The sequence below is a fragment of the Silurus meridionalis genome, chromosome 22, assembly GCF_014805685.1.
Source record: "Silurus meridionalis isolate SWU-2019-XX chromosome 22, ASM1480568v1, whole genome shotgun sequence".
Lineage (NCBI taxonomy): Eukaryota > Metazoa > Chordata > Actinopteri > Siluriformes > Siluridae > Silurus > Silurus meridionalis.
This window is the reverse complement of record NC_060905.1, coordinates 14173429-14298684: the sequence shown is the minus strand read 5'-3', so window position 1 is coordinate 14298684 and position 125256 is coordinate 14173429. Positions and strand designations below refer to the sequence as shown.

At 37.9% G+C, this 125256-nt stretch overlaps 6 protein-coding genes across 12 annotated transcripts; 3 read left to right on the top strand and 3 right to left on the bottom strand.

Moving 5' to 3' along the window:
• Positions 1-5164: 5164 nt before the first annotated feature.
• LOC124376377 lies at positions 5165-22764 on the bottom strand. The gene is made up of 26 exons (XM_046835429.1): positions 22707-22764; positions 22420-22570; positions 21987-22096; positions 19067-19229; positions 18774-18883; positions 18535-18691; positions 16160-16272; positions 15906-16065; positions 15221-15339; positions 14953-15109; positions 14651-14763; positions 14431-14569; positions 12755-12864; positions 12464-12614; positions 12174-12286; positions 11919-12078; positions 11328-11446; positions 11067-11223; positions 10761-10873; positions 10027-10186; positions 9682-9791; positions 9419-9575; positions 8541-8653; positions 8307-8466; positions 6631-6762; positions 5165-5286 (listed from the first exon to the last, which is right to left on the bottom strand). The coding sequence occupies exons 1-25, from the start codon at positions 22762-22764 to the stop codon at positions 6657-6659; spliced, it is 3279 nt and encodes a 1092-aa protein (XP_046691385.1). The 3' UTR covers positions 5165-5286; positions 6631-6656.
• A 1964-nt stretch (positions 22765-24728) lies between these two features.
• zgc:91944 (uncharacterized protein LOC436941 homolog) lies at positions 24729-42551 on the bottom strand. Of its 6 annotated transcripts, none has more exons than XM_046835063.1 (11): positions 42230-42551; positions 41532-41668; positions 36653-37064; positions 34870-34955; positions 32708-32818; positions 31770-31895; positions 31435-31588; positions 28634-28716; positions 28374-28469; positions 27797-27918; positions 24729-26181 (listed from the first exon to the last, which is right to left on the bottom strand). In XM_046835063.1, the coding sequence occupies exons 2-11, from the start codon at positions 41608-41610 to the stop codon at positions 26038-26040; spliced, it is 1413 nt and encodes a 470-aa protein (XP_046691019.1). In that variant the 5' UTR covers positions 41611-41668; positions 42230-42551; the 3' UTR covers positions 24729-26037. The 6 variants fall into 6 exon arrangements, with proteins under 6 accessions (XP_046691019.1, XP_046691020.1, XP_046691018.1 ...); XM_046835064.1 differs by having other exon boundaries at positions 41532-41643; XM_046835062.1 differs by lacking the exons at positions 41532-41668; positions 42230-42551 and adding exons at positions 38702-38759; positions 38924-38977.
• Positions 42552-47173: 4622 nt separating this feature from the next.
• Positions 47174-48088, top strand: LOC124376375 (gap junction beta-3 protein-like). The gene has a single exon (XM_046835428.1). It carries the CDS (start codon positions 47315-47317, stop codon positions 48086-48088), a length of 774 nt encoding a protein of 257 aa, XP_046691384.1. The 5' UTR covers positions 47174-47314.
• A 1662-nt stretch (positions 48089-49750) lies between these two features.
• LOC124376131 (gap junction beta-3 protein-like) lies at positions 49751-51514 on the top strand. The gene is made up of 2 exons (XM_046835069.1): positions 49751-49865; positions 50368-51514. The coding sequence occupies exon 2, from the start codon at positions 50500-50502 to the stop codon at positions 51265-51267; it is 768 nt and encodes a 255-aa protein (XP_046691025.1). The 5' UTR covers positions 49751-49865; positions 50368-50499; the 3' UTR covers positions 51268-51514.
• Positions 51515-53105: 1591 nt separating this feature from the next.
• On the top strand, positions 53106-63642 carry tmem54b (transmembrane protein 54b). The gene is made up of 6 exons (XM_046835256.1): positions 53106-53304; positions 56646-56836; positions 57177-57233; positions 58079-58270; positions 60354-60485; positions 63100-63642. Exons 1-6 carry the CDS (start codon positions 53121-53123, stop codon positions 63313-63315), a joined length of 972 nt encoding a protein of 323 aa, XP_046691212.1. The 5' UTR covers positions 53106-53120; the 3' UTR covers positions 63316-63642.
• A 304-nt stretch (positions 63643-63946) lies between these two features.
• Positions 63947-108128, bottom strand: hpca (hippocalcin). Of its 2 annotated transcripts, none has more exons than XM_046835258.1 (5): positions 107878-108128; positions 75787-75934; positions 73578-73859; positions 66410-66515; positions 63947-66325 (listed from the first exon to the last, which is right to left on the bottom strand). In XM_046835258.1, the coding sequence occupies exons 2-5, from the start codon at positions 75880-75882 to the stop codon at positions 66228-66230; spliced, it is 582 nt and encodes a 193-aa protein (XP_046691214.1). In that variant the 5' UTR covers positions 75883-75934; positions 107878-108128; the 3' UTR covers positions 63947-66227. The 2 variants fall into 2 exon arrangements, with proteins under 2 accessions (XP_046691214.1, XP_046691213.1); XM_046835257.1 differs by having other exon boundaries at positions 75787-75931.
• Positions 108129-125256: the final 17128 nt, after the last annotated feature.

Sequence of the window (125256 nt, the reverse complement as noted above, 5' to 3'; positions counted from 1 at the left end):
ACATTTTAATGCCTTTTGTTACTATTTAATATTTGTTAGTGAAAAAAGTCTGTAGAATTAAATAGGATAAGATGCAAGAGAGTTTGCTTGCTATATGCTTCGTGGCATCTTTGTGTGTTTCTCTCGGTGATTCTATAACACTTCATTCCTCCATCTGAAGTTTCTGGCCTGCACCCCTCCCCGTGGGAAAGCTGGCCTTGTGTGACTGTGGTGGCCCAAGCTGGAAGCTGTGGTGGCAGCCCTGATTTTGGTGCTGCCAAAAGAATAACAGGCCAAAGGAGATTCTTATACACACACTCTCAAACACACACACACTTACACGAGAGGGAGTCTAAAATGATGCCACATACACACACAGACACACACTCTCCTGCCCACATCCAGCAAACCACTCATCCAGCCCCGCGTCCTGCCGTGTGGATCCACACTTCAGCCCTTACAGACACAGAGTCCCACCACAGCTGAGAACAAACACACACATACACCCACTGACACATTCTGTCATCTTATATGTGCAAGCACGCTTCCTTTGAAATCTTAAAAAATAAAACCCTTACAAACAAAAACCCCAAAACCAGAAACATGCATTTCTTCATACATTCAAAAGGATCACTTCAAATCATTCTAATGTGTCACTCTTTGATGTTCAGACAAACACTTTAATTGCGCTTAATTCCATGTAGTGGTACTGTTTCTAAAGCACTGTCAACACCAGTATGTACCAATGTTCCAGCTGCCCATGTGATACACTTTAGTGTGACTCTAAAATGGGTTTTTTATGTAAATACTGTGTACTTCCTAGGAATAGCTGCTGCAACTACTGGGCCCTTAAGCAAGGCCCTTAACCCACAAGTGCTCAGCTGCATGAATGAGTTGATTCTAAGAACGCCATAAATGTAATCATTAAGACTTTGCTGTGCTTATCGCAAGGCATTTCACAATATCTTTCTCAAAGGACCAGTAGTGATAGTTTGATAACATTGCTGTACAGTTTTATGAAAGATTATATACATTGTACGATACATTGTACGATACAATACCAAAAACCTCCAATTACCAAAAAATGTAGGTTTAAACATCATTATTATATCAATTATGTTTGAGCTATTATATAACCCTGACTTATGAATGTTAGTATATGCAAAATAACTACAAAGATACAACATAACTAACTATATTACAGTCAGGAAAGAAAATGATTTTATTTTTCTAATGGTTGGTGTAGCCAACATTCTGACATTCAGAAATGCAAAACAGCAAAATGCAGACCAACCACTTTCACGTCCAGCCAACTTCCATTTGGGTGATGGAGACAGGCTTTTGATTTAGAACACAATTATGTGAACAATTTGCTCTCTAGAAAGTGGTGTCTTTGCATGTTTTTGGGTTATACATCCTCAAAGTTTCTTTTCATATAATTACAACTAACTACAAGCGGTTAAATGTTTGAAGATTTATATGGAATTACTATTGCAACTGTCAGATGAACTATATGACCAAGATCAAGCTCACAGCAAAGCCAAATGTCAATCATGCACATTTACAGCATTTGGCAAACACCAAATATTTGTGTAAGTTATTAATTATTTAGAAAACTTAGCTGTTGAGACTTTCGGGACTTCCTCAAGGGCCCAACAGTGGCAGCTTGGTTGCTAACAATCAGAAGTCCAAAATCTTGACCTTCGGCAATTTGAGCTACAGAAGCTCGTCTGTTAGATCGGACCACACTGGTCAGCCTTCGCTCCCCGTGTATATCAATGAGCCTTGGCAGCCCATGACCTTGTTACCACAGGTTTACCACTGTTCCTTCCTTAGACCACTTCTGATAGATACTGACCACTGCAGTCTGGGAACATCTCACAAGAGTTGCAGTTTTGGAGATGCTCTGCCCCAGTCATCTAGCCATCACAATTTGTCAAACTTGCTCAAATCCGTACGCTCGCCCATTTTTTTCCTTCTTGTAACACATCAACTTTGAGGAACAAAATGTTTACTTGCTGCCTAATTTATCCCACTCACTAACAGGTGCCATGATGAAGAGATAATCAGTGTTATTCACTTCACTGCTCATAATGTTATAATGTCGTAATGTTATGCCTGATTGGTGTAGAGAAGCTACTTCACTGATCTGTGTTCCGTCTCGTATGTTCAAACACCATTGAGTTTGTTCATGCTGAATGGGAGAATGTTGTCACTTTGTATGAATGGTCGTTTATATCTTACCTGACACATTTAAGTTAGTGACTGGCCTGAAAGTGAACACTGGCATTACTGTATACAGCGCATGAAAGTATTCAGACTCCCTTCATGAAACGATTACATGGCATTTCCTCAAGAAGAGCAGTTCAAAAAGTGTGATGCATGCATTTGGTTTTGGGATTACTGCTTGTTAGGTTTTAGATTTCAAAAGGAAGATGTTTGCACATATTGTATTTGGGAGGTCAGTATGTGTCAGTGGTTGCGTGTGTGTGTGTTTGTTCTCAGCTGTGGTGGGACTCTGTGTCTGTAAGGGCTGAAGTGTGGATCCACACGGCTGGACGCATGGGCTGGATGAGTGGTATACTGCATGTGGGCAGGAAAGTGTGTGTCTGTGCATTTATGTGGCATAATTTTAGACTCCCTCTTGTGAGTCGTGTGTGTGAGTGTGTGTGTGTGTATAAGAATTTCCTCTGGCCTGTTATTCTTTGGGCAGCAGCAGAGTCAGGGCTGCCACCACAGCTTCCAGCTTGGGCCACCACAGTCACACAAGGCCAGCTTTCCCACGGGGAGGGGTGCAGGCCAGAAACTTCAGATGGAGAAATGAAGTGTTATTGAATCACTGAGAGGAACACACAAAGATGTCACGCAACAAATCAGACCTTCCTTTCTTTTACATAGCTGAAAAATGTCTTTAAACTACAGGACCTCTAGTGGTGTCTTTTAGGGCCTTGCTACTTTCTCAGAGGTTCACAATTCCTTTTGGAAAGAAAGAAAGTTTCAGAAAGGTTAGCATGTTGTATATAAAATCTGAAACATACCTAATAATGAAGCATTTGTGTGGAATGTGAAATCAGTCTATATGTATGAAAACTTACCGGGAGTTACGGGAGTGTTCTGCAGTTAAAATCTGCCTATTTTATAAGGAGGGAAGCACCACACAGGTGTTTAATTCCCATTTGCAGGCGAACCTGCCAGGGTCAATCATGTGGTGAGGCGTTAGAAAAATCCTATCCTTAACCCACATGCACAGACATTCCACAGTACATGCATAGTTAATATATTTCTGTATTGACCTTATTGCCACTAAATGACTTTAAACTTTCTAAAGTGGCTCAGTGCGTGATTGAGTGAGTAAGCAAATGAGTAAACAAAAACATAAATACATACATGCACCCCCTCTTTTACACATACACTGAATTTTGCACAAATAACTGCAGCTATTTTGTGTCTAGTGTGTTGTTTTGCTTTATGTAGCACATTGGTCCAGGAAGAACACTGTTTCCTTTACCCATTTACTGTACAACCTGTATATGGTTGAAATGAAACATGAAAAAGAAATGAAATTCTGGTATTTTGGTATACAATTTGGCCAAAATGCTAAAATGTTTGTTGTCCAACTTATTTAGTCCTTGCAGTGGTGCCATTGCCAATGACATGAGTTCATTTATGCTGCATCATACCGCATAAGCAGGAGTGTTTAGCATCAAACTGAAGGCCTCCCCAAACTATTATGAAGAAGAAGAAAAAAATGTTTTGCTTTAGCTAGACATTGTAAAACAAGGATAGGTGAATGCTTTGGAAAAATGTAATAAAGAACGTGAGAGAATAAGAGCTGTAAAGGGTGAAACTATATACACAAGTGCTAAACAAAGTGACAAGAAACCGATGTAAGTGAACAGTGACCCAAGGAAGGGCAGGGGCTATTGGGTAATGTAGTCCCTAGGCATAATTCTGACAATGAGCTTTATGCTTATTAGGTGGTGTTTATATAAAGCATTATAATAGGGAGTGAATAAGGAATAAGGTATATGTGAGAGTAAATGAATAAAATGTTACAGCTGCTTACTCTTCTGTCTTTAAAGTAAGCTAAGAGATTTACTCTCATGCTTGTATTTTGTATCAGGTGCAGCAATACAATACAGTGAAATTCTCGCTTTGTCTCAGCATTTTTTATCGGTTATGTCGATTCTTTTATGTCGCCGAACCCTGATATCTCGAGCACAAGGGGGGAAAAATTTGCCATTTAACGTCGGTTATCTCGGTGCAGCCGTAGAAGAACTCGCGGAAGTGGCGGAAAAATCAAGGCTTACAGTTACTACAGGTGTTGTTTTGTATACTGGTGAATCTCTGCTGTTAGTTAGTGCACATATGCCTTTTGTTGTTAAATGTTATGAACGGGAGGCGAAAGCCATGCTTGGCGGCGCGGAACGTGGGATGAGCAGCAAAAGCATAGAATGAACAACGGCAGGATCGGGATACACATGAGCGATAACAACGACCGCCGTGAACCAACATATACCAACAATAACGGACAGTGAGAGTGTGGAAGTTTAAATAGGAGCTGGTGATGATGCTAAACGAGCACCATATGTGTGCGATTGAAGCAGAGCTTCAGAGAAAGCGACCGAGAAAGCACCTGACACGCTGAAGGGGGCCGAAGGGGGCGTGGCAGGTGGATTCCTGACAGATAAACATGTACTGAATGTATTTTTATAGCATGCCTTCATCAACGCTGTTGTGTAAAAAAAACCCTTCAAAAACACGTGCATGCACATTTTTAATTATTAACGCACATCATTTACATAAAGAAATTTCAAGCACGTTAATATATTGCCGCCATTTTGATTTTCGTTTATCTCGAACATCGGTTACCTCTATGCTTTTTGGCAACCCCCTAGGACATTGACATAACCGGGTTCCACTGTATTTACAATTTGCAAATAAAGAGACTCACTGATTTGCACATTTCTCAGTAGACACCAAAATTTGATTTTACATTTCCCAATATTGTTTTCAAATGCATACAGTATATAATACAAAAAATCCCTGCAATGCCTTCAAAATGGTCCAAAATTGATAACAACTAATTAACTTTAGGAGATCTATTTTTCTGTATGCTGTTTGTGTACACTGTCTGTAACAAAGTCATATTCAGCTAAAAGGATGCTCCTCAGTATAGGCACGGTGGCATTAGATTCAACAGCCTTTATTTGATTATAGGATTTTATATTCATACAGTGCTATTATTTCACAGACAGCTTTTCTTGGTTCTCAGTTCTCTCATTGGACACAACAGGAATTATCTTCCTGAAACAAAGTAAAAGAAATCACATGATGATTACAAATCAACATTCTGAAATGTTCTTCGTTATAATTATATGGTGTGAGATTTTATAATAGACATAAAATGTGACAAAGGAAGTGATTCCTAAATAACAATCACAGATCACCACTGTTCCCCAAGGACAATCACTGATCACCACTGCTTCCAACAATCACTGATCATCACTACTTCCAACAATCACTGATCACCAATACTCCCTACAACCAATCACTGATCATTATTTTTCCCGACAACTAATCATTGATCACCACTGTTCCTGAATGACATTCACTGATCCCCACTGCTTCCAACAATCATTGATCACCACTGCTCCCTACAACCAATCACTGATCATTATTGTTCCTGACAACCAATCACTGATCACTGTTCCTAAACAACAATCACTTATCACTACTGTTCCTAAATACCAATCACTGATCACCATTGTTCCTAAATACCAATCACTGATCACCAGTGTTCCTAAACACCAACTGCTGATCATCATTGTTCCCTAATGACAATCACTAACCACCAATTAGTGAGCAGTCACTGATCACTATTACCAACTACTTGTATTTGGGAGGTCAGTATGTGTCAGTGGTTGCGTGTTTGTTCTTAGCTGTGGTGGGACTCTGTGTCTGTAAGAGCATTGTTTCAAATGACCAATCATCACTAAATATTATTGCCTTCAGAAAATCTTTCTTCTTTACAAGTTTTGCTATCCAATCATGCTGTCAGCATCTGGTGATTTTTGCAGTGGTTTAGGACAATCTTCTATGTCCTAAAAAATAGCTGCCTGTCAAAACACTTAAATAAAATCAACATGAAGTGAAATAACCAAAGATAAGCACAAATGCATATTTCATGTCCCGTGTCCGTTGGCATTCAACAAATTGTCTTGTGTTTATTCATGAACGCGTCTGTGAACATGTCTGAAACATAACCTACAGGCATAATCTCAAATTCTATTCCATTCTATTAAGTCTATACTCAAAATATTCTATAGTAGATGGCTGATATTAGGCAACACATTAATAAATATATACTCTTATGTAAGTACTTGTGTATAGTGGCTGTTACTGATCCCATACATCACTGACCTATGTGAAATGAGGGCAATTGGAGGCACAGACAGGCCCACAATAAAAATGACTGAACCCTGAAAACAGCTTTTTAGACTAAATATTTAGTTTAATTTTACTATTATAAGACACACTATATAAATAAAACAATTCTTGAACTGGTTGTTGTCCTTTCATTGTCTGTAGTTTCTTGGCAAAACAAAAGAAATCACTTTGTGGGTTCGATTTTTTGTAACTTAAACAAACCTTTGTGTCCTGTAGATTACACCTCACTAGTTTAAACAGTTCCTCAGGGAGAAGCCGGATACCACACCATGACTATACACCACCTTTTCAGGTCTTGGTAGAGTCATGATTTTCTTTAGGTAACATCCATGCCTGAAATAATACCAATAGATTAAAAACACATGTAAAAAACAAACACACACATATAGATCAGTCAGTGTTATAAAACAAGTAGGTTATTATATTTATATAATTATATTTGTTTCATGAAATAAATGTTTAGGTTTGTTTTATGCTTCTTTATCAAGTTAAAGTTATTCAAATGAGCCTATTTTACAACATTTCTATAATACTATCATATATTTAATAGAATATACATAGCTAAAAAATGATCTTTTAGAAATATATAATCATCAAAGTATAACAACAAGCCAATTTCTTCAGGGATACAAATTTGTCCACCTAAGCTGAGCTCACACTGTGTGATTTTTTATCATATTTTGAAAATCCTTAAAGATTCCTATTATCCTAGGATAAAATCTGTAGTCTTTAAACGCGGGTTTAACATGTTCACAGACAGTTAATTAATTGCCGTCGCAATCATTTTTTTCCTCCAATGAAATTCTCAGAAAACCGTCAAACCAAGAACCAATAGGAGCACCAAGCCTGATGACGTGACAACTTAAAAAAATACTGAAATGAGTCAGATGGACAGTACAGCAAGAAGAGAAACGTATGGAAGGAAAAGGAGAGTCATGAACAAAATTAACGCTGCAGATTGTTTTTGTTTGCTGCTAGCTATAGTGAGAGAACGCGAGTCTGAACGTATCATGGATTGATGATGTAAAACTTTGGACATCAGTTTTTGGTTTACATCAGATTTTGACTGTTGTACAGTCTGACATTATGACAACTGAGATCCTACAGAGTGACCTGTGGATCACTTACAGTCTGACAAGCCACAATCTCAAGGGACTATAAAAATCGCACAGTATGAGCCTGGGATTAAGAAGTGATTTTGAATCACATGCTTTGATGCAAATGAAAGTGATATTAGGTACAATGGAAAGGCAACAGCAAGACAACCCCAAAAAAATATGTTTAGGTGGTGGTGGCAACAGACAAAAACGGAAACGGAAAACGGAAAGCAGCCCATTACATCAGGAGAGCTAGATACAGTAGTAGAAGTTTAACAACTTAACAACAGGACCAGTATATGCTACTTTGTGTCATGAACACCTCTTAGACATTGTATATCGGAGCATTCAACGCCACCAAGTGGCACCACAGACTGTACAGGAGCTCTGGTGCCCTGATTTAGGTCTGGAAATAGAGAATCCTCAGGACACCATCCACTATCTCATCAGGAGCAAGCCCAGATGTTGTCGGGAGTGCATACAGGCACGTAGGGACCATATAAACTATTCACTTACATCATGAGCTGCCCTAATGAAATTTATGCAAGTTGGATCAGACTAATTTAAATCTTTAACTTTAGATTTTTGGTCTGATTTCAAAACCAGCCCTCAATGGGTTGATGAGTTTTGTTTCCACTGACCACTGTCACATTATCAATAATTTAAACAGTGTAAAAAAGATTTTCATCCTGCATATTTTGTTAAACGTGATCCAGCGTATGATTTAAGTCTTCCCGTAATATCTTCGAGCAGTGTAATACAGTACTATTATATATTTACCTTATACTCTCATCATGGTAAAAAGGTAGGACATAAGTGTAAAAAAGGCAATCTGGGTCTTTCATACACATTTCCCGACAGATCTCAGACGTGTCAGTTTTAAAATCACAGTAATCATGGCCCAAGAAATGAAGGCCTTCATAGCGTGTTCTTGCCCAACCTTGAGAAGGAAAAAAAATTCAGAAGAGACCAGGCAATGTATGATTAATTAAACTGGCCAAGTGCAAAACAAACCATATGAAGGCTTGCAATTCCTTGTGGGAAATCCAGAAAAAAGTTCTTCTTCTCCAACAGGCACGAGCTCGCTTACATTCTGTGTATGCTTTAGGAAGCAATGCATATTGATCCTGTAAAGAAAATCAGGTTTTTAATATTCAGGGCATTTTAACCTTTAAATTACCTTTTTTAATGCATTTCAGTCTGCCCTTCAGATCATTAGCCCTAAGGCCAAAATAAATACATAAATAAAATATTGAGATACCAGTCTATATGTAATGTATTCAGGACATGAATTATAGATGAAAACCAACTTCCTAAAACGTTTTACTGATTAGATAATATGAGACTTTTGTAGTGTACAAACATCCCACTCCACCCTTTACAACTTATTTCTGATAATTAATCTTTTTTATAAGCCATAGCAATGAGCAGATTGTGTTATCGCAAGCTATTGACTGGGAAGAAAGAAAATAATGTAAGTTATTATGCTTGGACTACATGCAGCAAGAGAGTGAAAGTAAATGGGAGTCTGACACACACTTTCTTCTTACAGTTATGCAATGCACAAAGTCTTCACACACTCGTTAAAGAAGAAGCCCACCTCGCCCTGCCCCACACTGCTCTGCCCCACACCGTGATGCCGCGCCCCGCACCGCCCCACATCATGCTCTACTAGATTGTCTGTAATCTCTGAATATGTTGCTCTAGTTTGCATCATATTATTTATAATTTACATAAATGGCTCCAAAGTGGACATTTCTTCCTAAGGAAAGAATTTCAGAGAAGTTATACTATAATATTTGACAAATATAACCTGTTTGGATCAAATTATTTATGGATTCATTCATTAAGTCTTATAAGTTTATCAGACACCTTTTCTTAGTAGCACTTACTCAGGGTCAGTGGAATATTTGGAAGTTGTGTATGTGAAATGGGTGCAGCGGGGATGTGTGCTACACAGGAACTGACAGTGTTGCGGAGAAGCAGCAGGGACGTTCTCAAAATCATTTCCTCTGTAATGTTTGTTGGCAAAAAAATCCTCTTTACATTCTGTGATGGAATTTAATAATGATTGTTAATCAAAATTCTGAAATGAAATATAATATTTATATAATTATGGTATATACCAACACATACCAGGAGGAGAACTGCTTACCATCTTTAGGCTTGTGCAGTGATTTTGAAAATGCTGATACTATACCAGGTATTTTTTTGAGCACTAATGGTATTGGAACAGTCCAGTGGAATTTTAAAAAGCATTTTTTCCTGCACAGAGATCAGCAACTTTAAACTTGTAAAAAAAAAAAATTGCACTATCGGGTTTCTACTGAAATTGTGCACAAACAGTGGAGTGGCATTTTTTAGAGATTTCATAAGAGGAGATGTTCTTTTAAAAATAGCTTTATGTAAAATGTTTGACAAGGTATTCTTTTTTTAACTAAAAACATTACACTATAGATTTTTTACACAGATTATATATATTACCTTATTATATATTTACCTTGTGCTCTCAATGTGGTAAGAAGGAAGGAAATAAGTGTAAAAATGGCAGTCTGGGTCTTTTGTGCACATTTCTCGACAGATCTCAGACGTCTCTGTTTTAAAATCACGGTAATCATGGCCGAGAAAGTGGAGGCTTTCATAGCGAGTTGTTGCCCAACCTTTTGAAGAAAAAAAAAAACAGGAACCCAGGCACAGCATGATACACTATATGGACAAAAGTACTTGAACACCTGACTTTTCCAGCCATATTTTATTGTTCATCAAACAGTTACCATAAAGTTAGAGGCAAACATTTTTATAAAATGTCATTGGTCCGGTAGCATTACATTTTCCCTTCACTTGAACTAGAAGATCCAAACCTGTTCCAGCATGACAGTGTCTCTGTACACAAAGCTGTATGAATATATGCTTTACATGGTTTTGGAGTGGAAAATTTTGAGTGACCTGCTCTTGAGTTCTGACCTCAACCCTTTTAAACATGAATTGGATGAATTGGAACTCTGAGTGCACCCCAGGCCTCCTCACCTCAACTACATAAGTGCCTGACTTTACTAACACCCTTGTGGATGAATGAACACAAATCTACACAAGCACACTCCAAAATCTAGTGGAACATCTTCCCAGAAAAGTGGTGGTATTATAAAAACAAATGTGGACTTAGATGTTTAAAATTCACATACAAATCTTTTTCTCTATATAGTTTAGATTTAAATGCTCAAGTAGAAAACATACCATTTGAAGGCTCGCAATTTTGTGTGGAGAATCCAGAAAAAAGTTCTTCTCTTCTAACAGGGACAAGCTCACTTATGTTCTTGGTATTTTTCATGTAACAATGCATATTGATCCTGTAAGGAAAATCAGGGTTAATTTATTCCAGGCATTTAATTATAGGGTTGAACTCTTTTGTGATGCATTTCGGGCTTCCAAAGTAAAGACTAGGAGTAAAAAAAATAATTGACAAACAGAAATTGTTTTTTTGGATTAAATCTTACAGATGGTAAGAACTTTATTAGTCTAATTTTTCTAGGAAGCACTTACTCAGGGTCAGTGGAATATTTGGAAGTTGTGTATGTGAAATGGGTGCAGCGGGGATGTGTGCTACACAGGAACTGACAGTGTTGAGGAGAAGCAGCAGGGACGTTCTCAAAATCATTTCCTGGGTAATGTGTCTTTGCAAAAATCTCTTCCTTACATTCTGTGATGGAATGTGATGAAAAGTGATGTAAAAAAATGTATTTTATTTTTAAGAATTTATGGCATCAATTATAGGAATTATAGATCACGAGTGAAATGACTTACTCTCTTTAAATCCAGTAGTCTTTTGCACTGAATCTGAAAATCCTGATACTACACCAAGTGTTTGTATGAGCGATGATGGTATTGGAACATTCCAGCTGAATTTTAGAAAGCATTTTTTCCTGCACAGAGATCAGAAATTTGAAACTTGTAAAAATGCACTGTACAAGATAATGGAGGGCGATGAGGGAAGATCGAGGGAAGTGAGTGGTAACGATTTTACACCTGTGCTAAATTCTAATTACAAATGAAAATTATGGAATGAGTGAAACTTGTAGAAATGCACTAGTATACACACATTCTCAGAGAACAATTAAGCACATATATTTAATTAATAAATATTTAATTTATTTTAATTTATTTTTTACGGATTTTAGTTTCATTTTAAACTTACTTTTGATTCCAAACTTAAACCATGAAATATATATATATATTTTTTTTTGCATGATCCTTTCATTCCCAAACAAACAAACATACGTACAAACAAACAAATAAATAACCACTGCTCCTAAGTATGCAGGTTTTCAATTTTATCTTGTCTTTTTTCAAGTTACTTTTTTTTAACAGAATTACAATCTAATTTTATATCTTTACCTGATGTCCTTTTCATGGTAAAATGGAGGGACATAAGTGTAAAAATGGCAGTCTGGGTCTTTTGTGCACATTTCCTGACAGTTCTCAAATGAGTCAGCTTCAAAATCATGGTAATCATGGCCAAAGAACTGTAGGCCTTCATAGCGTGTTGTTGCCCAAACTTGGGAATAAAAATGTAAATTAAGAGAAGACCAAGCAAAGCATGATCAGTTACACTGTAGAGTCTTAGCATGCTCAAGTAGAAACAAATCAAACCATTTGAAGGCTTGCAATTTCGTGTGGGGAATCCAGAGAAAAGTTCTTCTTCTCTAACAGGCTCAAGCTGGTTTATGTTCTGTGTATGCTTCAGGAAGCAATGCATTTTGATCCTGAAAAGGAAAATCAATTATGCCATTTTTTTTTTCTATTTTTCACATTTCAATTACTGTTAAAAACAAATAAAATCTTACATGGACACACAGACTGTTTGGATGCACCTATTTATGGGGTTTTATTTTAAATCTTACACATATGTTTATCAGAATCCTTTTGTAAGTAGCACTTACTTGGGGTCAGTGGAATATTTGAAAGTTGCGTATGTGAAATGTGTGCAGCGTGGATGTGTGATACACAGGAACTGACAGTGTTGCGGAGAAGCAGCAGGGACGTTCTCAAAATCATTTCCTCTGTAATGTGTTTTGGCAAAGATCTCACATTCTGTGATGGAATTTGAAGAATAGAGAAGTAAAAAATATGATTATGCTTATTGAATTTCTAAAATGAATTATAATATTTATAGAATAACAGAATTACGGTATATGCCAACATACAGGAATGCCATGAGCAGAACTGCTTACCCTCTTTAGTCTTATACTGTGAATTTGAAAACCCTGATACTACACCAGGTGTTTTTAAAACCACTGATGGTGTTGAAACAGTCCAGTAGAACTTTAGAAAGCATTTTTTCCTGCACAGAGGTTAGCAACTTCAAACTTGTAAAAAAAAAAATACATAATTGGGTTACTACAAAAATCGTAAACAAGTGAAGTGGTATGTTTCAGTGTCTCTTAATACTTACCTTAAACCAAATCTTTTACATAATGTCCACTCACAAGTTTTGTACAGCATTTATACAGCAATTCACATGAAATTTTGACCTGATATCAGTATTAACTCCGAAAAAATCATTAGTAACTAATACTTGGTGGAAAAGCCTTTCTCTGCAATGAAAGCTTCAAGAAATTTCCTGGATGAACTAATTGCTGACAGTGTCCAGGTTGCATTTTGTCCCATTCTTTTAAACATCCTGTCTATTAAACTTGATTTTCTGTATTATATTCTTTTGCAAATCTTGATCTTCAGTGCCAACAACTTTATTTACTTTATCAAGGAAGGTGGTAGCTCAGTGGTTAAGGCATTGGGCTTTGGATTAGAAGATCACAGGTTCAAATCCCACCACCACCAAGCTGCCACTGCTGGGCCCTTGTGCAAAGCCCTAAGACCCTCCCCTGCTCAGTTGTAAGTCGCTCTGGATAAGGGTGTCTGCCAAATGCCGTATATGTAATGTAAATTTATAACTTTTATTTGCAGTTTTATCTTTTGGATCATTGTCCTGTTGGAAGGCCAAAGCTGAATGGCACAAGATTCGTCGTAAGAACTTCCTAAAACATGCCTTCATTCCTCTTCCCTTCAATTATATAGATTCTGTCAGTACCATGCCAAGAGAAACAGAGCATTCCATGATGCTTCCACCTCAAAACTTGAGCAATTTCTCCTCCAAACATGGCATGTGTCATTATTGACATATACTTCAATTTTGTCTCATGTAACCAGAATACGTTCTCCCAGTAATTAACTGGCATTTTCAAATGTTGTGTAGCAAACTTCAAACAAGATACAACATGCATTTTCTTTAATAATAGAGCTTTCCGGGTTGAGTGTTCATTAAAAACCATGGCAGTGAAGTGCATTGTCTATAGTTTTTTTTTTCTGTGACAACTGCACCTGCTGCTTCCAAGTCTTTCTAGAGCTCCTTATAAGTGGTCCATCTGACTTCCTGATTAGAAATCTTTCTTTTATGTGTGGCTGGTTGATAGGGGAATGTTGAGGTTCTATCCACTTGCAGATAATGGCTTTAGAGGTGCTTAAAGGAACACAGTTGTGAAATCTGTCCATAAGCAGTGCTAGTGTTCTGCAGTAGAACCATCTGGTTGCAAAGTTCTTGGTAGAGCTTTTTGCCTTTACCCATTATGGGATGTTTGTATACCTGCATTCAGAGTTTGGTGAGCCTTTTTGTAACCTTTCAAAATGCACAGATAGGAGGTAGAGTAGAAGTACATAATTAAATCTATCCACTTTTTTAATATATAATGTTTTTATGGATTGTAATATTAGGATTAATACCAAAGTCTGGTCAAAATTGAAAGTAAAATGCTGCATTGGAACTGTGGTTTAATTAAAATAAAATTGTTGACGCGTTGAATACCCCCCCGTGTATTGTTTTTTTATAATACAGAGTATATTATATATTTACCTTAAACTCTCATCATGGTAAGAAGGTAGGATATAAGTGTAAAAATGGCAGTCAGGGTCTTTTGTGCACATTTCTTGACAGATCTTAGGCGTGTCTGTTTTAAAATCACGGTAAACATGGCCTTCATTGTAATTTATTGCTGAAATTTAAAGGAGAAAATAGAATTCAAAGGAGACCAGGCGAAGGATGATAGATTTAACTGTTTAAATAGAAAACAAACCATTTGAAGGCTTGCAAATTTGTGAGGGGAATCCAGAAAAAAGTTCTTCTTCTCCAACAGACACGAGCTCACTTACGTTCTGTGTATGCTTTAAGAAGCAATGCATATTAATCCTGTTAGGGAAATCGGGTTCAAGTTATTTATTAAATCATAGGGTTAGGGTTAGGGTTAGGGTTATTTTATTGACTCTTTTTTTTAAAATGCATTTCAGAGTAAAGACTAAGAGTGAAAAAATACAGCAAAAAAAACTCAGCTGTGTAGATGACAATTAGTCTAGTATAATTTTTCTAAGTAGAACTTACTCAGGGTCAGTGGAATATTTGGAAGTTGTGAATGTGAAATGGGTGCAGCGGGGATGTGTGCTACACAGGAACTGACAGTGTTGAGGTGAAGCAGCAGGGACGTTCTCGAAATCATTTCCTCGGTAATGTCTGTTGGCAAAAATCTCCTTCTTACATTCTGTGACGGAAGGTGAAAAAAAGAAAAGTGATTTTATTTATAAAAATTATAGCATTAATTATAGGATTTTTTCGATTTTTACACTAACAGATCGTGAGAGAAATGACTTACTCTCTTTAAATCCAGTAGTTTTTTGCACATAATCTGAAAATCCTGATACTACACCAGATGTTTGTATGAGCGATGATGGTATTGGAACATTCCAGCGGAATTTTAGAAAGCACTTTTTTCTGCACAGAGATCAGAGATTTTAAACTTGTAAGAATGCAGTTGGATAATGGCACAGGATGAATGATGGATGGAGCTGGGGGAAATCGCAAATGTGGTAACGCACATGGTAAGAATAGCACCAGTTGCACTGCTTCCAGTGCACACAGGATGATGTCTTTTGACACACTGACTTATGATGTCCGGTGCTCCCTGTGACTGTGTGTGCAGCCTTGTGCTGCCATCTGTTCACGTGTCACAAACTAGTCTCCAAAATTTTTGATACCACCTCGTACTGTATTCGGGTGAGTGTCCAAGCGGTACATACCATTAGGCTACAATCAGACCCAAATTTACCAAAGCCTTATTTAACCACTAAAGCACCATTATGCCCAAAGAGCTATGTATGTGTGTGTGCTGAAACTGAAAAATTGCAACTAAAAACATAAGGAAATAAAGACTTTTTAAGTTGATTTTACACCTGCCTTTAATTTCCTCTTTTCCAATCCCTCTAAACCCAAGTTTTATCAAGTTTTTGCTTTTGACTGAGCTTATTTCACAGAACTAAAATATAATTTTATATCTTTACCTGATGTTCTTATCACGGTAAAATGGAAGGACATAAGTGTAAAAATGGCAGTCTGGGTCTTTTGTGCACATTTCTTGACAGTTCTCCAATGAGTCAGCTTCAAAATCATGGTAATCATGGCCAAAGAAGTGGAGGCCTTCATAGCGTGTTGTTGCCCAAACTTTGGAAGAAAAACCAAATTAAGAGAAGACCAAGCAAAGCATGATCAGTTACATTGTAGAGTCTTAGCATGCTCAAGTAGAAACAAATCAAACCATTTGAAGGCTTGCAATTTCGTGTGGGGAATCCAGAAAAAAGTTCTTCTTCTCTGACAGGCAAAAGCTGGCTTACGTTCTGTGTATGCTTCATGAAGCAATGCATTTTGATCCTGTTAGGAAAAATCAGTTTGACAATAGTCAGAGAATTTGAGTAAAAGATATCAACACTTTTTATTACTTATCTAAAACTGTAAAAAGATTTATTTCATGGCACATGCCATTTTATAACTAAAGACATTGTTAAATTTCAGAACACTGAATTGATATATATGGGTATAGTCATGGATATAACTAACTTTTAATTATTCATTAGCAAACTACATAATGTTAGATATTATGATTAGCTAGAATTTCCCTCGCTGCACAGTCATGTTATTTCAAATGATGATATTCTTATCTGGCATCTAAAACAATACAGGCTGAATACAGAATACACCTTATTATATTTTTTAAGTATTTGCTCACTCCAGCATATTAAAACATTTTTAAATAAAGGGCTGACATGAGGGGTTCATTTTTATGTCCAACATTGCAGGGGTAAGTGGTTCATCTTTAACTGCACCACACTGCCTCAGATATTCTTGCACTTCTCGACTGGTCCCACCTTCGCTCAGGATAAGAGGTAGGGATTCATTAAGACTCTTCTCTCTACTGGCAATAAAGTGGTCGAATAAAATTCCCTTAGATGTCCAAATAGTTAAGTCAGGTGAAGACCTTTGCTACCTCTTCCTGAAACACTTACAGTAGCATTTTTTTTTAAAGTGTTCTATAATTCCTCTCAATAGAGTTTTAGCCTGATGTATCATAAGTCTGCAACATTGTAAACCAGTGTTTATTTTTTCATTGACAGCGATTTAAATCGCTCAGAGCATGTTGCTCTGGAAAAGAGGGTCTGGTAAAAAACACTGCCAGGTTGGGGCATATCCCCCTTTAAACACTGGTGGAAAGGCCAGGGGGGTGTTTGAAAGTGGATAAGCCCCAAACCTGCAGTTCTGAACTTGAGAATGAACCCAAACACATGGACAGCTGTATCATGAAGTCCACTTTCTACATTAAAGAACTTGACAGGATGATTAATTGAAATGAAGGGACGCTGCTTATTAACACCTCATTTGTGATCTTAGTGTTTCTTTCAAGACTGTAAATCATTCACTTCCTGTTTTAAAACTATTGCATTTACCTGCTTTAGCTCTTACCCCACCAACATACATTGTTGATTATTTGTTATATTGTTCAAATACAAAATTTGGATTAAAATATATAGTATGTTATATTGTCTTTTCACTGCTCCAACCATCCTTTATGTAAAGTATTTAGAACTAGATGAAACCAGTTTCCTGAAAGTTTCCAAAGCATTGCTGGCTCTAAATTATTAGTATACATTCACAGACTTTTGATGAGATTCAAGATTTCTCAGCTCTGTATTGTACAAACATTCCTCTTCTTCAATAACAGTTCGGTTCATTTCTAAAAATGCATTACATTTTGATGTATAGCAATCATAAGATTAAGACCATGAGAGGTGTAACAGTACCCTGGTGCTAACCAGGACATGGCTAGCGGCTAACGCTAGCACTGGATTCTTTAGCGTTTATGTCCAGCCTCGAATATTTCTCTAAATAGAGGAAATTCTGACAATTTCACATATCGACGGAGTGAATGAATGAAGGATGCAAGGAATGAAAGACATTTGGTAAAGTATGCTGAAATAAGTAGAATAGTTAAGTATAATCATATCTTTAGATAATTAAATATTAAATGTAAAACAAACACACTTACATCCACATCTGTATTAACCAAATGGGGTCTAACAAAAGTATTGAATTAAATTTCTTCCATTCATTTATTTAATTGATTTATAATTTTATTGAATTAATTTAATTTTTGCCAATTTCAATGATTACTCAATTTAAATCAATAAAATAAAAAGTGAATTGCATTTATTTGATTTATTAATTTTTTTTTATAAAATATTATAAAATATTATTTTATATATTATTTAACCAAGCAGGCATTTTATTTGAAATAGTTTTAACTTTTTCAAATGTTGATGATCACAAATCTGAATCGTGACTTAAACCGTGACCGAGGTACGTACTGAACTGTGATTTTTATGTACTGTTACACCCCTAATATATAAATAAATATATATTTATAAATTATCATATTATATAATTTTTTATACAATATAAATTGCAATAAATTACTACTTATTATATAATATATAATAAAATATTAATTACTATTAACAATTTTATTCAAACTCGGCTTAATTACTGTGTGTTTCATTTTTTTTAATTGCCATTCATTTCAAATGTATACTTTATATCTTACACAAGTTTATCAGACCCCCTTTTCTAAGTAGCACTTACTCAGGCTCAGTGGAATATTTGGAAGTTGTGTATGTGAAATGGGTGCAGCTGGGATGTGCGCTACACAGGAACTGACAGTGTTCAGGCGAGGCAGCAGAGACGTTCTCGAAATCATTTCCTCGGTAATGTGTGTTGGCAAAAATCTCCTCCTTACAGTCTGTGATGGAATTAATATAACATGAAAAGTAAAAAATTATGTTAAACTGCAATTTTGCATACAAATGAGAAAAATGGCTTACCTTCTATAGTCTTATATAATGATTCTGAAAACCCTGACACTAGACCAGGTGTTTTTTTGAGCACGGACGGTATTGGAACAGTCCAGCGAAATTTTAGAAAGCATTTTTTCCTGCACAGAGATCAGCAACTTCAAAAACTTGTAATAATACACTGGGATACACAGATATACAGAGAACCTTTAAACACAGTATATTCTTGAGATAAATAGTGAAATTATACGTTGTGGTGCGATTTAGTAACTTGTGATTCTGACACAAAACTGACTTTACGTATTGAATATATACCTTTTTACCTTGTTTCTGCATCTGGAAAGGTCTCTGTATTGTATGAAAAAAACTGGCAGTCTGAATCACTGGTGCATTGCTTCTGGCAGTCTTCGGGAGTATTTAAGGTCACCTGGAGATAGTCTGACCCTGGGAAATCCACATCTTGATATGTAGATGACAGACAGGCACCTGGAAAATAAAGCGTATTTTTTCTTTGTAGTATATGTACAGCTTTGACATTTACAAGAAAGGATAGAGCAAACTGTTTTTGCTAAGCAGACCACTTCGTAGAAGATGGTTAAGGCTACCACAGAGTAAAACAAGTTCTTCAGTAGTGCTCCCTGCACTCCAAAAGACCACTGTGGTGGCCTTAACCATTTTCTATGGAGTGGTCTGATGCTGGACCAGCACCTCTATGGCAGACAGGAGGTGATTGGATAAGGTGATCAGGAAGGCCAGCACAGTACAGCTCAGTACAGCTCAGTACAGCTCAGTACTCAGTACAGCTCAGTACAGCTCATGGAGAACGACTCTTACCCCCTGTATGAAATAGTTTAATCTCTGAGCAGCTCCTTCAGTGACAGACTGTTACATCCTAAATGTCTGTAGGAGCAACACTAACGGTAATTTCTCCCTGCTGCTATTAGACTTTACAATCAAAGCTTCTCCCAGTGAACCAGTCACCATAATACACATTGTTAATACTGAATATTAAACAGTGCAATAACAATGATTTTCATTTTTGGGCAATAACAACTGTAAAACTGTGATAACAACAATTAAACCTATGCAATCTTATTCAATTTAATTTAATTCAGTTCAATTCATTTTTATTTGTATAGCACTTTTAACAATGAACATTGTCTCAAAGCAGCTTTACACAGATAATGTGGTGATAAAAAATGAATATGTTCTTTATAAGTATAAGTTTGTCCCTGATGAACGAGCCGGTGGCAACTGTGGCAAGGAAAAACCTCCCCGAGATGGCATAAGGAAGAAACCTTGAGAGGAACCAGACTAAAGAGGGAACCTCATCCTCATCTGGGTTGCACTGAATGTCCATTTATTGCAGATATATGATGTTGCGGGGTACAGTGATGGTGATCAGAAGCATCTTATCCTATCTTATCTTATCTTATATATTATATTATATTATCTGTACATATGCAGGGTTGGGCAAAGATACATCAAAAATGTATATGAAAATAAAATACCAAATACCTTATCTTTAAGTGTATAAAAACTACAAAATGGAGCAGCCAAAATATGCATCAAAATTTTTATATTTTAAAAATACTTTTACAAAGGAGCATGGCATTTCTGTGCAAATTGGCCTATTTAGTCTACTGTGTCTCTTCACTATTACACTGACTCAGTTGATTAAATAAACAATGTTGGATAGCACAGCTTTTCTCAGGCTAAGTCATGGAATAAATCTGACATATGTAACCAGTGAACAGATCAAATATACACATACACGTCCCAGTAATCTCCCAGATGATTCGTTTAAAATTAACTAACAGTTTAATGTTTAACAGTTTGCGAATGACTCAATTGTATCCTAATTTAGTTAGTTATTTAGTTTGGTAATGAAGGGCCACTTTGCATCAGCAACACTGACTTAATGACAAACAAGTCATTCATAAAAAGTCAACTGATGGCATAGCAACTAGTTTCTAATTAATTAATCATAAATATGTATGTAATAATTCATTAGGTGTAAGTCATTCATGCAACGGTATGCAAAAATCATGTTCCTGCTAACAGCTACTTCAATTACGGCACAGTATTCAGCAATCAAAGGAGAGGGAGGGCAGTGGAGTGGTGCGGTGCGGTTGCAGGGAGAAGAGGTGGAGAAGGTGGAGGAGTTCAGGTACCTGGGGTCAACAGTGCAATGTAATGGAGAGTGTGTTAGAGAAGTGAAGAAAAGAGTGCAGGCAGGGTGGAGTGGGTGGAGAAGAGTGATAGCAGTAGTGATGTGTGATAGAAGAGTATCTGTGAAAGTGAAAGGGAAAGTTTATAGGACTGTGGTGAGACCTGCGATGTTGTATGGATTAGAGACAGTGGCATTGAGTAAAAGACAGGAGGTGCAGCTGGAGGTAGCAGAGCTGAAGATGTTGTGGTTTTCGTTGGGAATGACGAGGATGGACAGGATTAGAAATGAGTTTATTCGAGGGACAGCGCATGTAGGACATTTTGGTGACAAGGTGAGGGAGATGAGATTTAGATAGTTTGGACATATGCAGAGGAGGGACATGGGGTATATCGGTAGGAGAATGCTGAGGATTGAGCCACCAGGATGGAGGAAACGAGGAAGGCCAAGGAGGAGGTTTATGGATGTGGTGAGGGAAGACATGGGTAGTTCAAAGAGTTGAAAGAGGCAGATGTAGATGACAGGGGGGTATGGAGACCCCTAATGGGAGAAGCCGCAAGAAGAAGAAGAAGAAGAAGGAGGAAATATTTACTTTTTAATAACTGGATGCATATTTAAAAGCTGGCAGCCTTCACTTTCTTATCTTGACCACCTTCTTCAATATGGATAAATTTTCTATTCTGATCTCAACATGTCTGGGCAAACTACTGAGTAGGCACCAATCAGAGGCTACATTTTTATGATGTCATCATGTAGACTTCGTTGTAGACAAAGTATTTCACAGTATCTTAAAACTACAAAATGACAAAACAGTCTTATATTTTAATAGAAAATATGAAGCCAGTTTCATCAACCCTGTATAACCCTAAAACACAAATTTTAAACTCTTATATTTGAAATACATGTACATAAATACTGCTCATCCCTGTACGTATGAGATTTAACATCTGATATAAGCTCAGAGTTACACCTGCATTGCAAATATCTAATTTTGAAATATAACACAAGGTGATGTACTCGCATGTTAAAATATTGTTTACACTTAAGGTTTGTGAAAATTGTCTTGGACGTACTTGTTTCATAGTCATGAGGCATGAGTTTGAAGCCTGAGGTCACACCTTTCAGCATTGCAAACCCTGAGGGAAATCCACTGGTTGTGTGCTTCAGGTAGCAGGAAAATGTCCTTTTAAAACAAAGTAGTTATACTGTGTATGTGGAAAACTAAATGTAGTTTTAACTCCTTGAAATTTGTTATTTTATTTTATAAACTCCAAAGTCCTGGTTTAATTTAAACATGCCTTATAGAATAGTTTCCTTATTACATGACATTTCAGTAAATTATTCAGTAAAAGCTTGCTTTGCTTATTCTATATTTATGTATTCCTTTACTCTTTTAAAATTAGGAATCACTGATCCATATTTCATAATTGCATATAGAGTTGCAATTTAAATCTTAAATCTTTAAAACGGCCATAATTTCCAGAACTCCAGTAAATAAAACAAAACCTGTTGTCTTTGCTCCAATCAGACCGGAAAAATGTGAAAAATGAGCAGAAATGGTGCTGTGTGCAGGCGAGCTGACAGTGCTGGACATCAGGGGAGTAAATCCACAGAACATCATCTCCGATCAAGTCCAAATCCACCGCCGGCAAGTGGACTACAGATAATCCAAAAATGCAGAATGTTTGCAGTAGTTGTTTACATCATAATTATTGAAATTGTTTACAATAATAAATAACAGTTTGCTGAAAATGTATTCTGGGACCACGATTTAATGTATTTAATTTCATTACCTTTACCAGAGGATTCTTTTAAAACTGATACCAGCAGGATCAACAAGTATACTCTCATCCTTCCCTGAAATACTTTCACAGCTGCTTTATACATAAGCTCACAGTTCTTTAAAATCCCAGGTTCCAAAAAAAAAAAAAAAAAAAGGTCCAATGTGCAATGTTTAAATCAATATGCCACATGCCAGCTGGCAAAGGGTCTGAATAAGCTTAAATAATCATTAAACCAGTTACAGTGTTGTAGGCTTCACTCAGGCCCACCGTCCATATTGTTTGTTGGCATGGAGGCTTGAAGACTGGTCAGATGACACTAAAATAGAGCTTTTTTTGCAACACTAAAGAGGGGTTTTGGTGTAGAAAAGAAGTGGAAAAAACCCTAAAACTCCAGAAAAACAATTTTCCACAATTCCCAAATGCCCAAAACACTCGAGCATGAAATTCATTATAATACCAATACAAGATGGCAATGATATATGATATACGAGGTGGGATCAAAAGATTTCATGACTAATGTTGCTAGCTGGTGCTGTTCTGACCACGTGTCCGTTACCACGACTGCGATTTCATCATGAACAGCAAGTTAGAACAAAGATCAAACATGAAACTGGCCAAATCAGCCACATAGATGTTTATAGATACGTTTGACATACGGCGATGCCGCAATGAGTCTTTTGAGATGTTTCGAGTGGCACGCAGGCTTCAAGAGCAGGAAATCAGGAAGACATTTACATTTACATTTACATTTGCGGCATTTAGCAGACGCCCTTATCCAGAGCGACGTACAAACGTGCTTTAAATCTCTAGTAATGAATAAATCTACACTGGTACGCAAGATTACAAACTCAATATAACTATAACTCGAATTCTACAAACTTGGAAAATGCTAATGTAGGTATTTTAGGAAGAGGTAGGTCTTCAGTCGTCGCTTAAAGATAATCAGGGACTCTGCTGTACGGACATCTAGGGGAAGTTCATTCCACCACCTCGGTGCCAGAACAGAGAAGAGCCTTGAAGTATACTTACCTCTCATTCTGAGAAAAGGTGGTACCAATCGAGCAGTGCTGGAGGATCTCAGACAGCGTGGTGCAGTGCGAGATGTGATGAGGTCACTGAGGTAAGATGGTGCTGGTCCATTTTTGGCCTTGTAGGCAAGCATCAGTGTTTTGAATCTGATACGTGCAGCTACTGGAAGCCAGTGAAGGAAGCGCAGCAGTGGGGTGGTGTGGGAGAACTTGGGCTGATTGAACACAAGTCGTGCAGCTGCGTTTTGGATCATTTGCAGTGGACGAATAGCGTTCAGGGGGAGACCTGCCAGCAGAGAGTTGCAGTAGTCAAGTCTTGAAATGACAAGAGACTGAACAAGCACCTGGGGCAGCCTGTGTGGACAGAAATGGTCGAATCCTTCGGATGTTATCGAGAAGAAATCGACAAGAACGAGCAACATTAGCGACATGTGGGGAAAAAAGACAGTTCATTGTCCATAGTTACCCCAAGGTTACGAGCAGAGGCTGAAGGGGAGAGCAGAGCGTCATTAAGTGTTATTTGTAGATCTTGACCTGGGGATGAATCACCTGGGATGACCAGCAGTTCTGTTTTGCTGGGGTTGAGTTGAAGACCTTCAACGAGTTCAACCCTCTAAAAGTATCGAAACGATTCAGCAACTTGTGCATGATGATCATCAGCGAACAAATTCACATGACCTTACCCTTCTCGTCTCCTGTGGACTTTGTCCTCTTCCCAAAGATGACTCAAAGGTCGCTATTTTGACAGTGTTTTGAAGGTGATGGTGTGTAAATGTAGATTAATAAAGTACTTTCCTGTAAACAGAGCAAGCCACTCCACTAAAGCCTACACAAACCATATCTTCATGGAGCCTGAACAGATTTGGACTGCCACTTCCAAAAAAATCCTATATAACTGTGTGCCAAAATTTGGGGAAGAATAACATAAGTCAGGTGTCATAACACTTTTGTCCGTGTAGTGTAGAAGTGGGTTGTTTAAATAAATGTAAACAAGACACTGTGATATAATATACTGGTTTTATTGAAGTCATTGGGGACAGAAATGCAGACAGAAATGGATCTTGAAAGCGTGCGACTCTGCTTCCTGTTTCCATTTAACAGAGCTGAGGACTGAAATATTATAAGTCTTCCTATGCACGGAGAGCGTTCCCCTTTCGGCACGCGCCTCTTTAACGGACCTCGGGGAAACACAATTTCATTTGCCTGCTGACTTTATAAAAAGCATCTCTGTAAATGATCTGAGTTCCAGGACATACCTTTGGCTTCAAAGAGACAGGGAGAAAACAGTATATCGTCCACCGGAATGTGGCATATTTTTACACATTATATTCTAAATCTGTTACAGTTATAATAATGTTATAATACTGTAGTAGCTTATTAAAGTAATAATGGTGCTCATAGCAAAATATTTAAAAAAATGAACAATTTAGAGCCCAAACTCCAGTCATCGATCACACCAGCTTAAATGACTGAGTAAAGAGAGGCTTTAAGTAGTGGTTAAATATAAAAACGATTGAGTCATGACCCTGCGCTATTACAGCTAGATCACTGCTTACAGAGAAAACGGTTCGCTTTGTTTATTAAAGGCCAAAAGGAAAAAAACTGAGCAATGCTGTTTGACGTGTACGTGAGACGTGTTTTTTTCCCCCGAAGTGATATTAGCTATAGTGAGTGAGAAAATGGGCCTGCTTCTCCATCAATTCTCTAATGTAGCTTTACCTGAGTAAATGGTGGCGTTCAGGTTCCACTCTCACATGAGAACTATTGCATATGGCTAAGGACTTCTCGTCGCTCTCTTCCTGCAATCATACGAGCACCGCAAATCGAGTGCATGCCATCGTCAGAGCCAAGCACCTGTCCTGCAGGTTTCTCTTACACTCCTGACTCCTGCTGCATGAGGTTTCTACTGTTAAACTGTTACACTTGAGAATAGTGAGAAGATGGAGAGGGCGAAAAGAGAAAAAAAAAAATAAAAAATAAAAATAAAAAAAAGATTAATAATAATAATAAAGGCTTTAGCATGAGGTGGAAGGTTAGCATTTCTGCACCATAATTGTCTTTTCCTCTTAATGCATTAAGACTTCTTGGAATGCACAATACAGTGTATAGAGATAAATATTGCCATTACTACAAGCGTGATTACTGTAGATACATACAATTGCCCCCATAGCACTAGAGGCAATTTGGTGTCTCGCCGTACACACACACACACACCCACACGCACGTCCTCCCCCACCTGATCTCGAAAAGAGGGACAGTAAGCAGCACAATTTCACCCCTCTAAAACATTATGCGGACTGCTTAGCCTTCGCTCATTCCTCATCAGCGGCCTCCCTTTTTGATTCATCCATCTTCTGATCCACGTGTTGAGTAGCGGGGCTTGAAAGAGGCACTACTTCCACTGCAGGCAGTGTGGCTCCATCTGGCTCATTGGCTTTTCTCTGAGCGAGCTCTTCCTGAGCAGGAAAAAAAAAAAATTGGATTGGCTTTTTTAAATTGGCGACATCAAATGGATTTTTTCAATTCATTAGTATTTCCTGCTGGCACAATGATATTTTCACACACACACACACACACACACACACACACACACACACACACACACACACACACACACACACACACACACACACACACACACACACACACACACACACACACACACACACACACAGTTCCCTGATTTATGTCACCATAGCCAGAATAAGAAGTCAAAATGCTTATTGGCCTGGTCAATTACAGAACTATTAGTCACGCTTTCTTTGCCTGCGTTGTGTTTACTACAAGTGTAACATCTAAACCACTATCACCTCCCACTGAAAAAATTTATTATAAGAACATACACCTGGCATCAGGCATAAAATTGACATTAGAAAAATATGAGTAAATTGCACTGATTATCTCTTCATTAGGGCACCTGTTAGTGTGTGGGATATATTAGGCAGCAAGTCAACATATAGTCCCCATGTTAATGTGTTAGAAGCAGGAAAAATGGACAAATGTAAGGATTTGAGCGAGTTTGACAAGGTCCAAATTGTGATGTCTAGATGTCTGGGTCAGAGCATCTCCAAACCTGCAGCTCTTGTGGAATGTTCCGGTCTGCAGTGGTCAGTGTTTATAAAAAGTGGTCCAAGGAAGGCACAGTGGTGAACCGGGGACGGTTCAGAGACTCATTGATGCATGTGGGGAGCGAAGGCTGGTCGTGTAGTTTGATCCAACAGATGAGCTCCTGTAGCTCAAATTACTGAAGAAGTTGCTTGAATGTTCCAATTGAATGTCCAATTGAATGTTAGTGACATGAAGCAAACAGTACTGTTTACATTAAAAGAAAAGAACAATAAAGGTTTGATATATTTTTTTTTACATTTGTGCAATATTTACCAGATGATCTTGAAATTACATGAGGTTTACCTAAGAGAATTTTTATAGTGTGTATCTATTAAGTGTTTCCAATATCTCTATTTCTATTCAGATTCAAACCTATACTGGGTGTTGGTTTAAAACTTTGTCTTGTATGTTTATTATTTGGAAAACATACCCAACTAAGTTAACAAAATTAGGCAGTAAGACTCAAATACCAAGCAATTTAATGGTTCTCACCCTCCAATACTACTTCCTGTGCTCCTGTTTATCTTTTGGTCCAATCAAAACCATAGGTTTATTAAATGTAGATTTTTTTTTACACTGAGTAGCAGAGCTGAAGATGTTGAGGTTTTTGTAGGGAGTGATGAGGATGGACAGAATTAGAAACGAGTTTATTAGAGGGACAGCGCATGTAGGACATTTTGGAGACATGGTGAGGGAGGCGAGATTTAGATGGTTTGGACATGTGCAGAGGAGGGACATGGGGTATATCAGTAGGAGAATGCTGAGGATGGAGCCACCAGGAAGGAGGAAAAGAGGAAGACCAAAGAGGAGGTTTATAGATGTGGTGAGGGAAGACATGCAGGTGGTTGGGTTGAAAGAGGCAGATCTAGAGGACAAAGTTGTGTGGAGACGGATAATTCGCTGTGGCGACCCCTAATGGTAGAAGCCGAAAGAAGAAGAAGAAGTGTAGATTATTTTCCCCACCTGATCTGGAAATCGCTGATTTACAACCTGATCTCCAAACTCCTGGTTCTCAACCTCTTCACCGTTAGAGTGACAGCTGGGACTTGGCACTTCTATGCCATGGCTTTCAAGAATGGCAGCCTCTGAGAACATGGGATTGGGTGATTGTTTTAGAATAATGAAAAGAGAGTAAAAAAAAAAAGGTAATATTGTTCATTCCATAAGTAACTTTATTTGATAATTGTTACTCCCATTTGCTGGGTAATATGTAAGGAATAAACTACAACTGGATGTGATGTCCTGTTACAGAATATTAGATTGATGACAGGGTGATATGATCCAGGTCATGAAGCAGAGTTATTGTACCCACCTTGTTAATTCACACAAAAGTGTTTAATTTTATTTTAATATACTATTAGGTACAATGCTACATTTATTTTCAGCACATGGCCCTCAATCGAGTTGGATTTTTGGCATTTCATTGGAAAACATCTTTGGTTTAAGTGAAGCAGCCACAACAGAAGTCCTTTGGTATAATTCAATAATTAAATATTTAAACAACAACAACAAAAAAATAATCAATTGCAGGCCATCTCACCAATGTTGGCACGTCTCTTCATCTCCTTCCTGCGATTTGCAAACCAGTTGTAGACTTTCAGAGCAGTGACTCTCTCAAACTCAGAAAGTTTGCACCCTGTGACAGAATTTGGCACACGGAAAGATGTGATTATTTCATTTTCAGTCGTATGATGTACTCTAATTGATTCTCTAGTGCACTGTTAAACGATGAGGCAGTATCAGAAAATGGGAGAATGCTGCGCTAATCTGCAGGCGAACCATTCCTCGAGGATTTCTCACCTGGTTTTTGGATGACCGAGTTGCAGGCGTTGGCAATCTCCTCTCGCCTGGCTTCATCAGGATACTGATTCTCTATAAAGAAACTAAAGGAGCACAGGTAACAAATCAGGGCCAGTGTATTATTAGTATGAACAACAAGGGACATATCCAAAGGAAACAGATGCACTGTCTCCTTTAAGACATACACTTTATTATCGCCCAATTTATTGGGTCACATTACTTTAGTAGCCAAAGTCAAGTGGATTTTCTCCAGACTGTTCCCACAAAGTTGTAGTTACACAATTGTGTAGGACGTCTTTGAATACTGTAGCATTACATTTTCACTTGAACTAAGAGACCCAAACATGTCCCAGCATGACAATTCCACCAGTTACATGAAGATATGTACTGCATTGGTTGGAGTGGAAGATTAAGTGGTTTCTATTTATTTATTTAATTTATTAGTGGCCTGCTATAGAGCTCGGTCCTCAGCTCTATTAAATATCTTTTGGACGAACTGAAACAGTGACTAAACCCCAGGCCTTGTCACCCTACACCAATATCCTGACTTTACCCTTTTGGCTGAATGAACACAAATCTCCACACTCCAGCACACTTCAAAATGTGGTGGAACATCTTGCCCCACGTATGGGGGTTATTATAACAGCAAAAGGGGACTTCATGTAGAATGGGATGTTCAAAAAGCACATACCAATCTTGTGGCCAGGTGTCATTTGTTCATATAGTGTACCGTAATTTCCGGACTATTAAGTGCACCCAAATATAAGCTGCACCCACTGAATTTGACAAAGATTTTTATTTTGAACATAAATAAGCCGCACCTGTCTATAAGCTATAAGTTTCCTACACTGAAACTAATGAACTTTACACAGGCTTTAATGAAAAACAGTGTCTGTTACACGGCTTGTATCTAAACAGTAGCCTACCAAGAAAGTCATAGTTCACTGTCTTCCTCCTTCCTTTCACAACTATTTCTCTCGGGAGTTTATCTTTTGGCATCGTCGTGCGTTTAAAAATCACTATCGGTGAAGCTTTTCTCCCGATGCCGTGCAGCTCAGAACACAGGTGAAGTGCGTTTTTTCATGCCCGGTTGTTTTCAGTGTGACGAATGATTCTCATTTCCTGTTGACAGTCCGAGTGAGCGGCAGGTCAAACGTCAGAGGAACATCATCCATATTTATGATGTGGTGCGGCCCGATTCAGTGCGAGTGCGTCGGATTTAATATAAAGAGTTTCATTGGTTCACCTGAACCCGTTCGGCAATTTGATTGGTCTAATGTTATGGGGCTCAGTTTTTTGTCTTAAAGCTTGTGAAACCGGGAAAAACCCAGGAAAAATCCATAAATTAGCCGCTTCGTTGTTTCAGCCGCGGGATTCAAAGCGTGGGGAAAAAAGTAGCGGCTTATAGTCTGGAAAATACGGTATAGTTTATGTAGTTAAACTGTATGGACAGACATTACATCAGATAAAATCACAGTCATTACCATAAATGACATGCATACATACAGATGCTGGGCTTTTCTTTTATAGCTTTACTGATACGCTTTGTATAGTCTATCAAAAAGAGTATCCTTGTTCTCCCACAAAAAGGGCCTCCAAAACCAAGGTCAGTAAAGCACAGTAAAGACTGTAGCTCTTATAAAAATGAATTAAAACTAAAACTAATTCTAATGTAATGTTAATTTCCTGCATAGCTTGAACCATTTTATTAGCTAACCAAAGAAATATTGTTTGTAATGTGTTGTATAATCTTTAGGATGTGTTTTATGCCTTTTAGTGGGTCTTCAATAAAATAATACTGCACTGTGTGTGTGTGTGTGTGTGTGTGTGTGTGTGTGTGTGTGTGTGTGTGTGTGTGTGTGTGTGTGTGACTTAAAATTGCATGTTTGCTTGCAATTTTCCTATAGAAAATAATTTTATTTGGGAAATTCATGGTATTATACACAAAACAAACGAACAAATCCAAAAACCACAAAAAAAAAAATCCAAAAACAAATGAACAATCCAAAAACAAAGAACAAATCGATAAACAAAATATCAAATATGTAAACAAATAAAATCCATAATCAAATGAACAAATCCGAAAACAGAGCAATAATTCAGACAAACCGGAGAAGGTAGGTATAGTTTGGGAATAAAATACTTACCGCTCATTGGATGAGACACTTGTCATTCAAGATGTACAGTAAGTGGGAGATTGTGTATCTTATAACTTTGTTTCTTGTACATGTGTTGAGTTTTACACTTTAAACAATTTTTTTTCCAATAGTGTAACTTACATATTTGTACACTTTTTCCAGCCTGTTGAACTTGAATGAAAGATGTGTCGTCCAAAGAGCGTCAGTATTCCATTCACAAACATACATATATGCTATTTATCTGCACTAATGCTACCTTTTGCACCTCTGGTAGATGCCAAACTGAATTTTGTTGCTGTGTACCTCTCTCTCTCTCTCTCTCTCTCTCTCTCTCTCTCTCTCTATTACTCTCACTCTCTACCTTTTCCGGTTTGTCTGAATTATTAATGTGTTTTCGGATTTGGTAAAGTGCGTTTGAATTTGTTACTGTATTTTCTGATTTGTTCATTTGTTTTGCACGTCCAGGCCACCGCAAATACCTCATTGCCGATTCAAACCATTGGCGGTTAATGTGTCAAAATTTCATTAGAATGCATCGCACACTAGAAGGCACTGATGGTCTAAATGAACAATTGTGCTGGATGTATAGCAAGCATTCAGGCAGGTGAGGATCGAAGGCAGACTTTTGCTATTTTTTACAGATCCACTTTGTAAACGACTCACCTCTCCATGATCGACTGGCACTCTTTCCTCCAGGTGAAACGGCTGCCCCGCCTCAGTCTGAAAGGCCCACCTACTGCCACCCTGTCACCAGGGCAGCCAGCAACCCTCCAGTCAGGTTCCTCTTTGACCAGCGAGCGCATGGACAGAGTAGCACCTTCACACACATGCATCATAAATCTACAAATAGCACTTGATTCTAACTAATGTTAGACAGACATTACACACTGGTGATGCATTTTACAGTGTGATACATCGTTTTTTACGACAAACATGAAAGGAGTGATGTCTGGATCATGCATTGCCTATCGTCCAGCTGCTGGGTCCGTTGCAGTTACCTGACTGGGCCTGCTGCGCAGAGTACCAAGGGAGCAGGTGCATCAGAAGTTCTCTTTGTCTACTCCAGGGGGTGTCAGTCCTGCTCCTGTTGCCCTGAGCATGCTGGTTTTCAGTCCATCTGAACCCTTTAAGCCATTTGGGCAATCAGAAAACTGGAGATTAACTAAGGTCGCTCCGAAAGTCCATCTCAATCATTGACGAATACATGTCACCATATCACTCAAGTTCAAAAAGCTGTAGAGAAAACTGACGTTCTACTGGTTTCATTACTAGGGGTTGCATTAAGAGGTCTATAATGCGGGGGATTAAAGTGTGCAGAGACATGCTCGGTACTGCAGCACTGCAGAGGATTATAAAGCGACATGCTCAGAGCTCTGTTAGTATAGTTAGGTGGCGTAATGGACAAGAGGAAAACCAGCAAGTTCCAGGCCCAGGATTAGGACTAAGAGGCACAATGCATGGCCTATAGTAGTTCTGGGGTTTCGAAAGGAAGTTGAGGAGAGCTAAAAGTACTGGAGGGTTTCATACAAACTCTGCATTACTTTTTCAGCCCTTTAACCTCTGTCACATTAACTCTATTAATATGAGTAGATGACTCTTTTGGCTGGGTGACAGGCTCTTAAGTTAATTTCCCAAACAGTATGCACGTCGATACGCTTTGCCAAACCCAACATTAACTCAATAATATAAATGATGGCAAATGAAATCAGCTGGTTTCATTTCAATCCATAATTGAAAAGACTTTTTATAGATTCATACGGCCTGTTTTAGAAACCAGACTGAATTACAAGCCCTCGAGGACCATGTGAAAAGGAAGTGTAAAAGAAAGTGGATGGGGAGTGGATGAACACAAGAATGCGATGGCTGTTTCCGCCTAAAAATACTTTCACCACAGGCTGGAAACTACACGCATCTGCGACCGGGAGGCTGCGCTCACCTGGACTGTTCCGCTCCAGCAGATACCAGCGGTAAAAAGCCCTGCGCTTGGAATCGCTCATCTCCAGGCCCTGCTGCAGCAGCCACTGGGAGATGTAGCTTTGACTGATACCTACAAAAAAATTCAAATCAAATAAAACGTGTAAAGAAAAAAAAACGCAGTTCTTATAGACTTGTAAAGACATTCTCCTTAACACATAGACCATAAATATCCCAAGGTCAGGTGTGATTTCAAAAGAGTAGGCAGGCACAGCATTTTTTCCTCACGTGTCAGTGGTACAGCATCCGAGACACTCAGGAGGATATTTAAAGAAAATCCCTTACAGGAGGTTGAATTTAATGTACTGTATCATCCTGCTACCACTATAGGAAAGCAATTTTTTATTGTTGAAGTATTAATTAAAGATATTGAGTTTAATGACAAACAACATTCCCTAATTTACATAAGTACATAAGTATTGGGACACCTGACTTTGCCAGTCATATGTGGATGTTTCATGTGTAAACAAAAATCTTTGTTAAAAATGCATGCCGCCTTCTAACAAACAAAAAATAAAACGTATCAAATATGTCGGTATATCAGCTGCGCTTATGTGAAGTTTTCCTTAATTGTTGTATATCTTGTGCATATACTATTCATATGGCTCCTGCCTTGACATGTTTTGGAGCAAATATGTAACATTGAGAAGTGCAGACTGAAGATGTGCAGAAAATCTTATTATAATTTGTACAAGTGACCTTGTATGTTAAAAGAAAACACACACGCGATGCTAAAACAAATAAATCCAGTATGGCTGGTAAAAAAAAGCTGTATTATTTATAGACTGCTGTATGTAAATTACATAACATTATATGAATATATCTTCTATATCAGAGATGCCCAAAAATCTAATTTGACTGAGGGGTGTAGGCCCAAAATAAATGTTGCATTGTACCAGACATTACATTGAATTCAATGTTGACCTGGTTCTTCACTATTATGACTTATAGATAGATAGATACAACTTTATTGTCATTGCATTGTACAGGTACACAGCAACGAAATGCAGTTTGGCATCTACCAGAAGTGCAAAATGTAGCAGTTGTGCAAAAAGTGCAGATAAATATCTAGCATATTTACAGTGCAGATAACTATCTGGCATATTATATAGACCAATAGACGGATAGACGGATAGACGGATAGACAGATAGATAGATAGATAGATAGATAGATAGATAGATAGATAGATAGATAGATAGATAGATAGATAGATAGATAGATAGACAGACATGACTGTAATTTGTTTAACTGCTTAAAAAGTTCTAGTTTCATGAAACTGACAGTACAATAAGAAACATTGAAGTGTACTGTACAGTGGAGCTCAATGCCTAATTCAGCTATTCAGTGACCTCTAATGAGAGACATGAAGCTGGTCCTTATTTTGAAAAAATTGCTATTTTTTTCCATTCTCATATGTGGCATGAAGGGTCAAATCACCAAGGGCCAAATTTTACCCACAGGCCCTAGTATGGTCATCCCTACTCTATATAAAGATACACAATATGGACTTAAGTCATAAGATTCATATGGGCTTTTTGAACATCCAATTCTACATTTGGTACCTATTTGCTGTTATAATAACCTCCGCTCTTCTGGGAAGATGTTCCACTAGATTTCGAAGTATGCTTGTGAAGATTCGTGCTCATTCAGCTACAAAGGTGTTATTAGAGTGTTAAAGGTGTTAAGGTGAGAGCTCTATAGCAGTCCATTCAAGATCTTTCCCTTAAACCCATGTAAAGCACATCTTAATGGAGCTTTGTGCAGAAGGGTACTGTAACAGGTTTGGGTGTCCTTGTTTATGTGAAGGAAATGTTTCCAAAAACATCCCATTCAATTGTGGGTCTTCCAATTTGTAGTAACAGTTTGGGGAAGATTTTTTCCATATGAATGACAAAAGTCAGGTGTTTGTCCATGTAGTGTATGTTAGTGCATGTTATATGCAGGCTGTAAATGAAGGACTAGGATGAAGACGATTGCACCCGCACAGCTAAAGTACATCTGATTTTGATGTTTTAAGGCAGGTTTATAAATTAAACATAGACAGGTTTTTCCTGGGGGTCAAACCAGCGGCCGATTCCATAATCTTAATAAATAACGACCATAGTAAAAGTTGTGATAAGTACCTGTAACTTGGCCGACAATAGCCTGAGAGATCCTCCTGTTATTGAGGAAGGCCTTGATTTCCTCTTTTACCAGGTTACTGTCCCTCCTAAAATCCAAACACATGCATCAAATCTATGTACATGTAGGCTGACACGCTACATAAAAACATACTAATAATAATACAAATATGTTTAGCCAAATTTTGAAGCATTTGTAATGCAAATTTGAGATAAATCATAAGAAACGTGTAATAGGTGTGTAATAAAATCACACTGGAGGCTTTTATAGGATTAATACCAGTATTTATACTAGGATACAAAACTATTTACCTACAACATTTGTTTTTCTGAAGTGGTTCATTCTTTTACACCCAAGCAATTTGCCAATAATTACAAATTCCACATGCCAATTTTATAAATCGTTTATAGTTAGATTTCAATGCTTTGCAATGATTTGGCTACAGCTGGCAAAACTGCTACTGTATTATAGACAATTTATTAATTGAAGATTAGTCAACTTTTGACCAATCAGCAGAAAGAATTGAACAACGTGGAGCTATAAGAGTGCATGAATACATTGTGTGAATGTGTTACATAATTTTAAAATGGTTTACGGAGCCTGTAAAAAAGTTTGATTGCTGAATACATTTTTTTTATATGCAACAAACTAGGTAAAAGGTAAAACCACACAAGATTTGGACAATGAATGACTGGAAGAAAGTTCAATTAACAGATGAGTCCAAATGTGACAATGTTTTGACTCTAACAGAAGAACAGGAGAGAAGATGTTAACAGGCTGCTGCACCCCTACAGTCAAATATGGAGGTGGAAGCTTAATGGTTTGGAGTTGTTTTGGAGTAAGAAATGTTGAAGACTTATTCTAGTTAAGCCAACATGGCTGCAATTCCTACTTTAACACCATGCAATTACACCTGGACTGCGACTCATTAAAACTGACCGGACAACAAGACAATGACCTAAAACATACGCCCAGGTTCTGTAAGAGTTATTTCGAGAACAAATAGTGAGCTGGGGTGTATTAATTATCATGGAATAGCCTGCCCAATCACCACACCTGTATCCTACTTTGCTCTGGGACCTAAATCCCACCTGCTCTAAGATGAACTGAATCGCAAGGTCAGAAAGAAATCTCCAACTAGTAAAGAACATCGTTAGTAAATTTCAGAGACATGCCAAAGTCTTTTAGCTGAATGTTTGGTGAAACAAGCTGTCTGGATGTTAAGGGAGGAGTTTTCAATGATAAAGTTTAATGACTGTACATTTATAGATTTGTTTGGTCAAATTTAATCCTTGTAAAGTTAAATGACCTGCTGCATAGAAACAAAAGGAACCTGCATGTGTCTGACAAAAAAACTATAAAAGTGACAGTTACTGTATTATTTACACTTTGCTACAATTCGTATACTGAAGCAAGTCCAATCACTGAAATGATACAAAAAGAAAGTACTCTTGTGGTAAAAATGAAACAGACATGAACATAGTTTACATTCTCACCATAAACTGTTAATATAGTCAGAAATTCACCCTACATACCAAAGAAAACAGCACCACTCGCAAAACATTTCAAGAGCTTCAAAACTCCTTATTAAAGCCAGCTGTCTTCCTCCCACTCCTCCTGACCCACTTCAGAAAAGCCTACAAGTCTATGAAAATTACATTGCCGCTCCAGGGACGTTGCCTGCCATCGTCTGGGGTTATATTAATCACCCATTCCTACTAGCCTTCTGAAAAAAAAAACAAGGTAATAAGAGCAAAAACAAGATGATCTGATATAACCTTCTACCTCATGTACTCCTCCACCTTCTCTTCCAGATCCCAGTCTTCTTCTGCTAGGTCATAAGCGAACGCCCTCTGAACTCCACCCGGTGGATACAGGGGTGGAGACGAGGCGTCGTAACTGTTGCTGGGGGACAGTGCGGCATCGAGAACTGGAGTCTGTGTGGTAGCTGAGGTGAGAGAGGAAGATGAAGAGGATGAGGAAGAAGGTGCAGCCGGAGCTGCAGAGGTAGGAGCCCTGGGCGGGGCTGAGTGATTGTCACAGAAAGGCGAGCGGTGCTCCGGATCCAATCGCTCTAGAGACTCCAGAGCCTGGAGGATCTGAGGTTTGGTTAAGCCGGACAGCCTGAGGCGCTGAAGCAGGTCGATCTGCTCGATGGTGTAGCGTGGCTCCACATCACAGCACTCCATCCTGGCATCTGCGAGAAGAGCCCAGTTAATCCATCTGCAGCTATAATTGAATTTTACGAGCACAACAGAAGGACTATACACAGATCATAGGAAGAAAAGATAGCTGCATTCCAAATGATCTCAGAAATGTGTTTTTCTCGTGTGCTCTTGCACCCACTTCGCCCCGGCACTCCACCACACCACTGCAACCACTGACTTTTTTACTACATTGCTCCACTTCTTATTTAAAGGGGGAAAATGACACAAGGTCAGCTCTGCTGAGGCATTCGCTCATTCAAGATTAAGTGCATGGGCCTCTCATATAAATGGGTTTGTGCATTTTAACATAAAAAATGCATTAATACACTGTTTCGTTTTTGGAATACACATCAGATTGTTTTGCATTAGGTAAAAAAAAAAAAAAGAGAGAAAAGAAAATGTCGGATCATGCAGAGCAATGCATAATAGTAAGAAGAGACAAGGCTAGGGCTGATTTCTTTCTAGCTCAGATTATAGATTTATGAAGCCCAACATGGACACACACATATACTTATATATACACACACACACACATATACATTCTTTTAAATTCCTGAGTGTGTGTGTGTGTGTGTGTGTGTGTATAAGCTGTCATTCGATTAGATTAAAATATATAATCATAATTAACTGCTTATCAAACTTAATCACACATTTTTTTCTGCTCTAAATATACCTTCGATTAATACTTTTCACATTTTTAATACTCTAATCAACATGGGCATGGACAAACATGGATGCTTCATGCAAATGTCTGTTTATTATTCTTAAAACCAACATCAACATAGAGCATGAAGACTAAATAATCTTGAATATGTTTTATAGTATTAATGGTGTTTTCATTTACGCACACATGACACACACAGAGTCTCACGATAGTGAGTACAATACTCACATTTCAGAATCCTCTTATTATATCATCTCAAGGGCCAATACTACAGAAATGAAACTTGGATATATTTTAGAGTAGTCAGTGTGCAGTACAGATTTATTGTCCGCTGAAAATAACATACAGCTTTTATTGTGAAAATAGCTGGCAACAAAAGTGAGTACACCCCCAGTGATAACAGCTGTACGTCGTGTAACCGTGTAAAGCCACATGTCTTATTCATCATTGACAATAATGGCTGTATGTTGGGTTCTTTTCAGAGGAGAGTAAATCTGTACTGCACACTGACTACACTAAAATATATCCAAGTTTCATTTCTGTAGTATTGGCCCTTGAGATGATATAAGAAGATGGTTGCTGAAATGTGAGTATTGTACTCACTATTGTGAGATACTGTATGTATGTATATGCAGGTAGTCCCTGAGTTACGATGGTTCGAATTACAATTTTTCGATACAATTAAATGTTACAAATCTTTATATTTTCGCAGCAGTGTCGATGTGGCACGATACTTTGGGACTCTGCCAGCATGTATGCATCTCCCACCTTCTGAGATGCCTTAATCTCACCAGCGGTTGCTAGAGTTCAGTTGTCTCTGTGTTAGAGCACGTATTTTTTTTTTTTCGTTTCAAAGCCCAATTTTAGCTCTTGCCTCTCTACTTTTTATTGCCGTCGCTCGCCACTAAAACAGAGCGCACTGATTAGTCTCATCAGGTGTGCTTCTACACGTGTGCGTCTTACCGCTCGTTTCGTCCGGCTCCGCCCTCCACTCGCGAACCAGCGCCTGTCCACGCACCCTCTGCCACATACATATATACTATAAAGTTTATACATTACGGTACTGTAAAATGTTGTTTTGCTAAATTATGTACTGCAATTTGTTAAATAATTAACAAATTACAGTATAATACCCCATATATATATAGATTTAAATGTATGTGTGTGTATATATATATATAATACCTCTAAAGCAATGCTGGCAGCACTCATGGGTCTGTTTTTTGAAGCCAGTTTCTGCACCTGACGCACATCACGAGGACTCAACTTCTTTGATCGACCCTTGCGAGGCCTGTTCTGAGTGGAACCCGTCTTGGAAAACCTCTGTAATACCCTGGCCACTGTACTGTAACTCAGTTTCAGGGTGTTACCGATCTTCTTATAGCCTAGGCCATCATTGTGGAGAGCAACAATTCTAATTCTCAAATCCTCAGAGAGTTCTTTGCCATGAGGTGCCATGTTGAACATCCAGTGGTCAGTATGAGAGAATTGGACTCAAAGCACCTAATTTTAACTGCTCTAATACAAGATACACAAATTTGTATGGTCCTGTCAAGCAGACAAAAACATGAACATGATAAATAGGACATGTGGCTTTACATGGTTACACAACGTACAGCTGTTATCACTGAGGGTGTACTCACTCACTTTTTTGCCAGTTATTTAGACAATAATTGCTGTATGTTGAGTTATATTTAGAGGACAGAAAATCTGCTATATGAGCTACACATTGAATACTCTAAAATATATCCAAGTTTCATTTCTATACTAATGTCTATTAAGAAGAAAATATACAGAAATGATAAATGATTGCTGAAATGCGAGGATTGTTCTCAGATACTGCATATTTATAATATATATATATATATATATATATATATATATATATATATATATATATATATATATATATATAGTATATATGCAGGTATTCCCTGAGTTATAATGGTTCGACTTTAAAACGACGATAGATTCAAGATTGTAAAAATATTTAAATCTTCGCAGCAGTCTAGATGTGGTACGATACTTTGGGACTCTGCCTTTATCTCGCCAGCAGTCGAGAGTTCAGTTGTCTTGGTGTTAAAGCGTGTATTTTTTTGTGTTTTCGGTGTTTCAAAGCCCAATTGTAGCTCTTGCCTCACTTCTATTCAAACGAAGCGCACTGATTAGTCTCATCAAATGGGCTTCTACACGTGTGCGTCTTAACGCTCGTTTCATCTGCCTCCACCCTCCACTCGCAAACCGTCACCTGTCCACGCACCCTCTGCCTAATTGCTGTTTTGCGAAAGTACTGTAATTTTTTTATTATTAACAAATTACAGTATAATACCCTATTATATATATATAAAAGCACTGACCAGGCATAACATTATGGCTAAAACAGTTCTGAACCGTCGAGCATCAACATCATTAACTACTTCAGTAATTTACAGGTAAATCTACAGGAGCTCGTCTGTTGGATCGGCCCACACGAGCCAGCCTTCGAACACTACGTTCATCAATGAGCCTCGTCCGCCCATGACCCTGTCGCCGATTCACCACTGTTCCTTTCTTGGACCACTTTTAATAGATACTGACCACTGCAGACGGTCATCTAGCCGTCACAATTTGACCCCTTGTCAAACTCACTCACATCCTTACACTTGCCCATTTTTCCTATGATTTCCTATTCCTACTATAAAAATTGTAGATTCACACTGAAGGCATCAAAACTATGAATTAACACATGTGGAATTATATACATAACAAAAAAGGTGAACTGAAAATATGTCATATTGTAGGTTCTTCCAAGTAGGCATCAAGAGAATGCCAAGAGTGTGCAAAGCAGTAATCTAAGCAAAAGGTGGCTACTTTGAAGAACCTACAATATGACATATTTTCAGTTGTTTCACACTTTTTTGTTATGTATATAATTCCACATGTGTTAATTCATAGTTTTGATGCCTTCAGTGTGAATCTACAATTTTCATAGTCATGAAAATAAAGAAAACTCTTTGAATGAGAAGGTGTGTCCAAACATTTGGTCTGTACTGTATATATATATATATATATATATATATATATATATATATATATATATATATATATGGCAAATAAATTGAATAATTTTTATATTCAAACCCCATTATGTTAAAACCAACTGAAAACAAGTCAGTCTACAAACCGCAATATTTATTCTACACATTTCAATAATGGAGCTAATTTTTAAACACAATATATGGGTACACAAAAGTCTGCGACGGCATACATGGTCCTTCTGCAAACTTAATTTTTTTGGTATTTCACTTCACTTGATCTAAGAAGCCCAACCACTCTTCCAGCATGACAATGACCACATGCAAGCTCCATGAAGACATAATTAACCTCCAAGGTTAGTAGAAGAACTTGTACAGATCCTGCACCAAGGCCTGACCTCAGACCTGCTCAACATGTCCGAGATGAACTGGAATGAAGTCTGCAAAGTCTTCCAGGCCTTTCTTTTACCAAAATCACTTCCCAAACTACATAGCAGTCAAAATACTTGGATTGGTAGATGACAACAAATCTGAGAGTTTCGCTTTTAAATCCAGTGGAAGATCGGAGGATGTGGTTGATGCAAAACAAATAGGACTTTTATTGATAGTTGCTTGATAAAAAAAAAACATACCGACACTAGAAGGGGAGAAGAAGGTGAGATTTGGAGAAATTGAGTTTAAAGAGGTTGTGATTTGTTTGTGAAGCTCTAAGCCGCCATGATGTTGCGCAATAACTGGTTACACGGAAAAGGGACGCGATGTGATCCGAGGTGTTTTACCTGAGAGTTGCGGGGACACGCGGCCCGTGGGGAGCGGCTCAGCGCGCGGAGCCACAGCGCGGAGACTCCACTGGCGCATGATCCACTCAGCACCGGGGTTTGGGGACAACGCCTGCAAACATCACCGCACCTTCAGCCTGCAACAGCGCAAAACTCCGGGCTAGGATACGTGAAGCACGGAGAGAGGGGTGTGTGTGTGTGTGTGTGTGTGTATATGTGTGTGTGTGTGTGTGTGTGTGTGTGTGTGTGTGTGTGTGAGAAGTGAATACGAATGCACGGAGGTCGTGGCGTGCGTGCGTGCGTGTATATGTATGTGTGTGTGTGTGTGTGTGCTTGTGCAGGCTGCTGCAATTCGGGAAGCGGATTAATACAGTAGCTTTAGCTAAACATCAAAGACAGTTGGAAAAAAATACTGTTATTATTCTGTTATGCGTTTGATGCTCAGTGATAATACAAATCAATCACGGCAGCTGAAATGACATGGCTGAAGAATATATATATATATATAAAAAACTCCACTGTCGCAAACCTACACGAACACACCGCCAAACCGCTTTCCGGCATCCCTAACCGATTGCGGACGCACGCGGAAAATCAAAAAAAACTAAAATGGCAGCTCCGGTGCGTGAGCCGAGGAGGCGCCGTGGACTGTAGCGGTAGTACCGCCGTACTGACGCCGCTTGCAGCGCTCCACTCACCTCGCCGTCTCCGCAGCCTGACTGCCCGCCCAATAAACTCCGCTCTCCCGCCGGCTTTCCAGCTCGGCCCGCCTGCGCTTGGCTAATGAAGGTGATACGAGAAGGGTCACATTGTCCCGGGATGCTGCAGTAGTTAGTGTGTGTGTGTGTGTGTGTGTGTGTGTGTGTGTGTGTGTGTGTCCTCGGTGCACGAGCACCGTCCCAGCAGCGTTCACTGACCTCTCACCCACAGCTAACTTCCTGCAGGAAGTGCTTGTGATTCCACCAGGAGGAGAGAGGAACTTTCATTACACTGCATAACAAAAAATAAACTACTCACAGCACACTTTCATTGAAAATAATAAAATATTGAATTATATATATAAATATATTTAGGTGTTTTTTTCTTTTTTCCTCCACCAATGTGGAACCAATTAGTACATCTTTATCTTTCACATGGAAACGTGTCTATAATGTATATAAGTGTAAGATAGATAGATAGATAGATAGATAGATAGATAGATAGATAGATAGATAATATATGTGTGTATAAAAAAACTGATGTGCCTTCACAGTAATTGAAAGGTGATTGAAACAGCATTCCCCATCTCAGTTCATCATAGAGCAGGGGTCACCAACATGGTACCCACAGGCACCAGGTAGCCCCCAAGGACCACATGAGTAGCCCGTGGTTCTTTTCTAAAAATAGCTGTTTCCTACATTGTTGAATCATCGTTGATAATTATTGTGAGAAATCATTACCATGATCAGTGTCTTCACATAGATAAATATAATTTATTATTAATAATAACATATAATAAAAGGTAAATTGAGCAAATGTGTTATTTCAGATCAGACTGAAAACTGTGTGTATTAAACTGGTAGCCCTTCACATTAATTGGTACCCAAGAAGTAGCTCTCAGTTTTAAAAAGGTTGGTGACCCCTGTCATAGAGGTATGACAGAGTCACCCATAATGATGTATAAATCAAATCTGACTGAAATCTGATTGGATTAAAACTCAAACCAAAACTTACATTCTGAGAGAAACACTATGAAATGAAAAAAGGAGAGAATTGTATTGGGAATAATTGAATACATATTCATGGGCAAAAATATTTTAAAATCTGCGATATTTAATCGCACGATAAATAAACGCACGATTGAAGTTCTCATGTAACTCGTGATCAATTGCAACTTAATCGCACATAATTATCTGCATTAAATGTACCTTAATCTTTTTAAGTTTTTAATACTCTTATCAACATGGGCATGGACAAATATGGATGCTTTATGCAAATATATGTTTGTTATTAGTGAAACCATCCTCAGCATAAGAGCATGAAAACTAGACATGTTTCAGAGGTCATAGATGTTTTTCAAAGAACTTGTTCATGTCTATTAGACACACACAAAACAACAGAAATACCAGGTTCTTATTACTTCTCTTTGTTTTCACTGAGCAATTTACTTACACAAGCCTGTTTACATTTTCAGATGGCAGGGCAGCTCGTAAAGATATTCTTGTAAATGTTTGAAATTATGGTGCTTGGATTTACATAAATCATCAGGACACCGAACGGAACTTTTCATGTTTCCACACGGATGATTTTGATTGCCGGATGTGTGCATCATGGCGGATTTTCCTACTTGATTCTAGACTTGGCGCATCAGTAAAAATGTTTAGTGAATAAAAATTATTTTTTGGTTTCTTTTTTTAAAATATCTGATATCTAATGAAACGAAGTCGCGAATAAATGTGTGTTGCGCCGAAGGTTTAAATTTTGCATCTTTTATACTTTTTTTTATAAAAATTGTCAAACAGAAATGTGCGCTGCATTAATCGTGCACTAATAAAAATTAATAACGTGTTCATTTTGACAGCCCTAATTAAAACATAAGTCAGTTTAGGCCAGCAGTGTATTGTAGGCCTTACTGGCCCTGATAGTCTGCTTTTTTGTACCCAAAAGTTGCAGCAGAAAACACTAAGAAAGTACTAAATGTTTCTTCTCACACCGTGAGAATGTAATAGATTCAAGGCTATATTTTTCATACCTTGCATCTTTTGTACCATTACTACATGGTAATATAAATGTTTTTTTAAATGTACACACCTGGACCTTAAAGGCTGCTTTTGTACCTGTTATTAGCTTTTATTGTAAAGTTTTACTGGTATGTCAGGAATCCAATTATATAACATACACTACATTTATGTTAGCAGTAAAATCTTGTCAAGTAGGCTTTTATCTCTTCATCCCAAAGGCATCCTGAGGTTTGGTCAGCTCTAGTCACGTCCCACCTCATGAAGATTATGGACCTTTAAAGAAATAGATGCGGAACTCACAAACTTCCTGTACCACCCAGAGACATACCAGTGCCAGCTGGATCCCACTACATGTGTGGAGTTTTGATATTGGATCTCCTCGAGTGTTTAAAGGCTTTGGCATGGAGAAGCTCGTACTGGATCTGTGAGGATTTAAAATCTTGAGCTATTTTATGAGTTGCTCAGTAGCTCCTAGTTTTATAACCATAGTGACTGTATAAGACTGTAGAAAGAACATTACTTATAATCTTATACTCCAGTGCTCATGTTAGTTCTCACTCTCCAGTGTTCTGTACTGTTGAAAGATTTATGATCACACTCTTGATGTCACCCAAGTGAGGATGGGTTCCCCTTTTGAGTCTGGTTCCTCTCAAGGTTTCTTCCTCATAACATCTAAGGGAGTTTTTCCTTGCCACATTCGCCATGGCTGCTCATCAGGGATAAATACACACCATTCACCTTAACTGTTGGTTTCTGTAAAGCTGCTTTGAGACAATGCATGTTGTAAAAAACGCTATAGAAATAAACTTGACTTGAGTTATTGATCCAACCATATACACGACAGTACACAGTGAAACCAAACAGCATTCCCCCAGGACCAAAGTACTACATAAGACAACATAAATGAACAAAAGGTTACACAAAACTAACTGGGACATGACATAAAGTGCATTTGTGTGAAATTTAGTTCAAAGAATAAAATAAGATGTTGTGTCCATATAATAATAAATACTGTACACGTACAGTATTTATATCATTTGCATTGATATTTGAATAAGATCAAAATTTATTTTTTTTAATTCTCCAGCAGGATCTTATTCAAATATCAATGCAAATGTGTAATAAATGTCATAAAGATCGTTTCACTTCATTAAGAAAGCACAGCTCTGACCGTAGATATATCTCATTACGTATGAGATGTTCATATGCTTGCACTCTGCATAAAATATGCTTTTTAATAAAATGGATTTTGTATGTTTTTCTCCTGTAAAATGTTTTTTACCATTTGTGACAGGAGTCTCAAGGGTCAAGTGGTGTGTTGTAGTAATCAGTATGATTTTCTCCAGACACAATTCTTTTCATGTTCCAGTTTATCTGTTACATAACAAGCAACATTTATTTGCCTTATTAACATCAAAAGATAGATAAATCTGCGGCTGGTGAGGGAATAACGCAAGTGAGGAAATGGGAACCAAATTCTCTCGTCGCTGTCCCACAAAATAAATTGTAACTGTTAATAACTAACTTATCATGTGCCAGTCATTATTAATAAATTGTTTTGTAATTAAATCATTTTCATGTTTAATTCGTTAAGTGAATGTATTGTATATGAATGTTAATGTCTACGGCAACCTATTTGTGAATGCATGCATAGAAAAGTACGAGTTTGCCTGGGAAATCCCTTCATAATTAAACATTTAATTTTTATTTTTACTATTTATACAGTTACCTTTATACATTTTTTGCTTGTTATTTTCATAAAAAAATAGCATGGATAGCAGCTTTACACACTCTTTTTGTTTCTCCATTCATTCAGCTGAAATACTTTACCTTGCCTCTTGTAAAGTTTGCCAAAGATGTCTGTCACTAGTTGGAGATTTCTTTCAGATACAGTTAATCCCCAAACAGTTCAATATGATTTAGATGCAGTGATTGGGCAGGCCATTCCCTGATAGATAACACTCTAGTACACTGTTTGCTCTCTAAATAACATTTATAGAGCTTGGACTTAAGTTCAAGTCATTCTTCTGTTGCATGGTGCAGTTGGTTTGTTGGATTGTATGGTGTTGGAGTAAGGAATGGTAGCTATGTTGGTTCAGTATTTCTTCTACCTGGAATTTTACCCATATTTCTTTCACACTGAAGGTGTCCAATCTTTTCTGCTCAAAAACAACCCACCTCCATTTTTTACTGTGGGTGTGTGGCAGTGTGGTAACATCTCCTCTCCTGTTCTCTATCTCAAACAAGATCTTCTGTTAGAGCGCAAAATGCCAACTTCTGACTTTCTTCCAGACATTCATTGTTCAATTTGGGTGTGTTTTTGCTTTTTAACAAGTTTGTTGCAATATAAACAATAGGCACATGTATATCAAAAAAGCATAAAGTACTAGATGTTTCCAAACTTGTTTCCAAAGCTCTGTAGGTCTGAAAATGACAAGACTTCCTTGCAAGAAGATCACTGACATTTTATGTTATAAAAGCAAGATATTTGCCGTGTGAGTAAAGTTTTCAAGCCTCTTGAGGCAGGTTGACGTTTCCATGCTTGGACTTCTGATCAGAAGGTGGAGAGTTTAAATACTGGTGACACTAAGCTGTCACTGCTGGCCCTTGAGCAAGGCCCTTATTCTTCAGTTGTATGAATGAGATCATTGTAAGAAATGTAATTGACTGTTTTTTCCATAGTGTTGTCATACTGACTCCTTATCCGGCACGATCTTTGCAGGAAGCCTACATTATAATAAAATATTTATATATACATGCTAAAAGCAGCATCCCCCTGTATAGTAACACCTTCGTTGATTTTGTTGAATCTGATAACAGGGGCTTTATTTTCAAAGTAAATGTCTAGGGACTTTTACATCAGGTTAACAAGGCGGCCCAGTGTTTACTTGTTATCTTGGAAGCTTCAGACTCTCTCTTTCACACACTCACACTGCTGTGTGTGCTTACTTCACAGGGTTGGTCACCCTTTGTCCACATAATAGCTGTAGTGAGTGACACACCTCAGGCAGTTGGAGCAAGCGTCAGGAGCCGACCACACGATTAAAAAAAAAAAGCGTGAAAATGAACTGGGCTTTTCTTCAGGGACTCGTCAGTGGCGTTAATAAGTACTCGACTGCTTTCGGTCGCATATGGCTTTCTGTGGTGTTCATCTTCCGTCTGCTGGTGCTGCTGGTGGCTGCTGAGAAGGTGTTTGGTGACGAGCAAAAGGAGTTTGACTGCAACACCAGAGAGCCAGGCTGCCACAATGTCTGCTATGACCATTTCTTTCCCATATCTCCATCTCGTCTCTGGGCACTCCAGCTAATTTTTGTCACGTGTCCGTCACTCCTGGTTGTCCTACATGTAGCGTACAGGGACGACCGCGAGAGGAAGCACCAGCTGAAGCATGGTGAGGGCTGTACCCATCTCTACACAGACACCAGCAAGAAGCGAGGCGGGCTGTGGTGGACGTACCTCTTCAGCCTCATATTTAGGATGGCAGTGGACGCCGTGTTCATCTTTCTTGTGTACTACATCTACGAGGCCACCTTCTTTCCTTTGCTGGTGAGGTGTCAAGAGGCTCCCTGTCCTCAAGTGACTGACTGCTATATCAGTCGTTCTACAGAAAAGCGAATCTTCACCATCTTCCTTGTGGTGGTCAGCTTGGTGTGTATCCTGCTGACCCTTTGCGAGATACTCTATCTCCTTTGTAAGCGATGCCACGAATGTGCCGTCTCGCACAAACTCAACAAACGTGAGAGACGCATCGCCACCGCCTCTTCACAGGCCAACAAGCATAATCAGGATAACATGGCTGATGTTGCATTGTTCGACAAAGCTAATCAAGTGCATTAGTGCTTCTACGTAGCCATTTTATTAGAAATCAACAGAGATGAACAAATGATGTATTGATTATTCTATTCATTAATGTCATTAATTGCAATTTACATTCAATAATTTGTCATTTAGAGAATGCATATGAATACATGCTTTTCCAACCCAATTTGGAACCTTGCTGTATTTATTTTTAACGTTATAGTTTGTTATATTAAAAAATGATTAGGTGAAATAGTGCATGTCTTCTCTTGTATATATATATATAAAATATACATATACATTTTTTTAATTAGACCAATGTATTACTTATAAGACACTGTATGTGTGAAGTTTCATGTGTTCTTGGGAGGATTTTCCTGTTTTTTCCCACTGTACAAAAACTATGCTATTTAGATTTGCTCATGTAATTCAGTGTCATGATGCTCTAAAATGAACTGGTGTCCCATCTGGGTTAAATTCTCCTGCTTCGCACTCAGAGATTTTGTGTGTGTCCTTGGCCAGAACAAAGCATTTTACTAAAGATGTGTAAATGAATTAAAGTAATAAAACTGAAACATGAATGTGAAACTATGATGTGCAAGCTTGATGTATTTCTTGTGTTGCCTGCCAAGAAAACTAAAAGAATAAAATAATTTTCTGGCAACCTGCCTGTAATAAACATGCAAAAGGATCAATGGGTTATTATTGTTGCAGGTTAAATTGCCATAACTCATTCAGAAAGACCTTTAACATTATTTTTTGTTAGAACATGTAGCCAGAAATACTTGAACATACAGTGGAAAATTTTTTTAGATAATTTACTATTCTAAAATCTCAGTGTTTTTTAACAGAGGTACAGTAATCTGTGCATTTGCCAGTGTGTGTGTGTCTGTGTGCATGTGTGTATTTTATCTATTTATTATTTTTTGAATGTACAATGCAGAAACACCCACTATCAGATCATATTGCACTAGCTGGACCTTTAAAAGCAACTCCCCGAAAATCAAACAACCTGATTAATCAGCACATTTCTGTCTGCCCCGTCCCGTATCACTCACGCCTAACTCAAAAATAATAGCTCGTTAGCCTTACGACACATCATGTGCTTATCCAAGTTCAGACCTTTTGTTATAATGGTTAATTTCTTAAGTAAATAAAGAATATCTGTTAATCCGGTTCAGATTTGAGTCATAAGTACCTGGCGGAGGCTGGCTGGAGAGGCCGGGCACCAAAACAAAAGTAAATATTCTTTCACAATTACGCATTTAGATAAGCTCCATGCCTGAACAGTCACACAGGATGTGATAATATCCATGATAAAGGTTTACATTTTACGTTAAAAACATGACACACGACATGAGTTTCCAGGTGAATTTATTTTTAAGTTGTGTATGTATAATATGTTATGTTGATCTGGAGGGGATGCTGTCACAAGAAATGTTGGTTCCAAAAGTACAAAATTATATATAGTATTTTCAAAATTGTATTATGTTATAATATGTACACTATATAACTAAAAGATCCAGAGAAATACAAGGCACTGTAATGCTTTTACCGTATCTGCACTGTAGTGGACTCGCACTCTGAAAAGACTCTGGACTCTGGTCACTTTAAAGGTTTCCTCCCATATCAAGCTCATGTCAAGATAAAGTTTTAAAGTGCCCAAACCACACCTCCTTCTGAAACATAGGACAAAACCTGTGCACACACAAAGTGCTACTCTTCAGATGTTTGAGAGGAACCTGGTGAGCTGGTAAGCAGGTCAAGAAGTTCTAGTCATCAAAGAATTATACTGATGGATCAAACAACATTATAGGTATAAAATCTTCATTATATTTGTTGTATGGATATTGTTATTTTGGAAAGTAATATGCACCTTGGTAAATAATTTATTTGGGTATTAAATAGACCAGAACAATCATGCAGTCAACAGGTTTCCAGTCCTGGTCCTGGAGTACATCCTGTCCTTCACAATGTAGTGTTATTGCTGCTCTAACAAACCTAATTTCACTCAGATTAGGATCTCAAAATGCTGATTAATAGAATTTGTCTTAATCTGGTTTTGATGAATTGCATTGAGTTTGATAAGAGGAGGGAAAAGAGTAAAACAGGATGGAGGATAGAGTGTATACTGGCTTCAGGGTTGGACGGAATTAATAATGTTGTTTTATTCTAATAAAAGTGGGCTAAATAATAATCGTTTCTTTAGGAATTTGATCGATTTAGTGTATATATACAGATGTAATAGTACAATAAACAAATATTAAAATTTGTATTTATATTCAGTGTGAAATAATTGAGATTTTTTTTTCTATTAGTTTATAAAGGTTTGACTGCTGTCAGGAAGTTTCACTGTCTGAAGTCAACATCCTTGATACCTTAACAATCTTGGACAGTGTAAAAACCTCTCTAAACTTTTCTAACCCACGCGAGATAAAACTTGCACTGACATGGATTGGAAGACTCTCGAATCGCTCCTCAGTGGGGTAAATAAATACTCGACTGGTTTCGGACGCATCTGGCTGACTCTGGTGTTCATGTTCCGCGTCATGGTGTTTGTGGTGGCTGCTGAGCGCGTGTGGGTAGACGACCAAAAAGAATTCGACTGTGACACCAAAAGACCCGGTTGCCCCAATGCCTGCTACAACTACTTCTTCCCGATTGTCCACACACGTCTCTGGGCTTTACAGCTCATCTTTGTGACCTGCCCGTCCTTCTTGGTTGTAATGCACGTGTGGTACCGTGAAGATCGTGAGCGCAAATACCAACTCACCCACAGCGACGGGGCCAAACTCTACGATAACCCCGGGCAGAAACATGGAGGTCTGTGGTGGACATATTTTATGAGCCTGTTCGTCAAGACAGGTGTAGAAGTGGGATTTCTTTACCTGTTGCATATGATCTACCACAACTTTGATATGCCTCGCAGTGTGGTGTGTGACGTGGAACCCTGCAGACAGGTGACATGCTACATCGCAAGACCCACCGAAAAAAGAATCTTCACATACTTCATGGTCGGGGCTTCAGCCGTTTGCATAATCCTGAACGTGGCCGAGATATTCTACTTGATCGCCATGCGCATTTTGCATCTCACCCACACGGGAAGCCATGTCACAAGGCAAAGGTGTGGAGAGCCAGCGTGTGATGAGTGTAACATGCCACTGAACACCATCGACTATAAATTAGCTTGTCCTGAGAAGGCAGAAAAGCAATCCTAAAACAACAGGCTCATTCAGTATCTTAAAATGTATCATTTTAATACATATTGTTATTTGAAATTTTCTTGCTATGTTTTTTTTTTTGAAGGATTTTTATTTTTGATTATTGAAAGGAGTATTTTCATCTAATCTAAAGATGCTAATGTCATTATAATGGAGTAAAATTCAGAGTAAAATTCAAAACATTAATTCAGAGCATTAATGTCTCCCAGCTGTTTAAATGTAGTTGCAATTTGTGTGTATATATAATAATTGTTTATTCATAATTCTTGTATTTTTCTTGTTTTCTTGCAATCATATAGTTTACTTTACATGATTTTATATATATATATATATATATATATATATATATATATATATATATATATATAAAATCATGTATATATATATATATATATATATATATATATATATATATATATATATATATATATATATATATATAAATTAAGTTAATATTATTACTGCAGAATACTTTGATCAGAAATTTATTTTTTCTTTTGAGAAACACCAAAAATATATAAATGTATTATTATTATTGTTATTACTATTATTATTTTTATTAAATTGATCTTTTGTAATTAATTTTTTAAAGTAATAAATCAAACCAGTCATTATTACTTACTCGTACTCTTTTTTTTAAGTAAAAAATAAAGTTTTAAAACATGAAAACAGCGCCCTCTAGTATTCAGTACGCTACATAGTACTTTACAAATATTTCTTTTTTTCTTTTTTCTTTTCTCTACCTTGTGGTGAGCGGTGGATTTGTGCTTATTCTTAATATCCAGAAATGTGCAATTTGTGCAGAAGGACCAGTTACTACTTAGATCAGTCCTGTCTAATTGGACTGGAGTCGCCATGGCTGCTCATCAGGGATAAATCCACACCATTCACCTTAACTGTTGATTTCTGTAAAGCTGCTTTGAGACAATGTCTGTTGTGAAAAGTGCTATAGAAATAAACTTGACTTGACTTGACTTGATTTGACTTGATTTGACTTAATTCACCTAAAGCAAACTGAAGCAGCGGTACTTGGTTTGGGGTGCATTTAAGTTTGCACGTCCTGTTTTTTCCCCCGTATTTCCCTCTTCAAATATCAGTTTGTCCTCCTCTTACATTGCAATTGACCTGGTGCTTAAACTTAATAACGTTAAGGGGTAAGATGATGATAATGATAATAATAATAATAATAATAATAATAATAATAATAATAATAATAAAGTATTATATGCAAGATAAAAGAAAGACGAACACTTTCCTGATGACACAAAAATAATAATTAATACATTTTCAACTGAAATTAACATTTAATTATAAATGTGGAAATATCCTTTATTTTTAATTAGCTAGATGAGTGTATTAAGTCACATGAAGATTTTTAATTATTATTATTATGCCCTCATCACACACTTTCTTTAATCTACTAAGGCAAAACAACGAAAATCTTATAAAACCCCAGAGTCGAATGAGCCTGTGAGTCAATGATAGGAGTCATTTGTACAATGATTCGAATTACTCAAAAGAGTCATTTTCCAAAACGGTAGGGGTTTTGTTTTATTATTGGATACCACAAGCGTTTATAAAAACAAAAACAAAAAATACACCCATACATAAATATATACATTCAATATTTGACATTTTTAACAAATTTAAAGAGAGATTTTTAAGTAAAAAAAATAATAATAATAGAGATTTTTTGTGCATGAGCAAATTATAAACTTTATCAAGTAATACACTAATTCTTCATAAAGTTCACAGGAATATTTGATTTATATTATTTATATATTTCACATCAAAAGTCAACATATTGCGCTTTCATACCTGTTGTTTAAAAAGAGTGCGTCTTAGTGCGCATGCGCATTTCGGCTGCGTACACCTATTGCGTATTTTTGGAGCTGCTGAACCTGAACCGGTGTAGGTGTGAATCCTGCCATGTGAACCGTTCCGTACAATGTGCGTGGTCGCGCCTGAATTCGGTGTGTAACTTGAGGTTGACCAAAAGACCACTGAAGACGGAGGATCAAATGGATAACTCAGGTGAGCACCAGGTACATGTGTTATAGACTGTCACAGACTGGCAGTTTAGATGAAGTCAGGTTAGAGGTGGTTTTATCAGTAATTTGGGGATAAACCACACAATTTAAGAGTGCACTCAAAAATAAATTAATAGTTCTTATAGCTATGGTTTTAGATTTCTAAACAGATTGCTACCCATCATGATAAAGCAGAATATTGAAATGCTGCATTTGTGTTCTGATTAATTTGGGACAGTTTGCTCCACATGCCATGATTGTACTTGTCCAAAATGAATGCTTATTCTCTTCTAACATTCCAGAACATCCCAGGGCTTTGGTTTCCTCTAACACTCATTGAAACCTTTCTGTTCCCATCATAAAACCTGAACATTCCCAGTTAAGTTTAAAGACCTCACCATGCCACTGTGTATAATGATTGATAGAGATGACATTCGTGATGCAGCATCGTTACCCTGACCTCACTGTGTGATCAATACTGGACTTACTGTTCTAAATCGTATTCTGTAGTTCGCCGCTTGATCAGTTGATTGCCGGAGACAATGAGAGATAATGTGCCAAATTTCTGATGAAATGAACCTTCTAATGAAAGGTTTCAAACATGACTAGGTAGTTGTTGAACCTTCTTCTTACTGTCTTTGGAATGGATGTATTTTCTGTGTATATAACAACAAACCAGTTCAATTGCATTCATTTGAACTTCATGTTGTAATAAGCCTGGGTGAATACATTCACACATACGGCTTCATGATTGAAGAAGTAGAGATCTGTTCTTGTTTTTGTTTTTTTTAGGGTTCTGGTGATTTCTTTAGCGTTGTAAAAAGTCACAGCAGCTTATAGCTACATTTCTAACTAATCACTAAAGATAACATTATGTATGCTTGCTGTTCGATAGGTCGTACATGTACATTTTAAAACTGGTAGTTTGAATTGCATTGGAATCGAAGGACATTTTCATTTCTCTGTGTTTGAGTTGCAAGACTGGTTTGCTTTTCAAAATAAAAAGATAAGCACCAGAAGCAGTGAAAATGACCTGCATACCTTCTGTGTGTTTGCATGCATTCATTTGAACGTTGCCAAAAACACCCGTTCGACATTTTTTCCAGTACAGTACAGTGATGTCAGTTGAGTTCAGGAGGTTAAGAATCTCTAGCTGTTATGTGCTATGATTTGTAGGACCACAGAGAACAGGAACTCTATTTTACCCCTCCTAATTTGATCATGGTGGTGAGAATCATTTGGATGATAAACTGTGCTGCATGAACAACTGACGCCCTTCGGACCGAATGGAATGGTGTTTTTGAGATGATTGCTGCACCTGGGCTAAGGCAGGGCATGGTGTTAACTTTGAAGAACCTTGTTGTAATACCTCATGTTGATCTCCAGATGGCAGTAGTGGAGGGAGGCTTTGTGCACTTTGAAAAACTTTTCCCATGTTTCATATCTATCTTTCATATTCCACATGTCCCAACAAGCCCGCTCCTCAGTAGGAGCATGTAGATGGCTGTATGGTGGTATCTTAATACCTCCAGTGACAATGCTGCTAACTTACCAGAGGAACCAATATTTAAACCTTACAAGTCGTCTAACTTCTGAGGTGATTGCCACCACTGCTACAAAATCTTTTTTTACTACAGAGGAATGTCCCAGAAGTGAACGTGAAGCATCCTTACACTGCTACGAAGTAAACTGAGCAGGATGGCTAGTCACTAGAAGGAGAACTCTTTTGGAGAACATCAGTTGGTGTTTGAGGCCTCAGCTTATTGATTCTATCCATGATCTGGCACCAAGTTATTATTAAAGTGATTTCTGGATTCATCTGTAATGTTTCATGTATCACAATAAGTTTACCTTTGTGAATAGTGAACTGTTCTTAAGATGTTTATTCCAGTTGCAGTGAGTACATAGCTGGGGCCTGTTTTTGGCTTAAAGGAAATGAACGCTCTTTTCACATGAACAGGTTTTGCTCAAATATTGAACAATTTTAGAAGAGCAGGTTTAGTGATCCATACAGCCATGGGTCACTATATACCGACCAGCTATATACCTTTATGGCCACCTGTCTAATAGTGTGTTGGTCCCCCTTTTGCTGCCAAAACTGTTTTGACCCATGGATCATTAACAGCATTAACTTCGAACTAAGAAGCTCATCTGTTGTATTGGACCACACGGGGCATCAATTTCCTTGTCGCCGTTTCACCATTGTTCCTTCCTTGGAGCACTTTTGAGAGATACTGGCCACTGCAGACCAGGAACATCCACAAGAGCTGCAGTTTTGGAGATGCTCTGACCCAGTCGTCTAGACTTCACAATTTGGCTCTCGTCAAACTCGCACAAATCTCTACGCTTATCCATTTTTCCTGCATCTAACACGTCAAATTTGAGGACAAAATGTTCACTTGCTACCTAATACATCCCACACACTAACAGGTGCCATGAGAGAAGAGATCATCAGTGTTATTTACTCACTGCTCATAATGTTATGCATGATTGGTGTATATACAGTGTTTGTTTGGTTTTTGAGACACATACTCCTTTTGTTTATATCGAACAATCTAGATAAAGGACATACATGAACTGGACATTAAATGAATGAAAAAAAGTCCAAATGAGACATTTATTGGACTAACAGAAGAACTTGTGTTAGCTGGAGAATAGGAGAGATGTTATCAGACTGCATCACACCCACAGTCAAACATGGAGGTGGAAGCTTAATGGTTTGGGGTTGATTTCAAGGCGGGAGGGTTGGAGAAATATTCCAGGCAAAAGGAATCCTCAACTAGCATGGCTACTATCTTATACTTCAACACCATGTAATTCTGTCTGGCCTGCAGCAACAAGAAAATGCCATGAAGGATACCTCCAACCTCTTTAAGTAAGCGAGCAAACAGTGGGCTTGGGTGTTCTCTAACATGGAATGGTCTGCCCAGTCACCGCAGCTAAATCCTATTTAACTGATCTGGGATGATCTGGATCACAAGGTCAGAAAGCAATATCCAACTAGTGAAGAACACATTTGGCAGGTTTTACAAGAGGCATGGCAAAGCATTTCAGCTGGATGTTTGGAGAAATGAACTGTCTGGATGCCCCAGTTTATTCATGCTCAAGGAAGATTTTTCATTAAAAAGGTTTAACATCTGCACATTTATATATTTGTTTGGGCCAAATATTTATACTGTTGTATCATCTAATTTGTTGCATAGCATCGAAAGGAACATGTTTCTCAAAAGCCATAAAAAAATAGGTGTTTCCAAACGTCTTACAGGTGTCTGTCTGTCCGCCATTGGACTCCATGGATTTTTGTGTAAACAGTTTTTGTGTCTTTGTGTTGTGTTTCTGTCTCAGGAGTGTCCTGTGTCAGTCTGCAGCAGACCAAGACTCTAATGAAGATGGGCCTGTGTATGGTGTTGGTGGGTCATGTGAATTTCCTGTTGGCGGCTCTGGTCCATGGTACAGTGTTGAGACATATCAGCCTCAACACCCAGACACTGGAGTACGCCATCTCCAACATTTTGGCTCTAGCAGCTGGTCTTGTGGTGAGAAATGCCAGTGCAAACACACACTTGCATCACTACGCACTGAGCACTAATATATGTCAATAAACATTCTTGGCCTGGGCAGTGTGACCTGAATGAATTCAGGACAATTAGAAGAATTTGTTGTATTGATTTGGCTCCCAAATGTCCATATAGTTTAAGTAATTAAAATTTTCCATATTTAAATGCTTACACACAACCAACATTATGTTCCTTCAAATTCAGGTTTACCTAATAATGTATTTCACTGATACAACAATGGAAATATAGATGTTTTACAGCTGCAGCACAATTAGTTTGTCTTTAATCTTGTGCATTTCTTTCCCTAACGTCTCGGCAGGGAGTCTTGATCGGAGTGCTCACTATAGTCCTTTCTAGAAATGAGAACAGAGTCCTGGTAAGGCTGAATGGAAAAATTTGCTATTCCCATTTATTGATTTATTTTCATTTTGATTGTTCAAGCCATATAGTTCATTACCGAAAGCACATCAATTTCTTTTTTTCAATCTCACACTTTCATCTTTGCTTTCAGTGATTCCTCAGTCCACTGCATGCTATTAATAGCAATCTCAAATTGACCTTTTTGACTTTTCAATATCATCTGAATATATATTTAATCGTCCTTAATCATTCTGATTGAAGTTGAAAATTACTGACCTGAAGATGGTTGAATTATTTTTCTTAAAACTTCCTTTGAATAAGCTTTTTTAAATTTTATTTAATAAATAATTATTTTTGTAGGGTCACACTGTAGTGGTTCATATGAGTTATTAATAGTAAAGTACCTAAGTTGCAATGCTTTATGTAGCATATTTGCTTCATAATTTGCTGCTTATTGGATGTAAATGAGGGAAAAAAAAAAGGTTACATTAATCAAATGTAGGCAATAAGATAAAAAATAATCACAAACCTTGTAAAATGCAAAGAAAATTGTTTCTACAGTGAACTTTTGTTATAAATACAAAGGTAATAAAACCTGTTTGACACACACACACAGTTTGTTTTGATAAAAAATAGTATTGTCAAAATTGTCTTTGGTGAATAATTTAATTTGTATATTTAATTTCATTTTGGTGTTTAGGGCAGTGTTGGTAGCTTATTGGCTTAACGCGGTGGGTGTTAATCTTGGGGTTTAACATACAAGTGTAGTATCGTTGTTCTTTTTTCCCTTGTTCTAGAAAAATCTAAAGATCAAAAAAAGGAGAAGGCCGTCTCTGATCTGTTTGTACTGTGTTTGTGTAGATGTGGGGTGTGTGCATGCTGAGTGCAGTAGGGGGCACGCTGGCTGCTGCTTCAGTCGTCGGCCTGCTGGTCGCTTTGGTTTGGACGTTAATTAACGGCACCAAAGGCCTTCTGCTCCACTGCAACTTACCTGATGACATGAGCTACTTCAGCATCACTTTTGAGTGTCCGTTTGACCCCACACGCATTTATGTGAGTTGCTAATCAGGCAATACAATACAATAGTCTGGCAATGCAGTATATCACTATAATAATATTTGCTTTGGGACAGAAAGACAACCAACCAGAAATTACATTATATTGTTGCAATCCTTTTTTTTTTTTTTTATTGTTGATAGAGTTAACGTAAATCTATGTTTATTCTTTAAATAATCTGCTGATCGTGGGTGTAAATTGGGAATAAAGTAGGGTGCCTCTGGCTGGACATATTTACATGGTAGAAGTAAATGTTTGCTTCTGTTTTAAACCACTGTGGAGATTGTGGTGATTTACTTTGTTTTTCTCCTTTATGTGGAGAAAAAAAATTATAGCGTGCATTATAGCTAATAGTAAGGTTATTTTTTATTGTTTTATTTTTTGTTAGGTTATTACCTATTAAAGTAAATTGCATTGCAGTCTCTCCAAATGCGTTTGCTGGATATTGCTTTGGGACAACATTTGTACCCAGAATTATTTGGAGGGGAAACAGTACATTCCTACATTGCATTAACAAAATCATTGTGTGTGTGTGTGTGTGTGTGTGTGTGTGTGCTTCTGCCCAAAACTGCCACCTCAAAGTTCTCTAGATTCTGTGTTTTGGATTCTGTAGCATAAAATTTTCCCTTCTAGTTAAACTACAAGACTCAAAAACGTTCCAGCATGACAATGCCCCTGTGCCCAGCTCCAAAAAGATATTCTTTACATAGGCTGAATTGGAAGAGCTTTGGTGACCTGATCTACAGCACACCTTTTGATATGATTTGGAGTTCTGACTCACCTCCATCAGAACCTGACTTTACTAACACCCTTATGGCTGACGAGCACAAGCACACTCCAAAATCTAGTGGAATGTTTCCAGAAGAGTGGAGGTTATTATAGGAATAAAAGGGAACTAAATATGGAATGGGCTGTTCAAAAAGCACATAGAAATCATGTGATCAGGTCTTCACAAACTTTTGTCTATATAGTGTATGTATATGTGTGTATGTATATGTGTATCCAGTAATGCATACAAGAGTTTCAAATGCAATGCATATTCTCACAGTTTTTTTTTTCTATCATTTTTAGTCCAATGTGAAGTGAGCTATCCTAAAACAGTCATTGCAGGAAATATATAGCAGACTGAGTGCTGCTCTTCTATAGGTTTATTTCTCAGTATTTATCTGATCGATTTATTCTTGATGCATAAAAATATTCATTCAACATGGAGCACACATTTTCAGCTTGTTAAAGGAACATTAAATCATTAGCACAGTTTGTCATTAATCTGAAAATATGGCACTGACTTTATTGATCTGTTTTGCCCCCTGGAGGAATAACAGGCTAGCTTATTATTATTATTATTATTATTATTATTATTATTATTTTACATTTTTCAATTCTTATGATCCACACATTCATACAGTGTTAGTTGCTTTGTACGTCTGTGTAGCTAACTTAGAGAAATGTAAGAACCTTTTTTTAAAGATGGTATGATGATGTATGCTTGACACGAAAAACATATCAAATACAAAATATTTCCAACTGAAGATTTCACTCATTATATGTGTTATTAATTTTATGTAATTTTTACAAAGGGTGCACATATTTCTGAAATTTCTAGATCCATGATTGCTATTAAACTGCATTGTCGCTATGTCCATTATTTGACGTACTGTATTACCACATGAAGTGAATGGAATATGTAATATTGCAGGTTGAGATCCCTCAAATTTCTCTTGATCCTTCAAGAACACAGAATAACGCTTTTCTCCTTTTCTCGTCATTTTCCCCATTCTGTTTCTTCATCTTGTCTCCGCTTTTCAAAAACCTTCGATTCAAACAAATTGTGTTCCCTCACAGCAGCCCTTCTGCACAAAATCACGCCGACTCTTGTTTTCGAGAGCGTCTTTTTCCATCACCGCGAAATGATCTTCTGCTCTTCTGTTCACTTCATGTTGGCGATCCCCCGGCGAGCTGATTGCTAGCACTATGGCTGAAATTGTTGCTAGGACATATTGACCACTTTTTCATCAAACCGTGCTACGATGTGTGGGCACGAATGCAGTTAACCGTCTCCTCCTCTCTGTGCTCTCAGGGAACCACTCTGGTCCTGTGGGTGCCGCTGATTGTGATGAGCGTGGTGGAGATGGTGATCTCGGGCCGCTGCTGTGCCGCGGCCGTCTCTTTCATCCGACGCGAAACAAGCATGCACTGCGAGACTGGATCGGTGTGTAACACTTTCTGTTCATGCTTAAGCTGTTAAACTGTACATGATAACATGATGGTTTTATTCTTGTTGAAGTTTATATTTAGAGGCAGTGACATTATAGGTGACTCAAAACTGGAAAAAAAATTAATTCAAACCACAATCTAATGCAGAATTCCTGTAACAAAACCTCACTGAGTAGATTACACCATCTTTCTTGTATTTAATTATGATTTCTTGTAATAATTTTATTGACTTATGAGTCAATAGTTATGCAGGAGAAGAACCTTATGTTATTAATACACATTATTTTGGATCATTCTCAGTAAAATTAGGGGGCTGACTCACACACACACACACACGTCACATGTTTTGTCATTTGGATAATAGAAAGATATTAATCATATATCTGTTTATACGTTTATATTTGATCTTAGTTATAATTCTAGGCTTAGTAAACCCGTTTTATTACAGAAGCCTAGATGTCAAGTTCTGAATGCAGGCAGGACCTTTATCGTTATCTAGAGTATTAGTTTAATGAATAGAATATGGAGTTGGGATATAAAAATCTGCGTTTGGAAATACCAGATGAAGCATGAAAGGGCACAACCTACAAAACTCCAGGATATTAATTTGTTCATGTTTTGTTCATTATAATCCTGAGGTATTTTAAAACAGCAGTTGAAATTGTTGCATTTAATATACACTATATAGAGGGTAGTTTGTTGACACCCGACCATTAGATTGGTATGTGCTTTTTGAACATCCCATTGCACATTTAGTCCCTATTTACTCTTATAATAACCTCCAATCTTCTGAGATGATGTTCCACTAGATGATTTTTATTTTACCAATCTACACAAAACTCACTCAAAATGAACTCACAAATCTTTATTATCAGGAGAAAATTCCCCAAAATGTCCATCCGGGCAAAATCCAATTTCCATTAAGCATATTTTGCTTACTGTAATACTTATACCCCTTTGAGAAACTTGTTTTATTCTGTTGATAGTTTTGTAAAGGTTTTTCTTTAGGTTAATCAAAATTTAAGCAAAAATGTATCTTTTAAACCACTTCTTGAGTTTTATAATTGTATAACTGAACCTAGCTTTCGCTATGAACATTGCTATAAAAGCTGATGTGGCGATAAGAAAAGAGGAAAAAAAAGAAAACCAGATGTTGAAGTGTGCTTGTTGAGATTTGTTCTCATTCAGCCACAAGGGTTTAAGTAAACTCAGGTACTGGTCTAGGTGAGGTCTATAGCTTTATAGCAGGCCACTCAAGATCTCCCAATCCAACTCATGTAAAGCATATCGTCATAGATCTCACTTTGTTAGATTTGGGTCTCCAAGTTCAAGTGAAGGGATAATTTAATTCTACTGCATCCAAAGATATCACATATTAAGTGTGTGGTAACAGTTTGGGGAAGAACCACATAATAGTTGGCAAAGTCAGGCGTCGCTATGCTTGTCAGTATAGTGTGGCTCTTGGTTGTCTTGAGCAAGTTTCATTCCCACAAAAATGTCCCACTCCGTATGCTTTAATAGCAATCCAGGGCTTTCCTCATAGATTGTGGTTGCTTACTTTTAGGCACAGCTTTGACCATGTGCTTGCAAAGCAACTATTAGAAAATGAACTGTGTGTGTTTAATGGAGCCAGAATTGCTAACAATTTGATTTACCAATGAAATCAATCACAGTTTCTATAAGTGTGTGTGTGTGTGTGTGTGTGTGTGTGTGTGTGTGTGTGTGTGTGTGTGTGTGTGTGTGTATAATCACATTTTAATTACTTTAATTACATTTTCTAGTTTCTGTTTTGGCAAACATCTAAGAAAAAAAAAAAGGCTAACGGCGTTAGCATGTTAATGAACGCAGTAGACATTTTCATGATTTGTTGGAGAATGATGCCAAACTGATTTCTTAGCTCTGAGCTCTGGGTGGCTTAGCAGAGATTAGACCTTCTCACTTCAGAACCCATAACTTGGATCAATTGGCTTCCAAGTTGGCACACAAATGTAATATTTTGTGCGTGCCTAAGTGCACGTTTCATTAAATTTTTTTTGGCTGCACACAAATTTTGGCTACAAATAAATTTCAGAGGGGAAAAAAGGGGGTGTCTGGAGAATATTTCCCATCATCGTGATTGCCGTGTTGGATGTATCGTTGCCCTTGGCCCAACCTGCATTTTCCCTACACTGAAGCACAACAGATGTGAAAGAGCAATCATGGATATCTCCAAATGTCACTGTGGCTAGCGTACGGCATCAGAACATAATGCTAATCGAACGGGAATCCGTTTTGCAAATTTAATTAAACCTTGCATTAAAACGACTCTGGGCTGCTTCAGAAAACATTGTCATTTTTGGGGTGTCATTTGAAGAGACGTTTATGTACCAAATATAGACATTGGAGGTAGGTACCCATCAATGTGATTTAATTTGATCCTTAATAATCAAACGAACAAAGAAAGGACGAGTGGCCTGATGGACCCCATCTAGCTTGCTGTGATATTTTTAAATAGTGATCGTGTGTGTGTTTTGAGAAATTGGGCGTATACACAGCCAGTGATGTATGACTCATCCTGCAGCAGTACTGTAAGCCTGCGTGTGTGTGTGTGTGTGTGTGTTTTCTTCCAGGTGAAGACCCTCCAAGCAGCTGTGCCCCCAGTGCTCCCCTGCCGTGTCCCACCACCCTGCCGTTACCATAGAGACCGTGAGCTGGTGCGTCCCCCAGAACAGCATGAGCTGCTGCGAGCGTCATGGCCCTACAGCTCGAGCCGCTCGGCGCAGCTCAGATCAACGTCGTCTCAGTTCAACCGTGCCTCACTCAACAGGGCCAGCTTCTGGATCTAATTATGCGCTTTTGACCAAACTCTGGTCCGTTTCGTGTGCTGGTTTGGAAGGAAATGAAACCGGAGTGCAACGTCTGTGCACAAGTGGTGCTTTCCGTACGAGTTCACTGATAATACACACGGGGCCATTTGCATTGAAAACGCACTACTAAATTGCTGTACTTGAAGGGAGGTAACTGAAGGATGGAGAAACTTGCTGCCTGGCAAATGTGATTCTGTTCAGTGTGTGTGTGTGTGTGTGTGTGTGTGTGCGCGCACAGTTAAAACTGAACATTGAATTATGGTGTATAATTAAAAAAAGTAATGTTATGCTCAATGCCTGCTTTTTATTTTTTTATATATATATATATATATATATATATATATATATATATATATATATATATATATATATATATATATATATATAATATAAATTATTTTGGTGCATTAAATAATAAAAAATGACGTGCTAAACAGAATAAAGTATTCTTTTGGTCGGGTAGATTTTGCTTTGGATGTCTCCTTGATAAACTTCCCATGCTTCAAATGCTCCACGTGCACACTCATTTTCAATCGTTTTCCAAAAGGTCTGAAAACTCTCATGTCCCTGTACAGCTCATGAGCAAAAACGTAAGATGCTTCGACTTCCGTCATTTCTTTCTGCCGTTTATTGACTTTGTGACTAAATGACTAAAAATGTGTCACAAACGCAAAAACAGTGCTTCTAACTTTTTCCACTTTTTAGAGCGTTTTTTTTTTCTACGTTTGACTAAGAAACACCGTCTCAGTGTGGACGGAAGGCCAAAACGGAGAGTAAAATATGCATTTTCAAATAAGAAATTATTTAGGACATGGCTAAAATATTTTTTTAGACTGGATTTGCACAGCTGTGATTGGTTGTTACATTGTGAGTCTGCAGTTGCCATGACAGTACAGCGTCCCCAGAACACGCATCTGAACACATGGAAAACATCAGAGATTCAGACTCTGACATACATCAGAGATTGTAAAATAACACATGTTATAGTTAGCATTTAAAATCATTATTTAAATATGGTTTTTAAAGTGATTAGGGAAGTCTACATATTTCAATCTGGAAAAGTATGAAATTTGGAAATGAAATTTGTAGGAACCCTCTGCTTTTCTGCATCATGGAAAACACCTCCAGACAAAGTTTGAAACACAGTTATATTTGTCATCAGTTTTAGCAATAAGGGATGGGGTTGAGGGGCAATCAGAATGTCTTCACATGAGTTGTTCATGCAACATAAAAACAAAAAAAAAAAATAGAGACCAGAGGCGTGTATGGTCTCGGTACATGGTACTCTGTAATGCGAGAATGAACAAACCTCCATCACCATGCACAAAAAATAATAATAACGTAGGAGGTGGATTAAAGCGTTGCAGAAGGGGAGGTGAAATTTTCTCTCAGTTGTTGTGACACCGAGTATGAGCAAGTTGAAGCTTCAATCAAGAGTGGAAATACTGCGGTAAAATCTTATTTTGGATGGAGAAAGTTTTTTTTTTTGCTGTTTTATAGTGTAGTAATGTAGAGCAGTAAAAAAAAAAAAATCGGTAAAAATAAATTAGGGGTTGGGACGAAAAAATAAGAAAAAAAATTGGGGGAATTGAAATCTCAAGTACAATATCAATACAAAACTGTTGGCAGCATGTTTTATATAAAGCACAGACTTTCTGAGAATAATGAATTGAATGCACAGTCAGATTCTAGAAATGATTAGCTAGATATGAACATTTCTTTCAGATTTTGAGTCGAATGTATTCCTGAAATTGGATTTGTTTTGAAGTAGGGGGATTTGCCACTTAAACCTGGGGCTCAAAAACAGTATTACGTCAAAATTGACACAAAGTGATACTATAAAGTCAACACGCATACACAAATCATGCGCACATCACACTCGCATTCATACACACACAGAGGCGCCTCGTATCGCATGTGCTACAAGCGTCTGATTCCAAACACTTCGAAACATTTCCCCTGATGCAAATCCCATACGATAAAGCTTCAGATCCGAAACGCCAGACTGAATCTTATTATAATACGGTCTTAGAATATTTCGTACGCTTCAGATCTGCAGTTCGGAGACAACCTTGCTTCAAAGGGAGATCACTGCTGCAGGCCTGAAGAAGATAGAACACTGATGATTTCACAGATATGAAATCAAAGTTAAAACACCACCAAAAAAAAAAAAAAAAAGAACAAATAAATAACCTTGGAGAAAACAATACATATGTACAAAACCAAAGTAAACAAAAACCAAGCGAAATGGAAACAGTGGGATCTTGTACTTAATTAAAAATCATAAGCAAACAAATCCTGACATCCAGTCCACTTTCTGCATATACTGGAGTTGTTTTCTTTTTTTTTCTTTTTTTTTTTACGGATTTGGATACTTGAGCTACATAATACTGTCTGAGGAAAAAGGCATCTACACAAGCCTCCTAATATGTTTCATACGTGTTTATACTGTGTGTGTATATATAGATATATACACATTTATATGAAAACATAAAGAAAGGAGAATGAAATAAAACCATGACAGCTAGGCATAGGGAACGAGAGACAGAGGGCTGAGGGCTGAGGGCAGGGAGGAGTGGGAGTGCATGCACAATATCCAAGGAAGGGTCCTTCCTTCCAAAAACCGAGAGGCTACAGTATGGCGGCGAAACACCATCGAGCCCTCCGTGGGCCTCAGAGACACGGACGGACGAAGCGCAGCAGACATATCAGAAGACGTCTTTGTGGGTGTTGTCTTTGTTCTTCAGGATGTATGTGTGTCCCTTTTTCAAAGAAACTAAAAGTATAAACTGATGCACTTTTTTTTTTCTCTTAAAACTCTTCCGTCTGGAGCACAAATAACAATGAAAGACGAAAACCTTCATGCACAAATCGCCTGGTTTTTAAAGGACTCAGAATTGCGAGGCGCTGCTGGGGTCGCACTGCAGCAGACGCACGATGGACGGGTCGCTCTTGGCCCCTTTTATGAACTCCTCCAAAGAGAGCTTACCTGTGTGGAGAGAGCAAGATTGAGAAAGAAGAATGAGGAGTGTACGACAACCAAAACCTAGTCAGCCATAGGTTCGTATCTCACCGTCATTGTTCAAGTCCATTTGTCTGAAGATCTTATCCGTCCTCTTCTCTGGTGTGGACTCGTCGTCTGGCATCTTCATCACAGACGACACCATCTTATAAATAGCCTGTGAAATAAAGAGAACAGTGTTGAGAAGAGCTAATATCGATAATACATTTTATGGGAGGTGGCTGCTTAGTGGTTAAGACGTTGGAGTTTGGATTCAAAGGTCATGAGTTTAAATCCCAGCCACATCAAGATGCCACTCCTGGGCCCCTAAGCAAGGCCCTTAACCCCATAGCTGCTTAGTTGTAGGAATGAGACAATTGTAAAGTCGCTCTGTATAAGGGCGAATGCAGAACTGCCAAATGCAGAAAATTTAAACATAAATATGTGCAAAAGAACTGCATCGACTGACTTTTCCAGCCATATGTCATTTTTATAAAACTGTTCCCACAAAGTTGGAGGTACACAATTGTATAGGATGTCTCTAAGTGTGGTAGCATTACATTTTCATTTTTCTTGAACTAGGAGACGCAAATCTGTTCCAGCATGACAATGCCGCTGTACACAAAGCCACCTCCATGAAGATATACCATGAGTCAGAGTGAAAGATCTCCTGCTATAAAGCTCTGACCTCAATCCTATTAAACACCTTTGGATGAATGTGAACGCTGACTGCACCCCTTGGAGCTGAATGAGCACAAATCTCTACAAGCACACTCCAAAATCTAGTAGAACATCTTTCCAGAAGAGTGAAGGTTATTGTAATGGGACTGAATGTGGAATTGGATGGTGAAAAAGCACCTATAAATATTATGGTCACGTGTCCAAACGTTTCGTCATGACTAATCAGACTTTAGACCACCAAACTGCCGCTGCTGGGCCCTTGAGCCAGGCCCTTAACTTCCCTTAACTTGTAAGCCGCTCTTCTCATGCTATTGGTTCATTTCATTCTGCTACATAGCACTCCCTAGTTCCTTTTTCTTCACTGTGTTTTATGGCTTGGCCGGTATTAAGCCTGTCTGCTTGTCTTCTGACCTCTGCTACAAACTCTGATTAAAATTCTTAGAATTGTCCCAATGAATGTTTCTCCACATATATTTCAAGTAATTCCGAGTCTCGTTCTGTTTATGTGCAGTTCAGTCATTTGTTCACTGCTCAACAATCACATCATTAAATCTACATTCTTACTGAGGCAATAGTTATTAATCATAAAGATCCACTTCTGCTTTTTTTTTTTTTTGGTTTGGTTTGTGAAGGTCAACACATGCTTCTTCTGAGACATGTGCAGACAGCTACTTCATCTTCCGTATACCCGAGCAAACCCACGATTAGTTCTGAGGCCTCGTTCATCTGCCAAAGGCCTAAATGGTATTAACATGGGGTATGCACGAAAGGGAAAGTTTAAGCACCGTACTTCTCATGCACATACGTGTACAATTCTGAAGATAAACCTTCGTGGAAATGGTTCATGTGTCAACCTTTGTGTCATTAATATGTCCATGCATGCAAAACCCATTAACTAGTGTGTGTTATGAGGTAATCACCAGAACATAACGACGTTTGAAGATTTTGTGCTTTTGTCTAAAGGGCAAATGGGTTTTCCAGGACTATGACAATTGTCTGCTATATTATAACTATCCTGAGTGGCATTTTTTTGGTATAAAATTATTTTAAATTGAAGACAGAAGTTGACAAACTAAGAAGTGGTACTGTATTTCCCCGAAAATAAGACATACCACAAAAATAATCCCTAGCATGATTTTTCAAAGTGCTTGTAATATGAAACCTTTCCCAAAAATAAGCCCTATTTAAGATCGTCAGCCGGCATTTACGATAATCTGTTTCAACGTGATACATTGAATTATAAAATAATAAAATTATATATATATATATATATATATATATATATATATATATATATATATATATATATATATATATATATTTATACTTTGTGGCCAGTGAACACAAGGGGCACCAAGGAACAGTGTAAGAAGAGCGTACACCCTGAATGGGACTCAGAACACAAAACGCACTCATATTCACAGAGTCACCAATCCACCTAGTGGCATGTTTCGGAGGTGGAAACTGGATAACCAGGAAGAAACCTACATTGAAATCCGGAGAACATTCAAAACCTCACACTCAGCTCATAGACTCTGGAACTGTGAAGCAGCAACACTACACCACTGTGTAACCATGCCATCCCCCAAGGAGATCATTATAATGAAATCTACTGCCTGGAGGACTGCCTACACTGAAATCACAATGTTGCAAGACAACAATCATACTCATGTCATTAATTTAAAAACAAAAAATAACATATGGAAAAAACATTGCTGTTTTCACCACTGGGTCCTAAATATGGATTGAATATCTTGCTACAGATTATATATGCAAATAAGAACATAAGCAAACAAAATATATCATCTGACAGACATTTTTGAGTCTCATGCATGTTCCTTTTGTTTATACACAACAAACTGGGTAAAAGACAAAAACATACAAGAATTGGACAGTGAATGACAGAACGTTCTGTGATATTTTTGCTCTAACAGAAGAACTTATTTAAGACAAAATAGAAGAGATGATGTTAGCAGGCTGCCTCACACCCAAAGTCAAACATGGAGGTGGGAGCTTAATGGTTTGGGGTTGTTTTGAAACAGGGAATGTTAGCAGGAAATGCTCAACCAACATACCTACCATTACATAATTCAACAACATGCAGTTCAATCTGGAGTGCAGTTATTGGAACCAAAGTCACCATACAACAAGCCAATGACCCGAGATATATGTCCATGCATACATTTTTAACTGACCAGAGCTACCTGCACATTCAAGGTTTGTAATAGAGGTCGACCAATAGCTTGGTTGGATTGTAATTGCCAATAACCGATTAATCAATTGATATCAAATGGATACTGGGTAAAAACAAACATAGAACTCCAAGTAAAATAGTACTGAACAAAAAAAATGCTAAATAAAATAAATATTAAAATATTAGTTGATAAATATGACTATATAATGAATAAATAATCAATATAGCGCTCTACATTAAGCGTGCCCTCTCGCATGTTAAAACATCAGTGATTCACCTCTAGAGGCCGCTCTCGTAATCACAGCTGACCGGAAGCTGGAAAAACTATAGTTTGGATTTTTGTCAATAGCTGAGTTCCAGCAATCAACTATCTGTGCAAAAACAATAAATCGGTCGACCTCTAATTTAGACAGCATAATAACAATTAAAATCTGGGAGCATTTTTTTTCTTCTTCATATACAGTGGAACACGCTTATCTTGACCTCGGTTATCTCGACAACCCTATTAAGTCGACGTTTTTGAAGTGGAACCGCCAAATTCTCGCTTTGTCTTAGCATTTTTTATCGGTTATGTCGATTCTTTTATGTCGCCAAACCCTGATATCTCGAGCACAAGGGGGGAAAAATTTGCCATTTAACGTCAGTTATCTCGGTGCAGCCGCAGAAGAACTCGCGGAAGTGGCGGAAAAATCAAGCCTTACAGCTGCTACAGGTGTTGTATTGTATACTGGTGAATCTCTGCTGTTAGTTAGTGCACATATGCCTTTTGTTGTTAAATGTTATGCGATGAACGGGAGGCGAAAGCCACGCTTGGCGGCGCGGAACGTGGGATGAGCAGCAAAAGCATAGAATGAACACCGGCAGGATCGGGGGAATCCGCGGTGCGCTTTGGGAAGAAAAGAGCAGCCGTTGAGAGAGTGCTGGTGGGAAGGCACGTGATACACAACGATAACAACGACCGCCGTGAACCAACATATACCAACAATAACGGACATTGAGAGTGTGGAAGTTTAAATAGGAGCTGGTGATGATGATAAACGAGCACCATATGTGCGCGATTGAAGCCGGAGCTTCAGAGAAAGCAGCGAAAGCACCTGACACGCTGAAGGGGCGAAGGGGCGTGGCAGGTGGATTCCTGACAGATAAACATGTACTGTATGTATTTTTATAGCATGCCTTCATCAAACAAATCGCGGCAACGCTGTTGTGTAAAAAAACCCTTCAAAAACACGTGCATGCACATTCTCATTTATTAACGCACATCATGTACATAAAGAAATTTCAAGCACGTTAATATATTGCCGCCATTTTGATTTTCGTTTATCTCCATCATCGGTTATCTCGATGCTTTTTGGCGACCCCCTAGGACATCGACATAACCGGGTTCCACTGTATTACGCTTTTTAAGATGTAAAAAATAGGATTGTAAATGGCCAACAATATATGCCATCATACCCACTCAGACAGCAGGGCCAATTGTACACTGATCTCGAACAGCTCGCTTTTCACAATCCGCTGTTTTTGTGATAACATAAAAGAAATAAGAGGAATGCCTCTCCTACTCCTCTCCATTTTAAAGAAGGGTTCAGGATTTAAAAAACGAAACAGCTCTGCGATCACGGCAACGTCCATAAACCTACAGTTAATCCCAGCATTCTAGAGGCAGGGGTAAATCCCAGTTAAATTTAACCTTCTAATCCGTAAAAGAACAGCATAATAGCTGCTGCAGCCACCATCCCCCACTACATCTACATAACTCTCCTCACTGGGGTCACTGGCTAGAGGGGTTTCATTCACCACAGAGCTCTGCCTGGTGTGACTGCAGCTAAGTACAAGCTGTGCACGTTGAGCACATACTAATAACGCATTCCCTCTTCTGTTTCTTTCTCTCTCTCTCTCTCTCTCTCTCTCTCTCTCTCTCTCTCAGAGCTGCAGGCAAAGGCTCCTGAACTCGCACTACAAATGAGTATGTGATATAACGAGCCACAGCATTGCAGCTCTACACCTGAGTGCACTCAGCAGACCCAAGTGTACAGAGTCAGAGATAATATACAGTTAGTCTTTGCCTGACATCCTTTATTAGAATCATGTCAAGCCAGGAAGACTGCACTGGGTCTAGTTGCACTGGGTCTAGTTTTTTCGATGGTGGTAGATCGAATCGAATGAACACACGGCTTTATGACAGGCAACAATTAGTGAATCAGAGCTGCCAATCTGTTATACACATCCATATAGATGAGAAAATCTCGTTATAAAAGCCAGCCGGTACATCACCTATGGTGGGAATATTAGTCGGAGTATTGTAAGAAAAGAAAAAAAACACTGGGGAAAATGAAAAATAAATGCAGGCAGGTGTTAAAGATAGCAAGCCATATTTTACTGTTAATATATCAGACTAGATGAAGTGGAGGTTTGCACATGCCTGAGTCTTAAGATTACAATCAGAGACTGCAAAAGTACACACATTCTTTACTCAAGTAAAAGTTCATATTAATGTTAATTTTAAGTACTGACTACACCTTTTCACTCAAATTAGAGTAAAGTTTCAGCTCTGATGTGCTTAAGTAAAAAGTAGCCATTACAACTACCTGTTTTAGTGCCACGCTGGAGGCACTAAAAGAATTTCAAATTTGATTACCGTATTTTCCGGACTATAAGCCGCTACTTTTTTCCCCACCATTGAATCCCGCATTTTTCCTGGGTTTTTCCCGGTTTCACAATCTTCAAGACAAAAAACTGAGCCCCATAACATTAGACCAATGAAATTGCTGAACGGGTTCAGGTGACCCAATGAAATTCTTTATATTAAATCAGATGCACTCACTGAATCGGGCCGACTACTGTTAGGCTACTGTTTAGATACAAGCTGTGTAACAGACATTGTCTTTCGTTAAAGCCTGTGTAAAGTTCAATAGATTCAATGTAGGAACCTGCGGCTTATAGACAGGTGCGCGCATTTATGTTCAAAATAAAAATCTTTGTCAAATTCAGTGGGTGAGGCTCATATTTGGGTGTGCTTAATAGTCCGGAAATTACAGTAAATAAATGCATCCAGGCTGAACAACCAGCATATAGAACCGAGCAGAGCAAAGATAATGATGATCAGGTGATCAGGAATGTCTGATGTCTCAGTCAATGAGAAGAAACATTATTGATCATGTCACCAAATAGATTAAAACTAAAGTAATGAGCCTGGTTTGAAAGTGTAAGAAGTAGAAAATACATATATAATATTTGTGTAAAAAAAAAGTAATAAATGAAAGTATAAAGTTGTCGTAAAAATAAATAGTAAAGTAACAATAGTAAATAGTTAAGTATTTGTACATTACTTCCCATCTCTGCTTACAATGCAGGTACAAATGCAAGTAATACGATGCTTTATTGGAAAAAAACAAACAAAACAGATTTGTGTTCCAAAGGTAACGCCCATATCAAGGAGAAGGGCATGGGCAGGATGGGAAAACCAAGATGAGACGAGAAAACAAGGCTTAGTATAGACTGGGAGGGGAGCACACAGCGTATACTTCGTGAGTGGATCGAGAATCCTTAATTACTGTGAGTGACCGAGTCAAGGAGAATGTGATCAGGGGAATGTTAACGGGTCTGTGGTGGAAAGGGTTGAAGTCCTCGGCAGAGATATTTATGGGCCACACGGTTGTAGTTAGATGCTGATTAATGCCTTGACAAAACAATTAATCCCAATCCCAACATGATCAAATGTCCCTATGTGTATATACAAGCATAACTTTATAACCAGTTACTGGTAAATAACTTCTTCTTCATACCCCCCTGTCCTCTATATCTGCCTCTTTTAAACCAACTACCTGCATGTCTTCCCTCACCACATCCATAAACCTCCTCCTTGGCCTTCCTCTTTTTCTCCTTCCTGGTGGCTCCATCCTCAGCATTCTCCTACTGATATACCCCATGTCCCTCCTCTGTACATGTCCAAACCATCTTAATCTAACCTCCCTTACCTTGTCTCCAAAACGTCCTACATCCCTCTAATAAACTCATTTCTAATCATCGTCACTCCCTTCGAAAATCTCAACATCTTGAGCTCTTCCACCTCTAGCTCCACCTCCTGTCTTTTAGTCAATGTGTACTGAGGTGAACACTGCATTAATATTTACAGCTTTTAAAAAAATTGACACAAGCCCATCTATAACAGAACAGCTTGCATAATCAGCATGTGCAGATTGCCGATTACAGCACAACATCTATAGCAAATGCCACTGAAACATCTAGCAGAGGAAAACCAGCGCAACATAACCTACACATGTGCTTTGAACTGACTAAATTTCAGTGGTCAATTCAACAAAACATGTTGATTTTTGCAGTAATTTTATCATTATGTTCTCTGACCTGCACAATCTCTAGCATTTCCTCACGACTGATGTACCCGTTGCCATCCAGGTCATACATGCTGAACGCCCATTTTAGCTTCTGATCCAGCTTCCCCCGTGAGGTCACGCTCAGAGCGATGATGAACTCCCGGAAGTCGATAGTGCCATCGTTGTTGGTGTCGAACGTGCGGAACACGTGCTCTGCGAACTTGGAGGCGTCACCGTATGGAAAGAAGTTGGCGTATATCTTCTTGAACTCCTCCACATTCAGGTGGCCACTTGGACAGTCTTTAAGGAAGCCCTGAAGAACAAAAAAGCCTTAACCTTCTTCAGTTTTATGTATTTATAGCTTACACTCTAAAACAGTATAAAGTAGGGCTGGGTGATATGACAAATATATCATATTGTGATTTCTGCAATACTTTATGCATTTTCACGATACATAATTTAGCTAACAAACTCTAGTTATATAAGAACAAATAAAAAAATGATCTTACAAATAATCATATAATTCGTCCAAAAACATAAAAAAAACATCATCATACCAATATCTTATATTAGATATTATATTATATAATAGAAAAGTGTATCATGTAATCATTTATCACAATGTTCATATTATATCAATATATTGCCCAGCTCTATGTGTTACCAATATAGACTGATGATAGATTGCATGTAACTGAGAATGTTACTATTATTTGGACTGCATTTGAAATGTTTTGTGACAATTCAATAACTGGACTACGGCTATAGACTTCTGTTAAAACCCTGATCTACAAAAAGTTTGCAGGCAGACTGTATTATCACAGAACAGTCAGTAGGCTCTTTAATTTATTGTGTTCCTTCTTTCAAAGGTAATAAAATATACCAGGGGTTTTCATACATCTTAATAAGACACCCATTCATGCTGGCGGTGCGACACACCGGAGGAGCTGAATGATTGAAAACACATCTCCTTTATGTCACCCAAGAAAATCGGTGGGTGAAATGGAGATTGACTGGGTGCTACAACAAATCTTTTTTCTATTGAGCAGTGAGAAGGAATAGAAGGATAGATGGCCTGGTCCACTTGAACAAACTGGAGCCTTCTATTTCAAGTAGTTTTAGTAGGTAGGCATATGAACAAAGTTTTAGACTTTGTATGCATATGAACAAAGGGAGGTGGTCACCAAAGCTACGTCTACAGTGATCTGGATGAATTTAAAAACAGAGTTTTCGTCTAAAAATGACTAAAATGAATCATGTTATTCGAAAGCCGTCCACACTGTGGCGCATCCACGGCGTCCCAGTGTGGACAGAAGGCTAAAGTACATATGCGTTTCCAAACAAAAATGTGTTAGTGTGGACATGGCCCAAGTATCATTCGTGTTTTTGAAGTTCTCCCTGTAACTGCCAGAACCCCGTCCTCTTTTAGAGCATCCCATGCTCTATTACAAACTGTATACAAAGCATAAAACCATAGATCACCAGTTATAATATTTCAAGCTTCACAGTTTGAACCCAAAGAATCGTGACGCACTGATGCTTCACGATGGGATATAATTGCGCTGATGGGATACACAGGAAGTTATTTATGCTGCCAGTATTTTAGGTCATAACCTCAGAATAAGTAAAAAATAAAATAAAAATAAAAAGAGCAAACATAGAGATTGGCTGAGTAAATAACTCATCCCTGTGTTTCTGTAGTTCACATTTACTCACACTTTGACTCAATACACAACAATCCTATTCAATAACACAGGATGTATGAACAGTATTGAGAAACATTTCCTCATATGAATAAGCTATGACAAGGCCCAGGTTTGAGCCCTTGAGTATAAAAGCATTGAATTAAAATGCAGGTCAGTGTTATGAAGCCTTTTTCAGCCCATTAGCCATCATGAGTTACTGAAGTTTATACGTCAACACACATTGCTTGATTCATTCATATAATGTGTGTATTTCGAGCAGGCATTAAAGCCTGACCTTAGGGTTGCCACATCAGCTCCTGACCCTGAAATACAGATACTCTTACAGCAACTCATTTTCAAAGACCACTACACAAAACACCATATTGTACTCTTAATGTGATATATCTCTAGGGAAATATGTGCTTTTATGCTGTTGTAAGTAAATACCATCATGTGACAGAAAGGCTGTTATACCTGTGGCTACTGTTAGACTACAAATATCTAGAGTCAAGGACTAATCGAGGTACTTGTTGTGAACCAGCTGCTTTATCTCACCTTGTACCACTCCTGCAGCTCATGGTCCGAAAACTCTGTGTTCTCCCTCAGGTCCTGTAGCATCTCCGGCCTGAGCTTGCTGTTCTGCTTTCCCATGGTGACGAGTCTGTGTGTGCTCAGAAATGACACAACCTCGGGGTCAGACCTGCTAACAAAAAAAAACCAAACAGACCAATTAGGGTGCAGAGCAATATGTTTAATACGCAGAGATGAACAGGCATGCAAACAGAAAAGAGCCCTCATTACTGCACAGACAGCATGACTGAGTTTCATTATGAGCAGACTCCAGGAGCTACCATGTAGAGAATTTGAGCATAATTTAGATGTCACACACCCTTTTTATATCAAAGTACTATGTGGCAGATCCACTACTGAAACAACCCCACTGATCTCTCTACTGATATTCAGTCAAATCTGCTGGCATGTTTCATGACAATGAGCAGGTTTTTAATTGCGTATTTTTATGTGTATTTTGATTTTAGGAGTGCATGGAAGTACAGCAGGTAGTGTAGCTTCAACAAGGATTGAAATTACTCTTGGGCTCCGGTTACTGCAGTTGATCTTTTTTTTTTGCATGGCCATCCTGGGTCTGTATCTGTCTGGGTTTCCTCTATGCTTTCTGGTTTCATCCCTTAAAACCCTAGGATAAAGCTGGTCACTGAAGATGAATGAATTTGGGCTTGTGTATGTCAGAATTAAGGCCCTGAACTATAGCTTCCAACAGTCAGCGCACCCACACATGATCTCTGTGCCTGAATAATGGCTCTTGCAATTATTACATGAACATTGACTTCCCATTCATAAAACACTTGGTCGCACATTTGTGTTCCACATTTGCCTTTATATTCATGTTATGTGCAGGTTATGGTTTCTTTTATACTTTGGCTTTGATTTCTCTGTATTAGTTATTACTGTTTACATACACTATATGAATGAAAGTTTGTGAACACTTGACCATAAGCTCTGTATGTGCTTTTTGAACATAACATTCAATACTTAGGTCCCATTTCCCCATTGTAAGATCCTCCACTAGATTTAGGAGTGTGCTTGTGGAGATTTGTGGGATTCATTCGGCCACAAGGGTGTTAGTAAAGACTGGTATTGATGTAGGTAAGGTGTCAAGGCCTGGGGTGCATTCAGCTTTCAATTCATCCCAAAATTGTTCAGTAGGGTAAACAATGTGAAGCATATCTTCATGGAGTTGACTTTGTGCACAGGGGCATAGTAATGTGAGAACAGGTTTGGGTCTTCTAGTTCAAGTGAATGGAAAATGTCATGCTGCCACATCCAAAGACGTCCTATACAATTGCGTACCGCCAATCTTGTGGTTTTAGTTTGGGGAAGAACAACATTGTGTGGAAAAAAGACAGTTGATCCAATACTTTTATATAGATATATATCATCTTACACAAGCTCACATTTGACCAATTATAGATCAATTGTTGCTTGAATATCAGCAGTACTATTAACAGATGCTCTCTTCTTGATGCACTTCTTGACCATAACCCTTTCACGAAGCGCATCATTATAGACGTGGCATTTAATGTTCTTACTTGCTCCTGTCTCCTCTGGTTTGGATTTAAATCTACATCCAGACTTCTGTGAAGCTGCTTTAAGACTATGTGTACTGTTAGAAGCCCAATACATACAAAATCTGAATTAAAACTGAATTGAATTAATAAAATGATTTTGACACATTTGAAAAAAATACAATGACAACCTAATTCTAAACCTAATCTCATCCTAGCAAGCGTCCAACCTTTTAAAAATCTTGTATTATTATTATTATTATTATTATTGCCCTGTATTTTAATATTCACTACTTGAGTTCAAAATTCATATCTCTCATTTTCTTTTGTATTGCTTAGTTTTTGCCTGAGAAAAAACGGACGACAATTTGAACACATTTATTTCAAATATATGATTGTATCATTATATTTTGTGGGTTTATTTGGTTCAAAGATCTATTATTAAGGAAATGATGTTCTTATGTTGCTCTTTTGATAGAAGAAAACTATATATTTCTGTATTTTGAATGGAAAATTCTAATCATTATATGTAATTTCATGTGATCATAATTTTTTTTCTTTTACCAATTATTATGAAGCTGAATGTAACAGTGTGAGTGTATCCTGTACTTTCTGTGTTTTTCTATTCATAAAGTAATTGAGTCCTCTTCTACAAACTGTGGAAAAATATCCCTGCATTTTTAGACAAACTCAAAAAAAACAACCACACATCAAACCCAAAGGCAAGATGGAAAGAAAAGCTGTTCGAGTTAAATGTTTTCATGGCATGTTTGGAGAACGCAGTCACAACTCAGGAGCCAAGAATCTGCAGTAATTAATAACACAGTCGCCCACGCTGCCTCCGTATCCCAGTCCAGACGCGCTGGGAGGAGAGCCATGGGAAACGAGACGCTGGAGGTTGGAGAAAGGAGAAGTGATATATTCTTAAAGATCCAAACGCTTCTAGCACAAAGCTCTAGCTACAGTGCTGTTCTCATGTAGCACTGATGATCAGCTAAGGATGGGCTAAAGATAGCATGAGTGCTGCTGAGTGCTCAAAACTGAAAATCTGATTAGTCAGAAGATGAATAATTAATTGAGTCATTTGACCACAGTTCTGGCTTAAAGGCAAGTCACATGTTCTTGTACATTAACGTTTCTATGCTAACAACTCCTATAGTAGACACTCCACACAATCTAAGGCTAACAATGAACATATTATTATTTAGGAGAGAAAGTTGTATAATACAAGGCATGGACTTTTAACCATGATGTAGATCTAGTTTTCGAACATCCCATTCCACATTTAACCCCTGGGAAGATGTTCCACTAGATTTTGGAGTGTGGAGATCTGTACTCATTCAACCACAAGGGTCTACAAAGTCAGTTCTGATGTAGGTGAGGTGGCAGTCAGCGGTCACTCGAGATCTTTCACACGCTCATGTCTTGGTTTTGTGCGCAGGGTTATTGTCATGCTGGTACACGTTTGTGCTCAAATTGAATGCTACCACATCCAAAAACATCCTATACAATTGTGTGCCGCCATTTTTGTTGGAACAGTTCGGAGAACCACAAATGCTGGGAAAATCAGCTGTCCCAATACTTTTGTTTATACAATGTAGCTGTAATGTATGAATAAAAATGACATTAAATTCATTAATATATTGATTGTTTAGAGCTACTGTTGTATAGATAATAAAATAAAAACCTTCAAATGATCCTACTATGGAACTGCTATTAACTTCAGGGTGTTAACAGTAACTTCACTTTGTGTTGAGCCACATAAGACCACCCCATAGATCATTAATATCATGTAACAGCACAAGTTTATTTCTGATACGAAACCCAGTCGAACGGCTTAATACTTTTCAAGGCCTTTGTCTATAATATGATTATTTTTGCATGACTATGATTATGCTAATAATTATAGCTTGTCCTATATCACTTCCCCTCCTCATGGCCTCTGGAGAGAATTATAAAAAGCTCTCTCAGTCCAGTAGGATCTCTGAGGATTTCCAGCTCTTATGCAACGACTCTCATAAACCACAGAGGCTTGTTATAATCTTGCACTTTCTTGCTCAAATCCACATGCACTCTTGACCAGTCACATTATTTAACCCCGGTTTAGTGTGCTGAATATTGGATTTCACATAAACGCAAACTCAGTAGACGTCATGAATGCTGTCATTACTTAGTCCTTTAGGACTCAGATTTTGCTGAAAGATTTAGATTTAGGGATCAAAGCTGCAACAGGAGAGAGAATGTGGGAAAAGACGACACCACTTACAACAAACAGAAAGCAAAAGCAGCTAACTCTGGAGTTGGGCCTAGTGTTTATGTTGGAGAGTTTGGTACACAAGGTGCTGCTTTAATCCACTGGATAAATGTTTGTACCCCTCTTTTTGGCACTCCCAGAGACATAGTTTTATTAGAAACTATAAAAAAAAAGAAAGAGTTTTGGTCAGGGTTTGTGGATGGATATAAAAACAAAAACAAAGGTGTTTCTAACAGGGTTGTGTAACATGCTATTCATTCCCACTGCACAGGTCTGCTAACACGCTCTGAAGTACCGCACTGCGCGCAGCCTTAATGTCATCACTAATATCCCAGGTGTTATCCAAGTGTTATCAGTCCAAGTCATCTTTATTGCTTAATGCCTTTAGAAGTGGTGCTCTAAAACAGTCTGACTCCAGCCTTTTACATACAGCCAGAGTCACAAAGCAGAACGAAGGAACAAGTAATTTTTTTTCCTCACTCAATACAGTAAAATCAACAAATTACAAAAAGACCCGACTGTGTACTTCTGAACCCATGTTCTAAAAATCAACTTCTCATCTCATAAAATCCTTCTGGAAAATCTCAGCAAATTTTAATTCCAATCTTCAACTCGGTTTAACCATAATCTCTGCTCGAACCAAACTATTCAAAATGCACTAAGCAAATGTCCAGCTTGTTCAACACACAGGACAAGCTTTCTAGCCAGTGTTATCTCAGACACAGCTGTTCCTCTATGTGGGTCAGTATCAGGGCTGCTGGTCCAGTTGTGAAAGGGTGTCTAATGGGGAGGGGAGGGTTGTATACAGCAATATTGTGACGATGCTGTGGACAGATTGAATTCGACAGGCAGCTGGAGGGGGTATCAACATTCACAAAGGACAAAGTTAATTTTAAGATGACAGCTTCATGGAGATGAAATAATCTGAGCAGATGTATAAGCATTAATGTATAATATAAAGTGTAAATGAAGTAAAAATATAATATCACCTGAGTGCATATACACCGAACAGGCATAACATTAGGACCACTTACAGGTGAAGTAAATAACACTGATTATCTCTTCACCATGGCACCTGTTTGTGGGTGGGATAAATTAGGCAGCAGGTCCTCAAAGTTGATGTGTTAGAAGCAGGAAAAATGAATAAGCGTAGAGATTTGTGTGAGTTTGACAAGGTCCAAATTGTGATGGCTAAACAACTGGGTCAGATCATCTCCAAAACTGCAGCTCTTGTGGGATGTTTCTGGTTTGCAGTGGTCAGTGTCTATCAAAAGTGGTGCAAGGAAGGAACAGTGATGAACCAGTGACAGGGTCATGGCTCACTGATGCACGTGGGGAACGCAAGCTGGCCTCTGTGGTCCAAACAACATACAGTCTAATATATATATATATATATATATATATATATATATATATATATATATATATATATATATATAATAATTTGTTACATTTATATAGCGCTTTTCTGCAGCACTCAAAGCGCTTTACATATGAAAGGGGGATTCTCCTCAACCACCACCAATGTGCAGCATCCACCTGGATGATGCGACGGCAGCCATATTGCGCCAGAACGCCCACCACACACCAGCATATTAGTGGAGAGGAGAGTGATATAGCCAATTAATATGAGGGGATGATTAAGTAGGCCAGCGGGCAAGTTTTTTGGCCAGGATGCCAGGGAACACCCCTACTCGTTTTCGAAAGACATCCTGGGATTTTTTAATGACCACAGAGAGTCAGGACCTCGGTTTAACGTCTCATCCGAAGGACGGATGTATATATATATGCACACACACACACAAATACATACAGATACTGATGATGTGTATATTTGACACCTGACGGTATAAATTTTTTAAGGTACCTAACAGGCCCAGTGCTCCATTCATCATTCTTATGACATACTTTTCTTATTCATTTCTCTCAATTTCATTTAAAGTGGTTACTGATTAAAATGCTGAATATAAATTCTGAATTAAAAAAGGGTAGGATATTGTTTTTATCAGCATCTCTGACAGTAATTCTACCTTGAACGTAAATTACTTGTTTTGATACTAACAGCTCATTCACCACCAATTATATTCCAGATATTTCACGTCATCCAAGGCTACTAATCGTCTTCCTCCTCCTACTGATAATAATAATAATATTAATAATAATAATAATAATAAAGGAACTTGTTCGAGAGACCAATCAGTAGAATGTGTTTGAGATCTCAAACATTTACCGAAGAACTCTCCAATGTGGCGTACCGACATATGTTCTCTAACATTTTCTCTGTAACATTATCTGTCTCCTTAACATCTAAAGAAAGACAGCCTGGTCAGGTAACAACTGTTTCTAGCTGCTATAATGTATCAGGAACTGCCCAGCACTTCACAGGACCACAGCTGCCCACCGACATTTATCAAAAGTGTCGCTTGCAGAGGGTGAGATGTATTATCATGGACACATTCCATAATAATATTTCTTTTGCCATTATTTTTGCCAATATTATTATTTTTTGCCATCTACATCTACTCTTACTATCTCCTGCATCATACTGCATGCACCAGGTTGTTACCTTTATCTGTCTTTTGAATCATATTAACAATTTTTACCTTAATGTTTTTTTGTTATTTATTTGCTATTCGCACTAAGCATTGGATGCTTACTGCATGCCTTTGTCTCTCTATTTGTACCCTGATGAGTGACAATAGAATGTAACCAACCCTAATTCAAGCTCTCAGCAAAATCCCACATCCAATTCCCAGCAAACATCACTGCCAACAAATATGGACAACACAATCTACACCGCCCACAACATACTCTCACTCACTAAGCTACTGATTTAGCACACCTGTGCGCGATTACTTCAACACACACACACACACACACACACACACACACACACACTTACTTTAAATAAGACTCATTCACATGGTTCATTTCACAAAGTAATTGCTCTGTTTCTGCCAGTGTTCGGCTGACATTATCGAGCTTTGGTTTCATTGGCTTGTTATATTGCTGCTTAACTGTTTTCCATCCACGTTTCTGATCTTGCATTTCTTCTTGATCTTGAAATTGTTGAACTTTTGAGCTGAACTTTGCCTTTTTCTTAAGAACATTTATGGATTTTTCTTATCTGAATTTATAAATGTTGTGTACCTGTGTCTGAACATGATTCTATATTATGACACTAACCTAACTAACTTGACTTGCAGACTTTCTCCAACATTAATTAAATACAACTTTAAAGCAACTATTAAGCAAACGTATTTCATATAAAGGGCAAAAATCAAGTCAAAGACCAAAAATGTATTTTGCATTATACTAAATGTTATTAAAATTGAAGTTAAAGATTTCAATGCTGTTGTACAGTGACTTCTAATAAGAGACCTGAAGCTGGCACATGAATTTTATCCAATTTTTTTTAATGTTCTCATATAAAGCATGGCAGGCCAAAGCAAAAGTCACCACAGGCCAACCTTTGCCCGCAAGCCATATTTTGGGCATCTCTGCTTTAAACTGACATGCCAATCAGGTAGAAATCTTTGATATTGTGGTGTAAGTGGAATGACCTGCTTTGGATTGGGCTCCCAATCAAACTGACCCACATTAGCCAGGCTTGGGTTATTCGTATAACCACCCTGTTTTATTCCTTACTTAAGAGAGAGAATCAGTCCAATGTAAATATTTGAAGATTAGTAATAACTGATGACTCACAAATTATTCAACAAAATAACATGAAATCTTGATGATGATGAAATGTTTATATACATTATATATATATATATATATATATATATATATATATATATATATATATATATATATATATATAGAGAGAGAGAGAGAGAGAGAGAGAGAGAGAGAGAGAGAAATGTGAAAAAAGAAAAAAAAAGAATTGCACTGTCTCTATGCTTTTACATATAAGAACATCATAAAAATCTGTTCCTTATCGGGATGAATTTTGCTCCAGGCTAGTAAAACTGTTAAAACTTGAGCTGTTATACACACTTGCTAATCAAAGGCATTTCAATAGCAGCACCTGGCAGCTACTCAGCCTCTTAGCTCCGATAAAAGCAGTAAGATTGTTTTTCGGCTTTATCTTTGTGTACTAATTAAGGACACAGTCAAATATGGCATGTGTTATTGTCCATCTGAACAATAACACAATATATCATACCAATACATTTAAAGAGTGTACATTCTTTTTCACATGACTGTATTATACTTTTTGTACCGCGTCTTCATGCCAGGCATGAATTTACTGTCAGATCAGGCCAGAAATACAAAACACAATCACTTACTCTGCATCACCAAGCTACTGATTGAGCACAGGTGAGCTCAATCACATACTTGTGTGTACACACACACAGACAGAAAGACTTCCATTAAGAACTCTCCACGAAGTAACTCATCCAGTTTCACTGTCAATTACCAAGCCATTCATGTTCCATGTGTCTCCCAGTTTTTGATCTCGCTTTGTTTGCTCATTTCTCGTTCTTGCCCTGCCAGGTTTATTGTTGTTTGCAGATCGTACGACCCATTTCCTGTTCCACGTTTGCAATTCTACCTGTCAAATTGGATTGTTTGCCTTGGATATTTTTATTCAATATTATTTATTTGTTCCTATTATATGCCCTTGTGTCCACTTGCAGTTGTATTTTGTGACATTTACTGATACAATTTTATCCAAATGCATTTTACATTTTGTCTGGTGATTTTCTTTCACCATGTTGTCATCAGATTCTGTAATACTGTATAATACATCTAAAAAAGTCTAGTCTACACACCTGTTAAAAATGTGATTTAAAATTTAAAAAAAACTAGATAAATCATGTCACAACTCCTTTTCCCTCAATGTGAAATTTACTAAACAAATTATACATAAAAAACTTTAATAAAAAAAAAATTACATTCATAATTTGATACAGATTAAGTTACAGAAAGGTGGAAAAAAAATTGTTGCATAAGTGTTCACATCCTTAAACTAACACTTTGTTGAAGCACAATCTGAGATTACACAAGCCAGTCTTTTAGGGAAAGAGTCTCTCATAGTGCCACATCATGACTTTGCTTATTTTCCCATTCTTCCTTGGAAAAACATTCTACATAGAAAGAGTTGTGAGGCCATCTTGTGTGCACAGCCCACTTCAGGTCCACCTACAGATTTTTTTGTTAGCTTTAGGTCTGGCTAGGCCTTTCAGAAATGCTGATCTTCTTTTTGTTAAGCCATTCCTTTGTTGAATTGGACATATGCATGGGTCACTGTCCTGATGAAAGGTGACATTCCTTTTCATCTTCAGCTTTCTAGCAAGCACCTGAAGTCTTTAGACTTTTTTTTAGCTTTTGTACAGGGTTTTGCAGCTTTTATCAGACGTATGATTCCCTTCACCCTGATAAAAGCCCTAGATCTAAGGAAAAGAACCCTAAAGAATAATGCAACTCTTTTGGTGACATTTTTTTTTTTTGGACCAAACATACAGTGCCTTTTTAACCTATCAGATTTTGCCTCGTGGTTTTAGATGATTTTTTTAAGACTGGATGTTTTTTTCCAATAAAGACACAAACAATAGTTGAGTCGCAACAATTTTTGGCCTCTGCCACAAGTAGCTATAGTTATGGTTCATGATGCTCAATGATGCTGCCTCTAGAACATGCTCTTCCTACACAAAAAAAAATGAATTGCAGATCACGAAGGAAACAATGTCTGTTATGTCAAGATCACAAGAAAATGTGTGATTCGACTTTTATAATGTCAACAAGAAAGTAAAAATATTACAATGCATGGCCTCTTAGGACTTCCATACATGAGGTAGATTGCCTGGGGGAAGAAACAGTTATTGTGCCTGTCTGTCCTGGTGTTTAGTTCTTTGTATCTTCATCCAAGCGTCAAAAGTTAAAGAAGTATATGGCTGAGATTTGAGGCATCCAGAGTGATTTTCTATGGTGGGCAGGGGCGCACCAATAATCATCAGCCGTCCAGACCGTCCTCTGTATTCTTCTGACGTCTGATTTTGAACCTGATTTGGAATTTGAGGTTAATAGGGGAGAGAGAGAATTATAATTATCTTTGAGCATGAGATTGAAAGTGATTGGTCCATTTTGTACACATCCACACCCTAATTATTGACTTTAATGATTATTTAATGTAAAATAATTTTTATATTTTTCCCTAAAATATATTCCATTTCTTTTTTGTTTCACTTATTCACTGTAACTTCGTGAAGTTATCACATGATTTGGTTAAAGTTTCACATAACCAAAAACCTTGCCATTTTGACAGGGGTGTGTCGACTTTTCATACCCATTGTATAAAACACCAAACTGATAAAAAAGAGTATTTTATTCATCTCTAGTGTCAAATGTCTAAAATGACAATAAAGCTCTCTAGTAACACTACTATCTGCTACCACCAAAACACAATACTGTATAGTGCACTTAGATGTAGGAATTTGTTCTGGATGTGTGTTTGGTGTAAACAAAAAGCTTGCCTGTCAAGTACAGCAATGTAAGAAAAAAACACTGCTATTGATTAGATCTTTTCTGCATTTTAGCCCGTATTGATTTTGTGTGATGTGCTACACAGATGGACAGAGGGATAGTTAGATAGAGAGCCCTGCATGCTAGAAAGAAAACCAAGATGCCAGTCTAAGTGACCAGACTGAGACTCAGAGTGCCAGCAGAACAACAAATCAGAGTATTAGGATACAGGGTACAGAAAAGCCAGGGAGAAAGGATAAAAATGCTTCCCACACTGAGAGGATCTTATTGCACAGGCAACTATAAAAAGACAAGAAAAATAAGACAGAATTGATTTTTTTCCATCCCTCATCAATTTTAGAGAAACATAAGAAATTAGACAGGCAACCTGATCTTTGACTTTTGGTCTCTCTATATCCCAGTGTCTCTCTTTTTCTCTCTGACCTTTACCTCATTCTTATATTTTTATTTCTTTTTCTCCTCTTCCAGTTTCTCCCTTTCTATCTCTCTATTCCTCTCTTTTTTCTTTCTCTCTCCCTTTATCTCAACTTTTTATTTGTTCATTCTCTCATTCGTTTTCTGTGTGTGTGTGTGTGTGTGTGTGTGTGACTCTCTCTAATGTTAATTCTCTCTCTCTCTCTCTCTCTCTCTCTCTTTTCTCTCTCTCATTTTCTCTGTTTTTCCCTTTCTATCTCTCTTTATCTCTCTCCTTGTATGTCTCTCTCACTATCTTTTCTATAATTTGTTTGTTGTCTCTCTCTCTCTCTCTCTCTCTCTCTCTCTCTCTCTCTCTCTCTCTCCGTCTCACACTCTGACATTTCGCTTCCAACTGGCCTGCATGTCTACACACACACACACACACACACACACACACACACACACACACACACACACACAAATATACATTTACAAAGGGATAAATAGGTTTTCTTAACATTAATAAAGTTATTGATGCAGATAATGAATGCTATGCCTACCCCCAAATCAACCGTAGTCATAACCTCATTAATCAAAAGACAACCTTTTGGTACCTTTCATTTATTCATTCATTCATTCATTCATTATTAATCATGTGGACTGATTTTAGTCATTCCAACTCTTCCGGGGAAATTTAGTGCTTATAATAAAACTTAAACACTATATAATTATTAAATAAACACTGTATAGTAACAAATCTTAAGCAAATAAGTAACCTAGCAAAAAGCAAAAAGAAACCCTTTACATTTTTATTAATTCATTTATATGTTTTATTTTTTTTTATTCATTTTTATTAATTCAATACATTTATATAATTTAAATAATTCATATTTATCCTCAGCATGACCAGCCAGTCGAACATCCCCACAAGGTCAATTCTGACAGATATTATTGTATACTTATTCTTGTTGATAAAAAAAAAAAAAAAACAAGACAAAACACACACACCCACACACCCAAACAAATCCCTGTTCTGACATCCAATATTACAATATTACAGGGTATTTGATCCCTCAGAAGCCCAAAATGGCTCTCCTCCCTGTAAATCCTCTGTTGACATCTCCTGCACATCAAACAGCACTGTTTGCTGAAGCTATAGGCAGCCTGCCTGTCCTGCTCTTCCTAGGCGTGCCGGTGGCATCATCAAAAATATGCTCCACTTAAGCCTTTTCAAAAACATTGCTATGACGTCTGAGCTTCATGCAAACTCGCAAACTTGTCCGAAACGTTTCTTTCAGGGTTCAGAGTTAGTCGCTGCTGCAGTGCATTTATAATGAAGCACGAATGAAGTATACAGCACCTACACACTTTGGATACATGTAAGATACAACTTCACCAAACACTGATGCTCATAAGACATAAACCTATATAAACATAGAAAGGCCTTATCCTTACAGGTATCAGCCATCATAAAGACATGCCACCTAGATTTTTGTTGACATAAGGTTGTGCTATGACACTATCCAGGCGGGCTTAAGTTAAACAGCATGACTTTGTAGCTCTGTATGCTTTTAGTACAAAGCAAACAGTGATGTGACATGAACACTGTCATTTTGGCGTTGGTGGTTTTCCGAAATTCCTAGAAATAACATAATCCGTAAGGGTTTATGTGTAATGACAGATTTAGGCAGAATATCTACTCATTTCTGTCATTATATTGCCAGGACAGATAATTGGGATACTTTTTTTTTAAGAAAAAATATAAAATTCTCTTCATGAACTTTTGAGACAACGGTTAAGTAAGGAATTTAACCTAAAAGGAGAAAATAATCAGCACCATGGAAGGTGGCTGGCTGTTGATAGCGATAGTCACCTCTGTAGGAGACACATTTACAGCTCTGGAGCACATTCTTCTTTCCTGACAGAATACAATGTTACAGCATACCCGTATCATGGTGCTGTTCCAGTCTTTACACTGCCAGCAGGTACAGATACTAATGAAGCCAGCACAGGGTCAAGCCCCGACCTAAATCACTGAGGCATTTATTTCACAGACGGCTCATATGGGAGAGAAGGAGAGGAAGGGGGAGGAGAGTTAGTAAAGATAGGCAGTGATGAGAAAGTGATGGAGACAGAAGGAGAGGTAGGGTAGAAGCAACAGCGACGAAGGCGGTAAAAATAAGAATGAGGCTGTGTCCTCGGTGGGTGAGTCCCTCCGGTCAGGGTGAGAACAGTAACAGCTCACTTTGCAGTCTTTATTTAATTCCTCAGCTGGGACTTCTGCCAATCTTAGACGTCCGGATGTCAAAAAAGGATCACGGTGTGGAAAGATGGAGAGTCTGCTGAGCCAAAATGCTTCTAACCTTTTTTTTTTTTTTGCTTGTTTAACATGTACTAGGTGGAAATGACCTGCCAGGGTTGGATGAGGTGCAAAAACAGAGGTGCATGATCATCTGTCTTTCTCATTACACAGGGGAACAAATGATTGAGCGGGAATTAAGGGGTATTACTCAAAGAGAGAGAGAGAGAGAGAGAGAGAGAGAGAGAGAGAGAGAGAGAGAGGTAGAGAGAGAGAGAGACGTGTGTGGGTGTAAATGTTCCAAATGTAGGCAGATGGATGGAAGTGCAGCTGTATGCCCGCACCACCCGCCCCCTTCAGGTTCATGCATCTTACAAATGCATCAGTCAGAGTGCTCTGTTATCAAACCAGCTCGGTTCAGCTCTCACAGAGAAACAAAAAATACTGATTGTTATAATCATGACCTGCTTTCGCACAACACGCACACAATATTTATCGCCTGACGGGGTTACTGCACCATGCATGGCGTATGGAAAACTGATAATCAGAGGCCTGCTCTCACTGGAGGCTGTTTGACCTCTGATGCACAGTGTGTTGATGTGTGTCATGGTTAAAAGCAGGATGGGGGATTAGCAGGAGAGAGCAGGAGGATAACTGCAGCTGCCTGTAATCATTTTGGAGAATTAGTGATTAGACCTGATAGCAGACTGGTCTCTTTATATTGGGTCCAATTCCAAAATTCTGATTAAAGGCTGGAGAGCATGTATAATGACCTTACAGTTAAAAGGTATGGATATATGTATATATCTATATATCTATATGCATACAGTGAGGAAAATAAGTATTTGAACACCCTGCTATTTTGCAAGTTCTCCCACTTAGAAATCATGGACGGGTCTGAAATTGTCATCGTAGGTGCATGTCCAGTTGAGATTGTGAAATCCAGAAATCACAATATATGATTTTTAAACTATTTATTTGTATGATACAGCTGCAAATAAGTATTTGAACACCTGAGAAAGTCAATGTTAATATTTGGTACAGTAGCCTTTGTTTGCAATTACAGAGGTCAAACGTTTCCTGTAGTTTTGGTGTCATGTACTGTACTGTTTAGTGTCATGCTGGTAACTATATGTCACGTCATATTGATATTAGGGCTGTCAATCACTTCAAATAATTAATCGCGATTAATTGCATGATTGTCATTAGTTAACTCACGATTAATCACAACTTTTATTAGTTCTAAATGTGCATATATGTATTTAATATATATATATATATATATATATATATATATATATATATATATATATATATATATATATATATATATATATATAAATACTCTAATTAACATAGAGCATGATGTTTTACATTACGTATATTATCAGAACACCAAACGGAACCTTAGCTATGTTCCCACACAGACCGTTAATGAGGTGATACTGAAGAAACTACTACTGATACTGTGTATGAATGAAAGTAGACCCTTCACAAATTTGAATAATGTATTGCTCTTATATGTACGATGAAAAAAGACAAAGTAATTTGTTTGTTTCGGCATTGTCAGGAAAAAATGCCACAAAACGCGCCAGCGTGTTTGTCGACCCCAGTGGGTAAATTGCCGGATGTGTGCAACATGGCGGATTTTGGTGCTGATTTGAGACTTGGTGCATCAGTATAACAAATGTCTAATAATTCAAAATTCTTAATTATTTTAGAATAGAATAATTTTTAGTTTATAATTTGTTTATTTATAATATTTGAGGACCTAGTGAATAAACATGTGTTGCGCTGAAGGTTTTAATTTTGCCTCTTTAATGTTTATTTGTCATACAGAAATGCACGCTGCATTAACCGTGCCTTAATAAAACCAGTGCAGTTAAAATGTATTTGTATTTTGACAGCCTTAATTAATATACTAATACAAAACGAAAATAAAAAATTTTGTTACCTAATAAATGTATTCAGGCTGAACATACACCTTAGAGAACACAAGCAGAGAAAATATGACGATGATCAGGTGATCTGGATTGTCTCTGTTCTCAGTCATGTTAACATTGCTGACTCCTCTGTCTCATCCACGTTAACCCCAGATTCTTGTTGCTTTATGCCATGCTTGTTGTTAGCTTCGTAAACTAGTCTACATCTGTGGTGTGTGAGAGCCAGGAAATGATACACCAGTGGATTGAAAATGCTTCGCAATGACAGGAAATCGGTTGATGGGCTGACAACGGCGTGCAATGAGAAGAAAAAAATATTGACATTTCACCAAATAGATTAAAACTAAAGTAATGAGCCTGTTTGAAAATGTAAGAAGTAGAAAGTACCAATACAGTACAGATATTTATGTAAAAATTTAATGAGTGAAAGTAATAAGTTGTCTGTCAAAGAAATAGTAAAGTAAAGTACTAATACAGAAAAATCTACTTAAGTACATTAACAAAGATTTTTTACTTCTCTGTAACAAATAGCTTCAGCTGAGCTAATTTACCAAGCTGTTAGTAAAACCTGCCAAAGGTGTTATTCACTAGTTGGATAATTCTTTCTAACCTTGTGATCCAGTTCATCCCTGAGCATTTAACTTTTTTTTTTTAACTTATGGCATTTTGGCAGATGCCATTATCCAGAGCGAATTATAATTATCTCATTTATACAACCGAGCGTTCGGGATTAAAAGCCTTCCGATCAGAAGTCCAACATCCTAACCATTGGGCACTCTAAATAATGCATGCAGAGCTTTATTATATGGTGAAGTTTGTCCGGTATTCCTTCCATTTATTTAACAATTTATATATATATATATATATATATATATATATATATATATATATATATATGTGTGTGTGTGTGTGTGTGTGTGTGTGTGTGTGTGTGTGTGTGTGTGTGTGTGTGTGTATTACCAAATGTTTGGTGGGAAATGCAAACTAAAGTAAAAGCAGAATTTTTTATTTCGTTAGTACAGGTATCATACAGACAGAGCTTTTGAAGAAGGCAGAAAAATTGGGTCAAATGCAGACATGCTTCCGTTGAGGAACTTTTAAAAGGTCCATTCTATTTTCATGTGGGTCAAGCAAAGAGGGAATGCTGCCCTCCATTCAGCACCGAACCAAAGAAAGAGACAAGCACCAGTGCATGGAGCTAAAACAACCCAAATTTCATGTCAGACTATCTGAGTCCAAGAGAGATAATATAACTTTCTTTCGGCTTAAAGAGATGATATAATTTAGTAAAAATATCAGCTAGCTAAAATCTGTTTGTTACAAGATCATTTTGAAACCCTGAAATAAAAAAAAGCTATGAGCCGCACTGTTAACACAATTAACACCAAACATTTTTTGATAATTAATAAAGGAAAAAATAAGAAGAAAAAGATGAAGAGGAGGAAGAAGAAGAAGGAGAAAAAGATTTATAAGAAAAAGAGAATATTTGTATGACAGCACACATTTGTATAAATGCACTTTGTCATGTTGTCTGTAGGTCTGTTTGTTCTAGTTAGTTTTGTGTTATGTTGTTTTATGGTCCCGGAGAAAGCTTTGCTGCATTTACCTTTATATTTATGACATTTATGATGTTTTACTGTATACTGTACTGAACATGGTTGAAATGACAATAAAGCCACCTGATTTGACTTGACATCTTTTTGGCGTTCATATTTTATGTATTATTTTTTTATATTTTGGCCAAGCTTATAATTCTGAATCAAAGTGACGGTTGTGCCCAATTAAATCACTAAATATTTTAAATTAAGTAACTTGCACACAAATATTTACATACATATTTGAATACACAATTATTAACACCCTTAATAAATATGACTAGATTGTAACACTCAAAATTATAGAACAGCATGCTATTACAGGAAAATAAAACTAAACTAGCTAGAAACTAGAAACTCTCACTAGCTTCAAACGGTTTCTCAGATTTCAAGTTTAAAGGTATCTGTAATAGCACAAAAAACACAACATTTGCAAGAACTCAGGCTTTAATAATGCATGTATTACACATCAAATGTCAAAGAATTCAAGTGTTTTCATGAAAAATTCATTCTTGGAGACCAATCAAACAGGTCTCAGGCTGACAACTGAGCTCATAGGATCATAACAACAGTACTTCTTTGTCGCTTTCTTTGCATCTCTGATGAGCCCTGATGCTGTCTACTGTTTGGTTTTTAATGATTATTTGGGTGAAATGTTTCTCATTGCTATGACTATGTTCTGACTGAAATACAGAGCACCATTTCCCTGCAGATTTCACAAAAGTGATCACTGTTAAATAGCAGACAATTATCATATCACAGCTGGCACAATAGAGATGAACCACTATGGTCTTTAAAGCCACAATTTGACTTTTAAAAGCACAAATACCAGATTGTCATTTATTTTCTACAGAGTTTAGAGCAATGCATGTGGCCTTTGAAGGCATTAATAATCACCACTCTGTTCAGTACAAGGCAAACTGCCCCAAATGTCTCTGTTGCCTTTCAGCAAATTACATATGAGTCACCACTCTAGAGAATTTTTTACATTTGCAACATTTTACACTAATATGATATGACTTTTAGCCAATGACATGTCAGCACTAAACACAGCCAAGCAGGACACAAAACCATGACGCTTGCATGGGCATCCTAATGTCTTGCATTTAGGCCCTGCTAGCATCCATTCACAGTTAATTGACATCTAATGTCTTGCCTTTAGACCCTGCTAGCATCCATTCACTGTTAACTACATTAGCTTTTTTTTTTGTGCAAATAAAAAAAAAGTAATAGTGACCCGTTTCTGTTATTACCTTCTCACTAGTGAGCACATCAGTTAATCGAAGCTGCTAGGTGCAAAAAATATATATATATATAATTTATTTATATAAAATATTTTGTTCATTAAACAATTGTTTTAAAAAAAATTCACCATGATGCACACATCTGGCAATTTAAACTGTCCGTATGGAAACAGCTACATTTTTGTTTGGTGTTCTAATGATTTACATAACTTAAAACACCATAATTAATTGTTACATGAATATTTTGTCATCATGATCAATGTTGAGGATGGTTTCACTAATGATAAACATGCATTTGCATAAAGTATCCATATTTGTCCATGCCCATGTTAATTAGAATATACAAAACTGTCTCCATTACTTCATTTCTTATTAATATGATATTAAACATGGTCAGTAAAATATGTTATGTATGTTATATCACCATGAATAACACTTCCCGGGAATCATGAAAATGCAATATTACCCAAAGGATCAGCACCAGAATCACTAAATACATCACAAATATTAAAAAATAAATATATTACATGTGCTTCAGAAAAGGAATTCTATTAATATTAATAAATATTGAAGTAAATCAATGTTTTTGATGCATTCCTGTAAAAACCATATTATTCACTACCATGCCAATTTTGTTACTGTGATATAGAACCAACACCTTACGACACTAAGAATGTTAATATCTTGTTGCTATAAATGACATTTTCTTTGCCGTCATTATTTTGTCCTAAGGGAATGCAAACTTTTCACGCTATTGCTTTCCAACATTTGCTGAGGTCCCATTTTCCCTTCAGGGTGCCAGTCTGCTGCCTGATATGTTGTGACTGCCCACTGCTCTACAGAGGTAAGACATAAACACATCCATCATCACCCTGCATCCTAGTGAAGATTCCTGTGGCTTCCGACACGTTGCATGTCTTCATGTAGCCTGAGGTCGTGACTCGGCTTTGAGAGGGGCAAGGTAAACTCAGAGGGACAACACTACAGTTTCATATATAAAAATAGTACATTCTTTTTGGAACAACAATGGCAATTCTATTGTGTTTGCGTCACATTTTGAATAGTGACCAAAAGATGACTATGAGAACACCAGAAGAATCTGCTTATACATTTAGTTATGTTAAGCAACTTAGAACAAGGCACCAATAGTGGCAATAATGAAGTTCCTCACTATCAGACTGGATGCATTTCTCTATAAAATTGCAGAAATAATATTTCTGTCATCTTCTGAATTCATCCTGCGTCTACCAACATGAGTTAAATCGTCAATAAAGATTAATGACCCTTTTCCACAAGCAGCCATTCAAGCACAAGCCATGACTGATGAGCTTTTATGTTCTGTATTATGAGCAGGTCCTATTTTTGTTCCTCCACACTTTGGTCTATTTATCATTTAGGTGATCTCTCTGTGGCTCATCTCTGTATTTCTTTGCAAATTTCCGATCTGATCTACTAATGAGTGGTTTGCATCTCCTAGTATGAATACCACATTTCTGTTCTCGATGTTTTCTTCAAACATTGGATTTAGGTACCTTCACCCCTGCCCTGTGGAGGTTATTGGTAATGCCACTGACTCGAACATTTTGTCATCAAATGCTGTTGGTTTCCTTAGCCTACCTGTTCCATTCATGTTGCTGGTATACCTGTTTAAGTGATATACAGTTTTTAGCCTATGTTATTAAATGCATTAGCATTTACTATCCTATAATGAGATGAGTAATAGAGCTGCATACACATCTATATCTTTTGCAGGTTTCCCCATACTTCTTTCCTCTTTCTCTGAATTGGGCTCCTCAGGGTTTTGACCTTTTTCTGTCATCCATAATTGTAATTTGGATTCAGCTCTCCATACTGGCGTGACGACACTCCAGGTCTTGTCAGTTCTCCCATTGGATACCCTGAAGGCTGAGGTGATGTCACACAACCCCTGCCCCTCCTTTCTGAGCGTATGAGTGAGGGAGCTTCTCTGTGCTGTGGGTGCACACTCAGAGGCCCGACCAGGTTCATTGACGGTGGCATGGCGATTTTTTTCTGCGTGAACGCCCTGTGCCACCCCCCCAGCAAGATGCCCATGTTGCCTATGTCTAAATTTGCCAATCTTATGTGTGCTTGACCAGTTAAGTTTTCATCCACTCATAAAAAAAAATAAACGACTGATTTTGCAAAAAGTAGTTGAGTAAAAAGTAAGATATTTGACTTTGTAATGTGGTGAGGTTAAAGTAAAAGTCTCCCGAAATTGAAATACTTGAGTAAAGTACAGATATGCAAAAAACCCTACTTAAGTACAATAACAAATTGCATTTACTTTGTCACTGTGCACCACTGCTCATAAACAGCTGGTCATGTTGGTTTATCATTGTTATACAGTCTTAACAGGCAAAACCCAGTGCTGAAAACAAAAGTAGTCATTCAGACCAAACAAATTACTGTTTCAACATTCAGTCTAGCAGGGAATGTCTAGGCAACAAGAAATTCAAACAAAAGGTGCATTGCTTCAAGTCTTGTAAAATACCAGGATGTAAATATCAGCAAAATAAAAGTTGATATATCTTTTGATCACGAACATAAATGCATTTAGTATACAGTAAAAGCAAAAGAATTGGCTTTGCCATTCCAACAGTTTTAAAAGGACTGAGTCATTGCATCTACTTTCTTCAGAATAAATGATATTTGGAGGAAATATATGTTAGACGTTTAGAAAAAACACATTTAAAGTTTCTTAAGTTCATTGGCCTTTAAATACAGTCTATTTCTGTAGCCTAAATGACAGCAATTCTAATTCTGTATCTCCGAGTCTATAAATAGAGGCCCTCCAATAAAGACCAGATTCAGTATATAATTATTATAATTCATGAAAAATAAATTCACAAATGTCTTGGCCAATTATCTACATTGACCTACATTAAGCTAAAAGTATTTATTAGAATAATTTTGCCACCATAAGTGTACCTTCTGCAGAGTAAATGCTAGACATATAAGCTAGTATGGCGTAGGGGATTTCTAACAAGATGTTTAAACAATGTTCAAAAAAGTTTGCTTTTTCACTGCAAAAGCTAATCTAACATTAGCTAATCTGTAAAAGTTGTCTACAGTTTATAGTTACAATAAATGCTAATAATCTTTGTAAACATCATAACTCATAGACTTTACTAGTATTAAACAGACAGCCTGGACTAGCCTGACAGAATTTGGCACATTTACTTCAGAAGTCATAGGTGTTCATCCTTAATTTGGCATAATAGTTAAATAAGATAACATTATTTATAAGTGATATTCATAATTTTTACTGCTAGTGCTAACCTAATATTAGGAAAGTTTATAACCTATGCTAACGCTAGCCACATAGACAACGGATTAATATGCAACAAAAAGAGTATTCATAAACTTTCATAAGATTTTTCATGACAAGAAAGTTTGCGAGGAATTCTGTCCCTACGGGCTATTGGAGTTTTGCAGGTGTAAATTTGTATTAGTTGACAGCTCTCAATGTGCCAGCTTGCAATTAGAACACAATTAGCATTCAGCAGCAATGTTGATCTTATTAGTGAAGCAGCTGATCAGATTTAGCTTGCAAAGCCATCTGCCAGTCAGTAGCAGAAAAACAGCAACCTTTTAACGCAGATGTGGCAATAGCATCGCAGGTGATCCTTTGACAAAAATGAAATAGTTTTATATCTAAAAAAGTCGAGCATGTCATCTTGCCAAAAGTAAAGGCAAATTATGCAAAGTAATGGATTACAGCAGTCGTCTGCAAAAGGTTAATTTGCTCTCCTGGGTATGTCATGTCACAGTAAAAGACAGCACGATGCATGCGTGGCAGTTATTTCTTTTTTTTTATCAATAAGCCTTTTTTTTTCATTTGATCATTCATTTAATCCACGTAGAGCTGAATAGGTAAGCTCGGACACAGGGCAAGATGTTCTGACTCACCATTATTTCAGTCAGAACAATTTATCAATAAAAAGCAATCCAATTGATTTTCAAGACCTGTGTGTGCTGTGTGACTCAGCCTGTGACGACATGCCTGGACTTGTACATTTTGGTGTGTGTGTGTGTGTGTGTGTGTGTGTGTGTGTTTCTTTTTTAATTTATTCTTAATTTCTTGAATTATTTTATTATTTAAATGCTGTTCTTTTTGTAAACATATTTGTTGATGGTGGACAGCAGTGGTTGGACCACCTTGAGCACAAGATCCCATTCTATAATCACCACAATCACAGCATTTCAAGTGTGAAATATACCTTATTCCTTATTCCAAAGGACTTGGCCGATTGAAAGGACTCTCTGGCATACCTAATGTGCTGGGTCAAGTGTATAGAGGTCAAGGACAACAGATATTTCACTTCCTCTTGCTCTTATTGAAACAGAACTCCTGTGCCAAGACCTACAGCGCTGACTCTCATGGCCACCCCACCCCGAGTCGGACACAACGACCTTGGCTGGAGCCAGGCCGGTCTGACAAAACACACTTTTTCCTCATACCTGAAGAAGCACATCTAAGATGGCAGTCATGCTCTCCACACTGAAATGAAGAGTTATGGTGTATAGTAATAGAAGTGCTGCAAATAAATTCAGAAGTGGCCCAGATTCACTGTGGTCACATCTAAAACTATGTATATACCTTGCACTGGTGAGGAAACTGATACAATATTCAATATCACAGCTATTATGGGAGGACAGTTTACATCAATGCCCTTCTACAGTATAATTTCTATAGTAAAGGCTAATTCTAACTGGACTTTAGTTATGACACTAGGCATGTTCTAAGCTTAACATAACTATGAAAAATGAAAATGAATGAAAAATATTACATATGTTAAATATGAGGAATTGTTCTGTAGAAATATATATACAGAGTTTGATGGTGAAACAAATGTTTTTTGTAATGTCAGTAAAAAAAGAATGAACCTATTTTGGAAATGATACACATTAAATGTAACTACTGATAACGGGTTAAAAACCATATAATATGTTCTTTAAAAGGATGTACTCCCTGTCAAATTGCTGTGCTGTATTAGGAATAAATTACTGCCGTTATTGGAAAATAATCATTCATTATTTCCCTAAAATGTTCTTTCCTTGTCATCTCCTGTGTATTTAAACAACTCAGTCAATAGTACGATTTGTCTAAAGAGATAGAGAACTTAGATTAATCATAGTGTTTTTTTGGTTTTTCAGTTTTAAATACAAAAGTTTTAGACCACTTAGAGATCATTTAGAAAGTTTTCCGCATGATGCAATGTAAATACAAAGTGCGTAAAAATCCAATAAGGCTGTACAAATCAAATAACCTGGCTCACATGGAAGATTTCTCTGCAGCACAAATCTGAAGCAGTGGGGTTTTTTTTCGCCCGCTGGCATACACAGCTGATTACTTCCCGTCCGACTGTAACTCCATCCTCCTTAAAAGGAGCACTCAGACTCCAGCTATTTTCGCATTTGAACCATCTTGTCGTGTTCTCAATCATGTTTCTGAAGAGAAGCAATCAAATGTGCTCAGCAAGTGTTAAAATCAGAACTAGCTTAATGACAAACAGTTCTTGGGTCGATTGGAGAACAGTTAAGGGTGTGTGTGTGTGTGTGTGTGTGTGTGTGTGTGTGTGTGTGTGTGTGTGTCTGTGTGTGTGTGTGTGTGTGGGTTTTGGGTTGTAGGTTGTGGCCAGAAAGTGATTCAGGACCACAATAATATGATGACTTTTGGGAAGTAAGTGTCAACAATTAGGGCAGTGATGGTCTAGCGGTTAAGACTCTAGGTTACTGGTTATAAGGTTGGGGATTTAAGCCCAAGCACCACCAAACTACTACTGTTGAGCACTTAATCCGATCTGCTCCAGGGGTGATGTAATATGGCTGACCCTGTGCTCTGACCCCAGCTTCCTAAAATCGCTGTGAAAATGCAAATAAAGAATTTCACTGTGCTGTAAAGTAAATGTACAAGCATAAACACCTCACACTTTATTATGACGTAAAGTACATGCCTAATTTTAGTTCAAAGAAGTCTTTAAAACTTCACATGGCAACCCTAACCCTAGTCTTTCCACATGTTCTTTAAGATTCTTATATTAAACATGACTTGGCAATTTTACAGTCCAAATCAAATTACACTTTACACTTTATAGCACAGCAAGAGCTTTTAAGAGAAAGAAATTATGCTTTGTAAACTATTTAACCCCAAAAGCTTGGGAAACTGCATGCAACACTAGGGAATGGGAAATAGTTGATAAAGTATGCTATATGAAACATTACAGAGCACTCCATTTCCTGTCTGGATGAGGACAGTTCTAAAAATACACACCCTCTTTCATCAGATTACAAATTGCTCACTCAGCAAGATTTTCCCCTTAACCATTATCGTGCAGTACTGTAGACAGCCTCTGTGCAGGAAGCCACTCTCACAATCCCATGCCTATGATCTCACATTCCATGTCACAGTTACTTTGGTCTATTTCTGATGTGTACACTATGATAACCTCTTTGCCTCCAAAATATTTTTGTCTACTCTAGTACTAATGTATTTTATAGTTTCATTTATACAACCTATCCAATGTCCCCAATTTAGTAGTTACTCACAAAAAATGCTCAGTGAGAAGTAAAAATATTTAGACATATTAATGTTAGATTCAACATTCGAGAATCCCCTCAAATACAGCACACTACTGTATTTCTGTAGGAGACCCACTCAAAATAAAGCCATGAAGACAACTCTGGATTTTTATTTCAAGTACTGTGAGGAAAATCATTATTTGATACCCTTATAAAGAAATGATCAGTCTAGAATGTTTATGGTAGGTTTAACATAGAGTGAGACAGAATATACCAATATTGTCAGAATATCTATAAAAAAACTTAAAATTAAATAAAGGATATAAATTTATTTGTATTTGTGCGAGTGAAATACACATTTGATTCTGTACAAACCAGCAAGAACTCTGACTCCCACAGACCCAAATTAGTCCTGTTTCTTTAGGAAATAACTCCTAATATCAACTTATTTTGTGTATAAAAGGCAACTGTCACAGATTCAACCTCTTTCATGCAAACCTCGCCACCACCATCGGAAAGACCAAAGAGCTGTCAAAGGACCTCATAGACAAGATTGTAGACCTGCACAAGGCTAGAATGAGCTACAAGGCCATCAGATTGTTGCCTTGGCCATATGTTTTTGTTCATTGTCATGCTGGAAGACCCATCCACCACCCATCTTGGCTGAGGCCAGAACGTTCTTACAAAAGATTCTACAGTGCATAATTTAGTTCATGTGGTGAAGTCTTCCTGTACCCTTAGCAGAGAAACAACCTCTAAGCAAAACGTTTCCTCCTCCATGTTTGACAGTGGGAATGGTGTTCTTGGGGTCATATTCTGCATTTCTTTGCCTCCAAACATGGCGATTTGAGTTGAGGCCAAATAGCTAAATTTTGGTCTCATCTGACCACATCACATTCTACCAAGCTTTCTCTGAATCATTCAGGTGCTCAATGGCAAACTTCAGACGGGCCTGTTGGGAATAAATTAATACAGTTTCATGGAACAAATATTAGAATTTAGGTTGTAAATTTTGGTCAGGGTGTTTAAGAAGCCTCAAGAGAAGCCTAGAGAAGGCTTTGCTGGCCCTGACCGCCTGTCACTGATATATATGCAAGGACTAACTCTGGACAAAAAACAATGCCTCAAAATCCTACATAAGAAATATATTTTCAGAATTTATAGAAAGACATATAAAAGATATAAAAAAGGGACACGAATAACATGAGGAATGTGTTATATGACAAAAATATCACATCATGAAACTATATATATATATATATATATATATATATATATATATATATATATATATATATATATATATATATATATATTCGTCTATTATCAGAAACCGATTTTGGTTCCTATCCTAAGAACATACCCTTGATGTGACACCAGTCCACCTTAGGGGATCATTCAAACATGAATATTGACACCTTGGGCAATTCAGCACATCCAAGTTTCCCTACATCATTGGTTTGAGAGTTAGGAGAAAAACCAAATGGAAATGGGGAGAGAAAAAGTTTAAGAGTGCCAAAGAAACCAATAGTATTTCAAGGCCGGGATCAAACTCTGTGGCAGCTAAACAACCCACTGTACCTCCATGACATAGTCCCCTGTTTTGCCATTGTTTCTGCTAAATCATTAAGACATTAAGGTCTCATCTAAAATCATGGTGAACTATTATTCTGTCAATCTTCTAAGCTTTTTCCAGTGCACTACACATATGTATGGTCAGATGTGGTAATCGATATTACTTTTTCTCATTTTACTCAATCAGCAGGGACGGCCACGATTGACTTTGAGGGTACTTTGCATTGTTCATTTGCACCGTTTCCATTTGGAAAGTGGCTCAGCATGCCAGTAAATCAATTATCATGCTCTGCATCTCTACAAAGAAAGATCTCTCTGTGTGTTTTCTAAACCTTTTGCATAATTGAAAGCAGAATTTGTTTGTCCCCATCTTTCCCGGCTCATCACTAACACGGTTTTACTCCCTGCTGGTCAAACAATCCCTAAAACCACCTTCCTCTTGGCGAACCGTAAGAGGTTATCTTTATCTCACATGTGCCTGTGAAATACCCTTCAAACTAACAGAAAGCTGGGCATCTGACTCACTAGAATCCACTGCTGAAAAACTAATGCCTGAACACCGTAGTGTAAATGGTATGCCGATGACTAAAACAGTACAACCTGCTTAGCAAATATTAAACCTGACCTTATATGAGCCAGAAGACATATTCCTAACAAAAAAAAGAACATATCCTTATAAGCAGTAGAGGACTAAGAAGAAAGCAGAACTTAATCACAGAATGGCCCTATAGGCCATTACATGAGTAATGATCAGCTGCATGCTAATGCATTAAATCTTATACTGTTGAGTGTGCATGCAGCATGAATGTATTAATAATACAATCTTTCGGTTTCATTTAAATATAGAGCACACTTGAAATCGTGGAGTTCTAATCAAGCCTGATTTTTATTCATGCTTCCAAAACAAAACAAATTATTTATTAATTAATTTATTTTTTTTTTTTTGCAACACAGAGAGATCTTTTAGTATAAACCACAGGCACTGAGAATAATTGCTTCCCTGTCAGTACTCTCTAATAGATGGCTGAAACCTATGTTATGGAGTCTTTGGAGAGGGTAAGTGAGAGGCTCTGAGTTGGTGGTAAAAACCCACATCCACCCTTAATGCTGTCTTCAAGTGCACAACACAGTCATGTCCCATAATACAAAATACATCCGCAATCATGGCTGAAGGGGGCACATGGTGGTTCGGTAAGAGAATGATTGCTCAAAAGCTTGGAACAGCTTCTAACAGGAGCAGAAGTCCACATCAAATTATCCTTTGATGCTTTGTTCTACAGTCTCTCAAAACTAGATTTGAATATATGAACATGGCCAAAAGCAATCAGACTCCCAAGTTGTCTCAATTCAGTTTATAAAGGGTCATCATACCTAGGAGTTCATGCTCATAATATAGTCTTACAGCAAATACTTCAAATGTGTGCTGGAATGACACAATTATGTAATGCATTGAAACAAAACTGAGGAATCATAAAGCGAATTAGTACTAAAACAATAAGCCCACTGAGCCTTCCAAAAAAAGAGTCTGAAGAAAAGCCCCAAAGGGAGAGTCATGACACATGGAACAAATGCTTCCTGCGTCTAATGCACGGATCCCGTAATGTAAAATGATGCTGTTAATGGGCCCCGTGCCAATACTGCAACCCCCCAATTGCTGTCATTTTCAATTGGATCCACCTTCACTTCGCTCCGCTGACTTTGAAAGAAAAGCATGCAGGCTGATGAGATGCATAAAGAGCAGATACGTTGTGACAACAAATAGCTATTACATCATCAGATTTTCCGAATACCAACTGGTTTCACCTCCTACAACCTCAGAAGCACTTTGCTCACATAGATTGATGATAACGTCCTGTTTCTAAAAGTGCATCACACCGTATTCTTGATATCTAATTATGAATTTATACTGGTAATATTTGTAGTATATAGTACAATGCAGTTACTTCCTGGATTCTTCAGCCACTTTATTAGGAACACCTGTACAGTTGTCCATTTAATGCAGTTAATTATTCAGCTAATGATGCAGTAAGAACACATTCAAATAAAATCATGTGACCTCGATGACTTGGACCATGGCATGGTTGTTAGTATTTGTGTACTTTAGATTCTGTTGACCTTCTCAGATGTTCACTTACAACAGTCTATGGAGTTTAAACAGAATGGTGCGAAATATGTGTTATAACAACTTCCACTCTTCTGAGAAGATTTTTTACTTTAGAGTGCGCTCGTGGGAATTTGTGCTCATTTTGTCAAAAGGGTGTTATTAAAGTCAGGTACTGATTTAGGTGAGGACGCTTCATTTTCATCCCAAAGGTGTGCAACAGTTTTGAGGTCAGAGCTCTTCCACAAGTTCTTTCACTCCAACCCCAGTAAAGCATATATTCATGGAGGTGGCTTTGTGCACAGGGGAATTATCTTGCAGGTCTCAGTTTGGGTCTCATAGTTCAATTAAAGGGGAGGTTTCATGCTACATTTTCAAAAAAAACATCCCATAAAATTGTGTGCTTCCATCATTGTAATAATAGTTTAGGCAAGAACCAAATATGTTCCATGAGTCCATAGAGTTTATCATTGTTATGACCTCATATGGAATAAAAAGAAATCCAACCACCTCACATTTATCCAGTAAAACTGCTGCAGTCCATGATGGTTTTATCAGAGACAGGCAACAGAGTGAACGCTTAAAGGATCTGAATGCATTAAACAGTACCCAGGCTAGAAGTCTGTATTATGCATTGATGTTTTTTTCCACAGATACTCAAAACTAGATTTGTCTGAAGAAGCACAGTCAAGCAACCAGATTTTGAGTATTATGTATCAGGGCATCAGTCAGTCTGATTACTTGCAGAGAAATATGATAATGATAATTAATATTGTAATCATTGTAACACAAACAATATTTTAGCATAGCCCGTTAGAATTCATATGTTTCATATTAAACGTAACGTAACTTTTATATTGCATTTGATTCTTTTTTTTTTCATTTCAAATTTTTATTAAGATCAGGTCAACCCAGACATACTGTTACTGCTTGTGTCCTTCAATAAGGATGATATAAAGTCTAAAAAAAAGTTTAAAACAATGTAATGATCCAATAGAGATTGTCAGTGTTGATCCATACAATGTAAAAAGTTGTACCCTAAATGTTTTTGCTGTCTAATGTCCTCAGGAAGGTCTGACTTGATGACATCAGATGCTGGTAGTTCAGGGTAGGACTGGATAGAGATGGGGGTGAGACAGCCTGATGTTGGTGCAGCATGATCACTGATGTGTTTAATAAGCATTTCAAACTAATAGGGGAAAATGATTTAACAGAATGCTTAGTGCACTTCAGGTCAGAGGTTCTCAGTATTTTTGCACCCCTTATTATGAACTTAAATTGCTATCTTTTTTTATTAACTTTATGTCTATCAACTCAGTGGAATTATTTCATGAGCACTGGATATACACTCAAAACACCACGTAGTGCAACAGCACAGAATACAGTGAAAAAGAGACAGTCAGGGCAAAACAGTGGAAACAGGGACAATGCAAGGTGAAAGAAAATGTAAATGTCCTCTCCTTATGTGCCCTGTATATTGAAAATTTTCTTTCATTATTCACTGTCCCTGTTTACAATGTTTTAACCTGAATGTCTCTTTTGCACTGTATTCTGTACCACTGCCCTACATGTTGTTTAATGAGAAAATCTGAAAGGTAAAGTAACTGTATAGTCAAAATATTTACATTATATAGATGTTTAAATAGGTTTTGTTATATAGTTATATGTAGAATTATAATATAATACACTGACAAGACATAACTTTATGGCCACCAATCAGACATAACATTATGACCACCTTCCTAATATTGTGTTGTTTCCCTCCTTTTGCTGCCAAAACAGTTCTGACCCATCAAGCATTAACAGCATTAACTTCTTCAGCAATTTAAGATACATGAGCTCGTCTGTTGGATCAGACCACACGAGCCAGCCTTCGCTCCCCACATGCATCAATAAACCTCGACCGCCCATGACCCTGTTGCTGGTTCACCACTGTTCCCTCCTTGGACCACTTTTGATAAACACTGACCAATTTTGATAGATACTGACCACTGAAGACCAGGAACATCCCACAAGAGCTGCACTTTTAAAGATGCTTTGAACCAGTTGTCTAGCCATCACAATTCAGACCTTGTCCAACTCACTCAAATCATAACGCTCGCCCATTTTTCCTGCTTCTAACACATCAACTTTGAGGACAAAATGTTCACTTGCTACATAATATATCCCACTCACTAACAGGTGCCATGATGAAGAGATCACTTCACCGGTCATAATTTTATAATGTCAATGTTATGCCTGATCGGTGTATGTTTCTATACTTCTATATGCCAATCCGTTTTATCTCTGTGTTCACATATAAGAATGTTTTCCCCCTCAAGTTGGGGGATTTCCTTTATTTATTGGAGCCATAACACAGAGGGGGAATTCCAAGCTGATGCTATTTACAGGCTACTGATCAACTGATCAATCAAACATGTTAATAATAATAATAAGACTTATTAATAACTTACTAATAACTTTGATTGAAGGTTCTGATTTCCACAACTACATTTGCATTAAATAAACATCCCACAGCCTATTTGGAAATGCTTCCCAGACCCCCACTCCTTTTGAGAACCCTTTTGTTGTCCCCACTGTCCACTCATAATGCACACAATCCTGGGTTTGCTTTCTAAATTTACATCAGTCAATAATGGATTATTGACTTTCCTCTAACTCTTAAAGCCATTTCTTTGAACACAGTTTCTTTCGGTGTCTACAGCACCAATTCATTCTAAAACAATCCACATCCAAAAGAATATGTTTCATATAAGATATAATTGCAATAAATTGGAATACTTCATTCCTGCTAAGCTTTCCATTTGGTCCATTAGGATCACGACCTTTATAATCCCGGGAGTCACAAGGAACATGTACACTTGTGCTCTGTCTGTTATGTTGTGCATGTTTTATTTGTTAGGATTTATTCTTGTCATATTTTTGTACACCATCCTTTTACATCGGATCACATGATGTTAGGGAAAGGGTCGGTCGGGGTTCTTTCCAGCCCATGAGAACACACCTGCATGCAGCTTGGTTAAGCGAAGTGTGAATAGGAATGTGCGTGTGTGCGTGCATGTGTGCGTGCGTGTGTGTGTGTGTGTGTGTGTGTGTGTGTGTGTGTGTGTGTGTGTGAGAGAGAGAGAGAGAGAGAGAGAGAGAGAGAGAGTGTGTGTGTTGCCCTGTAATAGACTGGCCTCCCTATCCAGGGTGTATTCCTGCCTCGTGTCCAGCATTCATCAGATGGACATAATGTGATCAGATGTGAAAATGAATGCTTGTGTTTGTGTGTGCGTGAGAGAGATTGCGTGTAATTCCCTTTAATACACAGGTATTCCTGCCTAGTGTCCAGCATTCCCAGGATGGAAATCAGATTTAGATCCAGCACAACCCTCACCAAGAAAAAAACTACTGAATGACTGACTAAATGAAAGAATGAAATACAAGGCTCTTTCGCTGTTATTCGCACAATAACTTGAAAAATGTACAATTAGTTGGAATGCATGTCATTCTATTTCCTGATATAGGAATGTTTCATTCACAAACTAGTGGTCAGGGGGGGTGGGGTTAAAGTGAGCTCAACATGAAGAAACCTCCACCCTCTGGAGTCGCCTAATCTTCTTATGTGAGAGACTGCTGGCCACAATAAGGGGTTACATTGGTGCAACATCAGTGGGACGTTCTAATCTATCTATCTATCTATCTATCTATCTATCTATCTATCTATCTATCTATCTATCTATCTATCTAATCTAATCTATTTTTCCAACTACATGCCTGAGATTGCTGAATAGGACCAAAATAACACTCGTGCAGTCCCGTTATATCGCTCGTATGAGAAGCTACAGTACGAAGTGGTGCGTATTCAAAACACAGACACGCACAGAGACGCGCGCGCGCCCGTGCACACACGCATACGCATGCACGCACGCACACATATTTATACATACATATACAAAAACATACAAACGCGCGCGCGCACACACACACAGCAAGCGCGCACACACAAGCGCGCGGTCGTTAACAATTTAACACCGCTATCAATACTGCAGATGGAGAGAGTGTGAGAGAGAGAGGGTGAGAGAGAGTGTGAGAGAGAGAGAGGGTGAGAGAGAGAGAGAATGGCTTATTTCCTTACCGCGTCCGAAAAAAACCTCACCGGATTCCTCCTCTCGGCTTGTTGATGTGATCTGGACTTGGGGTGGGTTATTTTTTTGTCGTGGTGTCCTTATGAAGTGTCTCAGTGCCGCCCTGATCCTCGCACCATGTTACTACCGGGACCCTATGCTAGTACCGGCGAGGAGACAGAGACAAGAGGACAGAGGAGAGAGAAGAGAAGAGAAGAGAGGAGAGGAGAGAATGCGCTCGGCTGAACACATGCTACTGGACGAGAGCATTTAAAGCAGGGGTGGGGAGGGGGGTATCAAGGGGTGGAGGGGTGTAGCAGGGGGCAGGACTTCATAGGATGTCCTTTGAATAGGATGTCCACCTTCCCATTACTGCAAAACACCACCAGGTTTATAGACATGAGAGCAAGAGCAAAGTGGCTTTATCTACATATATACACCATATGGACAATAGTGTGTTTGTCCAGGTTTCTCCTTTGCTTTCTTGTTTCCTCCGCCCTCCCAAAAAGCCTATAAAAGCTGGTTACTGAAGTGAAATGAATTTGAGATTGTGTATGTCAGGGTGATGGCACTGAGCTATAGTTTCCATCAGTGTCTGCACCCTTACTTTATCCCAAATCATAATTCTCACTGTTCATAACACACTTGGTCTCAGATTTTTTTCACATTTGTCTTTGTGTTCATGTTCAGGTTCCTTTAATACTTTGGGTTTGTTTCCTTTGTGTTTGTTTGCTTGAATCCACCTCCACTCATACAATATATGGACGAAGGATTGTTGACACCCAACTGTAAGATTAGAATGTGTTTTTAAACATCTTATTCCTCATTGATCCCCAATTTACTCTTATAATATCCTGCACTCTCCTGAGGAGATGTTCTAGATTTTGGAGTGTGCTTGTGGAGATTTGTGCTTATTCATACACAAGGGTGTAAGTAAAGTCAGGTACTGATGTTGGTGAGGTGAGGAGGCCTGGGGTGCTGTCAATATTTCAATTCAAAGGTCAAAGGTCTTCAGTGGAGGTTTTGTCAGAACTCTATAGAAGGAGATCTTCCACTCCTAACCATGTAAACATATCTTGGAGCTGGCTTTGTGCACAGGGGCACTATCATGCTGGAACAGGTTTGGATCTTCTATTTCAAGTGATGAAGGGAAAAATGTCTGCCTCCAACTTTGTGGGAACAATTTGGGGAAGAACCACATGTGGCATGTGCAAACATAAAATGTAAACGTAGTAGATGCCTAGTAGGAGAAATAATGTTTACTACAGGTGAGGTTTTGCCAGTGTGTTGTATTATATAGATGCAGGAATAATTTCTATCATGAAAATAAACATGATATTTTTGGAATCATGACAGATGTTTACAACAAGTGAGATTTTGTTAGTATGTTGTACAATAGGGATGCAGAATTCTTTTTTTAATCATAAAAGAATGTAATAAAAAAAAAATCACATTTTTATATTGTAGGATGACAGGCCTTTACTACATGTAAAAAGACATTCACTGCAATAAAAATACACTAGATGACATTTTCATATTGCAAATGTTGGTAAACCCTTAGTATGAGGACAGATTTACTACATGTATCTGCAATATTTGTTATCATTCAATAATTCACTTTACTTCAACTTAATATTATTTCTACATTTTTAGAGCTGTTGTAGATACCTAGTAGGATGAGAGACTTATTACGGGTGAGATTTATTTATAATGTTGTGTTATATAAATACTAACACTGAAGAGGAAATTCTAAGCATGTCCAATTTGTATTTTAAAAGAAACTCATGTCTCATAATCACTACTTATTTGGCTTCAGAGTTGCTATCTTTTTTTTTTTACAATATGAAAAGCACCAGAAAGGGTGTGGCCTATTTTGCATACAGTACAATACAGCCACAATGGTGCAATAATGTGATTTGACAGTAATAAAACATAAATGCAAACATCTAAACATCCTATTTACATACAAAGGGAAAATGCTTAGATTATAATATAAAGAGATTTATTAAGCCTGAATAAAAACATTTTGTTCATGCCATTTTTGGTCATTTAGGACACATATGTAAAAGATTTTTTTACCACATAACATATTCATTGTAATTTATTCATAGCAACAGTGAATAACATTTGAATTACATTCTAATATTTTAGACCACAGGTACATTTTTCTGCATATTTACAGTTTTAAAAACATTTGGTATATATAACATCTAATAATTAATTATTTGTTTCCTACAAAGGCTAAGGGCTGCAATTATTATGAACACTTTTGCATTTAAGTCGACTGAATGAGTGAACGAGTGAGCAGTTGATAACCTCAACAAAGATAAAACTATAACTAATGTACATTCAGTGTTACCCAGAGAAGGTTAAGTTTCCTTTTAAAGGTTCTTACACCCTGAAGTTGTTTATGATGCTAAAATGTATATTTGTAATCTATTTATTTCTTTACTGCTGCATTCGGACAATATATATTGTTAAAACGTCTTATGCACGTGGTTTATTTATTGATTTTTATTTTTTTTTGCAACACATTTGTTGTGTATTGTATATTTTGTTTTTATATTGTGCTTTGTTTGAAAGAAAAAAAAAAAAATAATAAATATATATATATATATATATATATATATATATATATATATATATATATATATATATATATATATATATATTCTGGGCATGTGTATGCACTCGAATCACTTTTTCTTGAGTGAAAATACTAATTCCCAATCATTTGCAGGGGTAGGACTTGCTGTTCAAGTTAGAATCAGTTGTGTGTGTGAAGGGGGGCTTTTCCAACTAGTTCTATTTAATTTCTATATTCTGCTTCACAATTTTGGGGTCTGCTTCCTGTTTGATATTGGCCACACCCCCTTAAATGATGTGACATGAAAGACATCATGTTATTTCCATAAGGCACTTTAAGCTTACTTCAAAGTTTGCATCTACTACCTTGGGGCACCATTTAACTACACCCCTGATACATCACTAAAGATTAAGAGCAGCTGTATACAGGTGACATCTGCATTGCTATAAATAAGCATAATAAGGTCCTGAAACAAATGAGATTCTGCCACATTTGGATTTCAGTATAGACATAGGACATTCAAACGGTCAGAAGCACCCCTGAAGAGATTCCTAATAATAGCATATTTTAAATGTAATGAGACTAAAGAGATATTCCCCAAACAGCTGGAATCAGCATGGCGTGACTCATCAACCTCAAGGCGATATGTAATATGTAATATTATACCTGGGAATTTTAATAATGTGTCACATTTAGGTTTTTACTGAATGTACTGACCTATGTCATTTCCTAATCTTAGTGACTCACCCTCTGAGAATTCTGTATTCAGATGTGTGTGATCATCAGACAGCGGTCCTTATATACAGTAATTCAAAACGGATAAAAACCATTTAACATAAATTTTGAGGCAGGAATGAAACATATTCACATTTGCACATCTCAGTACAGAACTGTGTTAGAGTAACACACTAAGTATTTTAATCCTTTAAATATAAATGAAAGCCAAAAACATCCAAATACGTATTCTTGAACGCATTGAATGCTTAATATTGTCACATTATTGCAAATGCACATGATAACAAAAGTGCATGCAAGTGCAGAGTAGGAGAGATGTATTATAACAAACCACTGCAAAGAAACCCAATTCCACCTGCATAAGAGTAAATGAGAAAAAAGCAAAATAAGGATTAAAAACCGAACCATAAAACAAAGATCGAAACGACTCGGCAATCAACAGACTGAACAAAGTACTTTGCGGTTATGAAACCGACACAAGGGTGTATTTACAAACATGAATTAAACATGGTAGTTTAAACATCTGTGCATGAGACAACACTTGAACATGAGGAATGTCTCTAGGTTACATATGTAACCCTAGTTTCCTAAGAAACGAGATGCTGCATCGCAGCGCTTTGGAAACGCCTCGCGTTGCCCATCCTCTGAATCACGTGTGAAATCCAGCCAACGGCAAGTCGTGACGTCATCAGCAGGCGACATCACGAACCAGGAAGGTGCGTGAGCGATGGAGAGACATTAGCTTCTGGAAAAAGAGAAGGTAAGTGCCGCAGGGATGCAGGGAGTATGGCCTGTTGATGCAGCGTCTCGTTCCCTCAGGGAACTAGTGTTACATACATAACCTAGATATGTTCCTCTTCAGGAACTCGAGCTGTGTCACAACGCTTTGGGAACAAGTATCCAATCATGCCATGCTGACCAGTCCCTGCCTAGTGTGTCTGTGCACAACCAGAATAAAGACTGGCTCTGATGTCGAGGTCATAGAACCTGACAAAGGTCAATGGGGTGGACCAGCCTGCAGCATTGCAGATGTCCTGGAGAGAAACTCCAGTGGATCAGGCCGTAGAGGCCGCCATACTGCGGGTGGAATAAGCCTTGACTCAGAAAAGAGTGGGAAGACCAAAGGACTCAAAAGATGAAGAAATAGCATCCACTATCTATCTGCTGAGCGTCTGCTTATTGGCAGGAAAACCTTTTCTATGAGGGCCAAAGCAGACAAACAGCTGCTCCAACTTTCTCCATGGACTCGTCCTGTGAAGGTATGTGTCCAGTGCTCGATTTTGCTTCTCCTGTTCAGGGGCAAGGAAAGGAGGAGGGCAGAATGCCTGCAGTATGACCGGTCCTAAAGGCACATACCCAGGTTTAGGGTAGAGAAATGCGCTGGCCATGTCAGGGTCAAACTCCAGGAGAGACGGGGCCACGGAAAGTGCCTGTAGGACCTGAAATCTTTAGGAAGGATATTGGCAGCCAAGACAACAGCCAAGTCCCACACAGGCACTCTGGGTGGTATCCCGGGCCTCAGCCTCTGTGTGCCGCGTAGGAAACGTATAACGAGAAGGTGTTTCCCCAGCGATTGCCATGTGGGTTAGGTACAATAGCAGACACGTAAACCTTCAGTGGCAAACTGTTCCTGCTGGTCTCTGACCCTCCCAGAGCGGCTGAAGCAATGCCCTGCAGCCATTGAGGCCTCCTGAGAGGTGGGGGGTCTCCTCCATCTGCAGCAATCTCTCGGGCGAAAATAGAGGGAGACACCCGCTGAAGGGAGGATGCGCCCTGAAGCAGATCATGTGGGAGAGCTAACAGCCTGGTCTCCTGGTGGTGGTGAGGAGGTACGAGCACTTGTAATGAGATGTACACCGCCCTCCTCGACAAAGGACGCTCTGATTGTCAGGGCCACTGCACCACTGCCGGTTTGTTCGAGGAGAGGACCACCCTCAGGACAGCTGGCTTCTTCGATCTGGGCTCAGGGCGGGTGGCAACGCTCTGTTTTTAAGCTTTGTGATGCCTGGCCAGGCTGAGACTGCGCCCGCCGAGCAGCCCCATGAGTGCGGCAAAAAAGGTACAGCTGGAACTCTGCCAACTGCTTTGTCGACTCCTGAAACCTGCCGACGACCGCCCCAAACACATCGCTGAAAGTATCTATCGGGCATTTAGCAAAAAAAGATGCCTTTCTGTGACTACTAAAGCTGACATAGAGCGACCAATGGCCCGCGCAGTTTCCTTGGTGGCTCTGAGGGTTAGGTCGGCTGCATGACGTAACTCCTTAATATCAGCCCCAGAGCTGAAACCCTCATACAACTTTTGCAGCAGTTCGGCCTGGTATACCTGCAACACACTCTTTGTGTAGAGGCAAACTACGGCCTGACCTACTGCCACGTAAACCTTGCCTACTAACGCCTAAGTGGCTTTCAATGGTTTAGTAGGCAATACCGGGCCTTAAGTGATGCAGCACCTGGGGAGAGCTAGCCAGCTAGCGTCTCTTCAACAATGGAAACTTCTCGTACAGCACAGACTGTGAGGCTCGCTAGCTTCCAAGAATTCTCCCTCCTCGAAGGAAGAAATATGGAGCTCCGCGTTGTACACGCCAGGAGAAGAAACCGCCGAAGGGCTTGCTTCCCCCGGGTAACGGGTGCTTGGCCCAGCAGGGGAGGCTGGGGGGGACTCATCCATCTCAATGCCCTCTGCTAGGTCGACCTGCGAGCCCCACAACCTGTGGTGCCGCTCTGCCTCGCCGCAAACAGGACTTAAGCCGCGAGGGAGAACACTCTCCTCGAAGAGGGGCGTGGGCAATGCAAGACGTTCACAAAGCATTGTGATGCAGCTCAAGTTCCCGAAGGGGAACAATGACAAAACAAGTGTGGAGACATACAGGAATCAATACACAAGCATATGGCTATTTAATCCTAAAAGTCGGCTACAGTGCTACGAGCCGTTTCACTTTTCACAAGCCAGCATGCTACACTCAGCACGAGGGGAAAGATTCTGACAAATATGATATTAGGAATGGGTAGTAATCAAGAACGACTGTGATGTTTCTTATGAATGGCTGGGGTAAATTATTAATTGTGTATGAAATATTTTGTTGAGAGAGCACAGCAGAGAAAAGCCAATGGACATTAAAAGCATTATAATTAGATTTAAGTATGCTGTGATTACTTCAGCCAGTTTGGTAATGTTTCAACCATTAGAATCAGTTTGCCCATTAAAGATTTGCAGTGCCAAGAGAAGTAGTTAACACAGTGTTAGGACTGCTGAAAACTCCCAGCAACCCACATGGACTACAAGCATAGCTATCGCAAACTATAACTCCTAACACACACACACACACACACACACACTCAGGTCTACAATAAACTGAATAAATTTAAAAAGGGCATTGCAACCACACTATTGTTTCACACTGCAACATTTGAAAATGCTTACATCACTGTACTGAGCATGAGAAAAATGTAAGACTCTTTCTTTTTCTACGTCATTTTTGCCTGGCTTTTATTTACTTTTTGGTTCTTTGTTTTTACAATGTGAAGCGAAAACAGTTTTTGAATTGATCCCCTTTGGAGAGCGTTTTTAGAAAGCTATCTTGTCGCTGACTGAAAATGCTGTCATAGTGTGGACGGAGGGCCAAAATGGAGGGAACAATATGCGTTTTGAAAACCCAGCCATTAGGGTTGCACAAGCCAGTGCATTCTTAGTGCCGGTCCCAAGCCCAGATAAATGGGAAGGGTTGCGTTAGGAAGGGCATCCGGCATAATACATGTGCCAAATCAAATATGCGGATCACAAAAGAGATTTTCACACAGGATTAGTTGAGGCCCGGGTTACCAACGACTGCCACAGGTATCGTTAGCCAACAGGGTACCGGTAGAAATTGGGCTACTGTTGGCCGAAAGAGGAGAAGGAGAGGAGGAAGACGACTACAGAGACGGCAGGAAAGGAGAAGTGTAGGAGGGTGGAGGTTAGGGTTGGTACTGTAAATGTTGGTACTATGACTGGTAAAGGGAGAGAGTTAGCTGATATGATGGAGAGGAGAAAGGTAGATATGTTGTGTGTTCAGGAGACCAAGTGGAAAGGAAGTAAAGCTAGGAACATTGGAGGTGGTTTTAAACTGTTCTATCATGGTGTGGAAAGATAAATGATGTAGGGATGATTCTGAAGGAAGAGTTTAGTAAAAGTGTAGTTAAGGTGAAGAGAGTGTCTGATAGGGTGATGAATGTGAAGCTGGAAGTTGAAGGAGTGATGATAAATGTCATCAGTGCTTATCAGTGCTCCACAAGTGGGTTGTGAGATGGAAGATGAGGAAAAATTCTGGAGTAAGTTAGATGACATGGTAGATTGCTAATTGGGGCAGATTTAAATGGGCATGCAGGTGAAGGGAACAGAGGTGATGAGAATGTAATGGGTAGGTATGGCTTTAAGGGGAGGAGTGTAGAAGGGCAGATGGTGGTAGATTTTGCTAAAAGGATGGAAATGGCAGTGGTGAACACTTATTTTAAGAAGAAGGAGGATCATGGGGTGACGTATAAGAGTGGAGCAAGGTGCACACAGGTGGACTATGTTCTATGTAGGAGATGCAACCTGAAAGAGATTGCAGACTGTAAGGTGTTGGCAGGGGACAGTGTAGCTAGACAGCATTGGATGGTGGTCTGTATGATGGTTTTGGAGGTGATGAAGAAGAGTAGGAGAGTGGGGATTGAAAAAGAATAAGATGGTGGAAACTGAAGAATTAAGGCTGTAGTGTAAGGTTCAGGGAAGCGGTCAGACAGGGGCTCGGTGGTGGTGAAGAGGTGCTGGGTGATTGGGCAACTACTGCAGAAGTGATAAGGGAGACAGCTAGAAAGGTACTTGGTGTGACATCTGGAAATAGAAAGGAAGACAAAGAGACATGGTGGTGGAATGAGGAAGTGCAGGACAGCATAAGGAGAAAGAGGTTGGCAAAACAGAATTGGGATCGACAGAGTGATCAGAGAAGTAGGCAGGAGTACAAGGTGATGCAGCAGCAGGTGAAGAGGGATGTGGAGCCACCAGGAAGGAGGAAAAGAGGAAGACTAAGGACGAGATCTATGGACATGGTGAGGGAAGACATGCAGGTAGTTTGTAAGAAAGAGGCAGATGTAAAGGACAGGGGGGTATAGAGATGGATGATCCGCTGTAGCGACCTCTAATGGGAGAAGCCGAAAGAAGAGGAAGAAGAATATGCGTTTTGAGATGAAAAAGTATTAATATGGACATGGCCCCACATGCACTCAATCACTCAGCTTCTAATGAGACACACACACACACACACACACACACACACACACACACACACACACACACACTCGAAGAAAAGGTACTGTTACTCTCGGCCTATACCAAGCCCTGTTTTTGTGTTTATCTCTGGTTTTGATCTTTTATTCTGTTTATGATTTCTTGTCCAGGGATTACCCTGTACCTTTAGTTTGCTGCTCGCCTGATCTATTGCCTGAATTAGATTTTGACATGTGGATAATGTCTTAGATTTGTTTGCAAACCTTTTTTTAAAACAGCCTAAATTTGCAAGTGCATCTGTCTGTCCCAAAATATGGCATGCAGGAAAAATGTAATCCTTTGTATTTGGTTTGGTCTGGCAATGTCTACTGAAGTATGCAAGTATACTACAGTATGCAAACGCATTCATTTTATTAATTCATCTTCCTGGTAAGGCATGGGCCTGGTGGATGTCCAACATGGGGAACAAGGTGGAAGTACACGCTGGATTAAACAGCAAGTGCAATTGTTGGATAACATAGGCTTTAACAGGCGATACAATTTAGGTTCAATTGTTACATGATAGAGGGTCAGTTGGCTACACGAGGCAAGGATGATGTTTAAATACGCCAATATAAAACAGAGGTCAGGGTCATGTACAGCAGCTACAATATGCATTGTGAACTGTTAATCTAAATCCAGGAAAACGTTCAGATCCCACTGATGCGGCATGCCATTTATAAGAGCAATCCAAGACATTATAATTAGCTCTCCTATCTGATTGAATAATGATAGCATTTCTTCTTTTCCCCATCCATCAGAATACCACTATCCATTAGTCTTTCAAGCCAGACATCAAAAGTCTGCCACTCTTTTTCACATGCCTAAGGATTGCCTACATTTACAAGAACGAGGACTTCAATAAGAAAAAACCTGTTAGCAAAAAAGGGTTCTTCAAGGCGTCTTGCTTCATAAAGGACTACTAGAACACTTCGAGCTTTCTTTAATAGGGAAACCCCTTTGTAGAGCTTGATATAAAACCTCTTAGAGTTCCCACTAAGGGACCAAACCAAAGAAAAATAACAAGGGCAGATGCTTTCAGACAGGTGTACTACATGAGACTATTAAGCAACTTACATCCTACCCTATTCTGTGACACAAAAATAATGAGCAGGCGCAGATATCCCCATTCACCAAGAGAATGGGATGATTGCTGAATGCTTAAAATGTACTGTGGAAGAGTCTGGAATCTCTCTTACACTTTGGAGACATTTTGTTGCCATGGATTGAAAGAAAATTGTCACAGCAAATAAAAAAAGATCGATTCACTGACCACGTCTATCCTACAAGGGAATATGTCTATATTGATCGAAGTGGTCTATTCCAGGAAGACCCCAACCCATTCACAATCCATGCATGAGGGATCAGTGAATGGTTTTGATGAGGATGAAAATGATTTTCTGAAATGATTAAATGAAATTATATGCCATGGCTATTAGTTATGTGTTTATGTGTTAAACTCAGAACTAGCCCAGAATGCAGAACATTTTTAAGGCTTTGATACTTATTTCTAGCTTTAAATTCTTTCAAAAGGACAAAGCCTCTTTGGTAAATTGCCTAATTAACATGGGATCACAGTGCCCACCACTATATGCCCTAGCTATCAACCTAAACAAGCAATTAGCCAGGAATCCCAGGCCTTCATAACTCTATAATAATTAAAATAACAAGGTCTTCATTGTGTTTAATGGTCCAGAATAAATCCTGCAAACAGTTCAAATACCGAAGTGTCCACAGTTTGCTACCAATGACTCTACTGAATTCACCGGTTTTGTATGTATTTTTTTGTCAAACTTGCAGGCTTACTGCATATGTTGGATCAAATGCAATGAATGAATGATAAGCCAGTGAAAGCTGAAGATAGTTGATGTGCAGTGCAATGGCATGATTCAGCAACTTCTGATTTAATTAGCTGTGCTGAATCCTAAAGCTTCCCTCCTCTTCTTTCTCTGCCTTTATCCTGTACATAACTGCCTTTCTTTTACTAAGTAGAAAACTATAAAGGAGAAATATTGGTGTAATTGAATTATCCACTTTACACTATCATTGCAGGATTCCATCTTTCTGCCATTCATGCATTTCTTACTAATCCTTTTGAGAAGTTTGATTCACCTCGCTGAGTGTCTTAAATATTTGTGATTTTACAGCAACATGGACTTAGTAAATACCTCAAGCTTGTCTGATATCATGGATTTTTATTTAACCAGCACATCCACTGGATTACCAGTAGAACCAGTAGTAGTGTACATCGACCTTAATCATGGTCCAAGAGGTTTTTAAATATTTAAACACATCTTGAAACATAAAATAAATATTAAGCAAGGATTTCTGCAGCACTCTCAGCTAGTGGACCAGATAAATAATTAGCAATGCAGCTGCCTGGTACAACCATGCTTAATAATGCGCAGGCAGACCTTATTGAAGAGTCCTAGAAAGCCTGCTACTTTTCTGCTGTTTATTTTGCTTAATTCTTATTTTTATACTGGAGAAGAAATAAAAAATATACAAGATACAGTTTATAATTTAAAACTTATCCTGTATCCATAGGAATAATGAAGGAAACTGGTGGCACTGGTGGTTAGTACAGTGTTTTTGGCTGACTCTGGGACTACAAGAGACTTTGACCTGGTCACTGTCAGTGTCATCTAGTTAGGCTGAAATAAACCAATGAAAGGTTTATTTCAGCCACTACATGAGAACAAGCACTGTGATATTTATTCACCAGACAAATTGTACAAATTTGCCTTTTAAAGTATCAGATCATATCTAGCTTGAAGTGCTTACCCTGCAATGAAAAATCAATAAAGCATCTAAATGTTTTCATGTCTGCCATCATTTGCAGGAATCCAACCTGTACACCTTTGCACACTGACCATTTTAAGACTTGAACCATGACATTATAATAAGATTGTTCCAATCTGTTCATATAAAAAAATAATTAGATTCAATAATTACAGAAGTTACCTGAGAAATGCTGTATTTGTCAAGTTTGCCCTATGAGTTAAATATCTGTAAAATTTCTAAATTAACAACAGAAAAGAGCCGTGCCTTGCTTCTGATAGTCAGTATGTACTAATTCATTTTCTTGCTCTAATACATTATTGTTTATATAGTAACAGATAATTCACAGGGACTTGTATGGTGGAGCCATTGTATAATCACAACCTAACAAAGAATAGGATTCAATAGATGGGATGTTTCTGTAAAATGATTATTCAGACATTTTTTAAAGGAGTCTTCAGTGTCAGTGCTTTGTAACTGTCAGGGAGGTAAAGCAAATTTCCATCACCTTCTTTTGTCTTTTTTCATGGAAATATCTTTTAGGTAATTGGTTAGTTGACATTCCACACCATTAATTGTAACAATCCCACCTCAGATTATGGACTTTATGGATTATGGAAGATTATGGACCTTTAAAGAAGTAGATGCCGAACTCGCAAACTTCCTGTACCATCTAGAGACGTACCAGTGCCAATTGGATCCCACTTCATGTGTGGAGTTTTGACATTAAACCTCCTAGAGTGTTTAAAGGTTCTGGCATAGAGAAGCTGGTGTTGGATCTGTAATGATCACAAATGTTGAGCTATTTTATAAGTTGCTCAGTAGCTCCTAGTTTTATAACCACAAATGACTGTAGAAAGAACATTACTTTTAATCTTACATTCTAATGCTCATGTTAGTTCTCACTCTCCAGTGTTCTGTATTGTTGAAAGTCTTCCCCAAAATGAAGATGGGGTCTTTTGAGTCTGGTTCCTCCCAAGGTTTTTTCCTCATGACATCTAAGGGAGTTTTTCCTTGCCGCAGTTGCTCCAGACTGCTCATCAGGGATAAATACACATCCTTCACCTTAACTGTTGATTTCTGTAAAGCTGCTTTGAGACAATGTCTGTTGTGAAAAGCGCTATAGAAATAAACTTCACTTGACTTGACTTGACTACACTGGTAAAAGTAATAATGTGTTGTCTTTTAATAAATAAGTAAATAAAAATTAGGGTATACTAGGGCAAGGTAATAAACGCTGTGGTATAATAGAAATAAAACTCTGTTATACATGTTGTTATAGGATGATCTAACTCTAACATTAAGCACAAGCCACTATCCTCTGAGAATTCATGTTTGAAGCGATGCACTAAATGAATATTTAGTGTAGCATGAGTTTCAGACAGAACCGGATTCTCTCCTTTTTGCCCTTGACTGATTGTAGCTATCTTCATCCTGCTTTAGAAAAATTTGACCACAGTTTATTTATGATTAGGAACTGTCAGTGATGAATGGGCCACAGTCACAAGAGCTCCACTGACCTTAAAATGGCATGTAATGTAATTGCTTTGCTACTTTCCTGAAGCCGCTCTGCATGAGGATGTTGCTGTCCTATCCCCCACTTCTATCACTTACAGTATCATTTTTGGTTTTTGGTCACTCTCATCATAGCCTTAAACACTTGTCAGTAGTCTAATCTAATTTTCTCTTATAGCTTTAGTTATGTACACATATAAATGAACAGATTATGTTTTTATGATGTAGCCTTTTGACTAGTATGCTTTGAGTTTACTTGAATTTCCTCCAACTGTAGGACAATGTCACTTCAGCTCAATGCAAACTTCCTTTGAACTTATTACCTTTATCCTATAATAAAACATTTTCATTAAACCTCAATCCACTACTATTAAACATTAGACATTAATTTGTGACCTTTAGACACCACCGTCATCAATTTGAGGTAATATACATTTTTCACCCCTCTGTTCACCCCTCTGGTACAGTTCCTGAGAAATCAATGACAAGATACAATACATCTGCTCTGGAAGCTTGAGATGGTTCAACAAGATCGGGATACATTTATATAATTTTCCCTTAAATGTGACACTCATGCCTTATGACTCCATATATATATATATACACACAGTTACACAATGCAAAAAAGCCAGTGTTCTAGCTATTGTCAAGATTATGGAACATGAACTAGTTTACCATCAGACATCAAGCCACATGACTGAGGTACCGGTCACCAATCACTCAAATGACATCTTATATAATGCCTCAGATGGAGAATTAGAGGTCAATATTTAGTCTCTTGGATGGACTCAAGTGTATTACCCAGTGATGGACTAAGTAAACAAAGCATGTAGTTGAGTAAAAGTAGATATACACTGGGTAAAATATCACTTTTGTAAAACTAAAAGTGTTCCCTTCAAACTTTATTTAAAGAACAATAGTATTTGCCTTCAAATGTAAAGTATACAAAGTACTATGATTTATTATGGCTAAAATGTTCCTATTAACATTTTTTTTACAAGACTTGTTGCTTAATCAACTCAGTTTATGTGAAAATACTCTAACTCTTAGCACAACAATCTATTAATAGAATGATATTAATGCGTGAAACAATGATTGATATCTATTAAAATTATCATGTTTTGAATGCTACTACTAAAATTTTCTGCGAATAATAAATGATGAAATAATCTCCTGACTCTAACTTGCCACAACACCCGTGGCCTTATTTACACCCCCAAACACAAATAGTTTTCCTCATAAAACTGGTATCTTTGCTTTCAAATATGCAGCATCTGCAGAATGCACTGGTGGCTGTAAATATTCTGGACGATTGAAAGTCATACAGTATATGAAATGCTACACCGTTTGAATATGCAGTTTGGGCTCTACTCGAGCGAGGCTGATGCTTGTGACGTGAGAAGCTAAACAGCAAGAGATGGAGAAAAAAAAACTAAACTAAATTAATAATGGCAGTAGGGCCCACCAGCAGGAACAGAGCGTCAATGCAATATTGATGAGCTCAGTACAAGAGCAGCTGGAATTCCAGACTTGTCTACACAGTGACTCGGAAGCATAGCAAACAGCTAATTATGGGAGATAATATTAAGTTTTAGTTTTTTTGCAGATGCACAGTTCCTAGCTCTCAATTGAGTTAATAAAATTAGTAAGCAATATTACTCATAGTGTGCTTCGGAACATTCATTATATATTAAATGAATACATTTATATTTAGAAACTACAAAGGATCAGAGTTATAAAGCCAGAACAAGTAACGTCATTAAGGTAATTTCACCAGGATTGATTTAAAAAAAAACTCCAAAGGTGTGAAATCAGCATGGAAATGTAGAAAGATATAGGAAACACTTTTCTTTTACTAAGGTAGTTCAATTAAAAATAAATCTTCTATCTAGCGCAATCAGTAGATGTATGCAGCCTATCAGTGACAATCATGTCATGTGAATGCTGCCTACTTCACTAAATTTTTGAAACCTGCCACTAGCAATGATTGATAAGGTCTATGTGAAATACAGTATCTCTTGAGAATAATTCGTGGAAGATTGTTTAGTCTCTTATTATTTTGCCAGAACTTGAAGTAATGCATAGCTCAGTGGCATTGTCCAGATATTGATAGCTGGATGTTAGCTTCTCATCTGTTTTGAAGCAGAAATTTTTAAGCTTGCAACCCCCACAACTGACCTGACCATTAAAAATCCAATTACAACTACCGCAGAGTAATAATCAGAGAAAATCTATACTGGGGTCTACTAAAAGTTACAAGCTAAACAATCTACAGTGCTTTATATTGAGCATCTCTAGATCTTTATGCTATCTATGTATAGTGTATAGTGTTCATAAATATCATTCAGTATCATTTAATGTTCAGTAGTTTTGCCTTAATGTCCAGCAAAGGCTCCTTAATGTCCATTAGTGGCAGTTTAATTATATGAAATTGTATCTTAATGTCTATCGGTGTTACTCTAACATTGATGGACTCTAATGTCACCTTAATGACCAGCAATTTCGCTGCCATGTCCAGCATTTTCACCTTAATGTCCAGCAATATCACTGTAAAGTCCAGCAATTTTACCTTAATGTCCAGTCATACTTTAATGTCCATCAATTTCACCTTAATGACCAGCAATACCACTTCAATGTCCAACAATATCACCCTAATTTCCAGAATTTCACCTTAATATCCAGCAAAATCACCTTGAAATCTAGGAATATAACTGAAATTTGCTGCAACGACACCTAAATGTCCAGCAATGTTATCTTAATGACTAGCAATATCACTAATATCCAGCAATATCACCTTAAAATCCAACAGTGCCACCTTAATGACCTAAAATGGCATCTTACTATTTAGCAGTGGCATTGTAATATCATAAATAGTGATATATTAATGACTCGCATTGACATTTACTGTTTGACTGCCATGGCACCTTCCTGGCTTTCAATTGCATTTTAATGTTCACTTAATAGTCTCTAATGTTAGCTGAATGCTCCATAATAGATCATCCTTGAAATGTAAGTCTCTTACTAATGAGCTGCATGGGAATGTTGTTTGTGGTTATTCTCTATTTGTTTTAGTACTCCAGTGGAATGGGAAAAATGAAAAGCATTTACAACACAAATTAAGTTAGGCTTTACAATATTCCTGAAGGGACTAAATGCATATTAGCACCACCATGGGAATAGAGTTGTTCACATACATGTCAAATGTTAGAAAGCAATTCAGTAAAGTACTCTCAATTGATTCACTTTTAATGATAGGAACTTTTAAGGCATCCAATTATTCAGTCATTCATTCATGAGAAAACATTCATCTAAATTGTGAGCTGAACAAAACTCACTTCGAGTTGTCAAACTTTGCCTTCCACAGAGATAATTTCATTAGGTAAGACACCATCTGTTTGTAAATAATAAGCGAATCTGTCTTTAAAAAAAGTTTTAACTGAGTAATTGTTACATTATGGAGTATAACTTATATTTACATACTGTACTTGTATGTATTGTGCAAAAACATTCCATATACGTACATGATATCTAAAAAAAAAAGTTGTTGACACCTGACCATAATTGGTATGTGTTTTTTGAACATCTTATTCCACATTTAGTCCCCATTTGCTGTTATAATAATCTACACTATACTGAGATTTGTGTTCATTTAGTCACAGGGGTGTTAGTAAAGATATGTACTGATGAAGGTGAGGTGTCGAGGCCTGGTGTGCAGTCAGTGTTCAAATTCATCCCAAAGGCAAACCGACTTGTTGCAGCGTCAAGTGGTTTGAGCACTGACAAATGGACCTTCCTTCTGCAACCTCTAAAGCAATGCTGCAGCACTCATGCATATGTTTTTTAATTCAGCTTCCTCACGTGATGAACAGAACGAAGATTCAACTTTTTTGATCGACCATTCTGAGGCCTGTTCAGAGTGTAAACTGTCTTGAAAAACCTCTTAATAAACCTGCCCACTGTAATGAAACTTGTCCTGCACCACCCTTACATACTTCTCTGACACACCCAACTTCCTCATACAATACCACATCTCCTCTCTCGGCACCCTGTCGTATGCTTTCTCTAAATCCATAAACACACAATGCAACTCATTCTGACCTTCTCTATACTTCTTCATCAACATTCTTAAAGCAAATATTGCATCTGTTGTGCTCTTCCTTGGCATGAAACCATACTGTTAAACCTCTACAGATGGTCCCCTCTGCTTAATACCCCTGTAGTTACTGCAGGTCTGCACATCTCCCTTATTCTTGAAAACCAGTACCAGCACACTCCTTCTCCATTCCTCAGTCATCCTCTCACCTTCCAGAAACTTGTTAAACAATCTTGTTAAAAGCTCTCTCCTAAACATCTCCATGCTTTTACCAGTATGTATTCAGGTCCATCCGACTTTCGACTCTTCATCCTCTTAATCTCTGCTCTTACTTCCTCCTTACTAATCCTATCCACGATCTCCACATCATCCAACCTTCTCTCTCTCATTTTC

Excerpts from the sequence above, each read along its gene's own strand:
- LOC124376377 (XM_046835429.1), bottom strand. The coding sequence starts at position 22,764 with ATGAGAGTATACTTGTTGATCCTGCTGGTATCAGTTTTAAAAGAATCC. Across the intron at positions 15,110-15,220 it reads AACTACTGGATTTAAAGAGA|AATGTAAGAAGGAGATTTTT; the intron begins GTAAGTCATTTC and ends CTTCCGTCACAG. Across the intron at positions 14,570-14,650 it reads AATTTGCAAGCCTTCAAATG|CAATAAATTACAATGAAGGC; the intron begins GTTTGTTTTCTA and ends TTTAAATTTCAG.
- zgc:91944 (XM_046835061.1), bottom strand. The coding sequence starts at position 38,950 with ATGAGTGCTGCCAGCATTGCTTTAGAG. Across the intron at positions 34,956-36,652 it reads AAGGTGGAGGAGTACATGAG|GAGGGACAGTAACCTGGTAA; the intron begins GTAGAAGGTTAT and ends TTTGGATTTTAG. Across the intron at positions 26,182-27,796 it reads ATCAGCGATTTCCAGATCAG|GAAGAGCTCGCTCAGAGAAA; the intron begins GTGGGGAAAATA and ends TTTCCTGCTCAG.
- LOC124376375 (XM_046835428.1), top strand. The coding sequence starts at position 47,315 with ATGAACTGGGCTTTTCTTCAGGGACTCGTCAGTGGCGTTAATAAGTAC.
- LOC124376131 (XM_046835069.1), top strand. The coding sequence starts at position 50,500 with ATGGATTGGAAGACTCTCGAATCGCTCCTCAGTGGGGTAAATAAATAC.
- tmem54b (XM_046835256.1), top strand. The coding sequence starts at position 53,121 with ATGCGCATTTCGGCTGCGTACACCTATTGCGTATTTTTGGAGCTGCTG. Across the intron at positions 56,837-57,176 it reads CTCTAGCAGCTGGTCTTGTG|GGAGTCTTGATCGGAGTGCT; the intron begins GTGAGAAATGCC and ends ACGTCTCGGCAG. Across the intron at positions 60,486-63,099 it reads TGCACTGCGAGACTGGATCG|GTGAAGACCCTCCAAGCAGC; the intron begins GTGTGTAACACT and ends GTTTTCTTCCAG.
- hpca (XM_046835258.1), bottom strand. The coding sequence starts at position 75,882 with ATGGGAAAGCAGAACAGCAAGCTCAGGCCGGAGATGCTACAGGACCTG. Across the intron at positions 73,860-75,786 it reads AGCTGCAGGAGTGGTACAAG|GGCTTCCTTAAAGACTGTCC; the intron begins GTGAGATAAAGC and ends TTTGTTCTTCAG. Across the intron at positions 66,326-66,409 it reads AATGGACTTGAACAATGACG|GTAAGCTCTCTTTGGAGGAG; the intron begins GTGAGATACGAA and ends CTCTCCACACAG.